At 45.4% G+C, this 118,795-nt stretch overlaps 2 protein-coding genes across 9 annotated transcripts; both read right to left on the bottom strand.

Moving 5' to 3' along the window:
• Positions 1 to 62,179: 62,179 nt before the first annotated feature.
• Positions 62,180 to 74,576, bottom strand: LOC133132573 (probable ATP-dependent RNA helicase ddx6). Of its 3 annotated transcripts, none has more exons than XM_061248070.1 (15): positions 74,446 to 74,576; positions 72,068 to 72,151; positions 71,301 to 71,960; positions 70,493 to 70,556; positions 69,859 to 69,963; positions 69,391 to 69,520; positions 69,066 to 69,212; positions 68,748 to 68,842; positions 68,492 to 68,614; positions 67,759 to 67,887; positions 66,946 to 67,062; positions 66,748 to 66,811; positions 66,427 to 66,528; positions 65,073 to 65,256; positions 62,180 to 64,268 (listed from the first exon to the last, which is right to left on the bottom strand). In XM_061248070.1, the coding sequence occupies exons 3-14, from the start codon at positions 71,501 to 71,503 to the stop codon at positions 65,081 to 65,083; spliced, it is 1,455 nt and encodes a 484-aa protein (XP_061104054.1). In that variant the 5' UTR covers positions 71,504 to 71,960; positions 72,068 to 72,151; positions 74,446 to 74,576; the 3' UTR covers positions 62,180 to 64,268; positions 65,073 to 65,080. The 3 variants fall into 3 exon arrangements, with proteins under 3 accessions (XP_061104054.1, XP_061104053.1, XP_061104055.1); XM_061248069.1 differs by lacking the exon at positions 74,446 to 74,576 and adding an exon at positions 73,796 to 73,926; XM_061248071.1 differs by lacking the exons at positions 72,068 to 72,151; positions 74,446 to 74,576 and adding an exon at positions 73,796 to 73,876.
• Positions 74,577 to 76,496: 1,920 nt separating this feature from the next.
• LOC133133666 (B-cell CLL/lymphoma 9-like protein) lies at positions 76,497 to 118,594 on the bottom strand. 6 transcript variants are annotated; one of them, XM_061249804.1, is made up of 10 exons: positions 118,154 to 118,594; positions 116,216 to 116,275; positions 90,836 to 91,253; positions 87,872 to 87,997; positions 84,511 to 84,676; positions 83,729 to 83,813; positions 80,011 to 82,411; positions 79,378 to 79,632; positions 78,536 to 78,655; positions 76,497 to 78,298 (listed from the first exon to the last, which is right to left on the bottom strand). In XM_061249804.1, the coding sequence occupies exons 3-10, from the start codon at positions 91,146 to 91,148 to the stop codon at positions 77,037 to 77,039; spliced, it is 4,728 nt and encodes a 1,575-aa protein (XP_061105788.1). In that variant the 5' UTR covers positions 91,149 to 91,253; positions 116,216 to 116,275; positions 118,154 to 118,594; the 3' UTR covers positions 76,497 to 77,036. The 6 variants fall into 6 exon arrangements, with proteins under 6 accessions (XP_061105788.1, XP_061105787.1, XP_061105786.1 ...); XM_061249803.1 differs by lacking the exon at positions 116,216 to 116,275 and adding an exon at positions 94,316 to 94,386; XM_061249802.1 differs by lacking the exon at positions 116,216 to 116,275.
• Positions 118,595 to 118,795: the final 201 nt, after the last annotated feature.

Raw genomic sequence — 118,795 nt, 5'->3', positions numbered from 1 at the left:
ATTTAACTCCGGCAGAGGTCACCGCGTGTCACCAAACAGACAGCGCCCCCTCGCCCCCAAAATAACGAGTCCTGGCTCCGGTGGAAAAACCAACACAAACGCCGCTCCTGGCTTTCACCTGTGTCATATATGCATGTCGGGTTAGAGACGGGAAAAGCATTCCGGAATACCAGAACATTCTAAAGGATGTACATATGTGTGTGTGTACAATGAGGTCCATAGAATGGGGGGACTGTTTAAAATGGGATGTCATTCATACATGGATCACCTGATACGGATGTAATGTGCTGGTGTACAGAGCCTAAAGATCAAAATTCAGACCTGTATATACACTCAGTGAGCACTTTATTAGGTAGACCTGTACACCAGCTTGTTAATGCAAATATTAATCAGCTAATCATGTGGCAGCAACTAAATGCATAAAAGCATGCAGAAATGGCTCAGCTGTTTTTCAGACCAACTGTCAAGATGGGGAAAAAATGTGATTTAAGTGACTTTGACCATGGAATGATTATTGGTGCCAGACATGGTGATTTGACGGTCTCAGAAAACTGCTGATCTCCTGGGATTTTCACACACAGCAGTCTTTAGTTTGCAGAGAATGGTGTGAAAAATAAAAAAACATCCAGTGAGCAGCTGTTCTGCAGGAAAAAACGCCTTGTTAATGAGATACGTCAGAGGAGAATAGCCAGACTGGTCAAAGCTGACAGGAAGGTGACAGTAACACAAATAACCACGCATTATAACAGTGGTATGCAGAAGAGAATCTCTGAACACACAACACATCACACCTTTAAATAGAGAGGCTACAGCAGCAGAAGTAAAAAAATATCACAAATAAAACACACACACACACAGATTAGTGCTAAAGCACTGAGACAGTGACACATTTTTGTTGTTTTGGTACTGTACTCCAGCATAATTAATTTGAAATAAAGTAATGAATATGAGGTTAAAGAGCAGACTCGCAGTTACAGTATAATTTGAGGGTAATTACATTCATATCGGGAGAACGTGTAGGAATTACTGCCCTTTTTTATACACAGTCCCCACAATTGGCTGCTCAGCTATTTCTTGGCCAGCTGGTTGTCTTGCATCATTAGTTCATGCACAAGAAAGTAACAAAAGGTCTCGAGTTGATTCTAGGTGTGGAATTTGCATTTAGAGTCTGTTGCTCTTGCTTTTCCATACGAGGACCAAATATTCTACTTGTCACTGCCAGTAATGCGGGCCATCATGTGAAAAATCAGAGCAAATCAACCAGAGACCTAGTCACAATATTGGGTTTTGTCAAAACAACTGCGTGATACATTGTTAGGAAGCAGTAATGCTCCGGTGAGCTCAGCGTTAGCAAACCACCTGGTTCACTGAAGACTACTGCAGTGGATGACCATTTATAGTTTTTCTTGTGAAGAAATTGTTGAACAGATCAATAACACTCTCCAGGATGTAGGCATATGCAGTATGTGTCAAAGACTACCATAAAGAGAAGACTATACCAGCCTAGCATCAGAGGGTTTACCACAAGATGCAAACCACTGGTAAGCCTCAAGAACAGCTAAGAAGTATGTTTAAAAACTGTAGAGTAGGAAAGGAGTGGCATGGTGGTGCAGTGGCTAGCACAGTTGCCTCACAGTCAGAAGGTTCTGGGTTTGAATCAAGGCTGGGGGCTTTCTGCATGGAGTTTGCATGTTCTCTGCATGTCCATATGGGTTTTCTCCAGGTAAATCACCCAGGTTTCAGTGTGTGTGCCCTGCAATGGATTGGTAAGCTGTCCAGTGTGTATTCTTGCCCAATGTATGCTGGGATAGGCTCCAGCTGACAGTCTGCACTTCAGCCCCATTCATTGTTTCATTTCAAATCCATTGTGCTGTAGTACAGAGCCAAGGCAGCTGAAATTATATCACTGTCTCAATACTTCTGAATGTTACCACATAGTTCAGGGGTTGCATGAAAGCATGAAATTAAATGGCATTTTTATTTGCACCTATAATCCCCATAATATTGAAAATATGAGCCATTCAAACATTCCAAGTGACACGGCTCTAAAAGCTTTTGTTTCCAACTCCACTGGGCTTACCACATGAATGCAAATGGCTGAATTCGTACTGTATAGCCTTGCCAAGGCAAGCTTGTTGTTATTTTCTACTGATTTTCATTGAGAATTTTTTATCTTGTTGATGTGATTTTTTTATGGGTACGATATTCCCCGATACCCGGCCGTCGCACACAGTCATAATTGGCCAGGAAGCCTGGGTTTGTGTGAGGCGTGTGAGATGATGCGGTGCTGGTCTCGTGTGAACGCTGACGCGGTATGCAGGGCACCCTGGGTTTAATATGCGTGTGAAATCCAGGCCAGTCGAAATGAGAAAACTCCAGCCTAATGAGGAAACAGGGCGGCGGTTGGGCAAACTCCCACCGGCCTGACTGCACATTAGCCAAAGACACGGAGTACACACGCATATCTTTTAGCATTTTTGAGCTTGACGTATCATCCACAAGCTTTCCATCCGTGTTCCATACTGATCCAAGTAAAGCGATTTCAATTTTGATAGAAGTGTGGACATATTTGGGTCTGCTATTTTTCCGAGCTGTTTGTAAAACAATTTCCCCGCATGACTGTGAATGTTTTTGCATAATTATCGGATGACGTTGCGGAATGTCGACACAGAGAGCTGACCACAGGACTCGGAGAGGAAGGGGATAGGAACTTTTCTGAAAATGTACGTCAACTACGTCCAGTTTTAGATACTAAAACCAGGAAGAGAACGCTGATGTGTGTGTGGGCCTTTAATGAGGGTGAGAGGCAGACTGAGCTGAAAGAGTGAGAATTAATATCTTAGGCGGAGAGTGAAGCAAGAGTGAGGAACTGGGAGCAAGGAGGAGACAGGGGGTTGAGGTGGTGTTGGGGGAGGAGTGAACTGGTGCGTGTGTGTGTGTGGGGGGGTGAGGTAGTGTGGGGGTGTTTGGAAGGGGGGGGGGCACTACATCAGAGCCACTCTTGCTCCCTGCCACCGCTGCACCCACTTGAAAAAGCCTGCAAGGCCGCAGCAATTTAAGTGGCACAACAGTGACACCTGCTGGCCGTGAGGCGCACTACCGAAGCCGCGCTGCCTCTTCGTAATGTGAAGCGCAGCAGAGCAGACGGGCGGCCGCAGCTCTACGCTCCATCCTCACTTACCAGGGGATGGAAGATCGCACGCAACCACTTGTATCTGCTGAATGCGTATGTGCCGCGTAAAAGTCAGCGAGGCTTTCAGAGAAACGCATTATCTCCCCGTGCCACGCGGCAGTCACGCGAAACAATAGCCGCGCGCGCGGTGCCAGAAACACGCCGTCTCTCGCTCTCCGCACTCCGAAACACAATGGCGTCCCACAACAGCCATCAAAGAAAGATGTCACGGCTCACTTAGATACAGCTGTTGGCAGAGGGCGCCTGTTTTAGAACACGGCACAGCTTTTTCCCTCTCTCCGGATCACTGGAGATGAGTCCACAACTCTCGACAGCGTCGTTTCCCGCGTGCGTTTCTGGCAGCCCGGCGACCGCTGCCCCGCTGCCTCCTCTCCAAACTCGCGTTGCGTGTAGAAATTAGCATTTTATATTATAGCGGTGCGGCGGGAGGGAGCCGGCGTCGGCGCGGTGACGGGCGAGGCAGGTTGGCGCTGAACGCACCGCTGCCCGCGTGTGGCATCTCCGCGGCAACCTTGAAGCGCTCTGTTAGCGTCCCGGGCGGGCAGCCCCGGTGTTGGAATTTGAACAGCGTACGCAAACAAAAACGCGTAAACAACACGGCGCAAAGCCCAGCAGAGCTTCAGTTGCAGGCTACGTCTCCCCGCACTCTCGCAGCCATGGTAGGCAAATATCAAAATAAATGAAAAACAGAAAAGTAAAAAAGCAAGAGAAAATGCTTGAGTCATATCAGAGGCGGTGGTTTGAACCATGTACCCACCACACGGCAAGTAAAGACCTAGAGAAGCCAACCGGCGACATCTGTATTTGTTCGTCAGATCTCAGTTGATGAAGTCTGACAAGGGAAGATTTTCAGATGTCACTTTGCCTATAGCTCGTCACTACGCCGTCTAAGAATGTTACTGCTTCTCCATAGCAACACAGCAATGCCAGAGATTACACAAATTCCATGATCACGGAGAGACAAGCGCAAAACCTCCTGCTGTGACGCAGATTCCCGGATATGGCACCAGCCTTCTTATTATGCCAGACAAATGCACCATCCCAGACTTTCCCTTAAATCACCGTTCCTCCGTTTTCTCATTCAAGCCACATATCTGATGTTATTTTCAACCATTTTCCTGTCAGCTGTGATTGCCTAAGGTGAACTCGCTGGGTGGCAAATTCACTTTCTGTTTGGAAACAGACAGGACATTGACGCTGTGCTGCTAATTGGCTAATGCTAGTAACAGCATGCCTCTGAGGTACAGATCCGTAATCCACACTAATGCCAGGCAAGCTTGTGCACGCCATTGGCTTTTTGCTTTCTGACAACCACCTCCAGGCTTCAGAGGTTCTTTGGTCCCTGTTGTTATGAAAATACAGAAATTAGCGGTAGCATCCATGCTAATGGATATGAGGTTAGTTCCACATAGGTGTTATATGGGTGGGATTTAGAGACACTGTGCGTCGCATAGGGCTTAAGGTGCAAACTCACAAGCCTTAACCTGACTAGACATGCTATGGAAATACTAGTGTTGTGTCCAAATGCTGGGGGTACATTACATTACATGGCATTTGGCAGACGCTCTTATCCAGAGCGACGTACAGTTGATTAGACTAAGCAGGAGACAATCCTCTCCTGGAGCAATGCACGGTTAAGGGCCTTGCTCAAGGGCCCGACGGCTGTGCGGATCTTATTGTGGCTACACTGGGGATCGAGCCATCAACCTTGCGTGTCCCAGTCATGTACCTTAACCACGCTGCTACATGCCACACCCATCTGGGCCCGGCAATTGTGCTGATCCCTCCACCTGTACCCTTGCATGTACTTTAATCCCAAAACTAATGATCAAATGAATTCAGATTAATTTTCCCAATTTCTATGTGTTACACAATCCATTGGCTACAATATAATCTTCTTTTTTTTGTCCTTGATGCTCATTAGATTTACTTCTTACACAATACTGCATAACTGTCCTGTTTCATTTACTATTCAATGTTAATGTTATTATGGAGCCAGAAAAATAACAAATAAATAAGTTCCCAAGAGAATATACCCTCCCCCCAAACTGATATCATATTTCTATCTTGCATATTGCACATATCTATCTTACTGTTTTACTGACATTTCAATACATGTTTACATTTCTTGAACATTTTCATGTTTATTTATTGTGACAAGGATTCATTGCTTATGCAGAACCGACTTTTCGTAATACAGTGCCATATGTGCATATGCCAAGCACAGATTGGGCTTGGTTTCGTCGGCTTTTTCTCTGTGTTTATCAGGTAGGTTTTTCTGGGTCAGCCTGACCCAAAAGCTGCTCCTTTCTTCTTTCAGTCAGTCATTTAAACCAGCCATTTAAAAGGGCTGCAAATGGACAATAATTCAGAGGCCAATGTTGAACTTAATATGCAGCCCTGAGCACAGACAACTGTAATTTCTTCAACCTTGTGATCTGCAAATACCTGATATGAGTTTCATGGCAGTCTGAGCATCTGTTCAAGGTGGAACAGTAATCCTCGTAGTGGGAGAAAACAGAATATTATCAGGAAATAAGAGAACATGCACAAGCAATTAGAGAGGCAATCCATTGAGAATTGCGAGGACCATAATGCAGCTGAATGTTATATACACTCACTGAGCACTTTATTAGGTAGACCTCTAGACCAGCTTGTCAATGCAAATATTTCATCAGCCGACCATGAGGCAGCAACTGAATGCATGAAAGCATGAAGACATAGTCAAGAGGTTCAGCTGTTGTTCAGACCAAATGTCAGATTTGGTTCAAGAAATGTGGTCTAAGTGACTTTGACCGTGGAATGACTATTGGAGTCAGACAGGATGGTTTGAATATCTCAGAAACTGCTGATCTCCTGGGATTTTCACACACAAGTCTCTTGAGTTTGCAGATAATGGTGCAAAAAATGAAAAACATCCTGTGACAGGCAGTTATGCGGGCAAAACGGTCAGTGGAGAAGGGCCAGACTGGTCAAAGCTGACATGAAGGTGACAGTAATGCAAACAACCACACATTACAACAGTGGTATGCAAAAGCGCATCTCTGAACACAAAATGTGTCAAACCTCTTAAGTGGAAAGGCTACAGCAGCAGAAGACCAATAAGTGTAGAAAACAAGTCTAATAAATACTAATAAAGTGCTGACTGAGCGTACAATAAGTGTACCATTTAGTCAATTCTTTGTAATGTTGTGTACACCCGCACAGTCCACTTCATGAAGTACATTCATGGAAGATTAAAAATGCATGGTTTTCACAGAGGTGACTGAAAGAGAGAAATGCTTGTAGGAAAGGCTGACCATCTGTACAGCCGGATTTAATCAAATTTCGAACATGTGCAGTAATCACATAAAATTTGCGGTCTGTCAAAAACAGGCGTACCGTGAAAACGTTCCTCCACAAAAGTGTTAGACCTGGCATATGCACACTGCCTGTGGCTGAAGAGGCACAAAGCCAGAGAGAAGAAAAATTATGTTTCTTCTTGGCTGTCACTGGGTGCCATATACGCTCAAGTAATTTGTTTTTGTTTTGGAGGACTTTCCTTTTTTTTACCGATATTTTTCCTCATCATGTGGAACGACCAATTTGTGTGTGCCCGTGCTCGCCACTGGAATCTCTTCTGCCAGGTCAAGAAAGCTTAGACAAGTTCACCCTCTCCTTCAATGCAATGTGAGACAGCTTCCTTTTTAGAATTCCTCAGTCCACCAAGATACTGAATCAGCTCTTTGCATGTAGTAGTGAGGTCACAGTGAGGTCACAGTGAGTGAGGTCACTGGGGCAGGATGAGTCCCGCCCATCCTCAGAGCCTGACAGCCAATCACGGTCTGTGCCACACACAGAAGTAGTGGCTTAATAGGATGAGCCACCCACTCAGGGTTTAATTTTACAGAGAGTTCATAGAAAAACAAAAAAGGGATATTCCATGTATGCAGCTTTGTACACATTTAAACATGGAATTATGCACAACAGTGAACTGCTTTGTCAAAACTCAAATGAAGGCAAATCGAAAGTACATGGCAATTTTTTACGCAAGTAACTGTAATTGTATTTGATTATCATGCCACCATGTAGCAGTTTTTAAACTTAAAACCCAGACACACTTGCTGTATTTCCCCCATATGCATCTCATACTCGGAGCTATTCATCTCCTTTTAATTTCTTCTGTCTTCTGTAAGCATAATTACAGAAATTACAGTTATGCTCACCACATAAAGCTGCTGGGTGGAGATCCAAGGGCCCACATATCTGATGAATCGCTTCTTCATCTGATTAATTGTTTCTACAGTATGTTCCCATGTAAATTTAGTAACATCTGCAACAAAACTGGCTTATCCCTTGAAAGGGAAAGAAAAAACAAAACACTTACTAATGTGATTACTTTGCAAAAACAAGATTGGCAGTATAGTGAGACAGTTTGACTGATTTTAAGATTTGTCAACGGCATAACAAAATATCACTTGACTAGAAAAAAAAGCAACTTGAGATTAGAACCACCGACCTTGCATGTCCCAGTCATTTACCTTAACCACTACGCTACAGGCCGCCCCTAGACCTGGTTTCAGACCTGCAGATCCATGAATGGTCTACAGTACTGGCCTTTGTATGCTCCAGATCCAGACATCTCCACACCGGTATTGGCCCATAATGCATTAGGATCCCACGCTGAGTTTGTGTGCCATGGAGGTTATGATAGACTCATTTGACATGACAGACACATTTTGCTATCTGGGTGCAGTAGGTATCGACTGTGTATTGTAAAACAAAGTAAAGATGAGACTTGCATCTTAACAACAGCAATAAACATCATCTTATTAATGAGGCTTTCGATCTTCCAGAGGAGACAAAGACCCATGATACTCTGGTGGACGAAAGCAGGTTACCGGTTGGGGGAACAGGTTGAGCAAGAGGGCATGTAGGCTTTGAGTCTGACATCCTGGAAGAATGGAGACAATTCGTTCCACCTGGGGACCAGGAAGTTGATTACAGGGCTGTCAAATCATCAAAGTCGGGCAGGGTAATTGGCATTATAGACTGGCAGACCGCGGTTTGATTGGGGAGGAGCCAGAGGTGGCAGGAGTGGTGTTGGAGTTTCAGCTCTACCTTAACTCAATTTAAAAACACAACTACAGCGCCTGAGGCCCCCGCTGGCCCTGCTTGCTCCGCTGAGTTAAAAATATGACATTTCTAAAAAACTTTGAGCTGGGAAAAAAAAAATCGGAGTATGTGTTGCGGTCCTCCCTCAGTCACTGTGTCCGGTCCGAGAGCCGTCTGAACTGACCCCTCGGGGGGGAACGTCAGAGCGAGGGGGGGCGGCCGTCTATTTATCGGAGGTGAGGGGCATGAAATTGTCTCTTAACCTCCCAGTTAGGAGGCTTAATTGGAAATCGTGATTTTACCACGGGAGGAGAGGGGAGGGCGGGCTGGTGAAAATGTATGATGAATGGCGGAAAGCAGATACAGTCGGGAGGATGCCGTGATTATGTCCAGCACTGGGAACGTCTGACGTATAGTACCTGGACCAGCCTCCCACACTGCTTTAAGAAGCTGCTTCTGCGACCCTGAAACGTTTCAGAAACCCCACGGTGAGCATTTAAAGACAATACTGTAAATGGTGGCAGTTCTCTTTATTTGAACTTTATTTGAAGACCAGGGGATGGAGTTAGCTGCATAACTGTCCTGAGTAAAAGCCGAAACAGCTTTTTTTTTTTTTTTACTTCAGTCCATGTTCAATATTCGGGCGGATTTTTGGATGTACTCAATGTGGTTCCACAGCTAACTGTGTAATCCTGCTTCATGATACAGGCCCCAGTTCAGGATGCATGTAATCCAATTTACAGCTGCCAATATTTTTTTACATTGACTGAGTGCAGTTACCCTTGTAAGTTACACAAATTCCTCATTGTCTGAGTGAAATTTCAAGAAAATATGATAGCTTTTAAGTCAACGTAATTTACTTACGACACAATGTCTGTTCGATGGCTAAAACTGAATATCCAGCCTATACAACTGAATAATATATTTTATAAAAATTAATGATAGAAGTTATACTGTATAACGGTTATAATTCTCACTGTACATTTACACTTATGTATAATGTATCCCCAACTCAGAAGCCATTATCGCATTTGATTATTAAACTGACCATCTTTACTAAATTGTTATTCCTATGAACATTCATAGGCCTCTCATCTTGCCACAGAAAACCCCAGAAGTCTGAGGCATTGCTAGGGCATCCAGCTGAATTGTCTCACACAATTACACTGCAGTGTACTAGAGCATGTAGACCTTTCCCCCAGAAGCACACAGAAATCCTCATTAGTGTTTTTCACTAAAACTGCAAGATGAGTTAATGCAAATTTCAAAAGTTTCCAATGACACTCCTTGATGAATATTTATCACTTCTGAAACTGCAAATTATAATACATTTTTCTGTGTATCCTGATTAATTGGTGTTTCCAAAACCACAAGGAGATTTTTTTCAATGCTCTGGGAGACAGGAACTTGTCGTTTCAAATCTTCAAAAAAATGTGATGGCGGCTCCGTTGGCAACAGCTTGAGAGTTTCAGAAGGCTCTCATTCAACGGTGCGGATGGGGTCGGTGGAGAGGTAGAAGGATGGAAGGAAGAGATGACTGAAAAAGGAGAAAAAGGGAAATATTCCTGAGACGAGTGTAAAAGAGGGAAAGTGAAAGAGAACTTCCCGGTATTATCGAAAGTCTAGGTTCCCTTTTAGAACGTCGTGCTTTGGAACTTTAAATTGGAAGAAAGCATATTGCCACCGACTGAGAGGATTTCAAACGGCAAGTTAAAAGTGCTTCTAACACGCACTTCCTGGGGTATTAGAAAAGCCCCAGTGAGTTTATCTCTAATAAAATCTGTCCTGTCAGAATAGGATGTATGGTAAATACATATCATGATATGAATATTCATAACTAATGAATATTCATTCCGATGCTTCATCAGATTATTTGAAATTAGCATATTGCTCAGCATGCAATTTTGTCAAAAACACTGAAACCGTATGATGTCTTGTGTGAGCTGCTCAGGGGAATAATCCAAATTCTTCTTTATCATTTCACAAGACTTTCAGACACTTCTGTCTCTTCGGTTTATCAATCAATTATTTCCCACATAATATTGAAATTCTTTTTATGAATAACTTCAGTGGGAATTTATGCATTTGAAAAGTTTTCTTTTTTTTTTGTTTTATTCATACAGTGTATTTCATTTGTGTTCATTCCTTTATTTAAGATAACAGTGTACTGCCTCTTCTGTGCAAGTTAAGTTCGCGCTGCCATGACCTCTGATTCCATGACCGACAACTGAACCCAAACTTGACAAATGACCGTCTGTATAAATATTCACATTTATACACAATTGAAGAGTACAGACAAAATACCCAAGGAAAGCCATGGCTGGCTGACAATAACATTGTATACACAAAAAATACGGTTGTTGGATATTTTATTGTTTTTGTAATGGGCAAAGATGCTAAAAACCAAGATCTGTATAATTAGGTTTACATGCTACCTTCCCATTTCATATTTAATCAACAGACCATGAAGATTTACACTGAAATTAAGGCAGGCAGCTCCAGTAATAGATTTTTTAAATACTATTTCAATTAATTATCCTCTTGTTATTTTTTTAGTTATCAGGCTAAGACAGAAGGACCACATACATAGCCTACATAAACAGGCGAATGTAACACTGAGGAACACCTTTGACGTAAATTGCTCGTTTGGCATGCTCGTGAATGTCACCAATGGCAGCCCTGCCATTTTTAAATGGAAATAAAATGCAGGAAAGGGGATATTGATATCACTCCTTCCTGACATTAACAACCAAGCTCTCCTGCTACAAATTGGCCCACTACAACTGCCATTTTCACGGCCCGAATAACCACCGTCTAGAGTATGTGCTTCCAGAATATTTAAGTTTTTTTCTTCTTCTTTTTATTTTTTTTTTTAGAAAAGAGACTTTTTTTTAAGACGGTTGATCTGAGGACAGGAGGAAGTGAGGCGGGATAATGAGGGAGACAGGTGCGGTTCGGAGAGCAGAAGCTCGAGTGAATCCAACATGACAAGGAGTAAAGGCCAAGCCACACAAGTTGCAGAAACAGCCCGTTAGCCCGTTAGCATTTGTGACTCATTAAAGTGAGAGCTCTGCCATAGTCCAGGGCTCAGCCTCTTCCCTTGTGTTCTGCCAATAACTGAAAATGACACAAACACATCCCGATAAAGCCACGTTTAAACCTTCGTTCCGTTTTCTCAACTTGTATATCGTCTGCTCTCAGCTCCAATGTTAAAAGTTGTGCATCCAAAATTATAAAAGCTGAAAGAGTTTTCACCCTGCTTTAAATATTTCAGCCTATTTTTTTCAAAGAAAAAAAAAAAACAGCAAGAGAACTGTTTAAAAATTCAGTGTAATCATTTCTTAACAATAACCGTATAATCAGTTCTTAATAAAATAGAAGGCAAAAGCTCAATAAGGTCACACCAATGGGCAGCCCAGACAGGAAACAACAGTGTTATGCATTTAAATATTTTCACCATAGCAACAAGATAATGTAAATATCATATTGTCAAATCTGAGTTCAATAATGAGGTTTAAATCAGGGAAATATACAGTAAAATAATTTTAATAACCTTGCAGTTCACAGAACAAAAATTATAGAGCAGGACTTTAATAAAACTTCAGCTTTTAATGAAGAAAATCAAGTAATGTTATTAGTCATAATGAATTGAAGGTCTTTTTCATTGTCTGTCAATACACACTGAATTGAGTCAATGCACTGAATTTCCCTTTGGATAGACAAAACGGAATATCTGAGCCTGACAAAAGATCATTAACAAAGATTAACTGCCAAGTTCAGTGAGAAATATGTCTCCATTAATTTATTTATCGCTTTGCTTGTTTATTTGCTTGCTTCGCAGTTTTCCGATTTCAACTCTATGGCGAATAAAGCACTCATCCGAAATGATCTTGATCACTTGCATGACAGTAAGTAACACCGCATGATGCTGTGTTCTGTTGTGCTGTGGCCAAATTACATTATATATTACATTACCGTAATTTATGACCGATTATTTTTGCCTTAGTTCAGCTTTCAGCCTTTTGCTATACTTAACTGTGAGGTGTTCACCAAAGCTGTGCAATTACTTTATAACAAGGTACTCTTGCAAAGCAACTCATTAAACTTTGAAACTGCAGATAATGTACCACTTATACTATTCTGACAATGCAAGATTTCAGAGGTGTTTCAAAGCCCATTATGACTTTTCAACCCCCAAGACTTAAAATAACCAAGACTGGTTTGAACACAAAAAGGGACATTAGATTGCTTCATATGTACCCTTACCCAAGTAAACCTCCATGTGGTTTATCTTTGATACATACCATGAACATTATACCTGAGATTTTCTAATAAGACAAGCTAGCATCTGAATGCCCAGTGACTGTGTGTGACGGACCGTGGACAGCATATGCTACGTTTCCCTAAGATGCACTCATCCATCGTAGGGCAACCTAGCATATGCTATCCCCAGTCTGTCAGACACAATCGCTGTGCATGCAGATGGTAGAGGTTATCTCCATATCACACAAAAACTTTTGTAATGTCAGGCTCACAAGATAAATAAGTTGTGATCATGAGTAAACAACTTCAATTAGAAGTTCAAGAGATAATCATTTGTGATCTTGAGAATATCAATGCATTACAACAGAGATATACAGAAGAGCATCTCTGAACACACAAAAAATAAGTCTACTAAATACCTAATAAAGTGCTCACTGAGTGTAGATTATGGTTTCAATGGATTTCCGTACCGTCCAAGGCCACCCGTCCATTTTTATACACAGAACATAAAAGATGAGCGCAGAAATCTGAAATCTGCAACTATCCTGTACACACAGATCTACGTATGCAGTATAAGCACATCCTCTTGACGATCTGCTCATTTCGACCCAACCTTGTCCTGAGCCAGTGGAGATTTGGAGGACGAACGGCCCCTGATGCGCTTCATCATTAACCGGGGGAGTGCCCTCAAGTGAACGCCAGCGCGTAATAATATCTGCATTTCTGCACTGAAAACAACCTCGACAAAAGAGTCGCTCTGAAAGACGGGCGGGATGAAGGAAGCTTTGCACAGACCAAAGCTTGAGATTTTGTTATTAATATCTGACTCCTTCACCTTTCCGCTTCCTAATTATATTAGGATTAATTGGCCTGGGTCTGAGGGACCCGTGTAAAGGAAATTACAGTATTAATCCTGTGCCTGACGCTGATGTGACTTCCAGCCCCTCGCGAGCCACCCCGCTAATTAGTCTTGCTGTTAAGTGTGATAAACAAAAGCAAGTGCTGTAAACCGGGCTGGGGGGGGGGGGGGAGCTGGATGAGTTTTCTGTACCTGGGGGGGAAGCAGGGCTAGAAAAGCAGTATGGAGCCCGGTCTCAGGACGGTAAAAACGGTCCTTTCACCGTTCGTTCCACAGTCAGTCTTTGAGAGTGAATAGCGCAAGCCATAAACAAGCCACTGCAGAGAGCTTTGGGTCGTGGGGAGGGGAGAGCACTGGACACAGAGCACCGAAAGTAGGATAGATCCTGGGGGTGTGTGTGTGTGGGGCTGGGGGCTGGGGGGGCGGGGGGGGGGGGGGGGTTGTTCAGAGCCGAGGGAGGGAACTGTATTAATCCAGATGAGCCCGTGTTCCCTTCAATCCTCTCTGCCTCTTAACTACAGGAGGTTGCTGTCAGTAGCAAGGAGTTTTCGGTGCAATGTTGTAGTACAGAGTGTCCATCGCCGCATGCCTGCGTTTGGTCATGACCCTCGGCGAATGTCGAAGTGGCATTAAATTGGAATATTTCAGCTTCAGCGGCAGGGAAACAGACCCGTCGATGTTATGAACACAACGTTAAGCCGAGTATCTGCCGGGTCTATGAAACCTTGTTATAGAGTCCAGAAGGGCAGTGCGCAGTAAATCTCTAAATCTCGGCGTTCGTGCCGGCGCTAAGAGGAGGACACGGAGACGTTTCTTCTCGAAGTGTTTCGACTCGAGTTGGCATCGTACCCCCGGCGGCAGGAGCTGCGTGTTGTGGAGTGCTGTGGTGGAGGCCTGCTGTGAACCAGACACGGCTGAGTGTGTCGAGAGGCGTGCGTGGAAAAACCAGGCTAAGCTGGGAGCCAGGAGTCGAGATGGAAGGTTCTAGACACGCTCTGATCACGGTGTTCCGACGCCCGAGCGGCGGGCGCTGCGGAGGCCGCGTCTCTCAGCGGTGCGGTGACCTTTTGAAGCCGTGTCCTCTCGCTAGCTCACCCTCAGCCCATCCGCGTGCACCTCTAAAGAGCGTCTGGGCACACTCGGCACTTGTGAGTTTCCCACGAGGGTCGCTCACTCTGCCTGTTACCAGCGTTCATCATCCATTTGTTTATTCCTTTTCTTTTTCTCCCCTCCCCCCCCCCCCCCACCCCGTCGCTGACCTTTTCCTCAAAACTGTTTAAAATAACCTGGAGACTTGCGGCGTAAATCAGACGCTAACCTTTAAGGAGCCGGGAGCTGGCGTGCTGTGCTGTATGTTTTGATAGAGAGCAGGGAAACCCCGCAGGTCTCCGCTCTCTCAGAGCTGCCCCTGTGGGTGGCCAACGCCTCTAATCATGTCTCTGGGCCAACGGTTTCTACATTATTCCGTGATGTATTTTCTCTGCAGATACCCCCTCATCCAGGGTAACTTCCATCCTACATGTGTCACGGCTGTATTTTTTCGGCCAACATTTTCATGAGGAGAGTCAGGTTTGCGGTAAGCAGCCAACCATAGTAGCACTACGGTAAGTGCTTCAGTCTGGTTCTCCAATTCAAACCTGTGAGAATTTTTAACAATGTTGTTTGGTCTCAATGTACAGCAACTGTAGTCACCAGGGGAGGTAGGATTTTTTTTTAAAGGACAATAACATAAAAAATACAAAGTAAAGACAGCACCTAACTAATCCTTTCCTTTCCAAAATTTCAGTCCAATTTTGAATTCCCCGACCACAACTTGGGGCCGTATCATAATTTAGAGATCCTTTATTGATTCAGACGTGTGAACATCCTACAAAGAACATTGCAGCCAATTAATTTCTACTGGAAATCTACCTGGATGAGCTGGAAAATGTTGAGTGATCAACAAGGTAGACTAAAACCCCCTTCCCTCTGACCAATTATACACTCCTGGCTAGAGTCATTCCTAATACATTCCAAAAGTGATCCATAGGATCCACCAGTAACCTCTTCTGTACATGCACTTCACCTGGCCAAGCTCTGGAGTCTCAATATTCACATTTGATACAGAAATAGTTATTAATAAGGGATGGTTTTGCTGACCCTACTGCACGTTCTGACAAATTTTCTCCACTGTCCCTCAAAGATTCACTTGTAACACACTTTTCTGAAAAAAATTAATGAAATTCACAAGCAATAAGAAAGAAAATAAACAGGTATTCAACTGGACATGTAATAATCACTTCAAAGCCTTATTCAAACGTGCTCTGCCACCTTCACGGTTAAAAGTTTGTTGCAGTTGTTTGAGTCTGGGGCTAGGTTGCAATTAGATGCCAGTGGCAGAAGAGCAAAAGGACAATACACTGGGACGATATTTTATTGGGCAGTGCAGGCACTCAAAAATTCCCTGGAGAGAAATTCGGCTGTACAGCTGCCACAGTGTATGCGCAGGAACAAGTACGGATAAATATTCATTTAATGGCTGAGAAAAAAAAATGAAAAAGTCGGATTTAACGGCCGAAAGCGGAAGCCTGGCTGGCTTTTGTGCGTCGACCTGATTGGTTGTCCGTATAATTTCCATCACCCACCGCGAGTGTGTCTCTGTTTTATGTGCCTGCTGTTGGGAAGGCTTTGTGCGCTCGCTACTGCGTGTTGACAAGCCGTGCCCGTCAATGCTGCCGCGCGTCTCTCAAATCTCCGTCTTCTGGCGCTTTCCTTAATTAGCCTGCAGGCTCCTAGCCACGCGTCACCTCAGCGCGCTTCAACAGAAGCCTCTGGTTTATGACTGTTTTGCGATTATGATTTGCATCGTTATTTTAACCCTTAACATCCTTAACATAGTCTTAACATTCTGTATACTCCCCTTTGTCCTAAAGGTCAGAAATGACCCGCCTTCACTAATCCACTAAAATAAAGCAGCTTTATTTAATTTTAATTCATTAAATTCTATTTTGCATGAAGAAACAACCTGTCACTCATCCCAAACTTTTTCATCAAATTTCAAGTTGAAAAAAAATTTTTTAAGGGGTTTTCTCTGCTGTTAAATATAGTGACGGGTCATTTTTGAGGATATAATAATTGCAAGGAGACAAACATGCTAAGAAATGAAAAATAACATAAAATAAGAATTTATTTTAAATTTAAATGTAAAAAAATAAATAAAAGGGGGGCAGATCATAGTATAGTAATAGCTATGGAGAGTCTCTGCCATGAGTTAATGGTGGATAAGCCGGCTTTATTTAATTTAGAGGTGGTTTCCTCCAACAGCCCCTGGTGAGATGGCATGGAGACAAATCCTGGAAGGGAAAAACGTTTAAAACATAACTGAGCAGTGAAAGTCTCATCGTCAGAAGCAGCTATATTTTAATTTAGTTTCAGTTGATATGCCGAATATGAGCTAAACCACTTTCTGTGTTATCTTCAATAAGCATCTCATACATAGCTATAGCGTTCAAAGAAAAATTAGAGTCAATTCATACTATATTAAATGTATGATTTTCAATTGTATAAAGCATGAAATTGTATTCGGTCACAGCACACATAGATGTTCATTAAACAGATTATATTTGAGATGGTAATAATTCGCAGAAGTTTTACCTCTTGCTGTGGGCAACTCATCACCATGGCAACCCATTTGCACACTTTTTATTGGGCGAGTGGGGCTAATGCAAAGTACAAGTCCTTGCCGCTTATTTTCCACACAGCTAGTTACTGTATGTGCTGTACTTTACCCTGGCCTTAAAGATATTGTGCCATGGCAACCTAATCCAACAGCTAATGGCAGCCTAATCAACTTGCATTCAAAGTTTCTGACTGATATTGAATTTTAAAAACCAATTTTTTACATGATTAAAATTTCCACGTTGATTTTGACTCCATCCTTCAAATGTCAAGAGGGGAACAGAGGACAATGTCGGCAGCCATTTTCCGTCCAAGGAGCACAATGAAAGCAACGCTGTAAATAATAACCCCATATGGTAATCAGAGGAATTTTCATACGCCACCTGAAAGAAAAAAACTTTTTTAAAGAAGCCAATTATGGATAATGAAGCATTGAGTGTGTGTGGAAGGGCAGCATCAAAGGAGGCTTTCTGCCCCCTGGCCAAGAAATGGCAAAGATAATGTGCTCTTTAAATTGGGTGGGTCACTGAACCTTTGATGTGTTTTGGCTGAAATACCCTGCTGGCAGTACTGCAGACGTAATGCTTTCCCTGGGATCGCTTTCTTATCATTTTTAAAGGAGTCCAGTTTCTGCTGCAAGTATAACATATGCTCACTATTCCACCTTGTTGGGGAATACATACTAATTAAGAAGTCCTCTCTCAGACTGTTTTAGCTCTTGTTTTCTTGTCTCTATTTCTCTCTCTATATTCCTCTCTCTCTCTCTCTCTCTCTCTCTCTCTCTCACATGCACGCATATACTCACACACACACAACCTTGGATAGCCTTAGTACTTTCAAATACAATCCTTTGATTGAATGTATGATAAAACTGTGAAAACATTTGCAGGGGTCTGTTCAGAAAGCAGAACAGGAGGTGAGATCTGAAGTCATGTAAGCCCAGGAAGAAGACCTGCTGACTTTGTGAGTATGCTCTGTGGAGCTGTCACAGTCTTTAGTTCCAGAGTTTGTGCAAATGCCAAGCTGAAAGAACGGATCTACATCATGAATGTGATACATTATGAACCTCTAGCCTTTGCATATGTGTCTGTCCATATCAGTGTATATGTGTGTGCGAGAGAAGAGAAAAAGACAATGAGAGGGAGAACAAAGATGGAGAGAGGACTTGTGTGTATGTACACGTGTGTATGTACACGTGTGTGTGTGTGTGTGTGTGTGCGCCTGTGTGCGAGCCTACACAACTGAATCCACATGTTCTTTTGTAGTCATTACTCCATTTTCCTAACCGCAAATCCATTTAATAGCAGCAACTTTGCAGCTTCACTGTGGTTACCTCCTAGCTGTTAAAACCACTTCCTGAATGCGGTTGTTTGCCTGGTCGAATCTTCTTTTCTGTTCATGAAGATCTTTCCATCATGTTTATCAAGTTCAGTAAACATTCCAGACAATGGAGCATGTGAGCACTAAAGTAAAAATAAAATGTACCAGAATTTTTATTATTGAAATTAAATGCAAGATTTTTCCTATTCCTCTTAACTGAGGAATACCAGACTGGTATTGTCACAGTCCTCCCGCATTGAAAAGCAATGCATTTATTAAAGATATTCCACACGGCTACAGGATTCAAAAGAGACAGACAGGAATATAGTACATTGCCAGGAAATACTATTGTAATATTTGTCCTTTACACAAGAGATATTGGTTTTTGAGTGTCAGAAAATGTTTTGAAAATTGAACCTCTGGTACAGACAGACTTCTTTTCAACAACAGTGGAGCCCATTCTCGCTCACCATCTAGACTTCAATGGTTTTAATTCAGCCGAATATTACCCAGGGTACCCATTCTCTTGTAAGTTTCCAGTCATGCCAGGGGGAATTGTGTTTTTTTTTTTGTTTTTTTTTTTTTCAGAAAGAGTCTTCAAAGAACAGCGAATTGAATAAAAAGCTGTACACATTATGAGCAGTAGAATCTGCAGAAATGTGCAGACGCTCATGTTCCTAATTTAGCAGGGTAATTATTAAAAGTAATTATGTAAATTAAGCAGAAGCAAACCGTCAGTTTAAATATTGCTAGCTGCTGTAAACAGATTATTTCATGGAGATGAAAGGTTCTGGATGAGTATCTGGGTCTAGGGGCTTCATTCCAGCATTCCAAAATGCATAAAACATACAGTACATATTGGAGCTGATTAAATGTCCATCATGAAAGCAACACAAATACAGATATTTAAATACAGATATCTTTGATGAAACCGGTGGTCACTTTGCTGATAAAAAAACAAAAAAAAAACAGATAAAGATTAAACAGATAGAGATAAAGATTATTACTGTGCAGTCCATAAGTATTTGGACAGAGGTACAAATTATGTTATTTTGGCTCCGTACTCCAGCACATCGGATTTTATGAATAATGAATATGAGGTTACAGTGCAGACTGTCACCTGCAATTTGACAGCATTTACTTCCATATCAGGTGATCCATAATCTCCATTTCATGGGACCAAAAGTAATTGGACAGTTGGCTTCTCAACTGTTTCTGATTACTGTGAATAAGGGTATATATGCCTATTTAAAAAAAAACAAAAAAAACAAAGCAGAAATACCCATCTTTACACCAGACACCACAACCTTGCTTCATAGAAAGAGTCTCCTTGCTCTGTCTTAGGCCTGTTTCACACCATGTTAATGAAAGTATCCAGCTGTCGGCTTTTCTTTTCAAACTTTCATTGAGGTGAAAGACCAGTATAAGTAAAGGCACTGAGTACATTTGGACTGCCAATCAAATCTGGTTCTTGAAATATTTTTACTCACGAATCCATTCATAAGCAAAATGTCCACTGTGCAGAATCATCCCAAGCATCATCTTCAACCCCCCTACCCATTATTAATTATTATTATTATTATTATTAATATTATTATTATTATTATTATTATTATTATTATTATTAACTTTATTTTCAACTAAACTAACGTCAATAAATGTTTCATTTTGTGGTTCTCTTTAGTCTCCCATTCATTTAGTTCCTCGCCAGGCTCAGCTTCAGAGTAGATTAATATCAGAACCACAGCAAATTCCCAGTCTCTTCTAAGGTGGAAAAAACTACCACTGTTATCCCTGAATGGTTAATATCTCCACTTTTTTCAAATGAACACATGTTTGCCCGAGCTGTTGTGCAGAATACAGTGTTTATGTGGCCATATATGGTGCATTAATATGGACTTGCTGTGGATATGAGGTGTCAGTCTGAGCCTACCGCAATTATGCAAAGCGCTTCTACACAGCGGCCCCTGGGTTCTAGATTAAGGCTCATCTGACAATAATTTGACACCTATTTCACCAATTTGCGTATTCAAATAGAGAAAAAAAAATGGTGACAGATTACTTTTCTGAGGGGCTCCTGGCTGCAGCATTTAAAATGATCACGTTGCCCCTTGTGTCCACACACAAGCCTTCCATGGCGGGAGACAGAACAATGTGCTATTCACAATGGGCTAATAAAAATAAAATATGGGCCATAAAACAACCCGTAATTGGAGAAATTAAACAAACCTGAGGCTACAATCAGCTTTGCAGTGACTCCTTCTGTGAGTGTGCGGAAACCTCTTGATTTTGTGTTTATTTTTCCTAATTTAAATCTTGTCTGTGTTTAGAGGAGTGGGAGGCACTAGGAATGCAGGTGGAATTCTATTACCACTATTTTTGCTAACCTGTGCACTTAACCACACAGTGGTCTCCACTGCACTAGGCTAGTGCTGGTCTTCGGTTTCTACTGGTTTTTGTTTTCACTTTAAAATCAGCACCCTGTTGAGACCCAGGTAACCGGGTTGAGTTCACTGTGTAATCAACTGCTCTAATTGATTAAATAAGGGCTATGGTGCTGGCAAACCGGGACCTGAAAAGTTGTCGGTTCAATCCCCAGTGTAGCCACCATGAGATCACTGGACCTGTTGAGCCCTTAACCAAGGATCTTCAGCTCATATTGCCCCCTTTTCCAGCGCTCACAAGGAAACACCTCCCATCATCAGAAAAAAGCAGGTAGGCAAGCCGGTCAGCTAAGGAAATGAGCCATAAGCACAAGCAAGGTGCTCACGTCTTCTGAGTTTGAGTTCATCGAGAACTCATTCCTTTTTTGAGCGTGGATAAAGATGCACACAAAGTGTGTGGTATCACAGTAAGGACCAACGTCAGGGCTGGGATCGCGGTTGGACTTCAAACCCAGCCCACTAATTACAGCACATCTCGTTATAAACAAAAATATTCACCTTTTCTTCCTGCCGACTCTGGCTTTTCTTCGTCCAGATATTTGTATTAGGTTTGAAATAAGCTGTGACCTTTTTGTCAGAAGCAATCGGTGACACACAGTCAGAACAGATAGCACTGCAACCAAAAGGCTGTGGGATGGAAAACAGAGATACAGTACGCTGTGTGTGGCTCATTCTGCCTGGACACCACTGTGGGGATAAATGTGTGGCATTATTATAATAACTAAACACTTGCAAGCACCTGCGGTTAACTGGAACCAACAAATCACTTGAGAAAACAATCAATATTACCAATTGTATAATTGTATTGCCACAAAATGGACTGATTTGTCATCTCCACTTCTTTTTTTTTTTTCTTTTAAATGTACGTGATTGTTCTAAATGGCTTGAAGGTAAAGCTATCAATTTAAATTTATACTGTCATTTTCACTTAGTTTTGATTAAAACTGCACCCGTATTTGACAGGTTTTAATTATCGGATGCCTTAGAAAAATGCCCTTTTTGACAAAGGTTTTTAATCCATTTCTCTTGGTTGGAATAGGGTGTTATTGGTACCATTAATCTTTCCTTATTGCCCCTGGCTAACCAAAAGGACACTTGTTAGTTGTATTATTCATCTTCTTATTGACCCCTTATTCCATTTCTCCCCCTGTTTAGATTTTGTTTGCCAGTCACAACTAATCGCTGCTGGGTTATATATTACTGGCTTGTGGCATCCCTACAAACCTTTGAATGTGACTACATTCCTACAGTATTTCTGACACTGCATCACTGACATCTGCTAACAGATCTTAGCAGGTATGTCCGGAGGACCTTTAATTCCCAGCATGCAAGCTTTCAGGCAAGAGACATTTTCATTTGTTTATTTTATCGTGACCGCCCTTCTCCTCGCTCCTCGCAGAAAACGTGCTCTCCCTCATGAATTCCACACCAAGAGAGAACACCATTTGTAAAGGCAACTGACACCAAGCCAATCGCTTATCTGACAGAAAGCACATTAATGAAGGAGTTCATAAATTATCAATGGCTCACGGGAGCCTTTAAAACAACTTGCTCTTCAGAAGCACTTCATATGTTTGTGGGCTGCCTCGTGTTTAAGTGCAGATTGTCCACATGACAGGGTCACAGATATCAGCTGCTGAAAGCTCTTGGTCTCTCGAAGTGAATGGCGCAACATTTGTGGCTTCGTATGCATGTTGATAGATGTGTCTTCTGTTGAGAAGTACGTGCAAGTATACATTATATGGATCAAACATTTTCAGCTTTTAAGTTTTCTGGTAATATAAGACGGTGAATGACCTGCTGAGTCACTCGAACACAATCTTTCTTAGCTGTGGTCTCAGACTCAGCCAATCGGAAGAGCCATGCAGCCACACTTGGTTTAACCTCAATTTATCCAACAGCACACTAAAACACACACACATGCCCATGCAGGCACACACATATGCCATTTTTAGACTCACACAGAATACAAATGGCTGTCTCTGTCTGTGTATCTCTGGATATCTTTCTCTCTCTCATACACTCATACACACACACACACACACACAGATTGAAACTCATAGTCACATTCATTCCCCAGGCACCAAGCCCACATTAAGGGGTTTTGAGGCCCTGGGCTGACGCATAGGTGTGGCCCCAAAAGAGTGACACACTAGTGATTCAGAGCATAAGATTTACAATCACAATCTATTGGCAGGCATACACACACGCAAATCCACACAAACACAGCCCAACTCTCATTCCCCACACAAACCATTTTCCCCTTTCTCTCAGACACACAAACCCTTTCCCCGTTCTCTCAAACACACACACACACACACACACATACACACACACAGTGCCATCTGTCAGCTCACCCACAGACAAGAGCAGCACTCTCCATGAACCTCTCCTGAATTATTCATCGCGCAGATAATATTGCTAAACGATTTTACAGTGTGCCGAAGGATCAGAGTGAGCGAGAGTGGACAAAAACCCTAATGTGTTTATTATGCTAAAATGGATGCCGGAGAGAAGGGCCCGGGCAGGAGAAGGCAGTTTCCAGAAGCCAGTCCCTTACTTAATGAGCAGAGGAAATAAAGCACAAGCACATTGAGAAAGGCTACGGCCCAGTCTCGTGAGAGCCACTGTGTGTAAGTGCATTTGACCTTTAAGGAAACCACATTTCCTCCTCCTCGTTTCAGCCTTATAGCAGGGTTGCATTTTTTATTTTCTTAACAGTCATGGCCGCTATTTAAAATCAAAACTCGGTGAACATTGCCCTGGAAGTCTTGTCAGGGTGACAGAAAGCACCATTACCGCAGTTTTTTTTCACTGCCATTTGCCTGCTAAACCAAAAGAAACCGAGATATGTCTTTATGATATAAATAGCGAAATGGAATCACTGCACAGAATCGCATTCTGTAAATTGGAGCCAATTTCACATGAAGGGAGACGATAGTGTCAGGGTGACACTGTCATCTCTCAAAAGGACATAACAGCTCAGGGGGGAAAGGCAAGAGAGTGAAACATTATTGCATAGTTTGAAAGAAAATCTTTCAGTACCCCATTCCCAAGTCCCAAACCCCAAAGAAGAAACATCCAGGAGCTAGTAAAGAGCTTGGAATATGTGTTTTTGGATCTGTTTTGAGGAAGCGATTTGACTGTGTTTAAGTGTTTTCTCATGCTAGAATATGTGCATGTCCCACCATGAATTACAATACTGCTGTGCTAAAAAATGTGGTGAATTAACCAATTAATCATCATCTAGCTGTTCCAGGTGCGTGCCAAAGTCCAAGACAATCGGGGTACGAATTACAGTGAGGCATCTAGCCAGAAGACTGGCAATTAGCTCATTATGCTATTGTTCACCTCCTTTTAAAGTCGATAGGCAAAATAGCTGAGTTATAGTTGAGTATAGGCATTAATTATGTTGAGTACACTGACATATCCAAGTTAAGAAAGAAAAGCAGTTAACGTTATTTGAGCCTCCAAAGTTAAAGTATAGAGATGTACAATTTGCATGCACGCACAGACACACGCACACACACACACACGCACCACAGCTGGGGTGAACACACAATACAGTATACAGCTAGCATACACCACACACTCACAATGCTTCTTACACAAGTTCCATATTAACACATCCAAACATACTGTTGCGAAAACGAGTGTTGGCCATTTGGTCATGGAGTTTGCCCTTACGAACATGTATATCTTGCGTAGTTTGGGAGGAGGGGGGGCCTCCTCCCTGTTCTCTACAAACATTACTCTAACTGGCAGGGGGACCTTGCTACTACCACTATTAGGCTGACCACAGACAAGTGCATATTGTGCTTGAAGAGAAACGCTAGACACCCCTGTCACAGATTTCAATGTGCGTGTGTCAGAGTCCTCTCTCTGTTGCAGTTTATCTGATCATAAGAGTTGACAGGCCAAGAGAGGAAAATTGATGGCACTCTTACCTGACCTATTCACTACAGTGCTTTGCAAACAGTGCTCTCAGTTTTTTTAAATGGCACTGCACTGCACACAGCTTAATTTCAGATAAAAACACACTCTGTGTGCTGAAGGTCAGCGGGGTGCATTGCACAGAGCTGAAAAATTAAACTGCCTGGATGTTTACAGTCAGAAGAGCACTAGACAAACTATTTTGTCTATACAAGGGCACTACACAGGAAAGTGTTTTTAAAGTGTTTTGTTTGGTTTTTTTTCACCACAAAAGTCTCAGAAACCTATAAGTATGGATTTAACAGTGATAAACAGTTTTGTTATATTCCGGGGTACATGCAGTCAAGATTGATAAAAAATTACTTTACAAAAAGAAGTAGCCTCATATCACATGACACCCGAAGAAACCTTTGTTAACGACTTTCTATTTGAATCTCAGTCATGAGTGCCAAAAGTTTTTTCAAACGCAACATTTCATTAAGCAATAACTTAAACTCGAAGGTTTTCATCATTACATTTAAAATGTATTTGTCTCAGAGGGTACACGCGAGACAGTTAGTTTAAATTTAATAGAATATGAAAAATAACCCAGTGAAAAAGCGGAGGGTTCTCTACCCCATTTATTTAGTTGGACACAGGCTCCTCGTGTGGGGAAATGAGAAAAAATATAACAAAATCAAAAGACTGAAAAAAATATGCGGTGTGTTTGGTTTGAGAAGTGAAGCATTCAATGACCTAGCCGTTAGTGCAAGGGAAACAAGAAAAAGATACTTTTTTTTCTAAATGTCCATTTCTCAACAGTCATTGGCCAAGGAAATACGTGGTTTTCATTGTGTCCATTTTCTATGATTGTCGTTGGCTGAGATATTACAGGAAAAAAAAGTCATCCTGTGTGACAGCCTTTCAGAGAACAGACAGATCTTTCTAAAATGGCTGACGCTCGCTGCCCAAAGCATGTCAGTGTTATGTAAGTGGCACAATACCAAGATGTCCACAAGATGAGGCCTGATGGTGAGCCAATTGAAGGATAAGGGACGTGTTCATTAATACAGCCATGAGACTTCTGCGCTTGCGTTTTCTTCCGTTCTGACTGAAAATCTGGTCCCTACAGTCTCAAAGTCCATAAACTGATCACAGCATCGATGTCATAATTTCATCGAGTCACAGTTCTCAAAACATTTTATTAAAATTCTTAACATTTTGAACTCACAGAGGGTGAATTATCACATCTGTTGATAATTTTTTCTTCTTTATCAGTTTATTTTAGTCTGGTAGAAAGCCATATAAACAAAATGTATTCAGGGCTTACATTGATGATTAAATTACAATTAGTTTTTGTTTGTTTTAATCCAGTTCCTGGACATTGGACTCCTTCCCTCTTTTTGAACTTCTGACGCATGCATGCCGAAGTATTGCTGTAACCTCTCGCAAGTTAACACAAGGTCAACAATGCTGGAACAAATATTATGTTGCTTCATTGTTCCATGTTCAATGTGGCACCATTCTAGTGCATGTATAGGCTACTCAGTGACAACTTAGATATATATTTTTTTACTTACTGGTCTTCTGCTGCTGTTCTCCATCCACTTCAAGGTTTGTTGTGTGTTCAGAGATGTTGTTCTGCATACTACGGTTGTAACATAGTTATTTCAGTTACTGTCAACTTCCTGCCAGCTTGAACCAGCCTGGCCCTTCTCCCATTAACGAGGTGTTTTCACCCACAGAACTGTGGCTCTCTGGATGTTTTTTATTATTTCACACCAGCAATCAGTCCATGTGATTTGCATTAACAAGATGATGTACAGGTTAACCTCATAAAGTGGTCACTGAGTACATGTTGCATATACACTTTCTGGTCCAGCTACCCAGACCTAGCACCAATACTCACAAGACTCAGACGGGTATACTTATGTGCTCTCAAAATAAGTTGCTCTTGACAGGAGCAGCTGCCAAATGAAAATAATTAAACTTGGATTATAGAGCTCCTATAATGATGAAATGAATTCTATCAAGAGTCAAATGTGCTCTATCTGGGTTGATTTTGCAGTAGAAGCAACAAGATGACAGTTAACTGACCCCATAAGAATATTTGTGTAATCAGTATAAATCTATAATCAGTTCCAACATTACCCTTGGCTGTGATCATCAGATATGGACAAAACAAGAGCTGCAAATTTCAACAATTCCTTTTGTGTGAGGTCTAGGGCACGCATGTTCGTTTGTTGAATTAATTAATTTCCGTAATTACACAAGTAATTATTTCTCTTGTACATTTGTGGAGGATATCTTACAGACTTGTGCTACATTGTATTTCCTTAATTGCTAAGGAGAGTAAAACACGTCAGTGCCAACAGTGAATACCAGATAATATGAATAATTTAAAACATTAGAAATGTGTTATTTGAGAGCCACGGTGGCATAACAGGCTAAGATGCAGTGAACCTTGCTGTTGCACTTCAGTCCCTTGTTGCCGGGGTTGGCAAAAGGCTGAGTTTGGCCGGCTCACATGGAGCGGCGTAATTGGCTCGCCGCTCCGAGGGAGGGGGGAGGACTCAGCAGGGGGGGGCTCACCGCATACGACAACAGCGGCCTGATCGCCTCAGAGATGCACAGTCGCGGTTGGAAATGATATGGCTTGGAGAAGGTGTGGCGCTCTCCGGATCGTTAGGTCCATTCGCACTGCCAGGGGATGTGGTCGTATGTATATGGTGTATTACATTTTACGTTTTTGTCATTTGGCAGACGCTTTTAATCCAAAGCGACTTACAAGTGCATAGGTTCTACCACAAGTCAAAGCATCACATCCAGAACTAGGAAAATACACATGGAATGCTGTCCTAAACATATAGTCGTCATCATAAGTGCAATTTATTTGTTTTAATTTTTTTTTTTTTTCAAGTTATTGCTTGCTTATTAGTCTTGTTTATTTGTCGCCCCATCTCAATTTCAGCAAGCTTCAAGCAACCACATCATCTGTAGATGTGAAGGATGTTTGTGAAGCAAGTCATGCTCCAATGCAGGATACTGATCCTGTATCTAAAGTAAGGCAGGGAATAAATGGCAGATCAGCACCTCTGTATCCTTGGACACAGTGTGTAACAGTAGACAGGAAACCAGGTTGCCGACGCTATGGTTTATGTGGACAGCACTCTGAAGGTGGTGAGATGTGTTATGTAACACAGTACAGCAGCTCTGTGGTCAAACACATGGATGGTGTTGAAGCCTGAGTCAAAAGATTGATCCAGAACTTTCTTTGTTGAGTGTGAGGAGTTGAGTAGTGCTGGACATAACTGTAATTATCGTGAAATTGGTCAGATTCCACTAAAATATACAGCTAGCTAGCTATAAATGCCCTTTTGCCTTTCGATACACAGTTTGGCACATTTGTCAACAGAATCTGTCGTAAACTGACCATTTACCCACCCCTGAATGAAGGTTTGGGAGGCAGTGAGAGGTGTTGGAGGAGGCGGGGAGGAGTTGTAGATTGTGCCCTCAATCCGCCGCCAGACCCCTCTCACATTTGTGGATCGATAGCTATTTGTGTGTGGATTGCATAGGAACTGCGGAAGGAAAGTCTCAAAATCAAAAAAATTAAAAGCTGAACGCACGCGTGTCATTTGTTCCATAAATGCAGACTTTACATTTGAGACTGGGTTATTGCAAAAAATATACACAGAATTTTGATACTCATTTTTGCTCTTCATATACATATGTGCAAATGCATATGTATGCATTTGTACAAATCAGAAGACACAAGACAAGTTGAGAGAGATATATATATAATAAATATATATATATATATATATATATATATATATATATATATATATATATATATATATAACACATCTGTGAAGCACAGGGTCAAAACTAACAGGAGCTACTTTATCACCACATTCTGGAGCCACAAATGGCTTTTGATCGATTTCCCGTTGACTGTGTGTGGATGGATTAATCACCGTCCATAGCGATTTTCATGCCACGTCAGTAATTCTTGCACCTTCTAAGAAAAATTTCCTTCTAAGGTGTGATTCTCCCAGTTGCTACAGATCATAAAACATGCATGTGATTTATTTCTGTCCATCAAAACACACTCAACTTGCCACTCCTAAGTGAGAGAGAGAGAAAGAGAATGAGAGAAAGAATAAGAAAGAATGAGAGTGGGATAAAGAGAGAGAGGGGCTGAGAGAGAAGCAACCCTCAGGGTTGTTTACTATTCTGTCTTATAACAATCCCCCTGAGGCTTGAGGCAGAAGCAAGGTACATAGTGAAATATTCAGTGTTAAACCTACTCTGACAGAGCACATTCCTCTCATTTAAACTCTTATTTTAAAGTCATTTAATTAACACAGAGCATTGTGCTGTATACCACCCGAAACAAGTCCTGCTCATGTGACAATATCAACTTGAATGGGGAAGGCACAAGTTTTTTTTTTCAGGTTTAGCGCTAGATATCAGCTGAAGTTAGTTCAGGGTGAGACCTGACTTCTCGCATCAGAGTGTATCACACAGACCTCGTCACAGTTGGGGTAATCATGTGCACTTTATATGTTAATTCAATTTTTAAAAATCTATTAATCAAATGTTAACTACATGACATTTTCTACTTTATTAAGTGCTTCAGTCATTATTTCTGAATTGTAAATGGAAAACCATTTTCCTAATGATACACATTAAGAGAATGTTTTGCAGTGGCATTTTTAAGACATATTTTTACAGTTTGATAACAGATCCACAATCAAAGCTCAAAAGGAGACCGTGTTAATGTTCGAGTTCAAAATGTAAGAAAGCCTCCTTGCCTGTCAGTCAGTGTTTCTTAAAGCCCTAACTGAGAAGGAAAGCAATTTATTTCTGCAACATTCGTATTATTACCATCACACGATAGTTAATCTAATGGTCCTGCTTGATTTTTGGGACGGATTCTTTGGTCTTGTTTTGGGTGCTTGAATCATTATACTGGATTTTCATACAAATTGTCTTGGAAATAATACAGAACCTTGATACCGCTTAAATATTTTCCAGTCATTCTCTACAAATGGATTATTTACAGTAGTACACAAGTTCTACACAGTGCTTTCACATTGTTAAAGAAAGCAAGTGTACGTATAATTTAGATTCCCCCTTTCACCACTTTCACTGAACACAGCAATGATGCGCTGTGACCTGTTCTTTCAGAGCTGTGTGAGGATGCGATGCTACGCATTCACAGCATTGATGGCCTGGTAGAAAATAATAACCACATCATGTCATGTCATTCCAGAGACAGTGTTGCTTTCTTTTCAACTAATAATAGCACTACTTGCACCAAAGAAAGTCTGAACTGTGTATTACTATCCTGCAATCCAAAGAAAGAATAGGTATTTATTAGATTATTTTATTTATTGTTTTTTTGTTTATTGGTCTTCCGCTGGTGTAGCCTATCCACTTAGAGGTTTGACGTGTTGTGTGTTCAGAGATGTTCTTCTGCATACCACTGCTGTAATGTGTGGTTATTTGTGTAACTTTCACCTTCCTGTCGACCAGTCTGGCCCTTCTCCTCTGACCTCTCTCATTAACAAGGCAATTTTGCCCACAGAACTGCTGCTCACTGGATGTTTTTTGTTTTTTTTGCACCATTCTCTTGACACTGTTTTGCATGCAAATCCCAGGAGATCATCAGCTTCTGAGTTACTCAAACCACCCTTTCTGGAACTAACAATCATTCCACTGTCAAAGTAACTAAGATAACATTTCTTCCCCATTCTGACATTTGGTCTGAAAAACAGCTTGACAACACCTCTGCCCAAAAAGCAAAAACTGCAAACAATCTCAGAGAGTTCTTCTAGAAGATGAGTTGAGATTAAAGACAAACAGGAGAGATGGGAGGGCATAGGATTATTTAAGCATTTTTCTTAACTCACAGTAAGTGTTACAACACAATACAGTACAACTTCAGTTTATCTTCTAAGGCTATGAGTTTCCTCAGGGCTATAGTGCATCACACATGGACAAATGACATTCAAACACAAATACATATATGGCACATCAATCAGGTTATTCTTTCGTCTAAAATGCATCTTTAATATACAGTAAATGTTGTGATTATAAAAAGAAAACATGTGCAATTGGCAACTAAAATGAAAACTAAAATTCAACATTCATCATTAGCATTAGTGTTAGTTTTAATTAAAACATTGTAATGACCTCTGAAATTGTATGAAACTGTTAGTGAAGGAAGACAATTCAAACACTAAATCAAGGTTAATGACAAATTGAATGAATCCAGGTTGTCAGTCTGTAAATAACCTTTTCATACTAATGGCAAGCAATCAATATTTCAATATAAGCAATGTCAATGCTAATGTAATGTCAATACAATCAATGTTTAATGAGCAATGCAGTCAAAGGCATGACATATGTTTGTGGAAAATCAGTCAGTTCCCTTTCTGCTAATTATTTAACCTTTATTAGAGGGATTTACCTCCAATGCTAAAGTTATGAAGATCAGTGAAATGGCTGCATTCTGATCGCCCTCCAGCATGTGTATAAAGGAGGTAAATCTGCCACAGGTTTTGATGCACAGCCCCAGCTAGGTGCTCCTCACCGCAAGAGATACGATTATCCCTCTGAGATAAACAGCAAAGGTCCCCAGCTAATTTAGCCGTTCATACTTTTATTGCTTCTCAAGGGGCTGGCACTCAAATCCAGCTATGCTAGCTTGACCAGCTTGAAAATTGGTCATAAGCTGGTCTAGCTAGGTATGAGCTGGACAACCAGCATAGCCAAGCTGGTCATGAAGCAGGTCTAGCTGGGTATGAGCTGGTCAACCAGCTAGTGCTGGTAGCTTGTCTGACCAGTTACGAGCTGGTCAACCAGTTCCCAACTGATCAACCAGCTACCAGCTGCTTCAAAACTTAGCTTGAGGTGTTTTCAGCAAGGTGTGTAGCTGAGGTTCTGAGAACTGCATACACGCACACTCTTCCTCTGAATTCTTCTCATAAACTCCCAACGCAGCCCGTCAATGAGAATCACGCCGTATCCGAGTCGCGGTTCCTCTGTCACGGAGGCACGCTGGGAGTCTCAGATCTCAGCCCTGGCTGTGCACAGAGCGCAACACGAGATGCAATTAGCTCGCCGAGCAAAAGAGCCAAGTCGTTAGCAGGGGGGAACCTGTCGCCCACGCGTTGTTTTAACTCTAAGGGGGGGCCGATGAAGCTCCTCACAGGAACGGTGAGCACGCTCCACAAACCTCCGCCGCGTTCTCCCTCTCCGGGGCTCCCACTGCGACCGCCGCCCGGGGTACCAGAGTGGCGCGACTCACCGCCGCTCCAACAGCTTCTCAAACCTCCACCCTCTTAAAAGCGCACATATTAGCACAGCTCCCGACTCGGGTGCAGGTCCCCCGCCGAGAGACGCAGCCCTCGCCTACGCCCAGGGAGGAGGACGGTACGCCGAGGAAAGACTGCAGCTAGCGAGAAGGCGAAACTCTTCAGAAAGCTGCCACAGGAAGCTGCATTTAAGAAAACATCTTATGAAGATCAAGAATGTGTGGAGATTACCCCGTTTATTTCGAGAGGTATGTGTTTAGGAGGGCTTCGTGGTGTTTACCGGCCACGCCTGGGTCAAATACATAATTGTTTTGGATTCAAATACTTTTTTTGTGCTCGATTCATCTTACCAGGCGTAATTGAGCCAACCAAGAGAACCAGAAAGAAAGGTTTGGGATTTTTGAGACTATAACATAGGTTTCAATACACCAGACAAGCACAGAAAAAGTCTAGAAATGTATTTTGAGTCCAAAATAAATATGTATTTGACCCAGGTCTGGTGTGGAGATTAACCCTAACCCTAACCCTAACCCTAACGCTAACACCCCCAGTAGCACCCAGCATCACGTGACCTGAGATTTATCTGGAAGGTTCTATCTGCATTCTGATCGATTTTCAGATATTCAGCTATTCAAGATACCAATGCGAATGGGCTTTAAGCAGATACATTTTAAATGTAGCATTTTTTCATACTCTTAAACAGTATGTTTGTGCAAAAGATCACACATATATATGTATTGTGTAAAACAACATATTTATGATACCAACTCATTTTTGTCAAAAAGTTCCATGAGACCCTTATAGCTCTAAGGTCCGGATCATCAGGTCTGTGAGGAGGACGGGGGGCAGGGAAGGGCAGGGGGTGTGGGGGAGGTTGGAGCTGTCCTGGGGAGAGCTATGGAGCATGGCGCAGAGAGGAGGGGCAGCATAGCCAGGAGCACCTGCACAGTCTTAACCCAGATTTCATCCCAATTATTTCTGAGACCTCACCGCGAGCAAAGCGAACTGCAGTCGTAGCGCACTGAATCGTGGGCCCTTCTCACACGCTACAGTTGCTTACGTAAGCGCCTGTGAATCCATCGTTCGCTTTCTGACTCCTCATAATATTTTTTGGAATAACAGATTTAAATATTGCTGAAGCCTGTTTTTTTCTCTCTTTTTTTTTTTTGATACTCTGCACTTTTAGCACCGTTGTTCAGAAACCTCTATCGGTCGGGAACTCGTAAACTATGCTCAGGCATACCCTGATTTCAAAGCTCATAAGCTCCCTACTGAATGTATACATTATATTTTATGCATTTAGCAGATGCAAGCGGACTGGCATACACAGCTTACATTCTTTCCATGCAGTCCATGTATACACACAGATAGTTAATGCATCAGTTCAGGTGAAATGTCTTGCTGAAGGGTACAACAGTACCACCCACGGTTCCTTCCAATCACTTATTTTCACTTCTCGTGCCATTACCTCCTCCATCACTCCTAACTCAAGATAGGACGCAAAGAAGAGAGGCAAGGATGAGATAGGAGGATGGAGGAATCATTACAATAGCTGATGCTTTTATCCCAAGCGACTTACAGTGGATTCGACTAAGCAGGGGCCAATCCCACCTGGAGCAATGTGGGGTTAAGGGCCTTGCTCAAGGGCCCATAGGGGCACGAATCTTATTGTGGCCACACTTGGGGTTTGAACCACCAACCTTCTGGGTCCTACTCAAGCAACTTAGCCACTATAGGCTGTCCCAACCAGATCATGTACTGTATTAGGCAAATGGAACAACCTTGCCCAGGCAACAGCCAGTTGGAAGCCACATCAATCACAAATGAGGTAGTTGGGGAGAGGTGGATCCGCGGCTGGATTGTTTATATGTCACGCTTTCCGAATTTGACCTCAGCAAAGGCTGCACTCCTGTATCCTCACCGAGGCATCCTGCGACAGCCTCCTCGCTCCTCCGAGGAGCATTTAACAGATTGGAAAGTCCTCAAAGATGGCAGACCTTGATAGATTCCTGGGTCACACGAGGACTGAGGAGACAAGGATGGATAAAACAAGCTATTGGAATGAGCCCCCGTCACATTGTAACAAGCCCAGTCCCTGCATCTTTCTGCGCTTTGAAAAACAACTCTGTCTTAAAACGGCAGCACGACGCAGCAGTCCAGCTACAAGGTAAGGCGGGCGAAAACAAGCATTTCTGAGGCGCACGGAGACGAAAAGGGCCAGGAGCCAGCCTATTTGGCACAGATGCAAAACGACGCGTTTGATTTGTGCCTCACACAAGGAAGGGAGATACGGAAGGAGGGTCCTACACAAGCCAAAAATAAAAGTGAAATGATCAACATGTGAAAATAATAGGCTGAGGCACAAGTGGAGGGCCGGGTAGCTCAGACAAGGTAAGGCTTTGTGTACGGCAACGGTTCTCCTCCTCTCTCATTAGGACAGAGCTGCAGGAAGCCGGGAGATGGGAGGATGAAGCGTGAGGAAAAAAAAAGAACAAAAGAGAAGCAGCAGCCTCGCTGAACCCCCTACTGTGGCTACAAGCACCGCTCCTGAACACCGAGATCAACCTGCGCTTGTACATAAAAAGCCACTTATCCCCCCTGCACCCACACCACCACCCAAACCCCAAAAGCCCTCTGTGTACCCCACCCACACACACATATACACCTGCTCTCACACACAGAGACACACTCACACACACACACCACCACCCAAACACCCAAAGCCACGTGTGCAAATCACATCCCCACCCACACACACACACACACCCATACACACACACCACCACCCAAACCCCAAAAGCCCTGTGTGTACCCCACCCACACACACACATATACACCTGCTCTCACACACAGAGACACACTCACACACACACACCACCACCCAAACACCCAAAGCCACGTGTGCAAATCACATCCCCACCCACACACACACACACACACACACCCACACACACACACCACCACCCAAACCCCAAAAGCCCTGTGTGTACCCCACCCACACACACATATACACCTGCTCTCACACACAGAGACACACTCACACACACACACCACCACCCAAACACCCAAAGCCACGTGTGCAAATCACATCCCCACCCACACACACACACACACACCCATACACACACACCACCACCCAAACCCCAAAAGCCCTGTGTGTATCCTCACGCAAATCACATCCCCACCCACACACACACATACCCACCTCACACACAGAGACACACCCACACCACCACCCAAACCCCCAAGCCCTGTGTGTATCTTTAAGCAAATCACATCCCCACCCCCCACACACACATACCCGCCTCACACACACACACACACACACACTCACCTCACACACGCACACACACACAGACACACACATACAGGGAGATGATCATTGCTGAATTCATTTTTTAATTTCTCTGACAGCTGCAGCTTATGGCCACGTATTCCATATTGCATGAGGCCATTTTGGCATGAGCCCATGTCAGTATACCGAGTGAAAGGATTAATATAGTGTAAAATGGTAAGTACCCCATACAAGTAAGATGGCCTTAAAACGTAATTTGTCATACAAGAAGAAACCAACGATAGGAGGAAAAATAAAAAATAAATAAATCGAACAATTGATTACAGATAAATATGCCTGATTAAAAGATTGGTGGACATGCAGCCAACAGTGAAAAGGTGACAAAGTTCATTCCTGATGTGTTCTGCATTGCCAGAACTCATAATTATTTCAGGTAAACATCTTCAGCACGTAACAGCTGGAAGATATGACATCCATAGATTACATTCATTTCGATTTTCGGGGGAAGCTGAATGCTGTCAAAGTACTGAGCACAAAAGTAAAGAGAATCTCTGTGGAAAAGCAGTGTAATGGACCCAATTTAAATAACGTTCAAAATGCAAATGAAGTCCGACAGGTGACCCTTGAATGGTACGAAAATCGCTGAGCTGGAGACTGCTCAGCACTTTTCAAGTCAGCTAGTTAGCTGATTCAAGAGTCATTTTGAGTCAATACGTTGTTTGGCTCAAAGTGCCTATGAGGGCGCACGACTTGATTGAAATTAAATATTGCATTTGAATTATAGTTTAGATTTGATTTTATGAGAAAAATTCTAAAGACACACAACTCCGTGGCTTCACATTTAGTCAGATATTATACGGGAGCGCACACGTGGAATAAGGATTGAGGATTAAAAACAGAAGGGAAACAAGCAGGGTTATGTGTGGCTCGTCCTGCTAAGTCGCAGTCCTAGTGCACGGATGGGCCCCATCTGACTTTGAATCTACACCTACAACTGAGACTGGCCTCCTGGGGCCACAGATGACCATATGGCCACCTAGGGGAGGGAGGAATTTCAGTTGTCATCGTCTCATTGGACAACATTAATCCCGTCTAGCCAATCAGGCACCATTTTAGTGAGCTTGACCGGTGAACTGTGGAGTAAAAAGGAGCAGCAGCAAATGTCAGATTTTGTTTCCTTTTTTGGACAAGAGCTACTGCTGACGTAAACACTCCTGAACCGAGGAGGCTGCCTCAACGAACGCTAACATCGCACACAAACTAGGCGTCCCAAAATAGGGAAAGTCAGCCATTTTATGCATTTACACTGTGGAACAGATTAAGAGGAACCTTGCCCATGTTTGGAGTTAATGGTGAATGGATGTTGGAGTGGGGAGGGGGGGGTGGTGGTGGAGGGTACTGCTTCAGATCTCTTGCAGGGAGAAATGAGCATTTTCCCGGCACATCCCACACATTTCATAATTGTGCCGTTTTATCCTACTGTAAACCAGCCTCTCCTACCTCTGCCAAAAACACCATCTCAGTTATTCCTGGGGGGGGATAGTGTTTCTTGCCTCGTTTTTGTCCAACTCTAAATTAATTTATCTGCCATTCAATTATTGTCCATCGAGCAAACGGCGATATACCGGAAGTCATAGGGTTCCATTGTTGTCCAAAAAGTATTAAAACAAGTCAAATGGACATACTATTGCTTTGAGTTACACAGAAACATGTGTATTGATATATACTATACGAGAGTGAATACAGCTTTCCTCTATACTCTTTGTATATACTGCCTGTGAGTCGTGACATCCCTCGGTTTGCCTGTGCACTACCACATCGAATGCATGCAAAAGCACGCATGCACAGCACGGAAATGCTAAATGAAATGAACTATTTGAAGCAAATTCGGTAAAAAAAAAAGCACCGTCCTTGTTTTTCATGATAATAGGTTGCATCTTCTGAAAATGAAACCATGTCTTTCTCATCTGTATTTCATGACTTCAGCAGACAACCAAAATAAACAGTGTCACAGTTTAACGCTAAACGAGGCAGGAAAATGTCAAAAAGTACAGAGAATTGGACAGAAACGTTTTTCCGTTTTGGTATTTTGATGTTGACGATACTGAACAAAAATGGAAAATGACACCGCCTACCATTGTTACAGCGAGAACAGGGCTCTCAGTGTAGGCCTCAAGAGACCTCTCCGCGTGACGTCGTCTCAAAAGGCGAAACAACAAAGCCAGCTCTCCGGCGAAGTCCATTTGTCCCCTTCATCACCTCTCACGCTGGGCCCGGAGCGATTCCAGCAGAAGGGCCCGGGGAGAGGGTCAGGAGCCACGCTTTCTGTGCGTGAAAAGGGATGGAGAGGGGACCGCTGTCACACTCCACACCGCAAGGCCTTTTTTAGGGGTGTTTCTCTCTCTCGGGTTCATTTAGCCAGACTGCCTCGGGGGAGGTGATGGCGGGGGGAGGTTTGGGGGTTTCGGAAGGGGGGTTGATGGAGAGCGGACGACAGTTCAGAGGATGAGCGGGTGCCGAGTGCTTCTCCGGGCCTTCGTTTGGCAGCGAGCGATAAACAGAGCAGACAAGCAAAGAGCCACAAGGACTGCGAGTCTCTCGTTCTCTCCCCCTCTAGGGCTCTCTCTCTCCATTTCCCTCTCTCTCGAACAGAGGTAGTGCAAAAGGCAGGCATAAAACACTCATTTTTACTTATTTATTACACTGATTTCAATACCACTTTTCACTGCCTTTCTACCCATGCTAATTTAGTGTAATAAAATAGAATTTAATGTTAAAAAAACATGACGTATCACAGATGGCAATGAGGTCACCTCACCTGACGGAGACTCATAAGAATTGTTGATTTTGTAGAGCACGGATGAAGATGAGGTAGCGCCAAACACATCAGTCAAATTTTGCACCATTAACGGGCTCAAAATGCATCCGTGTGCTACAGACCTTTACCGACTGCAATCTTATCTCTTCATACTAATGCATATCTCTAGTCAAAAACAGTGGCTGAGCAATGTTTTTGCCAATCTCCATCTCTCTCTCACACGCTCCCTCTCTCTCTCGCTCTCTCTCTGATTTACATGCCGCGGCAGGGCTCCATTCAGTTACCACTCAATCATGTATATTACTGTCACTCCTGCTTCTGAAACAGGCGAGTGGCCACAAATAATAAAAACACAGACTATCCCAGAATGCCGCGGGGCCGGGGTCTGGGCAGTTGAATGCTAGCTCATGAGCGAGCAGGGCAAGTTCCGTAGGGTTGAATATTTTAAAGTGTAAGCGAGGACAGGAAATGAAGTACGGGAGTTTTCCGGGCGTGTCAGAGAAATTTGAAGAAACACACAGGGACTTATTTCCGAGAGCTAACCTTTAAGCTTCGTGCTCGCGCGTGTCCCAAACTACTACCTGCTCCCGCGGAATATTTATGCCCTCAATCGGTCACCTTCCTCCTCTTTAGCTCCGTTTAAAGTCGAAGGCGACCCTGGGCTGAAGGCGACCCTGTGCTGAGAAGCGCTCTTTCCAGGCGAGACGTGTTTTTCCTCCCCGTCGTCCCCAGACGGGCCGGGAGGTAGACGGCGGGCTGTTCACTCCGCTCCCCGGCGGATGGATGACGGAGAGGATGACGGATGGGGCAGGAGCGGGCCGGGCGCCTGTCACATACGCGTCAGCGGCAACCGCGCGACAGCCCAGCCAGCGGCCCGGGCCGCTCTGTACGACGCTCACGTACGACGCCAGACACAACCCGCCGCGTCGCCGCGCGGCAGCCCAACCGCTCATGGGGGCGGTCTCCGTTCCACACTCCAGTCTCAGCCACACAGAGCCAGGTACCCGCTGGAAGAACACAGCTCAAGCTAGGTTTTCAAACAGCTGATAGCTGGTTGACCAGTTCAGAACAGCTCCCAGCTTGACATGGTTTAGCTGGTTGACCAGTTCAGAACAGCTCCCAGCTTGACATGGTTTAGCTGGTTGACCAGTTTAGACCAGCTCCCAGCTTGACATGGTTTAGCTGGTTGACCAGTTTAGACCAGCTCCCAGCTTGACATGGTTTAGCTGGTTGACCAGTTTAGACCAGCTCCCAGCTTGACATGGTTTAGCTGGTTGACCAGTTTAGACCAGCTCCCAGCTTGACATGGTTTAGCTGGTTGACCAGTTTAGGCCAGCTCCCAGCTTAACATGGTTTGACTATGATTTCAAACTGCTTGACCAGCTACCGACTCAGACAAGCTACCAGCACCAGCTGTTTGACCAGCTCATACCCGACTAGACCAGATTATGACCGGCTTGACCAGTGCAATTTTCAAGCGGGCATAGCTGGATTTTACAGCAGGGTTCTGCACCAAAAAAAGAAAACAAGAATATTGAATAAACTTGCTATTAATCAGATAACCACAAACACATGGGCAAAAATATTACTGTCCAAGCAAAATTGCTGAATTCTCCACGACCGCACCACCCTGCCCCCCCCCCCCCCAAAATTTTTGACTTGAGGTCATCGAAGGGGATTTTCACTCTTTAACAAAACTACAAACGACAACCAGTCACCTCCAATGGCCACAAGCTAAGAAAATGAGGCCCAGTGTGCATCAAGTCTGCAAAATCAATAGTTATTAGGTAATGAGAAAGCTATTGAACGATGGTGTCTTTGAAATGTTGAAAAGGCAGCCATTTCACTGATGTCAGATCACTTTCACGAGACTGCGGGGCGGATGATTTGGCACTCTACGGGTTCCAAAGCATGGAAGCAGAGCACGTCCAATAAAACCGAAAAACTAAAACTTGGCCTAGAACCAGACTCATAAAGACAGAGCACATGAAATGAAATGTCTGTGAAAGGAGGAAGAAGAAAAAAACCTATGTGCTTCAAAAGAATCACTCTCGGCAGGAGAATTACTTGCTCTTCGGTGTCAGATAATATACTGGTTGTCATCTTTTTCAGAGTGCAAATAAAGGCATCAGGCAAAAACCAGACTGCAAAACATGTTCCTGAAAACCCAGCCTTGAGTCCTTCTAAGATGAATGACATGGTTTTGTTTGGTCCCACATGACCGCATTTTGCAGACCGTGTCCTCACTATCCCAGCTTTCTCATCGACTCCGTTTGACCAGGAGATATTTGGTGTGTGTGTGCGCGCGTGTGTGTGTGAACAGCTAGAGCCTTCACCGCTCTATGCTAAATGCCAGAGACTAAAGCTGAGCACAATTCAGCTGGGCCATATGGCCACGGTTGCGGGCTGTCCTGAATGGTTAGACGGTCTCGGACGTGGGCCCCAGCAGTTGGATGCGGTGGGTAGCAGGAGGGTTTCGATGAGAGATACTGACCCCGCCTGTGCTCGTGAGCCCTCACAAAGGGCTTGGCTCCCCGCTACGTTCACCTGGGCCTAGCAGGAACCGTGTGTCCCCACCCGCTCAAATCCTGTACTGGCAGCCTCACTACACTCTCAGAAATAAAGTGACAATGGAGGTACATTTTTGTTCCTTAAAGACCAAATTTCCCAAAGGTACCCTGAAGGTACAGTAATGTTCTCTTTGGGTACAAATTAGTATGTTTTCCTAGCAAAAAAGGTACAAATTAGTTTTATATTGCTGGTTAGGGGTACACTTTTAGGGCACCTATAGGGTACCCTCTAGGTGACAAGCATTTGTATCTTTTTAGGCAGATTTCACGCCTTTATTTCTGAGAGTGTAAGGTACACGCCTGGGTTGGTGGTTCCAGCCCTGGTGTAGCCACAATAAGATCCACACAGCTGTTGGGCTCTTGAGCAAGGCCCTTAACCCTGTATTACTCCAGGGGGCAATGTCCCCAGTCTAATCAACTGTACATCACTTTGGTTAAAATGATTTATTTGATCACATTCAGCCCATCTCACTCACATCCAGCCTCTCAGGTGGGGAGCAACAGCAGCTACGTGCAGTGCAGCTCAGTGAACACCGTTACCGCGTGAACGCTGTCTGCATCGAACAACTGCCAGAATTGAGAACCGAACTGTAGGGATGATACAACAGAGCGGACAGTCCCAACAGCCACTCTACTTATGGTAATTTGTCTCTCAGATTTGTTCGACCAGATTATTTCCAGTAATTGTACCCCAGAGATCTTGCCTTTAACTTCTTACTTAAAGTAAATGCTGCTTTTTCCACATTTATTCTGACATGTTTTTTTTTTAAGTTCATTTGAAGCTTTTCTAAGAGCTAAAGATGATTCTATGAAAGAGCTGAAAGATGGCGTCTGGGCCTGGTCGTCTGGTTTCTCTGGCCAATTATCTAACAATGATATGGATTGTAATGATGTTCGATTTAATGTGTCCTCGGAATGCTCAATTACACACCTGGGGTTTAGACGTTTTGTACTATTTTATGAAAAACTGTACATGACCTACAGATTGGATAATGTAAAAATTTAATTTACATTATCTTGAATTATCATTACCACCGCACTGTAATAATGTAAAGGGAAATTCTTTAAGAAATGTATGTTTTTAAAGGCTTTATTTTAAAGCCTATGAGTCACGACACTCAGCAAGTTGCCCATTTTTCATCTTTTTCCTCCCTGTCGGATATTGAATGAAAAGATAAAGGAAATGACATAATCCTCGTTCAATCGGATCTTCTCCTTCCCCGCTCTGCTGCCGGGTGACCTGTGGAATAAGATGCCTCTGCCGGAGCCCACCGGGGGGGGGGTTCCTGCGGAGTAGTCACCACTCCCAGCCTCTCCACCACCCCCCTCACCGCGTGCACACAAAGGTCAGCAGCCCCTGAAGCGGTGACCCCCCGCCGGTGTGCCAGAGTCCCTCCTCCCTCCCACAGTGACACCCAAACACCGCCCACCCCCTGCCCCCGCAGCGATGGTGTAAAACGGGCCCGGATCTTTCTAGAAGAAAAGCCACATCACACAGTAATATGCCGCCTGTGACATGGAGGACGGTACCTACCTCCCCCCCTTTCTGCAGATGGAGGCTAGGTTCCCCACCCCATCTGCAGGGGCAAAGCCTCATGTTACTGTTCGTGAGAAGTTTGTGGCCTATCGTAAGATGTTACCGACAAAATTACCGACTGGTGAAGAAGCACAGGACTACCCCAGCATTCTTACATTCTCTTCTAAACGCACTGACACAGATATAGCTACCACCATAGCTACACAGCTATGTGTACTGACATAGCCATGACTACCAACACTGCTATGGCTACTGACATACTGTAGCTGTGACTACCGACACAGCCATGCCTATTGGAAAGAGAGGTCCTTCTTGAAACATAACACATGCCCTCCCACCACATAATGATACCCATTATGAACCTGCCAATTCAACACCTCGCAATCACCATCCAATTTACTGCTGCTGAATGTGTACGGGGTGCAAACCTCAGTTTCTTCATCTTCTTTGATCTCACAGGGTATGAACATGAGCCATTTACCCAGAATGCACACCAACACGAGAAGTCCAGCAACCTTACCTGCAACATCTCTTACTCCTTATCTGCAAGTGTCATAGAACTAATACAAAGGCAATATTATATAGGTACGTCTTCAATTATTTGTACTGGTTGCTGGCTGAAGAGGCTACAAGCCATAGAGAAGATGTTTGGATTTTTCAAAAGTGGGAAAAACATTTGTGTCTCATCACAAAGAGCATGAGAATACACGGTGATGAGAGCATGACTTATCTGGGCTTGCCATTTGAGTCTCCATTGTCCTTTAGATCATATGGACCACAAATACATCAACCTCAATATACATAGGCTGCATACTGTCCTAAGGGCCTCTTTCCCATTGAACCAGTACTCCATTCAGGATGATGCCTCCAGCATGAAGGCGGGAAAAGAAACCAGCACTTTGATTTTCCTTTGCGTAGCAAGACTTCAACCAGTAAATACTTCACCGATTGTTGAAAATCACAGCTCAAAGTTATGTTTTCAATTAGTAAAAGCAGAATAGACATAAAGAGAACTGCCAGGCCTCTATGTGTGTGTTCTGGTTTTCACTCCTGGAAATGTTTAGCGGAACATGGCGACCTTTGCATCCATAAAAATATCCTGCAAACATCACTGGGAAATTTACGGCAGTCTCCGGGAACAGAAAGCAGATGTACTCCAAACATGGACTGAGAACTCACACAGGGTACTAGTACATGTCCGCTGAGCCCTCAAATACATACCACTTATACAATGTGCGCCACATCAATTGGAGGCTTTCTACATTCTGCATGAGTCATGCTGCTCGAGCTGACTCTTTGAGCAGCAGACAGCCCGGCCATGTTGCTGTAAATCACTGCTGCTACGGCACACGGCCCACGTTTTCTGCATTTTCACATGAGAAACAAAATGGGGGACAGGTTCTTAACACAATTACTTAAAGAGTACGAAAAAAAGGATATTCAATATGCAGTATCCTCCGTAATGTTTGGGACAAAGACCCATTATGTCTTGATTTTCCTCTGATTTGCCACAATTTCAGATTTGGAATCACACAATTAACATGTGGTTAAAGTCCATGTCTTCAGATTTTATGAAAGGGTATTTTTATACATTTTTGTTTCACCATGTACAAATAACAGCAGCGTGTATACATAGTCCGGCGCATAGTCCCTGGTTACGGGTATGCGCTTTGCACTTTGTTGCACATCACTCTGGATAAGAGCATCTGCCAATTGCCATTAATGTGATGTAATGTAGTCCCCCCATTTCAGAGCACTGTTTGGGACACATGGCTTCACAGGTGTTTGCGATTGCTTAGGTGTGTTTAATTGGCAGGTATAAGAGAGCTCTCAGCACCTAGTCTTTCGATCACCTTTGGAAACTATTATTGTGGTTTATCAAAGGACCAAAGTTGTGCAAATGAAAGTCAAAGAAGCCATTATGAGACTGAGAAACGAGAATAAAATGGTTAGAGACATTGGCCAAGACTGAGGCTCACCAAAATGCACTGGTGAGCTTACAGATCGCAAAGGGACTGACAGGCCAAGGAAGACCTCCACAGCTGTTGGCAGGCTCTCTCCATAATAAATAAAAAATCTGCAAACACCTGTCCGTCAGATCAGAAACACTCTTCAGGAATCAGGAATCAGGTGTGGACTTGTCAATGATCATTATGCACAGAAGACTTCACGGACAGAAATACAGAGGCTACAAGATGCAAACCACAGGTTAGATGCAAAAATAGGATGGCCAGGATACAGTTTGCCAAAGAAGTACTTAAGAGCAACCACAGTTCTGGAAAAAGGTCTTGTGGACAGCTGAGACTAATATAAACTTATGTATATCAGAGTGATGGCAAGAAAAAAGTATGGAGGAGAGAAGGTAGATCTAAAGCATAGCACTTGTGGTGGGGGTGTTATGGCCTGGCCATGTATGTCATTTATGTTCATTGATGTACTGCTGATAGTAATAACACAATTAACTCTGAGGTGTGTAGACACACCCTGTCTGCTCAAGTACAAGCGAGTGCCTCAAAACTCACTGGCCGGCGGTTCAATCTACAGAAAGACAATGATCCCAAACATACTGCTAAAGCAACAAATTCGTTTTTCAAAGCTAAAAAATTGACAATTCTTGAGTGGCCAAGTGAATCACCCAATCTGAACCCAACTGAGCATGCCTTTCATAGGAAAAAAGCATGAGTGAAAGATGGCTGCAATACAGGCCCTGGCAGAACATCACCAGAAAAGGCACCCAGCAAGTGGTGATGTCCATGAATTGCAGATTTCAAGTAGTCATGCATGCAAAGCATAAGCAACAAAATACTAAGCATGACTACTTTCATTTACATAACATTGCTGTGTCCCAAACATTATAGTGCCCTGAAATTGGGTGGGGGACTACCGAATGTATAAACACTGCTGTAATTTCTACATGGTGAAACCAAGATGTATGAAAATGCATTTCATGAAAACCTGGGGTCAGAAAGTAAATCCAGGTGGTTTCTGAACCAGGATTTTACACCTGTGGCATTATATAATATGGAACAGGCAAAAGATATGCCTACATTTAGAAGAATAGTGGAAAATAAAATGCATAAACCTATGCCCCCCTGCCTAGAATTGAATTGTATGCATGCATAGAATTCCATGTGAGCATCCAGCAGAGACAATAGGCCCGAGTGCAGCGAGGCGCCAAACGTTCCGGATCAAATCCTGCCCGCGCCTCCCCGCAGGGCTCCGACCACAGAGCCACCACAGCGCGACCCTGAAAGAGAGGGCTTCAGTCAGGAAGCCATGCCCAGGCTCCTCGTGCAACAGCGACCCCTTGTGGCCCGTTTTATACGTGCCAGTTTGACAGCCCGGCTGACTGAAGTGGCAGGCACACAGGCAAAACACTGGTTGAGTGGGATATCTTTTAAGACATTTGCAATATGGCAAATTTGCATCAGACACGCCATACAGTTTCCCAAGATACGTCATACTAATGTGTTATTATTTATTATCATTTTTGTTACAACATTTTGTTACAACATTTTCAACAAGTGTCTCTGACTGGTAGTTTCTTACGCTCAATACCATGTAGGAAAATTTTAATTATCACAAATATCAGTATACATCATACCGCAACGCTGCAAAGAGTTAAAATGCTATGAATCTGTGTTCTTTTTTACTTTTCTTTTTTTACTTACAGTAGAAAATAGAACTGCAAATTTCAAGCATCATGCATTAGCACCTCCCAAAGAAATCCAAAAGCTATTAGATTAGACTCTATTAGGTAGACTTTTGACATGAAAGAATGAATTAAAGAATGAATCTGGATCAAAACGGTTGTTACAGTCCTTTGCGATCATTATCATGAAGTTAAAATGGATGGAAAACCTAGTTATAATCGCCTGATGTTACAAAGCCCTTATCCAATATGTATCCTGAAAGAAATTATCAGTGGACAAGTCCATGATTAGCTTAAAAGAAAAGCACTGATTAAACATATACAAAAACATTACAATAGGTCAGAGACAAGAAAAGGGAGGGACAATGAGCTGATCATATCTTAAATAAGCAATATTTCCATGGCTGCATGCTGTTTAAGTTCTGGAAGCAGTTCTTTGAATTTTAACCTCACTTTCTCAGAAAAGTCTTCATTAATTAAGATTTCTGTTCTTTTCATTGATTTTGCCCTCTTTAGGGGTTTGTCTTTGTGTTTAAAGTGGAGAACTTTCATGACATTTAACCGGCTGACCACTGTTTTCAAATTTTCCAGTTCTCTCCACTGGTTTTCTTGGAGTCCAATCCCAGTTTGTCAACCATTTGCTTTACCTTTAGTTTGACACCATGATTAATTTTTCCCCCCATCAGGGACACCATCAATCAGGGTATATCGTTTCTCCTCAACTGATTCTCCAGGTAATCAAATTTAACTGAAAGTGTTGAACATAGAATTGCTTCGACTATATTGCTGTTGAGCCAATTAAAATCATCCTGTAGGTTTTCACTTCAACCCTAACAAACGCACCTCATTCAACAGGTAGAGATGTCATTGAGCTGCTCAATAGAATCAGGCCTACAAGACTAGGGCTTAAATGAAAACCGACAGGATGGTAGATCTCCAGGAACAGGGTTGGGCAGTCCTACCCCAAATCATGCCAGAATTTAAATCCTGTACAATGGGATTATCCCTGCCACTTGTAGCATCCATGACCACTTGTAAGCAGGAAGTACAATTTATTTCTTGTTCCATTGAATCTGTAAAAAGATTTCTGTTGATCAAGCGGTTAATGAACTACTTCATTATTTGACAATGAATCCTTTCCTTATGAAAGATGAAAGAAATAGAAGCACAGTTCATACCGAATGGCAATGAAAACAACTCGGCAAGCCAGGAGACATGAATAAATGGATGTACAGAAGGCCCCTGCTGCTGAACAGCTTTACTTTCATATTGGCTTACAAGTGAAAGCTCCAACTGAGAGGGCCAAGGGGAGGAGGGGGTTCTCTCAGATCCCCTAGAAAATATCTGTCCACGAATGTTTTGGTCACCCATTCGCAATGTCTTCTTCTGTCTTCAAAAAGCAACAACAGGTGAGGATACGAATGGATAATGCCCAACACTGTTTGTACACAAAGTTGACATTTTGCGTAACGAAAATGCTGCATTTTACATTATGTATTCCTTTATAATACAATACATCTTATTAACAGGAATAAACATGAATATATTAAGAGGAAATTGAAGGCAGTTAGACATTAATTTAGTTTCCAATATATCCAGTGTACTTTATCCAGAAGTACAATTCTTGACTATTTTGAATCGTAACATTTGGATTGCGATGCATTTTCCTTTACATTTTATTACGTACGGTACAACAGCTGAGAAGGAGGTTAGAATGCACTGATAATGCAGAAATGTGTCAAAAGTCACCTGATACGAATCGTTTTGCAGATGGGAGAATGCCCAAAGTCATAAATGACAGTACGCCGGACTGCATAACTGTTATGCAGTCTCCACAAAACCCTAAAATGCCCTCCTCTTCACCTCCATTCTTCATGGCCTTCCTCGCAGTTCCCCACGCTGTCCCTCTGACACCGGCTCCATATGGTCCCATGTCTCCCTCCTCACCTGACTACAGGACTCACGCCTCGTAACAGCATCCACAGCCATGCGTCTTCCTGACAACTCCCAGGGAAAGTTTCCCGACCGCCCTCGACACAATTAATATCAAGAATAGCGATTCCCCCCCACCCCCATTCTTATGTACACTGTCATTCCCCCATTCCCCCTTCCCTCCCTCGCAGAGACTAATCTATCGATCCACTTTGGTCTCCTGCATCACCACTGCCATGAAGAATGCATCTCTTCCTCAACCTGAGCTTCCTCTCGCTTTCTCCTTGTCCTCCTGCTCTTTTCTCCTCTGTCTCTCTCTCTTCCAGCCCATTTCACCTTCCTGCTTTGCTTCCGTACGCCAACGGCGAAGGTCGTGGACTCAACGGCCAGGGTCAATCTAAGTTCATGACCACCCTCCTCCCTACAACCATCTGCAGTTTTCCTGACTGCTGTTATCGATTTTAAATGTTCACTACATGGAGATGGTACAAAAAAAAAAAAAACCTTAAGTGGAATGTGTACTGCCGGTCATGCGATGCAAATGCTCAACCCTGGATGTGAACTAATCTTTACCGATAACCTCCTACCTCCCCCGTGTTCACCAATTACATCTTGTTATGCGATATAAATGTCTTTGACTGGTGAATAATCGCTGCATTAAATTGGGTATTTCAGGGGGCCCAAGTGCTCAAACGTCTGACAGCACGGAGATGAGCCAGTGACAAGGCACAGTGCACTCTTACATCACAAACTACTAATTGGATATTCCTTCAACATGAGCGGTTTTTCAAAGCAGCGTGCGCTCACAGAAAAGCCACTCGGCTGGAATAGTCACAGGTTATATTATTTGGAGGTATGAGGTCATGCCCTTGATCATATGGTCCTTCTCAGGACCTTGACATCAAAGACAAGCAATCTGTTATGGGCTGAAAGAAAACATTAATATGGTTCACAATGGTCCACAGGTATGTACGGTTAGAACCATTCAATGTTTATTCATATTCTGGGAGTTAGTTCATACACATCTCTCAAGGGTCACTGGATGCATAAATCAAAGCCGAAGTGTGGCAGGCCAAGTTTGATGTCTCTCGCGTCGTTATTGCTACAGTTTCACAGGAACATATTGCTAACACAAAGGAATCATGAGAAGGGAAGTGTTTGAATCTGACAGAGAGCATTACTGCCCCCATGTGGATGACAGCTGCATAGCATTTCATTTAAAAATCATGGGATACAACTTGCCCATCCAAGGGTTGGGGGAATGCAATGATATTTTAGTTAAATTTACATGGATTTACCAAGCATTTACCTGGAGTCTAAGCACATACAAAAAAAGACCTGTAAAGATTTGTTATCATCATTATTGTTATTATCCATTTGGCCGGTCACATCCAAAATGGCAGTTTGGCAGCAGTTTAAATCCCATATTCTGAAACTCTCAGTACAGTGCCTAATATTGATCGTATGACTAGTGTAGTTGCTGTAGCTCCTCTGCTCGTTCTTTCGGGATCTTCCTTTCTGTGTCACTATTCAAATATTATTACAATATTGATGGTGCGCAGAATCAAGCAAGTCTCATTTCAGCTGCGCATCATATCTGTAACATCACACAGATGAATACTATGAATCACATCATACATTATGATCTCCGATACGTTCAATATTTATGAAGCAAAGAGAGCCAATACCAAACTCAATCATTCAGACTTAATGACTTATCGTAGAACATGTTACTTCAGTCCCAAACGTGAACTCCAGTTTCCATGGTTACAGCAAGTTATAGCGTCATGTCTCCGTCTCTTCACAAAAGCGAGTGTAAAATATGGAGCTAGATAGAGATTGTATACTGTAGGACTGGTAAAAAATGTATGTTGAATATGGATTTGTCATGCATGCTGATGCTGAGAATTGGAAGTCGAACACAACCTTTATTTAACTAGCTAACCAACATTTAGAAAGCAGTGTGAGTTTAGATCTTCACTGTGAAAGGATGTTTTTTTAATTTTTTTTTTTATGTAGGATGTTTACAACTATGAATTGGCAACTTTAGAGCATTAACTTTTCAATACAAAGAAAAGGTAGTAGAACTAGAGAAATTTCATGCATCTAGTACTGAATATTACATTGCATATTCTAATCCTGTATTGGCCGATGACTGAGACAGAAAGAGAGACAGATGGACAGAGGAAAAGAAAAGGACACACAGGCAGACTGGTAAAATGGAATTGCACATAGGCATAGGCCACGGTGGCCACCTAATCTTCTGGAGCCAAAAGCGATTGCCTGTGATGATATCCACATTTGACCCGGCTGATTATATAATATAAACGGGAGGAAAATATGTCTGCACATGAAAACGTTATCATGTAAAATACCGGGGGAAAGGGATATATCCGAACGGGCGCTCTCTCCAGCAGTCCGTTTCCTGTGCAGGGCGTCTGTGAAATGATGCGGAATCGTATCGTACACGGCTCAGCTGGCCCGTCTCCTGAAGCGATGCATGCTGGGAAGGCCCCGCCGGTTCCGTGCCCGCGTCTCACCTGATCCGAGCCGATTAGCCGCGCGGCTACGGGCGCCGGGGCGAGATTAGCCACGCCGGGGAGAGCGCGTCTACCCCGGCTCCCGGGCTCCGGAGGCAATGAGCGGAGTTTATGAGGCAAAGGCGGGGAGGCGGGGAGTCAGCGGAGGGAAGGATTAATGAACCAGGGGAATCTCTCTCCCTCGGCCCACGCCCAGGCAGCCTCGCCCAACAGCGGCTAATTTACCCCGTCTTCCCCGCGAGTTTTCCATCTTCGCCAAACACATTTTCTGCGCTCACGACTCCGGAGTGCGCCTTCTTCGTCATTTCCCCAGCCGTCGCTTTCAGCAGCTCTCTGGACTCAAACCGCTCACCAAGACAGACAAATAGGCTATTTGTGAGTAAAAGTAGCCGGCAGCGTTGGATCTCAGGTGGGACTTTACTGCTGTACCCACAAATAAAGTGATAAAAACTGAAATTATGTTCCCTGCAGCCGTGTACGTGTAATCTAACGTTAAACAATATGAGCAAGAGCACAGGGTGACCATTTCCAAAATGAACATAATAAAAACAACATGGAGCAGTGCGGTTTTGGGCCATCTGGACTGTTCTAAATGGAGCCACGGTCACCTCACCGCAGTTGTGAGGCTCAGGACCTACAGGACTGTGAGCCTGACCAGGATTCAAATTCTGGGGGAGCTCAAACCCTAACCCCCCCCTCGCCCCGAAAGAGACCCCAGCCCCCCAAACTGCATCACAGACCACCCGAAAGCCATGAGTGCAATTTGAGCCTGGCCACGTCCAGAGTGCCATTCCAATGTGAATATCTACTCAGTCTCCAGGGACTCGTGCCTCACTAATAAACGAAACGGTCAACTAATGCTGACGAATCAGAATCCTGCATAGGCAGGGTGCAATTGGAGGTAGTGATTCAAGCCAATTATAGTGGTGGTCCTCACTCCTGGTCCAGGAGAGCCGCAGGGTGTGTTGGCTTTTGTTTTCACCTTAATATCAGCAACCAGTTCAGACCCACAAAACCAGGTGAGGCGAGTTAACTGCGTAATTATCTGCTTTAACTGATCAATTAAGTGCCGAGTAACAACAAAAGCCAGCACATCCTGTGGCTCGCCAGGACCAGGAGTGAGGACCACGGGCCAGTAACATAACACTGGCAAAAACATCTCAAACTAACTTTACCTTTTCAGGTGCCACAGAAACAGAACATCCTGGTCTTGGTCCCTCAGATTTGTTTTCATAATTCATGGAGCATGAGTGAAACAATGAGCACAAACTGCATTTAACTTTTAACCAGGGCACAGTTGGTGTATTACGAAACTATCAAAATGGATTTTAAAAAGGCTGTGATTAAAATGGCTAAGTTCCATTCAATTAGCAGTAGGAGAAGGCATGCAAATGGATTCCACTCATCACAGGAAGAACAGGAAGCTGACACTGAAATGAAGGCCTTCTTCATTTCCACACAGACCATTAAGAACACGTTCTAATACCACACGTATTCCTCTAATGGAAACTGTCAAAGGCAAAACAGTTTCTCCTTGTCACCAATCACGGAACAGTCTTTAGCCGCACTGTTAAATCTCCATCCAAAATCTGCATTTTTATGGTTTATCTGCATTTTGTGATTTCATGCAAACTTTAATAAAATAACCAATTTCCAAACAGTCGAAATGTGGACTCAAATCTTTTCCTTTTTTTCTTCTTTTTCCATTATCTCAGTCTCCACTTAGGCAGAGCGTGCATGTCTCTTTATTTGTCTGACTGTATACAATTTAATGGGAAAAGCAAAGGATGGATTTGAGACTTTGCAAAATGGCCGCCTTAGGGACAATGTCGGATAAATGATAGGATGTTAGGGCTAGTATGACAACACTTCAGAGTGGCATAGGTTTGTAAATCTAATGAATGTCACCCATTCCCTTGACACAATATGGGCAAAGAATCCTTTCAAAATAATTGGACTTCAGGGATTAATTTTGTCTGTTTGCGAAGCGATTACTAATCAAGTGTAGCAGTGGATGTGCTTGGAACTCATCCTGACTATAAAACATGTATAATCCTTTTTTTTCGTTTGGTTACAGGGTTATTTGACTCCAATGACTTTTGAAGTTCTGCAGCCCATTGTGGATATATAAGGCACATCTACACAACACATTAAGGCGACGCCAATTAACGCTCAATAAATTACCCAAAATATACTCAGTGAGCACTTTATTAGGCACTTTAGACTTCTGTAGCCTATTTACATTACATTACATTAAATTATTGGCATTTGGCAGACGCTCTTATCCAGAGCGACCTACAACAAAGTGCATATCCATAACCAGGGATAAGTTCGCTGAAAGACCCTAGAGGGAAGTACAATTTGAACTGCTGCCTGTACAACAAAGATAAGGACGAGGGCCAATTATTATTATTATTATTTATTTTTTTTAAACAAGAAACAAACAAACAGAGCAAAAGTGACCAAAGTTAACTATCAAAACACTGCTTACCTAGCCAACTAAAAAATACCGGTACACAAAGCAAGTCACAGAGACAACAATTAAGGTTCACAGGGAGGTAGGGAGGGATGGGGAGAGGTGCTGCTTGAAGAGGTGTGTCTTCAGCTTGCGTTTGAAGGTGGGGAGAGATTCTACAGTTCTGACCTCAACGGGGAGTTCGTTCCACCACCGTGGAGCCAGAACAGACAGCAGTCGTGAGCGTGAGGTGGAGGTTCGGAGAGGGGGAGGTGCCAAGCGGCCTGTGGAGGCTGAACGAAGAGGTCTGGCAGGGGTGTAGGGTCTGATGATTTTTTGTAGATAAGTTGGGGAAGACCCCTTAACTGCTTGGAAGGAGGGTAGTAAGCAGGGGGGTGACATGCGAGTATTTGGGAAGGTTGAAGACCAGACGAGCTGCTGCATTCTGGATAAGTTGGAGGGGTCTGATGGCGGATGCTGGGAGGCCAGCCAAGAGGGAATTGCAGTAGTCCAGGCGGGACAGAACCAAGAGTTGTGTATCGTCCGCGTAGCAGTGATAGGATAGCCCATGTGCAGTGATCACAGGGCCAAGGGAGCGAGTGTAAAGAGAAAAAAGAAGCGGGCCTAGGACTGAGCCCTGGGGAACTCCTGTGGCGAGGGGCCGAGGTGTCGATACCGAACCAGCCCAGGCAACCTGGAAGGAGCGACCAGAGAGGTAGGACTCAATCCAGTCCAGGGCTGTGCCACAGATGCCCGTTGCTGACAGGGCAGACAGGAGGATGGAGTGATCCACAGTGTCGAAGGCAGCAGAGAGATCTAGAAGAATGAGGACAGAGGAGAGGGAGGCTGCTCGTGCGGCATGGAGTGACTCACTGACGGAGAGGAGCGCAGTCTCTGTCGAGTGGCCCGATCTGAAGCCAGACTGATGGGGGTCTAGCAGGTTGTTGTTAGAAAAGAAAGAAGAAAGTTGAGTAGAAGCGGCTCGTTCTATAGTTTTAGAAAGGAAAGGAAGAAGATTTACTTAAGAGTTATGATGCGTTGTGTGCTCAGAGATGCTCTTCAGCATACCACTGTTCTAATGTGAGGTTATTTGCATTACTGTTACCTTCCTGTCAGCTTTGACCAGTCTGGCCATTCTTCTCTGACATCTCTCATTAACAAGCCATTTCTGCCGCTCAATGTTTTTTGGGGGGGTTTTTTTGCACTATTTTTTGCAAACTCTAGAGACTAGTGTGCGTGGAAATCCTAGGAGATAAGCCGTTTCTGAGATACTCAAACCACCCTGTCTGCCACCAACAATCATTCCATGGTCAAAGTCACTTTTTCCCCATTCTGATGGTTGATGTGAATTACCTGAAGCTCCTGACCCATATCTACATGATTGTACACATTGCACTGCTGCCACAAAATTGGCTGATTAGATAATTATGCCTACTTATTCATGCGATTAAGTTAAAATACTCCTAATAAAGTGCTGGGTGAGTGTATTTACTCCCGTCTTATATTAATATTAGATCTTTATTAACTAAAAGCATGTAACAAGAAATCAATTTTATCATATTAGGGTTTCACGATCTGTCGGCAATCATGATCTCAATCAGACTTGTTCCTCCGACCTGAAGGCAAATCACACGCATGAAGGACTGCGCCCCCTGGTGGCTCACAATTCTGTTTTGCTAAATTTGTATTCATTAGGTTCGTTCGGTTGTTTTTATCCGTTTAAATACTAACAATTATGCCGCTAATACTGTTTTATAAGTTCGTCACAGCTGTGTGTCAGATGCAGGCTACAGTCTACTCTACGGTGACTCACCAAAACAGCTGTCCAACTCGCCACAAGTTCTCACCAGGGCACATTCGATGTCGTGCCGATCCACTTTAATTATCCTCCTACATGCCTGTTCGCGGGTCCATGGATGCTTAGCAGGCTCAACGTTGTAAAGCTGTGGTCATTCGTGTCCATAAATCATTGTCCCCACGACAGGTCTCCACTCTCAGAATGACCCTTCTTCTTATCTGCTCCGCTGTAGCAAGGTAGCAAGGCAATACACGCATCATTTCTCGGTTTTCACCTCAATTATTTGGGTGTGGCTAATGATATCTGACGGTCTAGCTTCAATTAGCCTACAAGCGTCGTTTTAAGTATTTCAAATTTCACTTCAAGCATGTTTTCTGCACATAACGGTGTCTCCCAATATGGCAATGACACATCTGAATTGTCCGTTGTTTGAGAAGGACACTGATAGCCTATTATAGCCTACGTCATGCAGGGTTGGGGGTCAATTCCATTTTAATTCAGCCAATTAAGGAGATTAACTGAAATTCATTTAATGAGTTGAACATTTGCCATTATGGAATATGTGAATTATTTTTCCAATTAAATAATTGAATTACATTTCTTGGATTAACTGTTAGAATTGAGGCAAAGCCTGATATCAGGGGCTTCCACAGTCACCCGATTTGAACTGGACAGTTATGGAGTATTCCAGAATGATGTATGAGACAGTATTTTCAGCTTCCATCAACACATCTGAGTTTCTCATAGGAGAGTGGTGTTGTTTGCAGGCTGCAGAATTCCAATTGCTGGTCTATGCCATCCTACGTGCAGGTTACACTGCCCACACATGGTGGCAAAACAGCCTGTAAATTGACTCCACATCAACACTTTCACTACCTGTAGATAGAGTCGAGTGGTTGGGGAAAGGTTAATAAATTAAAGTTCATTCTTTTTTCACCTCGCTCATCAACTTATTGTTATAGAATATAGTATTTGTCTATACCTGGGATCACTTGGAAAAGTGCTCTGGATCTGTAAATACTGAGACAAGCACATTAGTCGGTAAATGTAATCCTTTCCTTGGTAGCAGTTCTATTGATAATTTAAAAATGATTTACATTTAGTGCTTTCCAAATGACTTTGTACTACATCTCATTACTAATTACATTTTACTCTCATTATACTGCAAATGACCTTAGGTAAGGGAATGTCCAGATAAACAATTAAATTACAACACCCAAAACAGAGTTGCCAAGGAATGGCATTTTCCCCACATTTCCCATTTTCCTATCATGGAAAAGCGTAACATAGGTCAGTGACTGGCACTGAATGAGCTAAAGAAGAAATGTTCAGATTTCAGAGCATTTCACGTTCTCTAGGTAGATAAATGCAGATTGCACTGCAGTGCTTTAATTCATGCTGTAGCAAACTCAACGCGGGAGTGTGTTCAAATTCGGATCCGCTCCTGATATGGACTGTGTTCATTATACGGTACATCCCTGCTGGTCCACATTGGTTGCCATGATACCCTCAACCTCTCAGCTCTGCTGACGGGCCCTTCTATCCGCTAATGATACACGTGTCAACCCTGGGAATCTACTCTCACCTTCAAGAACTTGTCACAAACCAGCTCTAACTAGCAGAGGCACTGTCGGACCTCTCGATTGGTGCGACTTTACCCCTCACCTGCTGTGACAGAGTCAGCCAATCAGACGGCCTGTCATGGCGGCACATTGACAGTAAGGCAGCAACAGGCTGATTGCCAAAGCAGTTGTGTCAACTGGAACTCCCACAGGTTTTAAGACAAGGCATCGCGACCCGCCAAGGCACCTCCAAAGCCCCCAAAACGATCGTCAACACACACCGCGCCGGAGGAATGCCTTTACAGAACCTGTGTGTGACAGGTCACCCCTAAAAGACATAATGGGATCGAAAGCTCTCTACCTATCCCTCGTATGATCCTCCACATGAGTTATCCACATTGTTGTACCTATAGAAAAAAGTCCATGCTGATCCTTACCAGTAAACCACTGACAATCCGATCTGTCTTTTCCAAAATTAAACCCTACATGCAAAGCCAAAGCACACGAACAATGTATCGGCCAGACCTGGGTTAGAATAATGATATACAAACCCTTTTACACACCAGTATAATTCCTGCAGATTAGCACCATTTTTTTTTAAAGAATCTATCGTCATAATTATTCTGAACATAAGTAAAAATTGGAAGTATTTATTTTTACCCTTTGTAACATGATGTGGATGTCTATTAAGGTTTCTGAGTTAAGATTGATCAAGGGACTAATTCAAGGGCAAACTGGTTTATCAATTCTATGTTCTGACCAGAGGACGAGAGCCTGAGAATAGGCAGAAACACTAATAAACGTTAGCGTACCTGGATCGCAATCTGACGCTTTGAGATCATCTAAATGGGCAAGTGCACTCCAGCGTAACTGCCTTGGTTTTATCTGTGTTTGCTAATAGCCCCCGAGGTCCTCCCAAAATAGAAACTCCATGTGCGACCGCTAATTAGAAATGCGAAAGCACCCTGCTCGCAACGGAGCCGGTCTGTCCGGGCACAGCATGCTGCACGGAGCAGATTCCCTTAGGCAGGGGGTGTCCACTTCCCAGGCCGCCATTAGACACAGCCCCAAATTACTTTATACACCCTTTAAAATAATTGTGGCAAGCAGTTACGGAAAATCCACCGCTGCTACAGTTAAGCACAGGAAAGCGTCAAGAGAAAACCGCATGTAACTGGAGTGCAGTATTCTTACTACACACTGCCACCTAGTGGTCAGCCTTGAAATTGTACACCGCGGACAAGGTTTGAGTGTTGTAATCAAAATTACGCAGGGCAGGACTTCACTCTGAGTATAAATTACAATGGTGTAAGCGTTTCCGCCCTTCGGGGGCTGTTGAGGAGTGCAACAGTGGAAAGAGTGGGAGACCAAACGGTAAGAAGAGCTTGGAGAGGGGTTCCCAAAATGGTGGGGTGTCTCTTTAACCATTTAAGGCAGGCCCCACCCCTTTAATTAATACATTTCTGTACTTTTAAATAAAACCTTTTTTTTTTTTTAACCCAGCACGCCCTGTGGCTCTCCAGGGCCAGGAGTGAGGACCACTTATTTTAAGGTATGAACGCACAAATACGTAATTAGTTAGAACAGGGATGGGCAACTCCAGTTCTGGAAGGCCGCTGTGTATGCAGGATTTTGCTGCCACCAGTCAAATCAGCTAATTAGCCAAATGAACCATGACCAATTCACTCGTAAATTAGACCACAATAAAATGCCACAAGACAAGAAAATTTGTCAGCTGCTGTTTATATGACTGAATGCAGCTATAAATGACAGACTGTGTAATTGAATGGGCAAACAAAATAATTGACAAACAAAATAAAGTTGGTCTGAAATCCAGAAATAGATGCAGCCCGCCTTGCCCATCCCTGAGTTAGAATGTTCTTATGGTTATGTCCCACTGAAAAGACATCTTTGGTCTTCCAGATCACGTCAGAAGTTCATACTTCAGTCATCATGAGGTATGGACTTCCAACGATGAACGCCAAAATATGTAAATTAGCATACTTCATACAAGATGGCGAAAACAACTGATTTTTGTAGTGGTCTATAATCTGAACTAAGTAAAATGTCGTTATAATTCTTGCAGAATATAAATTCTTGCATTTTTCTGAAATCTGAAAGTCATTTCAGATTTTTCATGAAGAAAAATGATTACATTTCAGAACTAATGATGAGATTTGTGATGCTGTGCCCGCCCTTAAATATAAGAAAATAATTGGCTCAAAACACTCTCCTGGATATAGAGTAAAGGTTTGCAAAGTCTCAGGGTGATAGGATGACTATGCAGAGAAAAAAAGTCCTAGAGTCTAATACAGTCCTGTAATATCAACCAAAATTAGGTAAATAATTATAGTAATTATCCTGAAAATTGAATAGTTGAGGGATGATTTGCAGCAGTAAACAGAGAAAGGTAAATTTAACTGAAAATGATTTTTTTTTCAGTGGAACATAACCTTCATTGAACATACAGTAGAGCCTGCAGCTGCTCATCCAAGCCCACAATCATGGTCATAGTGATGCCATGCTAATTATCACTGTGATCAGAGACTTTGACACTGAAATACCCACTCCAGCACAGCGTCTTCATTTTGGGCAGGGGCCACAGCAAGGGCCGCACAGCAAGGGCCGATCCGCTTCAGGATTTTGTGCCAATTTCTGCTCTTAATCATTTAATTAGTTAAACGTGTTGATCAGACATTTGTATATGCACCAGCTACAGCCGCACACTCCAAGTGTATCCTAAATATTTTACTCTGCTCAACTACAGGAGTGAACCAGCATCATTTCTAGAGCTGTCAGAAAAATAAAGGTAATTGGTTGGAACAAAAGGCAGCTCGCAGACTGGCCGCCCAGGACTGTTGTGCACCCCTGGTTTTGGGCTCAAACCCGACAGACGGTATTCATTAGGCCAGCACTCTTCACCTCCACGTCCTGCGGGCTGCAGTGTCTGCGGGTATTTGCTCCCACCGTGCGCTACACCCCCTGATTTCACTAATTAGCTTATCTGAACCAAGCAGTTAAAATAATGAGTGAAATCTGGTGGCGTAGTGCTCAGTTGAAGTGAATACCTGCAGACACTGCGGCCCGCAGGACGTGGAATTGAGCAACTGCATTAGGCAGCGGGAAGATACTCACTCCATAATCTGTCCTGAAGTCTCACGCTATTCCCCTAATAGATGTCAAGGCTTCAAAAAATAATTACACTAATAACCCAGCCTGCACAATGTACCGATTAAACTAGTGCAGTAAACTTGTTACTAGCCATTACATCCCTCACCAGGCTTTTCAGACTAATGATTGTATAGCAAGCATCATTGCTAGTCATGGGATTCATTCCAAATGTAAAATTTCACCAATTCAGGTCTACTCCGTCCACAGATTGATGGAGGTCCGCCACATAGCTCCTCGGAGGAGCGAGCAGACTCCTGGATGACGCTTCAGTGACACTTCACCAATGCAGCCTTTTCTTTTGAAACGTGTGGTGTGTAAATGATCCACAACACACGGTCCGGGTTTCCTTGCTTCTCGCCTGACCCACACCCGATCAAGGTCCGCCATCTTTAAGGACATTCCAATCCGTTAATGGCTTCTTGCAGGAGCAAAGAGGCTCCAGATGGATGCTTTTACAGGTACACAAGTGCATCCTTTGCAGAAGCTTTTTCTTTGTAAAGAAAGCTGTACAAATGATTGACCTGTGGAGCCACCTCTCATCTGCTGTATCTGTAATTGAAGGACTGAACAAGGACATTACATACATATTTCCTCAGGCTCTTCCCAATCACCTATTTTGGCCTCCTTACTTGCATCGGAGAACACAAGGAAAGGAAGGGAGGTAGGAATATGCGCTTTCAAGCCACAGACGTGGCAGATGCAAAGAGGTTGATCCACAGGTCAACCGTTTATGTCACACTTTCTGAAAAACTCTCCACAAAAGGATGAAGCATTTAGCAAGGATGAAGCACGAAGCTTCCCGCCAACAAATAGTGAAATACCACATTTTTCATTTCCTCAAATTATGATGACCATCTAGTGAATTTAGGAAAATGCCTTCCCCTTGGTGGTAAACACGTCGCTGACAAAACCCATGTTGAAACCAAGCTGGCTCCGTCTGAAACCAAAAAGAACCACAAGGTAGAATTCTAGTGAGCTTTATTTCAAAACAAACTTCCATTCATTTCAGATAGAAACCATTGTACGTTAGAACCCATTTCTTAAAATAAGCATCACAGAGAAATTGCCAATTCAAAAAAAAGAATAAGAACAGATCTTAAAATAAAAATCTGAGACGTTTAGCCTCACCTTAATTTTGGTTTGAATGGCAAGTGAATTGAACCGAACGTGCCCTTTTGCTCATTGTTTTTTGACATCGTCTGTTAACAGATCACACCAAATTGGCATATTTCAAACTAAATATCTTCCCAAATCTTTATTGGGCATAATTTTTTAGGTGTTTGTTTTTCCCCCAAAGCCAGATTGTGCAGTGGATATGCACCCAGGGCAATCCAATTAAACTCCACCACTCCAATCTCCCATGAAACTGAACAAAAAAAATCTGATGCATCAATATCCCAGTTTTGAGACTCAGTTTAAGGTTTTACAATAACTGCAGTCTTGACGGGAAAAACATCGATTTCGCATAAACCCCCCCCCCCCCCCCCCAAAAAAATTTTTTTTCATTAAAATGGAAGAATGAGATGTACCTATAAAAGCTCATGTGTCAGCTTCAAAGCCAAATTTTAAATGCAAATAAAGTGTAAGATGCTCCCCATCTCATTCTTCAAATAAAAAATAAAGACTGAGCGAATGGTGAATGCCACTGCTCCTTCCTTAGTATACAGAAGACGGGCATATTCCCCAAATTAGGACGATGCCTCCAGATTCCCGTTTACAGAGGAAGGAGCACTATTTTCCCCATTTACACCGTCTGAGAAAAAAAAAAAAGAAAAAAAAAAAGGCACCTGCAGCCTCGACCAGTTCTTCCTCCTGTGAACCACACAATTCCCTCAATTTAAACCCACCCCCACCCCAGAATTCCCCCACTTACATGTGTGTGTATATATACTTGGGCCACTGAACACAGCAGGGAGAAGTGGGGTCACGATGGTCCACTGAGGGATAGGGCCAGCACTTACAAGAGCAGTCAACACCAAGGACTCAACCATCACCGACTCAAACTTCTCAAAGCCTGGAGCAAAAGCTTCTGAACCAAACTTCGCCACTTTATAGAAGGCTAATACAAAGCCAGCTGCTCAGAGTATGTGCCTTAAACCAACCCTCAGTGAATCAACAGAAAAATAAAAACTAAACTAAAAGGAGCATCTTACCCAGTTAATTTGAACAGGGGCTCCACCCAAAAACTAAGCCAATCACATAGCCACACACCAAGTGGCCATCAGCTAGTTAAGGTGGAGAGAATAGTAATACCTTGATAACCGCGCCAAATCCCACCCGACCCCAACCCATCCCCCTCCAGCCCACCCTATCCCGCCCGCTCACCCCCACAAACCCACCCACACCCAACCCACCAGCCCCACAATCTTTAATGACCTTACAGAGGGCACAGAAGCAGAGAAGTTCCAGCAGTACCATTTCAACTTTTCAATTTAAACTCCCAAGATCTCCCATTCCTTTCTAAAGTCATTTTCAAAAAACATTGCGTAACAGCAACAGATTTACAACAAATCCCTCTCCCTGCTGGGCTCCTCGTACTCCCGGGCCCTCCAAAATCTCTCTGGAGAAAAGCGCTCCTCCCCTTTTGGTTATCAGGCCCTCCTTCAAACTCAATGCAAACAGAATCCAAAATAAAACCTAACACCCACCCCCCCCCTCAAACATTCCTCCACCCCCACCCCAGTTGACTGAAATGCAGGGGTAGAGCAGTGCACCCAGTAATATTGCCCAAATCCCCCCGACCCCCCCCCCCCCCCCCCTCCCCTCCCCTCCCCTCAAATAGTCTGCACTCAAGCATCTCTGGCTGCTAACAAACACTTTCTGCTCATTTTTCTTTCTGTGCAGCATCATCTGTAAACTGGTGAAAATTAAAAGCCAGCTGACTTACGACGCACCGCAGACCGCTCCCCCTTCCCCGTATTCGAAGGCGGCGTTTAGCCATAGCGTGAGGCCAAGACGCCAATTTTTCAGGGAACAAAAAATTAAATAAAATGAAAAATAAAGCGCTCTAGTCTATTCCGGATCTCGCCCGTGGCAAACTTACGTGCCGTTGATGCAGGCTCTCAAAGGGCTTCGCGTTTGGTTCACATGCCCCTTATTCACCACTTACCGCCAAGCGAGCCATGCTACACCACAGCTAACGGCGTGATGCGTATAGCGCTTTTTAGGTTCTTTCTTCTTACGAGCCAATTATTATGGTTTACACTTCATAACAAGCGGGGATTCCTGACTCATGCCTCGTAAGTCAGTTTCACAAGCAAAGGCTGGATAATATAAAGAAAATTCTCATTTTCAGAGTTAAATATATAAGTAGGCTTCACTTGACAGCTACCTTTGAGGTTTAAGACCTTGAGAAAACACTGCTTACTCAAAAGGAAATGGGTGGGGGTTATGAGTTTCACAATAAACGCGCTCATCCAATTTCAAAAGAAACCAAACTCTTGTGCCAACAGCACAAGTTTTTACCCCCTATAAGAATTGTGTGTTTTCTAAGTTATAGGCAAACCTTAACCAAGTCCATTCTTCTCATCAGTAATAAATAAGAGTCCATTAAACTGCAGTTGGACTTGGTGCAGTATTCAAAGAGGAATACTGGCAAAGCTTTCCGTTTCAACTTCGTTGGAAACAAACTAAAATATTATGATCACAACATTTGAAATTTTGCTACATTCCCAACCAGTGTTGTCCCGAATCTTAACCCTCGCAGGAGGTGTAAACATCACCGTTATTACGATAACCAGCCTTCTGCACTTGTTTAAAACAATCTTTAAAAATGAAATGAAGTATGTACAAAGTTTACATCGTGCCAAATAACAGCAGTCTACGGCACACCTTAGACAGACAGGGTGGCAATCAAAAAGGAAAAAACTGACACGGGGGCAAAATACTGATTTCCCCCTCCTCTCCTCCAAACGAGTTTCCTCCGAGTCCAAGAGACTCGGTTCCCAAAAGTTCTGTTGAAGTTTCTTCTCGTGCTTCGGCGACCGAGGAGGCGAGAACTCGGATCTCTTAAAAGCAAACGCTCCTTTGAAGGGACGGGAAGAGAAACAGGATGCCAAGTCGCTTCTGAAAATCGGGGCTGAGCGACACAGTCCTGGCAGATTTGGGAGTTTGAACAGTTGCACACCAGCCAGGCGCAACCTTGCCAGTATGAGTGTCCTACCAGTTCAACACCTCCATTACTTCCCTCCTATAAAAACCAGTATGTGGACCTACACCTTTTTAAATGACAGGTGGAGGAGGATGGGGGAAGGGGGGCGGGGGTGGGGGGTTTGATAACTGGAAACTAGGGATGTGAATGGGACGGATCACATGAAACCAAGGAGAGTTATTACTTTGAACAAGGTCAACTGCTTCTTAAGGCACTTGATACAAATAGCAAAAAGCCTTAAATGAAATCCAAAGGAGAGGAGGGTAGGGGGGGGGAGAGAGCAGGGGTAAAGGGTGGCTGGCTGTGGACACAGGTAGGTGTAAACAAAGGGGGGGTAAGGGGAGGGGCAGCAACACAGGCGTGTGCTCTCCCAATCAGCCCCGCCCCCCTTAGCGTTTACATCCTGTGGAGGTGGTAGTGCAGCAAGGTCCACCTACTGTCACGTGATGTCACGAGAGCCGTGATGTCGCCATGTCCCGCTCACACAAACATGCAAACGCACAAACGCACAAACGCATGAGCAAGCGCGCAGACGCACACAAATACTGACACTTACAGACACATACACACACGCACATACAAAAGGGGAGGGGGGGGGGGGGGGGGGTAACTGATGAACAGTATTTGAAAAATAAAGTCTTCCAGACATGGAAAAAAAAAGGGAGGGTAAACACTGAACATACATACAGGGTAAAAGGGAGGGGAATATCATTTCAACCTGCAAGAAAGAAAAGGCTAAAATTAACCATACAGCCAAAACGGTGTAATCTTCTCATGCAGACATGCCCATATGCAGTACAACACTGTAGTTCAGAACCGCAGGATGGCTATGATATGGCTGCTTTTCAGACTTACAGCCAGAAGGGCAGAGCAGCAACTGGCCGACATCACGACAATGCCAATCTATAAAGGCGCAGAGTCGCCAGGAAAACCAGCCACCCTACAGTTCTTCCACAAACTGGCAAGAACCCGTATGTCAGAAATGTAACATACATTCGCATAGAAAAGGTTATACACAGGGATCAGCAACGAGGGTCCTTGAGGGCAGAGAACCGCTTTTGGTCATCCACCCTCCCTTTACCTGCCCCAGTGATATACCCAGATTTAAAGCAACTCCGCTTCGAACCCAGGGTTAGAGCTTAAATTTACCTCGCTTTGTAGTACACCACCCAGGGGACCCAAGTTAAATGCGCTAAATTACTCTGCTATTCAAGCGCTGACCAATAAATGAAAGCCAGCAGACCCTGTGACTCTGGAGCACCAGGAGCCAGAATCACAGGTCTGGCCAATCAGTCGCACCAATTACCCAGGAGGGGAAAAAAATAAATCAATTTTTGGATTTGAGGGCCAGAGTTGATGATCCCTGCAGTATAAAATGGAGCAGGCAGCACAGGCACGTGTGGAGGTGTGTGCAGAGACATGTGGTGTGGTGTATGGTACCCAAACCAAGTGGCGACTCATTTTTAGGCGATTCAGCATTGGTAGGAATGAGCAGTACGGGTCTGCATGCTCGGGCGCTCACCTCCCGGCTCACAGCTTGGCCTCCTCCCCGCTCTCGCTGTGGTACTCTGCCACGTACAGGCTCTTGTCGATGCTGCTGGGGATGGGCTTGATCTCGGTGCCCAGCTGCTCCTCGATGCCCTTCAGGTTGAAGCGGTCGTCGAAGGTGATCAGGTTAATGGCCAGGCCCAGGTGACCGAAACGTCCTGGGGAGGGGGGGGGGGGGGGGCAAAGGGAGACCGGGTGAAGGACCAAAGAGGGGGTGACAAACTAGAGAAAAATCAAGTGCACTGCGCAAGGGTCTACTTCATTATTCAGTGTTTGGCTGCCTTTTCTGTCAAATGCAGTGCACCTGACTGCCTCGCATGTGAAGTGTGCAAAGTGAATGCTATTCTGGCACTTGATTTTGGGATGGCCAGGGAAACAGGGCGCGGACCGAACAACAGGAACACGGCAAACATACGAATGCCAAACAAAGCACTTTCTGCCTTCAGTCTACTCTTCAGCATGTAGAACGTATGTTCAACTGGATTCAGATCCGGTGACTGACTGGCCCAGTCAGTCAGGATTTTCCTCTTTTTGGCCGTCAAAAGTTCAGTGCATGGGTGGGGGGCGTGATATCAGGAGACGTGGGAGCAGAGAGAACGAAATGCCGACAGAGCTTAATTACAGTAATCTCTCAGCTGCCTAACAGCACAAGTCAATGCATGAAACGTTCACACTGTCACTAATACGCAGAACTGTTACATGTTCTGCTAATATGCATAACGTACTTATGCAAATACATTACCAAGACATTGGCAGTCAAACACCAGCTAATGTTCAAAGGTTCTGAAATGTTCAACAGTTAATGCATCTAAAATCCTGGAAATAATTAGTCTCCACTCCCCACCCTATTTATCAATCTTTAAAAAAACATTTAACGGTAACGGCAATTTCGATCCAAGTACGCATATTTTAGTCTAACTGACATTTTTCCAAGCTGTTCATCAAAATATTTAATTATGATAGAAGTTTTTGCATAATTATAGGGTGACGTTGCTAAATATAAAGATCCAAGCCCACATAATCTGCCTCAGAGCCATAAGCCTTGAGGACTCTGATGATCTTCAAAATTAGTTATTTGCTGGTTATTTTGGTCTTCTTCACCATTGCAGGCTCTCCACTTAAGCTACACTTTCAGCACCGTTAACGTTAACGCACAGAGCTGACCGCAGGAGGCGGAGGGGGAATTGGGCTCTGGGGGGCAGGGTTAGGGATCAGAGGATCATTTCAAAAGGTGCCACTAAAATGTGCAGGCACGTAGTCCAGAATATGGCAGCTGAAACGGGACAAACTGAACGACGGTGCAAGCCCGGGACGGGGGGGCTGCGTACCAGATCGACCGATCCGATGCAGGTACGTCTCTGCCAGCTTGGGGAAGTCAAAGTTGATCACCACGTTCACAGCCTGTATGTCAATGCCTCGGGTGAAGAGGTCTGCGCAAAGACAAACACACAAACACAACCAGGCATCCCTCAGTCGTGTTAGGGAGCAGCAAACCGCACAGGTTTCCACCCAGATTACAACACGACAAACAATGCTCATCCCAGCGTCATTACACAACCGTTTGACTACTCTCCTCTTTATTCCACCCAGAGGTGTACTTTGTAAAAGCAGGATGGAAGAAGGAACATTTTTTTTTAAATGAGGCTTACCTGTGCTGACAAGATTCCTACAGAGGCCATTTCGGAAATCATGGAATACACGGTTACGATGCTCCTAAGAAACCCAAAAAAAGGAACGAAAAATATAGAAACGCATTCAGTCAGTCACCAACAGCTTGCACTGGACGAGGAGCCTACCCAGACACCCATAATCAGAGCGGTCCCAGGTGGCCGTGGGGCCTGTCTGACCTGTCTCATCTTGGCGTGGATGTAGAAGCAGGAGTAGCCCAGCTGGGAGATCTTCTTAGCCAGCAGCTCCACACGTTGGAAGGAGTTGCAGAAGATTATCGACTGGTTAATCTGGAGCTGGAGAGCACAGCGGACACAGGAGACTGAACACGCAGATCTCAAACTCCTGGAGGGGCCGGGTCTAAATTTCACTTTCAGCACCCTTTAGATTAAGTCAGTGACTGCTCAGCCTACATGCACTTGGTTTCCAAGACCTAAAGATCGACTGCAAACTGAAAATAACAAGATACGGTACTTCCAGGACTGGAGTCTAAAAATCCATACTTTAAAGAGCAATTACACTCAGGGTTTCATCTTGGCTCTGCCTACGGAATGTAGAATTTTAAACTTTATAAGGCATCGGAACGTGATTTTTTTTTTTTTTGCCAAAATGATATTTCAAATGTTGAAATAATGGCATGAATTAAAATGTTTCACTATAAAGTATGCATGCCAACACGTTTACAACTAAAGGGAAAATGGGATCTAGAGTACCACTACCCTTTAAACAGTAAATGGTTGGGAACACGCAGGATAAAGAGGGCAGACATTTTGTGAGAAACCAGAGACATCTGCCTTCCACCTTAGGTGGCACAGCAGAAAGCACACACTCAGTTAGACAGGGTTCACAGGTAACGGTCTAATGGGGCGTAATAGAAAAACAGCCCTGCACGTCGTGACCAAGATGGCTGCCGTCCAACTGAGCGCAGTTTTTCCCTTCCGCTATGCGGAAACCGCTCGGCTCTGGGCTCCGCGGGTCGCGGCTCCACTCACCCGGGAGAAGAGCGTGTTAAGGCAGTGGACCTTCTGTTTCTCGGACACGTAGGCGTAATACTGGGTCACCCCCTTCAGAGTGAGCTCCTCCATCAGGTTTATCTCATAGGGTTTCTGCAGATGGGCGTTCTGCAGGGGAGAGGGAGAGAGAGAGCGAGAGCGCTAGCATTAGCAGTGGCTCATCCGTTGGACCGCTTCCTAATGACTTCGACCCCCATGCAGGAGTAAGCCCATTAGGACCCATGTGATCCGCCCGCACGCGTTGGTGCAGGAGAAAAAGCTTGTGGGAAGGCCGATTTTCTCGGTTTAATTCCCCGAACAGCGCATCCCCTGGCATCCTGCGCTGGCCTGGGCCTAGTAACACTCGCCAAAAGAAGGCTCTGGGAAAAGATGATCTGGATCAACAGCTCAGCGTTGCTTATGGCTGGGAAAATGGAGCAAAACACATTCACAGTAGCCATTTCACAAATGACAGTCCTTGTTATGAACGTTGACAATCTTGGCTTTGGTTATTCCTGGAGACCGTATCACAAAGCAGGATTACGGAGGTAGCTGGATAACTGCAGTAAAACACAGAATGGTCAAGATTTGGGAGGGTTCGGGGTTTTACTCAAAGCAGTTTTCCCCAGTCAATTCTAATCCTGCCCTCAAATGTATCCCCTTCTTAATTTTTTTTTTATAAAAAAAATTAAAATATAATTTTTTTTTGTTCTTTAACAGTTAATGACCTCACCATGAATTTCTGCACGCTGAGGGGGAAGGTGGCCGAGTAGAGGAGTATCTGCCTGTATTTGGGCATGGTGCTCAGGGTCTCCTCCATCATCTGCACAAAGTCCTGGGACAGCAGCTTGTCCGCCTGCTCGCCCATTTCGGGTGGGGGAGGGAAAACAAGGTGCAGTGGTCAAATGGCTGAATGCCCCCAGCAGAAAAAGCGCCAAGCTAAAGTCAATACCGAATGAGAAGCAATAACGCGCCCAGTTCTCGCTCACCTCATCCAATACAATCATCTGAACGTGGTTAACTGTGGCCACTCCCTTTTTGATGAGGTCCAAAATCCTCCCCGGGGTGGCGATTACTACGTGCACTGAAATGGAAATATTAACATTATTAATGAGGTCAGAGCCCACACCATATTCACAATTGTACTCATGGCCATTATACAGAATACTTGGCTTAACTTGCCCCTTTAAGCCTAGCAACTCGCATAGTATGCACAACATTTACATGGCCAACTGGAACCTCCAACAACTCCCGTCTCAAATGTAAAGTCCTGATATTTTGGTAAGCAGACATTATGCCACACTCACCCGTCTCATCGAGCCTCATGATGTCATCACGGAGGTTGGTGCCCCCCGTGGTTGCCATGACTTTGACCCCTCCCATGCGTTTGCTGACCTGGATGCAAATTTGGCTCACCTGGAGAGCCAGTTCCCTGGTGGGCACAATGACCAGAGCTGGCACACAGAACAGGGGAGAGGAGAGGAGGGAGAAAGAAAAATAAATAAATAAATAAAAAAGGTACATTACACCCAAGGACATCCCAATGACTAGCCAGCCTCAAGACAACAACCAAAATGCACAACAATTTATTACTTCTCAAACTAACAAAGTTAAACGGTGCCTTTGTTTCACCTTGTATGCAGTCCTTCTTCAGGTCGATGCGTTCAAGTAAGGGAATGAGGTAGGCACCACTCTTGCCAGTCCCGTTCTTTGCCCTGGCCAGAATGTCCCTCCCGGACAGAGCGATGGGAATGCTCTCCTCCTTCAGAGAAACGAGTGGTCGGCATTAGCACGTGCACAGAGGGCCAATTCATCATCCAGTTACTCAAAGGGAATGTGCTACTTTAATTTCTCCAGGCCCGGTTACAGCATTACGTCTGCAGGCTAACCGAGTCCGTATTGAATTTCGGGAGCAAATTAAATCAGGCTGTCCGGGATGATGTTAGCCAGCAGGACCGTGGCTGAAAAATCATCGATTGCGCTTCTTCAAACAGACTCAAATGGACTGAACGGGCTCGTGTAACGGGGCGGAGACGATCAAGCGGACCCCTGGGCGACAGCGTGAAAGGTGTGGCCCCTGGCCTTTCAAAACGCACTCACCTGGATGGGCGACGGTTTCTCCCAGCCCATCTCAAAGATGCCCATCAGCAGCTCTCGTTTCAGGCAGTAGTCCTCAAACTCGTTGCCCTTGGTGGCGGTCACATCCTGAAAATGGCGGTCGACAGAAACGCGACTTAATGGAACCGTTCAAGAACGAGCCATGCACACCATTCGACTTTCATCAGAGGATGAAACCTTGCAGATGGGGATAATTAGCCTAGTCTCTGTAACCCTTTGAACTCGATTTGATAAATGTTCAATGAACTCAAGCGGGGATCACGCAAAAACGATTTCCTACACTGTTCAACTCGGAGCCCAAAGGTGATTGACATTAGATGGTCTGCATTTTATATATTTTACACTGGGATCGAACCAGCAACCCCTCCGACTGCCAGATGACCGCTCTTACCTCCTGAGCCAATGTCACCCCATCACACAATCTGGCCAATCAGCAGCACTAATTGTTTAATCAATTACCTGGAAGAATAGAACACCAGGGCCAGATATGGAGTCAAAGGCCAGATTTGAGTATCCACGCTAGGGCTCCATTTTTCTAATGACAAGATCTGCAAGCTGTCCATTTAAAAGGTGCCTGTTTGACAGTGCCGATATTTTAACAGCACAAAATTCTTACCGAAGTCCTCATTCTCATGTCTTTTGGAGGAAGTTTTAAATTCTTCTTCCAGTCATCACCAGGCCTATGCGGAGGGAGACCAAAAAAAATAATAATTAAGTGGTTTATACACTTCAGAACAAGCCATTTAAATTGCGGTCACCAGTAGTAAAGCACCCTATTTTGAGGTTGTTCGCATTTTAAATGCTGCAAATCTTAATACCTACTATATTTGTGCATTCAGAAAAGTATGTTAACAATCTTCAGTCCCAAATCTACAGTCTACAAATTTTGTTTCCCAGAAAGACTAATTTGCCCAACTTCAACAGCAGCATACCCCAGTAAGCAATTCCCCCATTGAGCTTTACAAATGAGCAACTCAAAGAACACATTTCCCATGATTCCTGACAGATGGTAAGGGCTGGCTGCTCCTCTTTAATTCGGTCTTACCGAAATGCTGCAGTTTAAGAAATAAGCACAAACTGCAAAGAGCGGACTAACCAAGTCAACATGAGTTTGAAAGTGCACGGCTGAAAACTGGTGGCCATTCTGAAGGGTTAAATAAAAAGATGTGCCTAAATAATGTGGAAAGGGTTCTGAACAACACTAAAACAACACTAAGCAGGGGCCATTCCACCCTGGAGCAACGGGGGGGGTTAAGGGACTTGCTCAAGGGCCCAACAGGTGTGCATAGCTCATCGTGGCTACACCAGGGCTTGAACAACCAACCTTCCAGGTCGTGTACCTTAACCCCTAGACTAGAGGCTGCCCCAATGTCGATAGCTTTGGTGCCATGAGCGGCCCAAAGAGGCGGGCTGAGCAGACTCACTTTATGGAGGCGTTGGACGTGGCCGTGGTCTGGGAGCTGCCGTTGTTGATTGTGCTGGAGGACTTCATCTGGCTGGTCGGCTGCAGTGCGGGGCCGCCCACCCCTCCACCGGGGCCCCCTGCCGGCTTCACCGACCCCCGGAGCTGCCCGTTCTGATTGGACAGGCCCAGGATCACTGGGTTCTCCGTTCTAGCGGTGCTCATGGCTGTGCCAAGTCTATTTTAATTAATCCTTTGTTTTTGTTTGGTCTTGTTTTTTTTCTTTCCGCCTTTTTTTAGCCCCACCCCAATCCAGTGGAAAACAAAATGTCCCTGCCCCCAAAAGTTGTGTGGGGAAATCCGTTTGCAGGAAAGGTCTTCCTCTCCGGGTTCCACAGTGTCCAAGGCAGTAAGCCTAAGTGTGCAATGTTGATAGCTTTACTTTGAGCCACTTCTGTTGTGACTTATAAACTCCTTCAAGGAATATTACTCCAAGTGTCGCTCAGCATACGAGTCTGTGCTGCAATGCAGGAAAACTTGAGGGGTACACCGTCCTGCTTTCTTCATTTGTACAGGTATAGTCTCAAATGACCCCAGGCTGTCTCACAACAGTCATTTAATATTGCATGTTTTAAAATACACCAATTTCTTCCCTCCAACTTCCAAATTGACTTTTTTCATCCTAGGTAGAAAGAAATAAACGCATTACATTTTCCTTGTTATAGTTGGTATCCAACAACTGAGTGCACCATCATACAATATCATCATATGAACATTTAGGTTAAGTACCTTGTTCAAGGGTAAAACGTAGTGCTGCCAGTGGGATTTGAATGTTGAAGTCCAGCTCTAAGACCACAACTCCACACTGCCGCCCTGCCCCAGAATGAGAAATGAGTTCTATAAAACCAAGTCAGGCCAAACATGAATATCCTAAACTAAATGCATAAGGATTAGATCGCGGCTTCAGATATTATATAGTCTACGATCAGGAGTTCCAAAAGGCCATGGATATGCTTAAATAAATATTCTTTAAAATATTCTAAACTGGCCGTCGAATCCTAATCCAGCCCTGGTTCTTTTCTCTAGGCAATTAACTGAACAATTAGTGCGACTAATTGGCCAGACTGTCTTTACCTGGGAGTCAAGTGAGGAGAGGATGAAAGACCAGCAGTTATCGGCCCTCGATTTGATAATACCCGTTTAAAACGGACAAACTAATTTATGCCGGGAATAAACTGACCACCCCCTCACCTCCGTGATAGCTTCCCGTGAGGCTGTGATCATCGTACATCAGACAAATTCGTAATAACAATCCCTCGACGTAACGGCCGCTTAGAACGACTATTTTCAATTCACCTGACAAACATACGCTAGCTTTAACGTATGCTAGACGTAAATTACATCTAACCAGCGCCTTTCAGTTTTAGCTAGCTGGACTAAAGAAAATGTCTGGTGTAAGTTAACTGCTTTTTACTTCAAACTGCTAGCTATATCTACAGTTAATTAACGTTACTATCACTGTCAGTAAGTAAATAAACCGCGCTAGCTAGCCATCTCCTTTATTAGTCAAGCCAATAAGCCAATAAGCCAATTTGGCGACTAGCGAGGGAGGCAACAGCTAACGTTACGGTAACTTAATTTAGGTCATAATACTAGTAGTAGGCTCACAATTACAAACGTTAGACGGTTAACTAGGTGCAACTTGGCTACCAAACATTCGCATGCATGCCAAGTAGTAAACGGTCAGTTTGCTGGCTCAGTCCACAGCAACCCAGTTAGTCGGCGAACACAAATATAACGTTAAAATAACGTTGCTACGGGTACTGTGGTAAATTACTTTTTCTCGCTACATTAATCCAGAATGCAACTTTACCAGTCTAACCAACTGAAAACTGTCGATAACTTGACTAACGTTAGCTATCTACCTAGTTGGCAAGTCCCAAATAGCAGGAATTGAACGTTGGCCAGTCTCCATGTAGCTAGCTAGAAACCTAGCTAGCTAACGTTATTTCGGTTATTTCAACATTGTTCAAACAAAATGGTTTAACCAAGTTAACCGACAAATCTACTCAAATCATTTAAAGCATAACTTGTCACGACAGCTAACTATAGCTAAACTAGCCTAATGTTAGCCAAACACTCAATCACGACATTAGCCCAAACCGGGCCATTGCTAGCGATGTTTCGCAAGAGAATATCCAACTAGCTAGCTACTGTCGACTCCAACTAGATAGCGAGCCAAAAGTTACGGTATGGTTAAAATGTTTCAGCCAAGCTGTATTGTGTAACTATGTTTAATAAACACATTCTCGTGACACATGTTAACCCGCAAGGTCTTGATTAATGAACATCAGAAAATGGGTAAGCTAGTAACACTAACGTTAGCTTGTTAGCCAGTAGCGTCAGTGTTAAAAACGTACCACTTAAAATGAATCAATTAAAATATTTAACGTTACTGGCCTGCAAAAATATGCAGAGCGAACAGAAGATTACATGTGGCAAAACAGTGGAACTTACCGCGGATGGTTGAGATAATCAGTACAATTTTGGTTGTATCTCTGGTATTTTCCCTATTTTGTTGGCTATACAGAAACCCCAAGATGGCTTCCTTCTGTCTTTAAACCCTCCCCCATATCGTCAGCTGACAGTCTAGTAATTAATCAAAAGTCAAATATCGTGATAGATTTATCGTATTACGTTTACTTTCGGTTATAATGCCAAACCAGTAGCAAATAAATGTTGCTAGCTACCTGGCAAACCGTAACCGCAGAACTTGTTTTAAATTGATTGGCATGTAATACACAAACGTCTTCAAGAACTACGTCAACTGGTACAGCTGCACATCAGAACAGCGGACGACCGGTGTTGGTCATAACAACCTGCTACCGATTGAAGACTGCATTACATTGAACACATTTAGCATACGCTCCAGAGTGATTTACCGTCGACTAGGAGAGCGCAGCTAAATGCACTCACCTGATTTATGGGCAATGGTGCCGACAACATTCCCACCTAAGCGAGTAACATTACTAAGATAAAACACTAATGAAAATAACTATACCGAGTAAGAACCAAAACAAATAATGAATACAGACATTAGTCCTTTCCAACATCCAGAATCAACTTTTGCATGTATGCTCAGATGATAGCCCACTTAAATCACTTACCGAGATGCAAATGTCGTGTCTGGCAGTCCTATGGCGATGTACTAGCCAGATAATGATGGAACGTTAAAGTTCTTGCTTGTGTTCCAAGTTTTGGTCGCTTACGCAAAACCTGCGGTCTTGATCCCCACAGTCATCCGCAAACGATGTGGTAGCCAGGTTTATTCACTTTCTAAAATTCCCATTGTGCGCTTGCTGCAGGTGCGTGGGGTTGAACAGTGCACGTGTGCGATTATTGGATATCTGTATGACATCTAATGGGCGAACTGGACGTTTAGGTCTAGCAGCGTTCATTGCTTGTTAATGCAGCCTATCCTGCTACAAATTTGACAAGCACCCTCGAATAGCACATGATTATGCTGTTGCTAACCGGGCTAACGGTTGCAGCCTAACTCTTGGACATTAGTGCGAAAAACTATGAACTATATGAACCTCAAACACGTATAACTATGAATAAATGCGCAAAATTCACCGATATTTCTGTCAATCCTATGTATTATACTCATTGTGCCCCTATGTCAAATGATAACAGTTGACAGGCAGTCCATGACGTCCTCCCTCTTCACAAATGATCAAATGAAGTTTGAGTAGATTATTTACAGCTCGCACTAAAATCCACAAGTGGCATCACCGCTCATTTCCAATCAGCTCTCGTGGTCCAGATAAAGTGAGATAAAAAAGTGAATGAACTGAAATAAGAAGAGCAGTCAAATGTGTCAAGCAGCAGAACCTGCTAGCATGCTCCTGCGAAATAAGGTGGTATTTCTGAACGTCATCGATCATGAGGCCAAATGTACCCTGAGTAATTAGCAAGTAGAGTAATATTCTCTTTGGGTACAAATGAGTTAATTTTCAAATCCGTATTATTTTCTCTCTGGGTAAAAAAATAGTTCTATATTGCTGGCTAGGGTACACCTTTATGTACCTATAGGGTACCACCCCAGCGACATGCATGTGTATCTTTTTAGGTACTTTTCGTACCTTTATTTCGGGGCTGCGCCGTCTTCTGCAACTCTGCAGTGGTGACGGCCCGGTGGTGCAGTCAGCAGTTGTGGAGGGCCACCTGCCTTACGAAAGAATCATTTTGTTCTGAATACGGGTGAAAGTGCACGTTTCTATTCTGGTGTGTGAAGGGTGAAATTACCGGTCTGATACCAGCAGCAGCCTTGTCTGCATCCGTTAGCTCCAGTATGAACTCCAGAGGTTTAAATAAAGGAAAAAATATCGTTTCCAAAAAGCTGTGTAATTTGTATAAAATGTCTAAATATGAATGTAAATTGACACAAATACCCCTTGGGTTGGGCAACAGCTAGGAAGAGTCAAGCTTGCAATTCAGTCTGGAAAGCAGTGTTTCCACAAACGGATTCACAGACTCACCAGATACTCAGCTCCTCCATCCTTTCTGTTTCTGGTGCCATTTTACAGTAAAGTCAGACTCTTGCAATTAATTCACAGTATGCAGAATATCAAACTGGTGCATTTCAGCCTCAAATGTATTGAGGCCGAACATCTCGTGAGGAATATGGTACTTTGAGGCTCTGTATAAGTATAAGTACGATCTACAGTACTGTTAATTAAGTATTGTCTTAAGCAGTGTGGGCCCTTGAACTGAAAACCACACAAGTGCCCCTTAACCACACCAGGGACGTAGGGTCAGTTACCAAGGTGAGGTAGCATCCGTTTTCCAACTAATGCAGTGGATTCAGGTGCCTTGCATACAACCATTTTGTTCACTGGCCTACATGGCTGAATCACGTATTCTATGTGCTAGTCCTTTCCACCAATCTCCATATGTGGACAATGGAGAACATATTACCTGCAGTCATGTGTACGTACGTACGTACGTACGTACATACATACATACATACAGTGCAGTAAATACAACATGCATGCGCTGATACGTACACACACACACACACACACAGTTGGGTATTAGACTCACTCAGTGGCTCAGTTTAAAACTGTTACAGCTAACATGCATCACCTCCACCTCTCTCGCACTGCAGCGGTGCACCTGCCCTTACCACACCCCCCACAAAAAGGCCTAGACAATGTTCACAGACAGCTTTTCATTTTTGAGCTTCTATTAAAACACAGTAATACAGAACATTTGCAAACAATCACAAATCGCATCTTATTTACAGCACCTATATAATAATCCCTTGCACAACAGTTCGGTAGCCAGAGGAGAAAAAGAAGAATCCGAATAAAACGAAAATAGATCTAAATTTAAAGTCTGCGTTCCTGTCCCCTCCCACCCTCCACCGACAGCACCATCTGTGAAATGTACATATTTTACATGTATAAAAAAGAAATGGCTTTGATAAGATTTGATTTATTGTTACACTATTTGTCACCACCGCTCCTCGATATTCAAAAAGCGATCAACATTTTTTCTTTTTTATTCTTTTTTTGAACCGCCTTTTTTCGGTTTCGCTCCGAAACGTAAAACAATATGAACGATAGCAGTAATGGTACAGATTTGCAATAGGAATAATAATAATATTAATAACATTAATAAGAACAGAACGTCATTGTGAAAATGAACCTAGAGGAAACAAGGTTTTTGTACAGCAGCAGGGGGTGGGGCCGGTTCAGAAGGGCATGTTCGCCATGCTTCCGGGGCCATAGCGCATGGGGCCCTCCAGAGGCATGCCCCGCTGCCTGCCTGGCTGGGGGCCCAACATGCCCGCCTGTGGGTGCGGGGGGCCCATCATGGGCCCCTGCTGGCCGTAGGGGTCCCCATGGACAGCCATGCCCCGCTGCTTGGCCTGCATCATCATCAGGCTCTGCTGGGACATGAGGTTCTGTGGGTGGGGCTGGGGCGACATCATGGCTGGGTGCGGGTGGGCGTGGGGGTGCGGGTGGGAGGGGTGGTGGAGGAGGCTGTTGGCCATCATGGCTTGCTGCTGCTGCTGCTGCTGTTGGTGGAGGTGCTGCTGCTGCAAGGAACTGTGGGACATCATGGCTGTCCTGCCCATCATGTGACCCGGGTGGCACATGGGCCCCATGCCCCCTCCGGGCCCCATCCCCCGGGGCCCGCCCTGAGGCAGGCCCAAGCCCGAGCGCATCTCCAGGTGGGACGGGTGCTGGGGCGGGGGCAGCTGCTGCTCCGCCATCATATTCTGGAGGTTGGCGATGTGGGGGTTGGAGGAGGGGGCCGAGCTGTTGGGCGGGCCCGCCGACGGGTGCTGCTTGAGGAGATGGGGCGGGGGCGGAGGGGGCTGCTGGCCCTGGTGGGGGTGGGGGTGGGGGTTGGGGCCCGAGCCGGGCATGGCCTCGCTTTTGGGGAAGTACTGCAGGGTGCTGCTGGGCTTGTCGGAGGGGATGATCCGGGACAGGTCGAATTCGGGGATCCCCGTGGGCGTGGGACGGATGACGTCGCTCAGGTCCGGCCCGTCTCCCATGGACATGGAGGGGAAGGGGTCCTGGGGGTGGGGGCCCCTCTGGTGGGACAGGCCCTTAAGGAGGTGCAGCTGGTGGTGTGGGATGCCCACGTCCTCAGGGGACGGGTGGAACTGCTGGGGCATCCCGGGGTTCGGGGAGTGCAGGAGCCCGTGTGGAGGGGGCTGCATTCGGGGGAAGGCGCCCATCTGGTTTTGTGGAAGCATCGGGGAGATGTTGCAAGGCCCCATCCCGTCCGGGCCCCCCCCTCCTCCGCCCCCCATCATCGCCGGGTTCATCCCGGGCATGCCCATGGGGTTTGGGGAATGTAACATGGGTCCAGAGGGATCGTGGGATAGCTGCGGCTGACCGTGGAGGACCATCCCCATGGGACTCTGCGACCCGCTGTGGGGGCCCATGGAATTCTGGGGCGTGAGGAGCATCTGGGAGGACTGATGGTTTCCCATGTTTCCTGGCGGATCAAAGCAGAAAATTAATGACACTCATCGTTTAGACATTGGCACACAGTTAGAAGACCAGACCCCATTTAAAAGAATTACTCAAAGCCCAGAAGATACATTCATCCCCAACAGCAACACTAGTTGAAAAGAAATGAAATATTAGTGGTGAAACAGAAATAGCACACAAACAAAACAAAACAAAAGCGGAGTGTGATTTATTTCCTGAATATAGCTACAAGCTCTCTCACCAGTAGGAGAGAGTAGGTGGGTGGTGACTGCAAGCCGAGCTGACACATTTCTGCGAGTAATTGAGTCCATGCAGCCCACACTGCAAGCACTGCATCTGAAGGTCCCAGTTGCTGGGAAAACTGTCAAGTGACATCATCTTTTCCATGACAAGCTTGTCAGGCGTAATCATTACAATAGATTCAATGCCATTACACGTGGCAGACTCTCCCAGCTGTCAGGTCTTCTGGGAGCGGAAACGTGAGGCTCTGACTCGAAACGGAAAAGATATGAAAGTGTTCAACTGTGAGGGGAACTCCCAGTACACCCTGCAGATTTAATATGTAAATGCACACTGCCAAGCTGCAAATACTTCATCAGCATACTGTTTTACATTTAAAATGTTACTGTTCATTTCCAATTATACTTATTATAAAATAATAATTTTGTACAGTGTTGAAAACAGAAACCTCACAACTGGTGGATATATGCATTTAGAATAAAGCATGCAGAATTTAAATATCTACGACTATTTTTGTGGTTAATTTGGCAAATGAATCAGTAATGACTGACAAGGATATTATTGAAGGACTTACGGTTGCAGAAGTGTCCGGGAAAGGCATAAAATCTTTTAAAAGTTTACATGTAGAGATACAAGCCCCTTATAGCGCTATGATCTCTCATTTTTCTCATAACATTTTTAGCCTGAAAATATACTAAACAGTATAACAGAAATAATTCTAGGAGCATTTGCTTATGAAAAATGGTGCATGCTAACTGGAAGAAGTGCTTTAATATTTTGAGAGACTTCTGCGATGTTATCCAAAGAACAACATGGAAGATACTTGTGGAACATGCACTTTACCTGCCATGTTGGCTCCAGGCATCATGGGCCGATCTGGCATCATCTCATCATCAGAGGTGGCGATGGTCTTAATCGCGTCATGGTACAGGGGAGTAGAGCTGGGCATGGCATATCTGGACATCTGGGACATGATAAGAGACAGGGGATTCTGGGACGGAGGGGCATCTGGAGACGAGTTGAACGGCATGCTGGGATTCATGGAGCCAGGCTGGCTGATGGGAGTTGAGTTCGTACTCCTAGGCGGCAACGAGGGGCCTGTGTTTTAGATCAGATGAATACAGCGTAAGGGTTAAAAAAAGACCATTGCTGTTCGTAATTATGGAACATGCACAGCACAAGTTTCACAAATAACTTAAGTTACACCCAAAGTCAACTACATTTTATTGAGGTACCATTAGTTATCTTTACCTCTACCTCTAGCTAGGAGCATCTTACTCTATTTAACTCTAAAGCCTAAACCTAAATGACACCATGTCAAGAATGTTTTCATGATTCCAAAGAGGGCACAAAGGGCCAAAGATGTGGGGCCCCTCCTTGTGGTACACCTGAGCGATATCAAAGTTGACTTACAGCCATCTATCTGCATTCTAGAAGTTCTACAGGTCAACAGATCTGTATATATTAAGCACCTACCAGTATCGGTAGAGCTGCTTCCCCCATTGCCAGTTCCCTTGACCCCGACCGGCCCACCTGGACTGGGCAGGGCGGTCTTGGGAGAGGCCGCCCATCCAGGGGAAGCGATGGGCATGGCTGGAGATTTGAGATGCCCGGGAGAGCCGGAAGGAGAGTGCAGCCCCAGGGAAGCGCCCATGACTTGAGGAGACTTGATAGAGGACGACGGGGTCCCAGCGCCACTCGTGGCCGGCGGGAGTGGGGGTGGAGGCGGGCCGGTTGAGGGGATCTGGGGGGATTTGAGGCTCGGAGCAGACGGTGAGGGCATCAGGGGGGACGGCGCCTGACTGAGGGAGGGGGACTTCAGCTGGTGAGGAGGGGGCAGGGCCGGGGAGCCCATTGGGTTGATGTTGAGGGAGAGTTCGGAGGAGCAACGGGGGCCCAGGTCAGTGCCCCTTGGGCCAGAGTTCACGGGCATGTGGCTCAACCGGGATGTCCCGCCCATGGGAGACAGGCCCTGCTGGTCGGGCCTGAACATGTCCGGACCGGGCTCCTGAGGGAGGTACCCACCCCCCGGGTGTCCCCCTGGGAACGGGCCCTGGTTGGGGAACGGCATAGGTCCCCCTCCCCCTCCTGAGATCATTTTATTGGCCAGCATCCCACCCCCGCCGCCGTTCTGCGCCGCCCTGATCCGAGAGATCTCCTCCGGGGTCAGCATGCCTTCCCCTCCCTCCGGCCCCACGCCACGTAGCTTCTGCACCAGCATCATCTGCTGCTGCTGCTGGGCGCTCATCTGGAGGCCCAGGTTCATGTTCGGGTTCATGTTCATCTCCACCAGCTCCCTCCCGGGGGGAGGCCCGCCCATCGGAGACCCCATCATCCCTCGAGAGCTGGGGAAGTCCATGGGGTCGCCCCTGGGCGGGGGAGGACCTCCGCCCATGCCGGAATTGGGGAAGGCGCCCTGCTGCTGCTTAGCCAGTCGGTCCAGCTCCATTCGGTGGAGGCCCTGGAGCTGGCGTTTCTCCAGCGCCCGGAATAACTCCTCCCGCTGAGGGGGCAGGAGGCGGTCGGGGTCCCCCTGCAGGTGCTGGGGCGGTCCGCCCGGAGGGTAGCAGCCCTGAAACGGCCCGCCCCCTCCTCCCCCGCCTCCCATGTTAGGGGGGATGATGTCGTCCGGCCAGCCCATACCCGGTCGGGGAGGCCTCTGGTGTCCCATCGCTTCCATGGGTAACACTCCTCCAGGGTAACTCCCGCCCCCGCCACCGGGGGGGCCTCTCTGCATCTGTCCGAGGAACCTCGGGCCCCGGGGCCCCTCCTGGTGCATGTCTATCAAGCGTCCGTTCCCGCCCCCTCCCATCATGGGCCCCGGCCCCCACTGCGGCTCGCCGGGCTTGCTGTGGTAGGGCGGGGGCGGGGCCCGCATCATGCCCATGTCGGCCATCATCCGGTGGTGGTGGTGCGGGTGCATCTCCTGCTGCCGCCGCTTCTCCTGGTAGTACTCCTCCTGGAGCTTCCTCCAGGCCACCTGCTCGGGGGTCAGCCCGTCAGGCCCCAGCAGGGGCCCCATGTCCAGGCCGGAGGGCGAGAGGTGGGGGTGGTGGTGGGGATGCGGGTGCGGGTGCGGGTGGGAGGGGTTGTGCAGGTGGGGCAGACCCGGGTGGGGCCCCATGTGGGGCTCGTCCATTCCCGGCCCCCCCAGGCTCTGCGTCTGCGAGATCATGGACTGCAGCGGCTCTTCGTACTTCTTCATGCCGCCAGGAGGGGGAGCCAGAGGCGCGTTATTGCTGTTGCAGTTCCCGGGGTTGCCGCCGCGCCCGGCGTTGCCGTCGAGGCTTCCGGCCCCGTTGTTGCCGGCGGCGATGTTGTTTCCGTTGGCGCTCGCGGCGCCGGGGTTCCCGTTGGGGCCCGCGGGGTCCCCCGGCCCCCCGGTGGCCCCGCGGAGCAGCAGCCGCTCGATGTCGCGCAGCGTCTGCAGGGACCGCTCCCGGTGCTCCAGCTGCTCCTGGGACAGCCCCTCCGTGCTCCTGGGGCCCTCCCGCGCCTCGCCCAGGAGGTGCCCACCGGGGGCCGCCCCGGGGCTAGTGGACGGGGAGGCCCCGGAGCCGGCCTGGGGGAGCAGTCCCGGCCCGTCGGGCCCTCCGGAGCGGCCCCCTGCCGCTGCAGGGTTGGCCCCTGACGGGTGAGGCCCGGGGCCGCCGCTGCTGTTGGAGTTGGGGGCCCCTCCGGGTCTGGGCTGGAGGGCCTCGTCCTCGGGGTGGCCCGTGGAGGACGGGGTCCCCGCGGGGTGCTGGTGACCCCCGGCCCCCCCTCCCACAGACGCTGGGCGGGGCGTGCCACTCTGGGATTTGGGGGTGCCTGTTGGAGGGGTAGTGCCTGAGCTCAGCTGCTCTGCCAGGCTGGGGAGCTTCCCACTGGAGACACACTGAGAGCCAGAGATGGAGGAAAGAGACATATGGAGAGAACAAGGCATGAAAAAGTGATGGAGAACAAGAAAAAAAACTCAGCTTTACATCATTTCAAAAACTTGGAAAACACCTTAACTTTCATTTCTATAGTACAGGTTCTTGACGCACTACTTTCACATGAGAGCAAAAACTGAGATTGTTTGTCTTCTTATAGGTGTAAACAGTGAACCGCTTTTACAAGGAAATGCACAGCACTAAAGACAGGATTTTTATATTATTACATTTCAAATGAAATTCAGCTTGGAGCATACGGATATGGACACTGGATTGACTTGCACTCGGATAGACCAAAATAAGAACAATTTTGTTGAGACCGAAATGAAAGGTCACACTTGAACACATTGAATAAAAACGTTCCCCTCTTGGGGTCCGTAAAAATGCTTATCGTTTTAATAAATAGCTAAATTTGTTTGACACAATAGTGCAGAGCATATTTGAGGTTGTCCTACAATACATTTGGGCCGTGATGGCATATCCCACAGCCGTTTTAATGCAGGGCTACAAAGTTTGGTGTTTGTGGATAATGGGAAACGCATCACAGCTCCCTTGCTAAGAGACGACTTCGGATTTCCTCTGACTGGAAACTCAAAGGTAGGAACAGGAACGATGCAGGATATTTGACTAGGAATAGAAATGTCACGGTGAAAAAACAGCCTCCCACATTCCTGAGCGCCTGTGGTGCCTGACGGCTCGCCCCCTCCCTGCCAGATCCATGGCCGCTTTGCGTGTGAGTGGAAAACACAACGGCCTTCTCCACTCTTAATTGTCATGCAAATGGCATTGTGCGCTTCAGATGGAGCAATGCGTCGCCTGGGGATTTAACATGTGGTGTATGAAGAGCTGCTGGTGGGGATGAGGCCTGGTATAGAGTGTGTGTGTGTGTGTGTGTGTGTGTGTGTGTGTGTGTGTGTGTGTGTGTGGTGGTTATGACCTGGTATAGAGTGTGTGTTGTGGTTATAACCTGGTAGAGAGAGAGAGAGAGAGAGTGTGTGTGTGTGTATCTGCATGGTTATGATACCAGTGCATGGGGAAAGACATGGTTGGTCGCTTGTGTACATGCACGTTACTGTTACGTTACAATGCTGTATGTACACGCTGTGCATGCATCTGTGTGCATTTCCATGTGCATGTATGTGAGTGAGTGTGTGTGTGAGTGTGAGTGTGTGTATGCACACGTGTATGTACGCATTCGTGTGGGTCTGCGTCTGTGTCCATACGCCTGAGCATGTTTGTGTGTTCGCGAGGCTGTGTTCACAGGGGTGCTGGACGCTGACCTGGTCCAGTTTGGTGCGAGGGACGTTCTGCTGGTGGAAGAGGAGGATGGAGTCAGCGTGGCCGTGGATCACCGCCTCCGCCGCACTGAGAAAGAGCAGCACTCATCACAGCAGCCCTGAAGCCCCTTAACTTGCACACGCATACACTTCCCACAATTACCAACAGTTATGCCCAATTAACTTACACACACATACACTTCCCACAATTACCAACAGTTATGCCCAATTAACTTACACACACATACACATCCCACAATTACCAACAGTTATGCCCAATTAACTTACACACACATACACATCCCACAATTACCAACAGTTATGCCCAATTAATTTACACATGCATACACTTCCCACAGATTACCAACAGTTATGCCCAATTAATTTGCATGTGCATACACTTACCACAAATTACCAACAGTTATGCCCAATTAATTTACACATGCATACAATTCCTACAGATTACCAACCGTTATGCCCAATTAATTTACACATGCATACAATTCACAAAGATCACCAAGAGTTATTATCCCCAAAATTATTCAGAACAGAATTCAGAACGACTGCACATTTGAAATATTAACACATTTTCTTATTTTTTCCCCTCATCTTCCTTTTTTAGGTTGAATTTTTTTAAGTGGAAAAAATATATATATTATACTAACAATAGAAGATAAAAAATAAAAAAATTGCTTTTTATGAACACACTTCATGGAAGAATTTTGGTCTTTTAAATTACTTCAACATGCTCAGATTGGTTCAGGTACACTGCGAGGCGGCCTTACCGATTGGCCAGGTTGGTGGTGAAGACGTACACCACCTGCTGAGGGGGGCGGGGCAGGGAGGCGAGCTCCGAGCGCAGGCTGGGCCCCATGCCACGCCCCACTACAGGACCGGCTGATTCGCTGATGGGGCCCATGGGGGAGGGGCCAGGGAGGGACTGCCCGGGACCTGCCACAGATCAACCAATCATCCGTTAGGTCTCAAGAACATTATTAAACACAATGGGGTACAAGTGCATATAGGCTACGCCACAAAGCAGGATTACGGTGTTAGCTGGATAAGTTCACAGAGTAAAACCCTCCATGTTCCAGGACTCCTGGTTTTAACAGCAGTAATCCTGCTTTGTGATATGCCGCCCTGATCACTTAAGTACAGTTACTTGATAACACCCAGTCAGTGATGTGGCTGATATTTCTTACACCTTGATCCAGGAATCCAGAAAAGCACCTAAATTGTGTTATAATGAAAAAAATCCTTATAGTAAGGCAATAAAATACCTGTTACTCAAACATTTTATTAATATATTGTTAATACATACAGCATCTAATATACACATTAGAAACAATGTTTTTCTGAAAACGATAACTGCACAACACTGTCAGGAGGAATTCCACATTGTGGTCGGTGTCCAACTGACAGCAGGGCTACAGTTCTGCCTACCCGCCACTAGATGGAGTCAAAATACCGAGAATGTCCCATGAGCCTCAGCTGTGAGCTCACGTTCACACTTCTGCGCCGGACGCTTTGCGGAGAGAGGAGACAAAAGTCCTTTGTCCTCAGAAAAGCCGCAATCTGGGAGCTGGTCAATACTCCGCTAATGATTAAAATGACCGATTCCTGTGGGTCTGCGGCCCTAATCTCTCTGCGTCACTGGCCCTGGCAGGGAGCTTGGCCTTGGGTCTTCTCCCCCGACATCTAGCGTCGGGCGTTTGGCGTCTGCACTGCAAGGTCCTGGCGGTGCGGAGAACTCAGCGGAGAACAACCCTGACCCTGAATGCTACGCCGTCCCTGCTTACTATCATCTTTCTCCGTCTTAAGACAGGACATTTTTCATCACTTTTATTTTGTTTTGCGAACAAAGCCGCCGGCTTGGCCCGGGACGATTGCTAGCGCTGTGCCAAGGCGGCCTTTCTGCAGAGTCAGCGAGACGAGGCCTCACGGATCCTCTGGAACGTTCCGTCCGGTTGCCGTGCCCGCACGTGCTCTCACACACACACACGCACACACGCACACACAAACACACACGCACGCGCACACACACACGCACACGCACGCACGCACACGCACGCACACGCACACACACAGGAGACAGCTGTCGGTTTCCGAACCCACCAACAAATCGGAACAAATCCAGTGGTGGGGAACCCCAAATTATTAAACAGGGGCAGTTTAACCAGGTCATCTCAGTCTGTGGCGCTACCATGCAAAAACAGGCACGTGTGTCGCGGTCAGGATTAGCATGCTGCACGCTCTAAAATAAGCCCACACAACCACAAAGGAAGCTCAACTCTGAGCAAGGGAGCAAGCGATGCAAGAGAAGATACATTTGTGGCATCTACTTAGCTCTTGCTAGCACGGTCGCATTGAGAAACGGCAGCTGGAGTGTATCTAAGCCAGTATGCTAATGGTAAATCTCATCAGACCCGGCGCTGTGTTGGAAAACAGGAAAATCATCCCCAGCATAATATACAAATTCAACAAACAAAATAGGTACAGAATGTTCTTCACCTGCAGCCGAGGACGTATCTGCATAAGCAATGATAATCGATAACAGAAATAATTATACAAACAATGTACCGCCACCAATGTCTGCATGTACCACATGGCTCTGTCTTTGGACTGTTGTGGTTCAGCTTGTACATTAATGATCTAAATCTGCATGCGAGAGGGCGGAGGCCCAGATGCACACTGACGACACGGTGCAAACACGGTGGAAAAGAGAGTTGTAGACATACTATCACAGGTGTATCCATGTCGTTTTCAAAGGATATCAATAAATGGTTCATAGAATAGCCAATGTTTGACACATCAGATGCACTTTGATACATCTTGGACATTTTTATAGGCCAGGATTTCTCTCAGTTCTCATACTGCATCACATGCTGGTCTCAAGCAAGCAAGACAACCACGAAACTAATGACTTCATAAACATGCAGTTAAGAAAATCATAGCACCATCATCAGTGTTGTGTTCTCCAAGTATATGTGAAGTTTTAATAATTTCAACTCATGTGACGTTTAGTATTCAAGATCCTTTAAGTTTGTGTTTACTGCCCAAGGACTACAGACAGAAAGTACATATTAGCTAATCTGACACATCTTCTCTCATTATTTTTGAGACTTGTGTTTTGTTGAGCACAGCCGCTGTCGAAACAATTTTTAAGCAATGCATAAAAAAGAAAGACACTTAGTCCAGCGAAAATGGTACTCCACCTAGGCTCAAACAATACTACACAAAAGCATGGCCATAATGTAACGCCAAGAAATTAAAATGTGTCGAGGAAAATGTCTTCAGCTTTCCAAAAGTCCCCTCCCACCCCCACCCCCACCCCCCCAAATCTGGAACTGGGAATTGAGCCCTTATGAGTCACCCACCGCTGTTCCATGTACACCCCCCCCCCCCCCCACCCCAGCTGAGGCATGTTCTCTCCCCAAAACTGCAGGCCATACAGTATAGCGCTACTGGAGAATTAGCGCTTATCACAAGGCTGTATCTTACACTGAAGACAACTGGTAACCTACAAGCGTCTTTTGTCCCAGCACCAGGAGGGACCCAATTGAGCAGTCATCTCTGAAATGCCCTGGCAGGACCAAACAAGTGATGTGTCCTCTGGACCAGACCAATCTGTGTGCGAATCTGAGCTGATTCTCAAGGTCTAACACTGTTCTGACCAAACTATACAAATAAAACTGAATTGTTCTCCTAGCTAGCTGTACTCCAGAAGATAACGGTTTCCGCTACGCACAAGTGTAAACGTTTGTATGGCAGCTGATAGCCTAGTGGCTATGGTGTAGCCACAATAAGATTAGTGCAGCAGCTGGGCCATTGAGCAAGGCCCCTAGCTCCACTTTGCTCCTGGGGGGGTTTGGCCCCTACTCAGTCTAGTCAACGAAATCAGCTAACTGCAATGTAATGTGCATCAGCAGATAACACTGTTCGAATCCCGGTGTAGCCACAATAAGATCCGCACAGCCGTTGGGCCCTTGAGCAAGGCCCTTAACCCTGCATCGCTCCAGGGGAGGATTGTCTCCTGCTTAGTCTAATCAACTGTACGTCGCTCTGGATAAGAGCGTCTGCCAAATGCCACTAATGTAATGTAATGTAATGCAGTGGGCTAATAACGCAGGGCATTCTCAGACTTACGGTGGGGGGCGGCGGGCGGCTTCTCCTCCTCTTCCTCGGTGTCCCCGCCGGAGCACCACTCGTCCCCGCTGTACGGCTGCTTCTTCTCCAGGACGCAGCGGCGCTTGCTGCGCATCACGCCCTCTACTGGGGGGAGGAGCGCACAGCGAGGGGAGACGGATCAGTCCACTCAGAGAGTCAGGGAAGGTCAAAGACGTATTCCTGCCACTGACCATTGACCCCTACTGTCAATTACAGTAAAGCTTCCCCCTCGTGAGAACTCCCGCAACAGGCAAAAACTTTAATGAAAGGCCACACACCTGGCTCCTCTGACCTTTAAATATCTATGGAAATAGCCACGAAAGGTAAAAGCAGCAGAGCAGATACATCTTATTTTATTTATTTAAAAGCATATTCCCCATTTTGTCATTTTCTCCCAATTTGGAATGGCCAATCATAGGATAATCCTTTCACTGCATCCTGCAGATGACCTGTGAGAGATGGGCGGGGCCCTGTGGGAGACGGGCGGGGTCCTGTGGGAGATGGGCGGGGCACCGTGGGAGATGGGCGGGGCACCGTGGGAGATGGGCGGGGCACCGTGGGAGATGGGCGGGGCCGTGTGGGAGACAGGCGGGGCCCTGTGGGAGATGGGCGGGGCACCGTGGGAGACGGCAGGGGAACCGTGGGAGACGGGCGGGGCCTTGTGGAGACGGGCGGGGCCCTGTGAGAGATGGGCGGGGCACCGTGGGAGACAGCTACTGTTTCTGCCCAGAGAACAGAAAGCTAAGCTCAAGGCTGTGAAAGTGAACCCATCCTTCCTGTCTCCTCCCTGGACTAGGGCAGAGGTTCACCAGCATGAAAGTGTGAGTCACATACACACACTCACTCTGTCCCTCTCTCTGTCTGACTGTCTCTTACACACAGTCTCTGTCGCTGTCTCTCTCTTGGTCTCTTACTGCTGGTCTTTTACTGCTCTCTTGTACTCTCTATCTTTCTCATTCTCTCGCATTAGACTGAAAACTTCCCAATGGTCTTTTTTGGGGGTGACTGTAAAGGAGAAGGGAAAAGAGCACACTCTCAGACTCCTCCCTCTTCTCAGTGATAATTGGTAGTGTCCCCTCACACCGCACAGCTACAGAGCCCTGTGTGTGCGCGCGTGTTGCCTCCGCAGTCATCACTGTAACAGAACTCAGTGTGTGTGTGTGTGTGTGTGTGTGTGTGTGGGAGTGTGTTTGTGTCCACAGGCAAGTTTTTCAATGCTGCAGGAAGTCTACAATGAGTCATAAAAATGGCATTTTTCTCTCTCTCCCTCTCACATACACACACACAGACACAGACAGACACACACATACACCCACACACACACACACACACATACACATACAGACACACACACAATAGGCAAATTACACTCACTCCTCAGACAAATGTACACATTCACAGGAGCTGAGCACACACTCACTGCGCTCCCCCCCCCTGCCCCCGCCCCCGCCTCCCATCCCGGCGAGCCTCACACCCCCGCATCCTGGAACCGCCCCCAGCTCTGTCACCCCTCCCAAAACCATGCTCCCACCCCCTCACCCGCCACGTCCTCTTGCGCCCTCAACTGTCCCAATCCCTCCACCCACTCACCCGCCCCACCACTGCTCGTCCTCATCTCAAAATCTTTAATAAGACTGGCGCCTTTTCATTGCATTTGAAATTCTGGCATTTGAAAAAAGGGGGGGAAATTTTAACGTGGCGTTAAACAGTCTTTTTTTAATGGCACTTCTCCCTCAGCAGAACCTCTTTGTCCTCCATAACCTCGGGGCAGTCGTTTTTGCGACATCTGGCAATTTCGCTCATGGGAATCAATCTTGTAAATTTTTTGAAGCAGGTTTTTATGAAGCCCACAGCACAGAGTATAAACGGATGGATGGAGTCCCGGGGTTTATACACTGCACAATCTAGCAGACTTATTCCACACCTGAGTCTGAAATACTTCCGCTTACGGTTGATGGTAAAACTTTAAAACACTTACACAGATGACTGGGAGTCATATGAAAGAGCTCCACCTCTACAGATGCTTGTAAAATTAAACAAAACAAGAAGTACAACTCCCACGGATAACAGAATTCTCTGTAAAACACATTACAAATCAAAAACTGATACGCAAGAATTTCACATCTTCAGATACTTGTAAATGTAGAAACTCCCACAGACGATTTTCAAGAACTTCATTTCCAAGAACTTCACCTTGAAAAAACTCCCCAAGATCCCTGAGAATTTTCAATGAAACACGTCTCTAACTGAATACATACAACAAAATGAAAGAACTTGGTTCTAATAATGCTTTAAAATTGTCATTTTTATTGTTGACCAAAGAACTACAGCTAGGTTCCCAGCCCTGTTCCTGGAGATCTACCATCCTATGGGTTTTCATTCGAACTCTAACAAAGCACACCTCATTCAACATCTAGAGATCACATTGAGCTGTTGTTTAGGAGAATCAGGCTGAACCAAATTAAATAAGCAAAATATATAAGCCACATCTCCAGAAACAGGGTTGGCAACCTCGAGACTATAGTATTTCAAAGTGCGAGAAACAGGTCTTACACTCATTGGGACCATCTCAAAATTCAAAAAAAGATATCCTCCTTTCCTCCACTCATCTCCTCCCTTTCCCACACTAGTCTTCTCCCCCCAGTTATTACATTAGTTATTTAGCTGACGCTTTTTATCCAAAGCAACTTTCAGTTGATTAGAGTAAGCAGAGGACAATCCCCCCCCCCCCCAGCTGCATGGATCTCATCATGGAAATGACCTGGTACAACGGGGATTGAACCACCAACCTTCCGGGTCCCAGTCATGTACCTTAGCCACTAGGCTACAGGCTGTCCCAGGAATGGGGGGGAGGAGATGAAGAAAGAAAGGAGGATACATTTTTTTGAGCGTTGGGACACTCCCATGCTGCCATGTTTGCTAGCCGCTGAGGCGCTGGCTTACCTTTGGCGTCGGGTTCGAGGGCAGGGCCCAGAGCGTCTCTCAGCTCTCCGGAGTCCATGGACACGCTCCTCTCCCTCTTCGTCTTGCCCTTCAGCGGCCCCCCAACGCCGCTGCTCGATTGGCTGGCGCTCTTCAGCCCCGGGTTTCCCGGGGAGATCTGATTGGCCTTGGTCCCATGATTCCCCGCCCCCACCCCCTTGGACCCCAGGTTGCAGGCAGGTCCGGGCTGCTGCTGGTTCACATTGGGGACCTGGGATTGGGCGCTGCTGATAACTTGCTTGCCATGGTTGGTTAGTTTATTTTCCTTGTGCATTTGATTGGCTGGGGCAAAAGAAAGGGGGCGGGGTGGGGGAGGTGTTTTAAATCCGCTGCAGTCTGCTGTGGTCCTCAGCGAAGCTCACACCACCTACGGAGACCCCTGATAACACACAAAAAAACGACAATAAGCACCAGAGTCCAGTCTCCTAAGAAACAACAATGAAATAACACACAGTACATGACCTGACAAAGATACACCATATCAACTAGAGTTGGGCTCAGGCAACGACTATGTCTGTGCTTCAGTCAGCTGTAGAGCATGGTCATGCAGCTAAAGAAATACACTGTTCTATAAATGCAGCTATCCCATGATCTTTTAAATCACAACAAGCGATGAACCAGACTTGAACCATTACAAAAGAATTACACCTTTTTCTTTCAGCCAATCGTTTTTCGGTCTGACATTTGTGTTGTTTATTGCGTTTGTGTTTATTTATAAGCATAACAAACCGCTGCTCAAGAGCCAAGTCTACTAAGAAACAAACATGAAATAACAAACAGTATTTGACCTGATAAAGCCACACAGTATCAACTAAGGGCCTAGGCAAGAACGGTGTCCATGCTTCAGTTAGCTGTAGCGCGTGGCATGCAGGTTCAGTGGTCACGTTAATGCAAGGGTTCTGCGTTTTTTCACACTACAAAAAAAGCCAAAATACAGCAGAAGAAATAAACTGTTCTACAAATGCAGAGGTCTTTTTTTAAGGTTGCAACAAGTGAGGAACCAGACTTGAACCACAACAAAAAAGACACTTGTGTCAGACACTTGTGTTATTTGTTGACCATAATATTTACACAGCCGTTGGTTGCACAGTGAGATTCAAGGGAAGAGCACTTAATTTTCCCACAAACCTCTTACAGTGGAGGATCTCAAACTTTCCCACAAACCTCTTACAGTGGAGGATCTCAAACTTTCCCACAAACCTCTTACAGTGGAGGATCTCAAACTTTCCCACAAACCTCTTACAGTGGAGGATCTCAAACTTTCCCACAAACCTCTTACAGTGGAGGATCTCAAACTTTCCCATAAACCTCATACAGCAGAGGATCTCAAATTCTCCCACCCACTAAATGGGCTTGCGGCCCAACATGTTAAAAACGTGTTTCCCATAACTAGCGATGTGCATGTCATTAGCACAGCTTATGCATTTAATCGGATTGGTTAAGTCTAGTTTGTGTGTTTAATCTGATTGGTGTGTGTCTACGGAAAGTGCGTCAAAAGCAGCGGATTCATTTTTTCCCATGCTTCTCTTTCCTGAGCTGCAGTTTGAGCCCCGCTGCAACACAGGGCTGTACAGTGTTCTCATATTATGTGCGATAACTGGAAATAACTTAGGAGCACATTAACTAATTAGGATGCATTGGTTTAGCATTAGCATACATTTTTCAACTTAGGAGCATATGTGCTCCTTGGAGAAAATGTTAGCGCATTGCCCTGCAAAACAGCAGCAAGATCAGTTCGCATGCAAGCCTTTGCTCTATATTTAAGCTGCTCTGCTGGTCCAATAGGAAGTGTGTTCATTGATCCGTTGTTAAATATAGTTTGGTGCTTTACTGCCGATCTTTGTGCAGCCAGCGTGCTAAAAGCATACCGCACCTTTGACCAATGACAGCCGCCTGACAGACCTGCAGATACTGTTTCAAAAGCCCTGCTAGATTTTTTCTGGAGGTTTCCGCTGCTGTGTAGAAAAGGGGACTGGAGAGGAAGTGGCTCAAGGTGGTTTCGCCACCCACGTCCCCCCCACCCCCCTCTCCACAACACCCCCACTCCCCAGGCAAAAGTCAAGGGTCGCGGCTATTAATATTATCTCCCTGACGATAAGGGGGACGACGTCGCTAACATTTTCTGTGGCTTGGCGGGAAAGCTAGGCACAGAGACCTGACTGAAAGGCACTTCTTCTCTCTCTGTCTCGCTCACAGTCTCACAGTCTCGCTCTCTCCCTCTCTCCCTCTCTCTCTCCCTCCCTCCCTCCCTCTGTATCTCTGCCCTTGTCGGTTCCTGCCCCACCCTGTCTCTCTCCCTCTCAGGCCTGCCCTACTCCAGCTGTGCTATCTACCACCACATCGGCCCCAAAAGAGTCAATAAACACCACGCAATCTAACCCTAACAAGCACAAGATAAAAACTTCAACACATATTCTAAATCTCAGCATTCTAAATCTGACATACTGTCTCCAGTCTACACACAGATGAGTGTGCAGATCTCCAAACTTTCCATTACGCCCTGGTTACACAAATAAAAAAAATAATTCAACATTTCACAAGAAATTAAGCAATTGGTTCTTACACAACATGTTGAGGCCACATTACAAAAGACAAAGCAAAGCGTTCATGTCTCATGAGAATTGTTCACCAATTCTATGGATCCACAACTTCCAAAATCACAATCAGCATGTTCAGTACAGTAATTGTTCATTTGTTTTACTCTGCCAAAATATTACTCGTTAAAAATAGCAAGCCTCTTTTATATTCACTTTATATCTCACATATATTCACCCTAAAACCAGAGACTTTTTTGTACAAAATCTTTACATCTGGGTGAAATCTTCAATCTGGCAACCCATTGGCATGCTGGGTAAGCGTACAGAGGCATGCTGGGTAAGTGTTCAGAGGCATGCTGGGTAAGTGTTCAGAGGCATGCTGGGTAAGCGTGCAGAGGCATGCTGGGTAAGTGTTCAGAGGCATGCTGGGTAAGTGTTCAGAGGCATGCTGGGTAAGTCTTTAGAGGCATGCTGGGTAAGCGTGCAGAGGCATGCTGGGTAAGTGTTCAGAGGCATGCTGGCTAAGTGTTCAGAGGCATGCTGGGTAAGTGTTCAGAGGCATGCTGGGTAAGCATACAGAGGCATGCTGGGTAAGTGTTCAGAGGCATGCTGGGTAAGCGTGCAGAGGCATGCTGGGTAAGTGTTCAGAGGCAGGCTGGGTAAGTGTTCAGAGGCAGGCTGGGTAAGTGTTCAGAGGCATGCTGGGTAAGCATTCAGAGGCATGCTGGGTAAGCATACAGAAGCATGCTGGGTAAGTGTTCAGAGGCATGCTGGGTAAGCGTGCAGAGGCATGCTGGATAAGTGTTCAGAGGCATGCTGGGTAAGCATACAGAGGCATGCTGGGTAAGTGTTCAGAGGCATGCTGGGTAAGTGTTCAGAGGCATGCTGGGTAAGTGCGGCTCACCTCAGGCGGAGGCTCGGCTGATGCGGAGGAGCATGCTGCCTAACGGGACTCCTCACTGACCGCACGCCACCCTGTGAGGGCCAAGGGGACACCCAGTCAGTCCCGCAGGGGCCCCCGAACCCACCCCAACCAAACCGGCAGCTCCTCCAGCACAGGGCCCCGAGCAGAGGGGAGGCCCAATCAAAATACGACTGAGGCACAGCCAACCAATCAGAACGGCCCTACTAACTCAGTACAGGGACATCAACCAACCAATCAGAACAGCCCTATTAACTCAGTACAGGGACATCAACCAACCAATCAGAACAGCCCTACTAACTCAGTACAGGGACATCAACCAACCAATCAGAACAGCCCTATTAACTCAGTACAGGGACATCAACCAACCGATCAGAACAGCCCTATTAACTCAGTACAGGGACATCAACCAACCGATCAGAACAGCCCTATTAACTCAGTACAGGGACATCAACCAGCCAATCAGAACAGCCCTATTAACTCAGTACAGGGACATCAACAAGCCAATCAGAACAGCCTCATTAACTCTACTCAGAGCCATTACACATATCTCTGCAGGAACTTGTACAGTGGCAACAGTTACTCTGTTCTGCTGATGTGGATTAATTTGTATTCATTCATTTTTTACATAGTACTGTTTTTTTTTTTAGTATCTATGGGCCAGTTTCACAGATTAAGCCTAGTCTTAGACTAAATCCAATTTTGAATGGAGATTCCCCATACAAAACTAAATTTAGTCAAGGACTACGCTCATTTTGTGTGTGTGAAACTGGCCCAATGTTTCTCACACAAAGCCAAAGACAGCGGCATTAAGTGACATCATTCCCTCAAACAACACCTCAAAGTTTAAAAACAAACGTGAACAAATAGCTTAAATGATGTAGCTACATTTCACATATTTAAATACGAAAGGCACTCAAATGGTTTCAGTATGACGACACCATCATGAGAATAGGTAATGAATCACTCTTTGCAATGAGTGTGATAAAGCTACATTTGATACAACCTAAAATGGAACACATTTAACCTTTCGCTGTGGGATACAGGGGTAATGATCATAGATTACAGGCGTATGCACACACAGCCTAGCCAAGCTGAAGTATATCAAGCCAGAATGAGAGAAGTCAGAGCCTGTCCCTTTAAGAGAAAGGGGCAGGGGTTGTCAGGGGGAGGAGCCTCTGGCTTCAGGAGTGCGTTGCCAGGACACGTGGCCCCTCCCCTCTGGTTCAACAGCACACAAACCGCAAAATTCCACCACATTCCACCACTCTCTCTCACCCTCTCTCTCCAACTCTCTCCATTACCCAATTATACAACCAGCGCAGGAAGACAAAGCAACATGCATTTTTCAGCACAAGCACAAACCGAGAGGCCATACGTTTCACGAAATCGGATCGGCGTGTAGGCACTGTAACTTTTTAAAACCACAAACTAAGTGTTAGACTAAGGGAAAGTGAGACGACTGAGGGGGGAGAGGTTAGTTTCAGTGCTCCCCATTGTGAAAAGAGGCAGATTCTTGAAGGCACACAACCGATACACGACTTGAGGGTTATGGCTACACCGCGGGGGGTGGTGTTTTTAGGGCCTGACACGGGCTGCTTCCGACGCGGTCTCGGCGAAAACGGGGGCCGGCGTCCGTAACTGCGACGCCGTGCTTCTAGACCGCCTTCCCAAACCGAGAACCGTGAGTCAATTGGGCGACCTGCCCAGGCATTCCAGGTGAATGACACGCATTACCCTCGCCGCTGTGGCTCAGAGCTAGCGGGTACGCGCTAGTCGCTAATGGTTACCGCCCCCGCGTCCGCAGAACACGCTTACGTAGCGCGCCGCTAGCGACTCCGATCGCTCGCTACCACGCGCAAACAGATCGACGGGCCGGGCAGATAGGCTATCGACCTCGTACGACACATCCGCGTGACACCCAGCGTGGAGAGGGAGAGGCTGGGGGAGTTACGTAAGGTGTAAAAACTGGCACGGTGGAGGCACAAAGCCTGCTCGAGAGCAAGCACAGACCTGCATGCAAATAGCCACCTGCAGAGCCTGACTGCAGGCAGGGCGCTCCGTTTAGGAAGTTTTCAACCCCCCACAACCGTCTGCCTGCGCGGAGACGCATGCACACACACGCACACGCAAACGCTCCTGTCTGTCTGTCTATCGCTCCCTTTCTCCGTTTTCACCTTCTCTCCGTCTCTATCCGCCAGCCTGTCTGCTGGTCTCCCTCTCTCTTGCTTTCTCTCGGTGTCTGTTTGTTTCTCTGTCGGACTCCCTGTCAGTTTGCCCGTCTCTCCCTCTCTATCCTTCTGTCTGTGGCCCTTGCCCTCTGTCTCTCTGTCTCTCTGTCAGACACCCTGTCAGTTTGTCTATCAGTGTGGGCCTATCTCTGCCTCTCTATCCTTTGGTTTGTGGCCCTCTCGCTCTCTCCGTCAGTCTGTCAGTCTAGGTCTCCCTCTCTGTGTCGGTCTCTCTTGCTCTCTCAGCCTCTTTGTTTATCCGTCTCTCTCTCTCGTTCGCCCACCGCTCTCCTGGTCAGCTACCGAAGAGGGCCAGTCGGGAGACCCAAGACAGCTGTGTGGATGGTGTCCCAGCATGCATCCCACATAGCCTCCCCCGGCCCTCACCCCTCCCATCCTCCAGCCTCTCTCAGTCTCAGTCAGGGATGAGTCAGTGCGGCCCCAGGCTGTGTCTGCCATGGCCCCACGCATCAGGGGTAGGCGGCGCGGCTGGACCATAGACTGCAGAAACAATATGGACCTGGGCCTGTTGCGTCACCCACCGACTATCCACGGCTAGTGAACAGCGTTTTGAAACCACGGAAGCAAAGTTTACGGGCATGTCGTACAATTTCGAGCCGGAGATTGAATTCACATTGAAAGCGGGGTCTAAATGACCTAGGCCAAAGCCAACCGCAGTAGTGAGCACCGTCTCTCAGCGCAAACAGGAAATGAGCATCGAAAACGAAGCCCAGTTTTTGCCGCACGGGATGCACATACACAGGAGAGCTGCTATCACACGAGCCATCACTACACTTCATTAGCAGCTGTATACCCATCTCACATCCTACCACCAGCCCCAGGTGATTATGGGAAATAATGACCTGCAACAGCACGGTAAGGTTCGGGTGGTTCAGTTTTAATAAATCGGCCACTTAATCAGCCACAGGAGTGGGGGATGGAAGTTAACTTTTCTGGACTGGTTCAGTGCTGTTGCCGGGGAAGACTGGATGTAGTGCGGCCAAAGGAATCCTGGGATCGCCCCGGTTCCACCTGGGCGGGAGCGTGGGGCTCGTTTGGGAGGGGAGGCGATCGGAGCAAGGAGTGGGAAACCGGAGAGAGAGAGAGACCCATGGCATGTCCCATATTTTTAGAGCAAGAGCCATATTTATAGCCACAGTCCCAGGGGGAGGTGGAGAAAAACACACACGCACAAACACGCAAACATACAAACACACAAACACAAACGTGTGCACACACACTCTCTCTCTCTCACACCCATACATACACAAACACTGTGTCCATCTCTCTCTCACACACACACATACAAAACACATGTGCACAGACACATACAAACTCAAAAACAAACACAGACAAACACACACGCTGAGCACACAATCACACACACACACACATTCTCTCTGTCTCTCTCTCTCTCACACACGCACACACACACACACACACACTGTGTCCCTATCTCTCTCTCTCTCTCTCACACACACACACACACACAGACACACACAGTGTCCCTCTCACACACACACACACACACACAGTGTCCCTCTCCCTCTCACACACACACACACACACACACACGCTGTGTCCCTCTCTCTCTCTCTCACACACACACACACACACACACACACACACACACACACACACACACACACACACACACACACTGTGTCCCTCTCCCTCTCACACACACACACACACACACACACACAGTGTCCCTCTCCCTCTCACACACACACACACACGCCGGGGCGACACCAGCGCGAGCCGCAGACTCACAGAGCCTCTCTGTGGAGCAGAAGAATGAACAGAGGCCGGTCCAGCGCTGGGGCTGTGAGACAGAGTGCTTTTAATTGGGCTGAATGGAGCAGAATGCTGGCCGGCTCGACGCGGCGCTCTCTCACACAGGCCGCATTATGGCACCCAGCCTCCAAACAAGCCGCCTCTGAGCCCCGGCGCCACTCCAAACGGGCAGCCGGGGCTTGAGGAGGGAAGTCAGACTGCCGGGCTCGGTCTGGGCGAGCGGCTGCCCCAGGACAACGGTCTGTCTCTGGGAGGGGGCTGGGGGTTTGCTCCGCGACAAACTTCCACCTCTTCACGACTCCATAACCGCCCCCCCCCGGCCGTGCGGTTCGTCTGGAGCGTGTGCGCTTCCGTTCAGACTCCCACACGCTCCAGTCTGCTCGGCTTCCATCCCCCGCACTGCATCATGGGAGGTTTTTCTCCAGTCCCTCAACGACCGTTCCTTGACAATGTTCAGGCAGTCCCCACTGCTCGATTTGGAAGCGTTTTCTTGTGTACAGCAATGCATGAGCATATCAACCCACAAGAAAAAGATACCAATTCAGGTTCAGAAAAGAATTTAAAAGGACCCCCACAGCTCAAAAGCAGCCTTCAGAACTCCCACATGGTTCCTGTCGTTGGTTTGGTGTGAATATTGTTGAGATGCAAACCTGCCCTACGAAAGCCAGGCTTAAATGTGTGTGCAGATCCATAGCAAATTGACTCCAGCATCACTGCTTTTGAACCAAGGTTAGCAAAGGTTACCCTCTTGAGGCAAGCCAAGAGAGTCTGCCATCACGATGAAATGAAATTCAAAATATAGAATTTCAAATGATATGCTCACCTTTCCACACAAGCGCTTACACTTGGGTAAAACTAACATTTACACATTATAACAAACTTCACTGTTCGCACCTCACACACACACATATATTTCAGACGTTAGGGCTTGCTAGAACTCCGTATCAGCCTCCCACACACTGGGATCAAAGGTCACTACGGGGGGGGACGCCTTCATACCTGAGAGCGCACGTCACGGCACCACCTGACGCGGCGACCTTTGAACCCTCCTATCTGCCGATACCTAAAAGTAAACATGGGACAGACGGATCCGCTGAGCGTGCTCGCCGCCTCCCGCTGCCCACGCCGCAGATCCCTAAAACAACACGCGGGGCAATCCGGTGTGAAAACAAAAAAAAAGCAGTGTGCCGCTGACTCATGGGGCTAGCAGAAGTGATAACGAAACTTGCATGGGGGGGGGGCGCTGGACCAGCATACATCACACTCCACATGCGCTCACGCACTCGCTCGCTGAACGGACCGGCTGCAGTACGGCGACGTGTCGGGTCAGAAGACGTCACCATGGCAACCGCAACCGACCCAAAAGGTCACGTTGGTATGCGCAACCCTCAGAGCCAACCCTCCGACTTGGCCTAAAACGTTAACCTCTATTCTCCTTTTTAGCCTGCATTCAGGTTCTATAAATAAAAAGATAATAATTTGTTATTTAGCTGACACTCTTATCCAAAGCAACTTGCAGTTGATTAGACTAAGCAGGGGACAGTCCCCCCCCGGAGCAAAGGCGGGGTGGAGGGCCTTGCTCAAGGGCCCAACAGCTGTGCGGATCTTATCGTGGCTACACCGGGGCTTGAACCACTAACTTTCCGGATCCTAGTCATGTACCTTAGTCGCTAGGCTACAGGCTGCACCAAGATTTCCCTTTCCTATCCTGGGAAAAAAAAGCTCTGTCAATGTGCTGTGTGTCTCGTGTCCAAGACGCTCCGACACGACGTTCCAGAAAAGGAGGGCTGCGGCCTGTAAAGAATCGTCTGTCTCGTCTCTTGTCTGAGCCCCGTGGGGCTTCGCCCAGAAAGCCCGGCTGGGATCAGCCACGCTCGCAGACTCAGGGCCACACCGAGACAGGGAGGAATCCCCGTCATGTTCTCACACGCTCCCAGCTCCCTCTGCGGAACGCAATTCCTCCTCAACGCAGGGACGGGGCTCGCCTGCGCCTCTGTCTGTCTGTCTGTCTGTCTGTCTGTCTGTCTGTCTGTCTGTCTGTCTGTCTGTCTGTCTGTCTGTCTGTCTGTCTGTCTGTCTGTCTGTCTGTCTGTCTGTCTGTCTGTCTGTCTGTCTGTCTGTCTGTCTGTCTGTCTGTCTGTCTGTCTGTCTGTCTGTCTGTCTGTCTGTCTGTCTGTCTGTCTGTCTGTCTGTCTGTCTGTCTGTCTGTCTGTCTGGAAGTGTAATTACCTCCGTGCACGCGAGGCTTGCTGGGAACGGAGCACCTATTAAAAGTGACCTTTTTCCACGGACGTGGCGGAACGCGAAGAGATAGGAATTGATTAATCGTCCGCCTCTGATGATTCGCTGGGGTCGCAATCCTCCGGATCCGGTCCGGGGCCAATAGTGGCGATGCGATTAATTCATTACAGACCAGTTATGTCACAAAGGCTCGTTTACATCAATCAAAATGGCACCCGCCATATCGACGGTCGTGCCGTGCAATAATCACAATAATAACGGCTTGTATACTTATACATTCATTGAGGTCCACTGATTGACGTTTTTGTCAAATACCCAACAGCCATCAGCAAGTCAAACACATTCCACAATTTCACACACTATACATTATTCAAAAGCAGGCTTGCCCCTTATTTGTAAGCATACAGAACAATAATACAACATTTTGAGAATGTATTTAGATGCTCAATTACATAAAATGGCGTCACGGCAATGAATATTCCCTCTATTGTGGAGCCAAAGGTGTTTTCGCAGTCTTCCTCAGAAATATTCACTCGACAATACTCAAGAGGCTAGAAGAGTCCTTAGTAGCCTCCCAAAGGAAGTCCTCTGTTTAGATGTAGGCATCACACATTTATTAGCCTTTTTGGCCATAAAATCTCAAGAACAGTTTACACCTTGGGGAACATAATGGCATTAGTTAAAATGCTTCTCAGTCATTACTTAAGTACCATACCATGAGCCGGTTCTAGGGTGAGCTGAAGTTATACTGTGTGGGCTTGTCTTGTTCCAGAGAGCCTATACAAAACATAGGTATTAGCATTCCTATCTACAATATTTTTTGCAGAACTAAGCAGTGGCGAAACAGACAATAATGATAATTCCTCCAGAGAAATTCTAAGTAAACAATGGACATTCTATCGACGTTTCTCCAAGTTGGCATGTTTTTAGAATCGGACTATTATGCATTTGGTTTGTTGGAACCCTTGCCATGAAAAGGACACTGACATTACCTTATTTAGTGTAGTATATGGATTGCCAAAACGCAGAGAAGACAAAGTCTTGTTTTGCCACCCACATGTTACAAAATAAGGAACGGTTGTCGCTACAGCGATGGCTTCTTAAAATAGGTTATAAAGATAGAACCGTGAGTTAAGGCATCCAAAAGGTATATCCTGTTACCATAGTGATTGAAAATTGCACTGACGGAATTAATGCAAGAGACCCCTGAGCCAGTGAAACTTAAGGGTTAAACTAATAATAGAGTTTTTATGCACGAGTCACTCAATTGATCCAATCATCGAAATTGACAGCAGAACATAGCTACCCTTTTCATATTTATTTACTCGTTGACAGGGACCGTGTAGAATTACTGCAATCTCTGTCGGCATTCCTGAAACCCCTCTCCGCTCATTTGATCCAGAGGAATATAAAATGGAGAATCTGACGTGTGGTGAAAATCCCAATAAGTCTGGTACATATGCCACGTTTGTGTGGCATGTGTGTTACTATGGTAGCACTAGATCCCAAATACGTTTTCCTAAATTTCACAGAGCGGGGTGGCCAAAAAAATAAAACAGGTGAATTTTAAAGACAAATGACTTTATGGTAGAAAGGTTTGATATTATGACTAGCAGCATAGAGCTGTAATGACTGTAGAAAGAAACAGTTTAGTTAAATTGTATTTTAATAGATAATTTAATATTAAAGCCACATTTGCTGCATACATAGTGCTTCCACTCTCAACAGATTTGAATTATTCACGCCGTGCAATCTTTCATTTCCCGAAAACTAAACACATTTGACACATTTATATATTTCATTTTCGCCACAGAATACGTTTTCTAGTTTTGTGTGTGCGCACATTTTTGGAGTCAAAAGTTTTTCTCTTCCTCCGCATTCACGGAAAGCTGAATATTAAAATCGAGAGAAACGCGAGGAGTTAAAAGAAGGCCGCGTCTCGCGTCTCCGCCTCCAGCGAAAGTCGGTACAAGTTTCTGTGTTCTCCCTCCGGAGCCGCTGTGTGTGTCTACCGCGAGGTTTCATGTAAACGCCTATATTGAAACCGTCATGACATGCCATGTCATGTCAGCGAGCTATGTCATGACAACGTGTCACGTCAGCTAATTTATCAAAGTGTGAAGGAGCGGATAGGCTAGACTGCGGCGCTTCGCTGCCGCGAGTGTTTGTTGCGTTTTCACAAAGACACTTTCACAGGAAGCAGCGAACGCTTTGTTGTTCTGCAAACATGGATCATTTATTTTGAAATGTCTTCATTTTTTTGAAGCAGCTGCAGTACTCTCCCTGAATTCCTAGTTGTTTATATGAGATTCCTGTAAGGCTGCGACTGCAATGCCTGAACTGCTTTTGAGGGAAAATGACTAAGCCTTTTTAAAAATGAGACGCATTAGCCTTCTGGGCCTATTACTGCACGTTCCTATTCACAGTAACACACGAACAGCATCAGACCTCGATTTGGTTTCATTAACCAACGTGCCTCTTAATAGGCATATTTAATTCATCTTTATGCTTATGCTTATTTTGTAAAGTCCTCTTAATAACTACTTAAAAGTGGTATGAAATTTGCAATTAACAAATATTTTTTGTCATCGTGTCACAGCCCTGCTAGCCCTGCTTAAATTAGGCTCTTTATGCTCTTTTAAATCAATAAGTGGAATTAATACCCTGTCTTATTTTCACAATTCCATCTTCACTCTGCATTTTATGTTTGAAAAACAAGTGTCTTAATTATTTTGGATGTAGGCTTTACAATGTATGGATAAGCAGGCAGCCTGCCACTGCTGAAATGGCTATGGATAACTATTCCTCGCACACACACACACACACACACACACACACACGCTCACACTCACACTCACACTCACTCCCCCCAAAACACACAAATATACACACCCTCTCTTTCTCTCTCACTCTCACCATCTGCTCCATGTCTACTCAATCAACAGCACACGAGTCCAGCCCCCAAACCTGAGGCCCCGCCACCCCAAAATAGCAAAACAGACAGATGGGTAGAACAAATCAGGGACGACAGACACAGGGAAGGTACTGACAACCTGGTGGGGAGAGAAAGAGAGTGTCAGAGAGAGAGACAGACAGACAGAAGGATGCAAAGAGTCAGGAAGTGGAGTGATAAATTGTGAGAGAACGAGGAGAGAGAAGAATAAGCTCGAGTGGCCAGACGGAACGAATCTGAAAGCTCTCGATGCGGCAGACGCCGCGGACCTGAAGCTGTAACCAGGCAAGAGGGCTTCAGATGAGAGCCTGTCTGCAGCCATCGGTCTTCGACTCGCTCCCGTCCCCCAGGTGCACCGCCTCCCTGGCCTCCTTCACGTACACACGCCTGATGATTTGTCGCCGTTGTAAAGCTGCCTCGGCCCTCCGGTCACCGTTTACGCCGGCGGCGAAATATCGGAGAATCACCGCCGCGCCGCTGCTGGCACTGGATTTAACCAATCAGCATTCTGCAAGCCGCCTTTCACCGCGCGTCAGAACGCAGGGCGGTGATTGGGAACGTGCTTTCTGTGTGTATCGATGCTCTACTGCGGTCCTTTGCATTTACCCTGGCACGGGAGCGACCTGTTTGAGAACCAGGCCATCATTAGCATGGCGCATCAGCAACATGTATGAGACCCAGGCCATCGTTAGCACTTAGCATGGCGCATCAGCAACATGTATGAGACCCAGACCATCATTAGCACTTAGCATGGCGCATCAGCAACATGTATGACAACCAGACCATCGTTAGCACTTAGCATGGCATATTGGCAACCTGTATGAGAACCAGACCATCATTAGCATGGCGCATTAGCAACCTGTATGAGAACCAGACCGTCATTAGCATGGCGCATTAGCAACATGTATGAGAACCAGACCGTCATTAGCATGGCGCATTAGCAACATGTATGAGAACCAGACCGTCATTAGCATGGCGCATTAGCAACATGTATGAGAACCAGACCATCATTAGCATGGCGCATTAGCAACATGTATGAGAACCAGGCCATCGTTAGCATTTAGCATGGCGCGTCAGCAATAGGTATGAGAAAATAGGCCGTCTGCAGCATGTACCACGGCACGCCAAAAACATGTACAATGCCGTCTGCAGCATTTAGCACGGTGCATCACGGAGAACGAGACAAGCAGCCGGTCCATACAGCATCCTTAAGGCACAGTCAGACTGTGGGACCCCGCTAACGAGACAGAGTGGCGACGATTCGCTCTGCGCACCGGCGCTCCCGTTGCGCTAATGGCAGCCGTTCCCCGGCTCTCTTTGCGCCGCAACCTCAGATAAATTAGCGTGGCAAGGCTACCCTTTCTCCACAGCGGGGACGACGGCGTCGCCCACGCGCGGGCCTGTCCGTGCCAGAGCGGACGCCGGCCGTGCCATGTATAGAAATCTCGTTTTTAGCGCTTGGAGACGGCCCAATCTGCAACAAATGGGGCGCAAAATGAAAAAAAAGAAGGAAGAGTACCAGGCGCGAGTAGCACAGATTTATCGTTTGTCTGCTCGCTCTCGCCGTCTGACAGATGGACGTCTTGCAATAACGTGGATCAGCGGCTCAATTTGAGACTTCCCAAATGAACCCCCCCCCCGCCCCCCCTCCCCTCAGCGGAAGCTTTTTAAATTTAAATCCAACTGCCAACAGGCAAGACAAAACATAAATATTCCGGGGCTGTGGTGCCAAGCGGGAGAATATCTCCGTGCGTTTTCCTTGACGTGGCGTGTACTGTGTGCACTATGGAGGGGCCATCTGTGTAAGCCCGTGTGCGGATTGCCTCTTGTCTGCTGCTGTTGGCACGATTTGGGCGAACCTCACGCTTGGTAAAACAGGCTAAGCCACCATGATACGAAGTACAGGTGTCCCTCAGGTTTCACTCGTGGGTTCGAGACAGAGGGAAGGGGGTCGGAGACGGAGAGGAGCAGGTTGGAGAGAGAGAGAAGGGGGTTCGACACGGAGAGAAGGGGGTTTGAGAGAGAGAGAAGGGGGTTTGAGACGAAGAGAAGGGGGTTTGAGACGGAGAGAAGGGGGTTCGAGACGGAGAGAAGGGGGTTCGAGACGGAGAGAAGGGGGTTCCAGACGGAGAGAAGGGGGTTCCAGACGGAGAGAAGGGGGTTTGAGACGGAGAGAAGGGGGTTGTGTGCCTGTGTGCAAAATATCAATACGACAATATATCACAAACTGCCCCTGAATGATCCACATATCCATACAGGAATTACCACATCGATATACTTCCCTGAAATGAGTGTATTTCTGACCCCTGTACTGGGACGTGCATTACATTGTGAGGGCTGTATCAGGATATGTATTGCATTGTGACCCCCGTGTCAGGATATAGATTACACTGAGAACCTGTATCGGGATATGCATTAAATCGTGACCGCTGACAATACCCTGCCCTGAAGCCCATAGCATGTCACTGACACTGACGTTTGGGTTTCTACGACAACAGAAAACATGGCAAGATTTGAGCCAATCAGTCCTCTGTAAACAGACAGAAGGCAAGGCCACGTCAAGGCAGTTCTTCGGGGTGAAGAAGTACACCTTATCGTAAATATGACCCAGTGTCAAATGTATATACAGTGGGTGGTGTACAAGGTTCTGCTGCAACAACACAAAGACCTTGTGTGTCTACTGTATGACGCTGGAGTTTGGTTTCCTTCTTTCGGTTTACAGAAAAGGGGATGGTTGTCTCCATTCTGCAGTGAGAAAGTGAAAGAGAGAGGGAAAGAGAGAGTGATTTGGCCAAGACAAACAGTCAAATTGAAATCACGAGTTTGAGCCGGGGAGTAAATATCCATCTCTTAAAAGTCTGTGCAATCGCTGCCATGCGCACTCGAGTACATGGAACTGCTGCAGTCCATGTACTGTGTGTGTGTGTGTGTGTGTGTGTGTGTATGTGCACATGTGCATGCCTGTCTGTCGGCCTGTCCATGTGATTGTGCTTTTGTCTGAGGGTTTGCAGATGAAGTGGAGTCTGAACTGTGTGTGCAACATGCACACCTGACCACACTCAGCACATGCACCCAGGCCTGGCTCCTACAGACAGCAGAGCCATGGGAGCCCTGCAGCGGAGCAGGCAAAATGTGAACAGAGAAGGGAGGGATATTTTTACACAGTCAGAGTGAGGAAGGATTTATACACAGGAAAGGACATGGAAGTGAGTCAACAGCAGCAACGTCACCCCACATGCCATAAACCATGTACACACACACACACACACACACATGCCATAAACCATGTACACACGCACACACTTGCAAAAACACATGCACACACAAACATGCATGCACAAGCATGCACGCGCACAAGCATGCACTCACACACACACACAGACACACGCTTTCCCTCCTTACACACACACGCACAGTTTCCCCCCCTCTCACACACACAGACAGACAGACACACACACACACACACAGGCTTTCCCTCCTCACACACACACACACACAGGCTTTCCTTCCTCACTCACACACACACACACACACACACACACACACACACACACACACACACACACACACACACACACACACACAGGCTTTCCCTCCTCACACACACACACACACACACACTCACACACTCACACAGGCTTTCCCTCCTCACACACACACACACACACAGGCTTTCCCTCCTCACACACACGCGCGCACACACTTTCCTCCTCACATACACACATATTCCCCCTCTCACACACGGATACTCAGGTCTCCGGTTTCAGTGCAGGGTTGTTTGGGGGGTGGGGGGGTGGTGTTGTGGGCGGAGTCACGGGTTGTACCTCTTAGAACACATTCTGGGAGGGAGGCCAACTACAGCAAGCCAGGAGGGACAAACTTCAATCTGCGGTAAAGACTGCTAGGGGCCCAACACGGAGAGAGAGGGAAAAGGAAAGCCGATGTTCTGCACACACAGCCCCTGCTGTGACACTGAGAGCACCAGTAAAGGAAATTACCTTGCAATCTGGAGGCTGCCAGTTCAACTCCCAGATGGGGTACAGTTGCCATGCCCAGGAGAAAGGCACTGCATCGCTTTATGTATTCAGCTGTATAAATAGCTGATTTGTGTAGTTGCAGGAGAAGGCTTGGCCTGTGTCCTTACATAGTTCCAACCGTAGATTAACCGTCACACACTAAATAAAGTCTCCATGAAGCCTGGAAAGACTAGCGTGCTCCTGAAAAAATACAGGTGTCTTAACCACAGAAAGTTCAGATTAATCCTTTGTAAGGCTCAAGGCAAAAGTGTAAGCTAGACCCAGTTAAATAAATGTAAAAAAAAAAAAAAAAAAAAAGGAGAGAAAATTTTGACCATTGTCCAACGTCTTCATCAAGTCTAGTAAGAATTAAGTGTCCATTTTAAGAGGTACCTGACCACAGAAACCTCAGACTAACCCTTAGTAAGGCCCAGGCTGACACTGTAAATAATGCACAGTTTAACAAAACAGAGTAGGGGGTTAGAGTGTTAAGTCAACATTTCCACATCATCAGGTTTTGGTCAGGTCTAACATGACTTGAGAGGGTGTTTCATTCACCCTTTTAAGGTGTGAGGTCACAAAAATTGAAATGGAATGTTCTTAGCTGAATAGTCTAATGCTGATGTCACCATCACAACACGTAATCAAAAGCAATGGCATTCTAGAACACTGACTTGAGAATTCTGGAAAAAACCTCCCAGAAAACCTACTCTTGAAAATGTTTGTGAGGTCACAAATATAGAAATGGCATGTTCTTAACTGAACATTCTAATGCCGATGTCACAATCACAACAGGTAATCCAAAGCAATGGCACTCTCAAACACTGACTTATTCCTGAAAAAACATTCCAAAAACCTACTCTCCGAAGGGTTTTAAAGGTGGCCCGCGTTCTCGCCCGGCCCCCGCGGATATCCAGTTCAGACCACCGTGCTCTGACCGGGGCTGGCGCGCTGCTCGCTCCTCTTGTTCTCCGTTTCACATTATTCTTTAATAGCCCACCAGCGGAGCGGCTCGTAACCCTAACCCCGCACCTCTCAGATCACCGAGCCAGATAAGAGGTGTTCGGCCGCAGTCGAGCAAACCCCGCCTGTTCCCCGTCCCTGCCCCGAGTCCAACGGCGTTTAAACGGCGCATATAAAAAAAAAAAATTTAAAAAAAAATTAAAAAAAATTTTATGCAAAAGCTGCACCAAGACAAACAGCGGTAATAATTTGTTCGTCAAACACCCACGGTTTTATTTCAATCCCCAAACAGTTTTTCCAGAAATGCAAATGACGCATTCAAATGACATGTTGAGACGGGTCATCTGTGAGACTGTTAGAGGTTCTTTATTGGTCTGTCGATCCTGATACCGTACTGCTCAACATACCGACAGTATTGTTTTAGATGTCTTTACATTTACACACAGTAACTCTACAGGCGTGGTTATGTCGCGGAGCGACGTGTTTGAATCCAGATGTGTGCAGCTGCAGTTGTCACTTTGGATAATACATATTTCATCAAACCCGAACTGCTTCGGTAAATGGCACAACTTACATAATGAGAAACCAAGTTACGTGACTCACCCCAAAGGCCATCTGATGAGTAAATAAAGTGCACTGCCTGAGTGTGAATGCTTAGCACCAGGTGAACTGAACATACTGCAGCACCGTCCCGTTACTGAACCGTGACAACAAAGGCAGCTTGTGCGTCTCAATGTCGTATTTTTCATTTATTTTCATTTCTAATCGTTGCAATTGTTCAGTTGATATGATAATAACAACCAATGTGTAATACATAGGCACCAAGAGACAAAACGTTAAGTTCTTTTTAACATGACAAATGGAGATCAATTGACCAATACAACCATTGTGTGACCATACATTCTGGCATTGCTGCTATATGATCTCACACAGTAACAGGTCTGAAACTTTTGCACAGAGCGAAATGCAGGTGAAGGCAGAGGGTGAGAGAGAGAGGGGGAGAGGATTCGTTTGGATGCCAGGTCTGCACAATCAGACTACTCTTTTAGGCAACTGGCAACTTCCACAGCACAGCTCGCGAGTGATCACACAAACCGTACGCTCTCCACAAACCTTTGCAGGGAGATGTTCTTTTTTTTTTTATTCGTACCGAGTCGAGTGAAATAATGTGTAAATCAAAGGAATAAAAATGGATGTGTCAACGCCACTCTCCTAGCAGCTCCAGACGGGTGTCACGCTAACCCCCCCTCCTCCCCCTAAGAGGAGGCGCGCTGGATTCCCCTGACATTACGGCGGTGATGAGAGCCGAGAGAGTTTTACTCTCTGGAAAAGCCGAAACTCGGCGTGAGCGTGAGAACTCTGATTCACGCATTCGGTCCACACCTCAGAAAGACAGCCACAAACAGCCACCACATTCCGAACAACTGATTAAACACACGCGTTAGAGTCATCGGCTATCCAACCCGCTTATTCCTGGGTAAGGTCGCCGGGCGGGAGGCAAGAATACACCCCGGACAGATCACCAATCCGTTGCAGGGCACATGCACACACACTTATGCATATGGGCAACATACAGTAGATTTGTAATTTAATCTTTGGACTGCTGAAACCAGAATGCCCGGAGGAAACACCCATGCAGACAGGGAGAACACAGAACTGCACACAGAAAGGCCCCAGCCGGGATTCGAACCCATAGCCCTCTGTGAGGAAACCCATACGGACACAGGGAGAACACAGAACTGCACACAGGAAGGCCCCAGCTGGGATTCGAACCAAAGGCCTTGTGTGAGGAAACCTCTGTTTGAGGCAACTGTGCTACCCATTGTGCTGTCCAGTAAACTGAAGGTTCAGGCAAAGGCAATATAAATGATGGCAGTAGATTTCATGCAAGAAGTGTGAGCTTTTGGACCCAAACCCATTGCTGATTGTGCTAACAATGAGGGAGTGACTCTACAGTACACAACACAATGGAAACAGGAGAAGCAAAGGCCACATTTTGACACTACTTACACAATCATTAGCACTGCATCAATCGCCAATCAAGAGCCAAAATGGCCGCTTCTATAAACATGAAGTAAATGTGCAGTTCAGGGGTGACTGCCTTCCTTTTGACCACATGACCTGCATGTGAACGACATGATTGGAAGCAGAATGACGAATAAATCTTTCCTTGTTCTACGAGTGACCTTGCTGCCATGGAATCATGCTCCATTCTTCTGGTTTTGCTTTGCATATTAATGTCCATAATTAGCCGTGCTCTTGGTGCGTTGTTGCTTTGCAAGTGCAGCAGACTAGAACACAAGAGGAACCATGGGATATGAGACATCGTGTAGCGTCAGTTCAAGAGGGCTGTAGACGCCCTCCAGTGCATCAGCCATTCTCATCGCCGTTTTGTGGAGAATGACTAAAGATGAGAACACATCCAGCAGGGCAAGGCAACATTGGTTATTTAACCAGACCTGAGTCAAATAACGACTTGAAATACTAAATTACATATTATTCCCTCATTAATTTTAGAAGGAACATCTAGATAATTTTTTACAAATATTCAAAAGATAGTTATTTCAAATGGTTGCACTGTTAGTCAGTTATACCAGAGGTGGAAAGTGCAGGGGTCAGAAAGTAAAAGCCCACCCATGAACTTTTTCACAAATGAGTTCCACCACCTGGCTGAGGATTTGTGCTCATTAGCAAATCCAGGTGATTGGAACACAATCCAGTGGTGGACTTTTACTTTCAGAACCTGACTTTTCCACCTCTGACTGATATAGGAGTGCTATCGAACATTATTTCTTAGGAGAGTTATCAAACATTACCAGCATCTAAGGAGTCACTAGTACAGCCGGGGCCTGAGGGTTTTTCACCTCTCTCAGAGGCCCTGTCCCACTCGAGGTCAAGTGGGGAGAGCTAAATGTACAAGAGCACGAGGTCTTCGGGTTCAAAGACACAATCTTCAAACACAACATCACACCGGTGCGTTAACTCCGGCGTTAATTCTGCGGCTATGGGGCAGATTGAGCTGCTGATGTGTCGACTCCAGTGGATTGTCTCTTTAAAATAAATGAAATCAATAAATGAAGTGAAATGTCTCCATCTGTTTTGGCAGACTGCGGCCGTCCTCATCGTTGACTTCACAAAATGTCACCTGCTGGATCCGGCAGCCACAGAGCGCTCGACACTTGCCCGGCTTCTCTTTCGACTAGTCCCGGGCAACCAGACAACGGCTAATGTGGCCGTCGTGGCAACGGCCAATCATGTGTCAACGTGTCACTAATTCAGCTTGGCCGCTGTTGGCGTGGGCACACTAAACTCTCTAGCCTCTCTGCATTACCGCTCTTAGGATCCCAACAGCCTCTAGGATATGCCTTCTTGTGGGAGTGCTGTCATTTTTTTTTTTTAAAGATAGTATCAATGCAGTCGAAGCATTTTTCAGCCAATTTGTTTGCCGTTATAGGAGTATTAGACCCGCTTGTTGGGCTCATAACCCTGCGGTACGATGAGCCTGACCGGGCCGAGACTCGGAGGCGAGATAACATCTGTCTGCCCGGCTTCCAGGGACACGTTTAGCCTCCAGTTATGTGCATATTAACAAGGGAGCGCATCACCACACGTGAGGCCCATTCCGCCAGACACTGCGCGGAGCGATATAAATATTCATGCAACTGAGATGAGTTTTTCACGTCTGAGTAACGAGCTGCTAGCTTATGAAATTATTTTCACTGTTTGTGAATAGAGCCTCCTTTTGAAGAAATGTGGGAGACGGGCGTGTTTGCAGAATTAGTGCCTTTCGGTATATAATACCACTCGTTTGTAGTCCACCGCAATGGTGCTATAAATACCAAGGCACAATATGCCAGCTTTGCGCAGACTGACCAGAGATATGCGACTCTAAACATGAAGAGTTTGTTTCGCCATTTTGTTTGTATTTTCAGGCTTTGAAATGGCCCAGTTGGTCCTCTTGGTGGCTTGACACAGCTAGAGTAATCCTAAATGTGCCAAGGGCAGGCGGGCACACTCAACAGCCTGCTACATCTAACAACAGAAAGGCCCACACACACACGCACAAGATTTCCACAAAAATAAATCTATCAAAGGGAAGATAATAAGAAGCATATGAATACGCCCTGATCATACGCACACGCTCACACGCTCACACGCTCACACGCTCACACGCTAACACGCTAACACTGTAGAGCACAGGTCATCTTTACGGTCAGTAGTGCCACGCGAGTCCTCACGCACTTGTTGCACATTTGGTCTTAAAAGTGAGATATAATTCTTACTGAACTGGACTCGTGACCGGAGGTTTTTTTGGGAACGAGTCACTTATGACAAAGTTAGCACGAGCACTTTTTTTTTTTTTGTACAGATACATCAACACCACTGATATCTGCAGGGTGGCCGGGTTCTGTCCGTCTATTCAAGGCCCAACAAACCGGACGGGAGGAGTTTAGTTAGCAATCGATGGCGGTAATTGATTCATTAAGTGCTGAGTAACGGCAGAATCCTGCTCACACTGCAGCTCTCTGAGCTGAAGAGCGGATGCGGCGTGTGAATTAGACAAACGGTGTGCAAAACGCCCAAACGCTTTTCAACCACAGGACAAAAACACGCTGCTCACACTCATCTTTTCCCAAGCGCCACCAAAATGTTTTTCTGAAGGACAAACACCGAGAAGCTATGCCAGGGCCCCTGGATGAAATCTCAGACAAAAAAATAAAACTAACAAGAACTGGCCGAGTCGCACAGGAACGATATGAAATAAGAATTTATTTTATATGATAGAAGCGGTGGGCAAATTATTCCAGAATGTCTCACGAAGAATGCACAGCGAAAGAAAGAGCGGCCCACGCGCTGCTTTTCAGAAGTGGCAGGAAAACCTTTCTGAAAGACAAACAATGACAAAACTGCGAGACCATTATGAATGCAGCTTTACCTTGATCTATGATAAGAGAATGACTCAAACAGTGATTCCGCTGTCTCATTCAGACAGACAAACACACACACACACACGTACACATACATACATACACTCACACGGCCCTTTTATTTGCCTCATGGTTAAGGGCCTCTGGTCAGGAGAACGGATTAAATAGGCCCGTTACAAAGACGACGCGTTTACCGTTCGAATAGGACGTCCAGACAATGCGGCCCACTCGAGTGCCACTCCAAACTCAAATAAATTAGCGCTGCGCCTATCTGGTTTAAATATGGCAGAAGACCAGCGGCGAAAAACCTGCAAAGTTCACACACCCACGACTTCAGTTTCAGTTAGCTCCTCTCAGTCACTCCAACTGGCTTCTGTGGGGGGCCTACATTTCAATTACCACTCCAAAGCCTCTGCACACACGCCTTCCACCGCAACAACAAGCACAAGGACAAACATTTACTGAGACGTTATTATGAGTACAACATACGAAACTACATTTTTCATTTCAAATGTGGACCAATGTTTGCCCACCTCCCAACCCCCAACTAGCAGTTTGGGGATTATTTGCAAGCAGCTTCCAGATACTTTACATGAAATTATAACAGATACTGCATGCGTTTGATCTTTAATCCAGCTTGGTGGTTAAATGTGATGTAGTAATATATGAAATCGGGCACGTTTCCCCCGCTAAATGCTAATGCGTGCTAATATGCGGTAACGATATGCTAACGAGGACGCCGCTGCCCACTTTTCCACTTAAAAACAGCGCAGATGAAGCTAGCGGATGTTGCGCCCTCATTCTGTTCAATCGCTGCTGGTTACAGACACACCTCTACAGCTGCCCTGCAAAATGGATCAAAGACATACCTGCCAAGACACAGTCCTACAAAAGACACTAAAACTCTTTGCATTTGAATGAATCTTTATGGGAATTGGGACAAGATTCAGCAGTAAATTATGCTGATACACTATGGAACACATTTGTCGGCTAAATGGCTTTAAGTGATCAAGGGTCCAAGTTATCAAATTAATTGTTTCTCCTAAATATTTTTTCCAGAGTTCAACAGCAAAAAATTGGCAGGAGAAACAATAATTTTTAATGATAATGTTAAACATTGTCATTTCTACATGGTGAAACCAAAACATGTAAAAAGGCCCTTTATTAAAATCTGTCAATGTGCACTTTAACCACATGTAAATGTTTTATTACAAATCTCAAATTGTGGAGTACAGAGGCACAGAAATAAATGATTGGTCTTTGTCCAAAATATTTTGGAGGGCACTTTACCTGCCCAAGCCCAGTGTTGAGGATACCCATCCCCGCTCCCCTCAAAGGACGCATCTTCCCAAGACCAGTGGCCAGGACACCCCCTTTCAGATCCAGACCACCACGCTTCTGAAGAGGCCTATTCTACATCACATTCTGCCATTGAAAAATAGAGGCTTGACTGTCAAATCATCCTGCTTCAAAGGAGCTTACGGTCCTCATCACACACTAGCCTAAATCAGAGGTTTTTCCAATCATTTACATTCTGTAGGAAACATTAGAGTTTTATTTGTGTTGGTAGTACTACTGTTAATATACATGATCCACTGTGGTCCAGCAAGGCAGAAGACACTTTTAGTATGGGGCAAGGCGGCATTAACATTACAAAGCATGTTATTCAACCCTTCATGTATGAATTATTGAAATAATAGTTTAAGTGATTAACTAACTTCTCATACTCACTGGGATTAACAATGTAGTAGACCTAACCTGAACAAAAAAACAAAAAAAACAAAAAAACAACTGTGTTTGCAGCAGTGAATATGCCTTAATATACCAGTGTGTTCTAATGCAGGTTGGCTAGACAAAAGGTTTACACCAGAAGATACAGCAGAAATGAAGGCTGAAGGCTTCATATTCTCAGGTTATTCACTTTGCAAGGTAGAAAAGAATCCTTTAGAGTATTGGTCCGCTTTGCAGCTTGCAATTTCACCTCTTAGTTTCTATGGCAACATTTTATACAAAGCAAATATTTTATCATCATACACTCCGCTTTGTCTGACCAATGATCTGTATTTGTACAGCTCAGGGTGTATGTAATATAAAAAAGGGGGTTACATAAGACTGAAATAAAAGGTATTTTAGCTATCGCATTATTTAAAAAAAAGTTTAAAGTCAGAAAGTTTGTGTTCTGTTCGCTGAAGCCAGTTCTGTATATTTACTGACACTCACACCAGAGAATGATGATTGCTTATTGACAAGACGGCATAAGTCTTGATGATATGTTGATTTTCTGTGGCTTTGGGGATACTACTTTCTGATAACATCTCTGGTTAAATTATTTATGAACGGTGAGAAGTCGTCAAATCAGCACAGATTGGAAAATGTATGCATTCTATGGGAGTCAGTGTTCCAAAGTGAAAATATGATTTTAGCTGAACTTATTATTTTTTTCTTATAGTCTATACGTGTGCCATAACTCATGATGCAGCACAAACACAAAATTAAGTCTCATTTACTTAACCAGAATACATAATGCCATTGTGACGGCTCTGCTCACACCTTTTCTGGAAAGAGAGCATAATTTACTCCCAACATTAAGCCTTAAAAATCAATCTGCTGCAGTTTTGAATGTCGTACTTAAACAGTATAAACACTTGAAATGGAGTCTGAAAGTCTTATCCATTAACGCTCAGTTATTTATTATCACAATTAAACAAATTAGGTTTGGTAATTAGACTTTAAAGAAACACTGACATATTTACCTTTCTGGTTTAACAAGTGTCAGTTAGGCTGATGCTTTTCTTCCAGAAGCTAAGACGAATCTGTAAATATCATTAGCATTCAAGCATATCAAGATGAAAATGTATCTTATTTGAATCTTATTTCAATTTGAGCAAGTGTATCTTGATGTAGATAAGGCAGATAAGCGCACCGCATGCTGAATAAGTTTAATAATAATTATGTTAAATGTTAAATAACAATTATGAATATGTTTGCCTCTTCCTTCATCAACTCTGACTGAGACAATCATTTGCAGTTATGAAATGTGTTGTCAAAAGTGAATTGGCCACTTTAGGAATTGATATATTTTATGAACAATGATTTTTTATTTTATTTTATTTTTTTATGTTGGAACGCGATACTGGGACGATTTCCAGTACAATGCAAACAAAACATTAGGCATAAAGCAATACAAAACAATATATTAAGCTTATTGTAAGATCCTTTTCTGAAAATTCTGAGCAGTGCACAGAAAATTCAAACACTTCATTAAACATGTAACTTAAAGAATTGCACAGGACGCCGAGCCTAGAGACAACCTAGACTTCAGGGCAAAGCTTTCTGTGTGATGAGACCGCTGCAGCGCCCGCTATACGCGCTGACCTTTATTGCCACTTTCATACAGATCAGTGGTCATAACAAGATACTGCCCAACACCAGTGGTGGAATAAACCTTTTTTTTAACGGTACCGCCCCACACAGAGAAGTCCAATGAAAAGGCGGAGGGCTCTGTGTGCACTCCAATTACAAAAACGAAAACCAGTGGGTTATTCGCTCCTTACATCGGATCTGGAACCTGTAACTTCGCCACTTGCCATATAGCTAGAAAGTGAGCATGTCCTGGTTTACACATAGACTGTAAGCCACATATAACACGACCGTATCTCACCTGCTGTCGCCCAGTCCAATTCATTTTATGTCAGAACAAAAACGACTTGCTGCAAACGTTACAACCATAATTTTAAAGACAATGTGTGAAATCTGCTATTTGAACAAAGGACCGTTGTACTTGCAACACAAACAAGCTAGCTACACTAGCTAGCTTTATGTAAATTCCACAATGTCTACTGTAACAAACTATTTGGCTAGTTATGCTAAAGCTAAACCAGCTAATGTTAGCAGGCTATCAGCTACACGGCTTTCTAACTTATCTTCAAAACTTCTGATCTGCTTCGTGGCGAGCAGCAAGCTTGCTGGCTCTATCCATCTATCGAGCTGACTAAACTAGCTAGCTAGCTACGTCTAGCACAAGCTGTGCAAATGTGGGAACCAAGGAAGCTGGCAAGCTGCTTTGTTGAAACATGTTACTACAATACAATAAATAATCGGAATATCGCACTGAATTCGCGCTGTCTGACACATTGCAGAAGTGTCTCGCTGCCACAACCAGCCCCCGCTAGCATGTTGGCTAGCGATGCAAATTATAAGCTCATTTGCAATGCTAGTACGCAAATATAGCTAGCTAGCTACCTAGCGACCAAGCTTGCCACATAGCTAGCTCGCTAATTAACTAGCTAGCAAGCCAAGCCAATTCGCCCATTCGGAATATTAAATGCTAACCGCGCCAATGGTTTGTTTCCCATTATCATTATTAAAACAACATCAGCTCGCTTGCTAGCACGTTAGATTGGTAGCTATCTAGTTAGCTTGCGAACATGCTTGCTAGCTCGCTACCTATCAAGAACGGTTGATAAATGAGACTACAGTAGCTAGCTAGCAAGCTCAATCTGAATTCGCCACTTACAATCAATGCGAACGGGTGTCACATGGAAAGGCCTAATTTACGAGCAGCTAGTCATTCCACTAGAAGTGTTTTTGTTTCAAATAAGAAATGACAGTCATCTTAGTAGCCAAAATGAAGTATACGACCGGGAGTAGTACATGCCCTGGTTGTGTAATTAAAGGAACTGCCGTCTTACCTCATTCCGCTGTATCTAAGCGAGGCCGATGTCAAAAAAGTGACGGCCAGCAGACGTGCCCCGAAGTCGCCTTTATCGTGAACCTCAACGCCGTTGCCGCTGTGATAGACCCTCCTGGCTTTAAACAATCGGCACCGGGCGTCTCTAGCTACTATTCCACGTCCCCTTCGGCACTGGCCGGTCCGGTTGCGATAGAGAAGGCGGTGTTTCAAGGCTGGTGTCTACGGCTCAAAACGGAAGACGAGTCCCTGACGCGAAGAAAGCGGCTCATGACTCCTCTATCGGAGACAGGGAAGGGCAGGTCGCACGGTCTGCTTATTACGAAGAGTGGAGTCCATAGCCACCACTAGCTACTACAGCTAGGTACATAACACACGCACACTCTCGCACGGGTTATTGAAGTCACCAGTGCAATTGACTGACACATAGCGCAGCCACATGAAATCACACATTTGTGAGCGCAAGTAAAAAGGTGTAGGCTACCTAGCTAACGTTTCAGCGTGAACGTTTTGTCACCCCGTGATATTGAAAAGAATAAGAACAATATTTAGTAAGCATTTTGTTACGAGAAAATCAATATGAAATTACAAACAGCATCTATTTTACATATACCTTTAGCGCAGAAAGTGGCTTAGTGTCATC

This window comes from Conger conger, chromosome 7 (assembly GCF_963514075.1).
Source record: "Conger conger chromosome 7, fConCon1.1, whole genome shotgun sequence".
Taxonomy (NCBI): domain Eukaryota; kingdom Metazoa; phylum Chordata; class Actinopteri; order Anguilliformes; family Congridae; genus Conger; species Conger conger.
Note: the sequence above shows the minus strand (reverse complement) of the source record. Positions and strands in the feature narration are given on the sequence as shown.

Coding starts and splice junctions, on each gene's coding strand:
- LOC133133666 (XM_061249804.1), bottom strand. CDS start 91,148: ATGCACAAGGAAAATAAACTAACCAACCATGGCAAGCAAGTTATCAGC. Junction 79,633..80,010: donor AAGCAGCTCTACCGATACTG/GTAGGTGCTTAA, acceptor TCTAAAACACAG/GCCCCTCGTTGCCGCCTAGG. Junction 78,299..78,535: donor CCACCTACTCTCTCCTACTG/GTGAGAGAGCTT, acceptor TTGATCCGCCAG/GAAACATGGGAAACCATCAG.
- LOC133132573 (XM_061248070.1), bottom strand. CDS start 71,503: ATGAGCACCGCTAGAACGGAGAACCCAGTGATCCTGGGCCTGTCCAAT. Junction 69,521..69,858: donor AGAAACCGTCGCCCATCCAG/GTGAGTGCGTTT, acceptor GTTTCTCTGAAG/GAGGAGAGCATTCCCATCGC. Junction 66,529..66,747: donor TAGGAATCTTGTCAGCACAG/GTAAGCCTCATT, acceptor GTCTTTGCGCAG/ACCTCTTCACCCGAGGCATT.